This window comes from Notamacropus eugenii, chromosome 4 (genome assembly GCF_028372415.1).
Source record: "Notamacropus eugenii isolate mMacEug1 chromosome 4, mMacEug1.pri_v2, whole genome shotgun sequence".
NCBI classification, from domain to species: domain Eukaryota; kingdom Metazoa; phylum Chordata; class Mammalia; order Diprotodontia; family Macropodidae; genus Notamacropus; species Notamacropus eugenii.
Genome location: NC_092875.1, coordinates 69,044,229 through 69,185,104, shown reverse-complemented (window position 1 = coordinate 69,185,104; position 140,876 = coordinate 69,044,229). Strand labels below are relative to the sequence as shown.

The 140,876-nt window shown below is 46.8% G+C and overlaps 6 protein-coding genes across 8 annotated transcripts; 3 read left to right on the top strand and 3 right to left on the bottom strand.

Moving 5' to 3' along the window:
- Positions 1-2,584: 2,584 nt before the first annotated feature.
- On the bottom strand, positions 2,585-7,851 carry TPGS1 (tubulin polyglutamylase complex subunit 1). The gene is made up of 2 exons (XM_072601722.1): positions 7,415-7,851; positions 2,585-3,759 (listed from the first exon to the last, which is right to left on the bottom strand). The coding sequence occupies exons 1-2, from the start codon at positions 7,834-7,836 to the stop codon at positions 3,231-3,233; spliced, it is 951 nt and encodes a 316-aa protein (XP_072457823.1). The 5' UTR covers positions 7,837-7,851; the 3' UTR covers positions 2,585-3,230.
- A 5,001-nt stretch (positions 7,852-12,852) lies between these two features.
- Positions 12,853-17,758, bottom strand: MADCAM1 (mucosal vascular addressin cell adhesion molecule 1). Its single transcript, XM_072601721.1, has 5 exons — positions 17,485-17,758; positions 15,853-16,134; positions 14,806-15,132; positions 14,012-14,449; positions 12,853-13,826 (listed from the first exon to the last, which is right to left on the bottom strand). Exons 1-5 carry the CDS (start codon positions 17,573-17,575, stop codon positions 13,675-13,677), a joined length of 1,290 nt encoding a protein of 429 aa, XP_072457822.1. The 5' UTR covers positions 17,576-17,758; the 3' UTR covers positions 12,853-13,674.
- Positions 17,759-33,744: 15,986 nt separating this feature from the next.
- Positions 33,745-54,741, bottom strand: LOC140499837 (hippocampus abundant transcript 1 protein-like). Of its 2 annotated transcripts, none has more exons than XM_072601729.1 (12): positions 53,135-54,741; positions 45,119-45,214; positions 43,236-43,298; positions 41,820-41,947; positions 41,404-41,518; positions 39,470-39,688; positions 38,997-39,110; positions 38,324-38,395; positions 38,078-38,190; positions 37,694-37,791; positions 37,232-37,398; positions 33,745-37,147 (listed from the first exon to the last, which is right to left on the bottom strand). In XM_072601729.1, the coding sequence occupies exons 1-12, from the start codon at positions 53,837-53,839 to the stop codon at positions 36,935-36,937; spliced, it is 2,103 nt and encodes a 700-aa protein (XP_072457830.1). In that variant the 5' UTR covers positions 53,840-54,741; the 3' UTR covers positions 33,745-36,934. The 2 variants fall into 2 exon arrangements, with proteins under 2 accessions (XP_072457830.1, XP_072457831.1); XM_072601730.1 differs by lacking the exon at positions 53,135-54,741 and adding an exon at positions 45,979-49,766.
- A 24,539-nt stretch (positions 54,742-79,280) lies between these two features.
- On the top strand, positions 79,281-87,973 carry CIMAP1D (CIMAP1 family member D). The gene is made up of 4 exons (XM_072606529.1): positions 79,281-79,410; positions 80,020-80,127; positions 84,454-84,570; positions 87,486-87,973. The coding sequence occupies exons 1-4, from the start codon at positions 79,281-79,283 to the stop codon at positions 87,971-87,973; spliced, it is 843 nt and encodes a 280-aa protein (XP_072462630.1).
- A 5,604-nt stretch (positions 87,974-93,577) lies between these two features.
- SHC2 (SHC adaptor protein 2) lies at positions 93,578-113,581 on the top strand. Of its 2 annotated transcripts, XM_072601719.1 has the most exons (13): positions 93,578-94,179; positions 98,323-98,393; positions 101,457-101,517; positions 104,000-104,119; positions 106,183-106,236; positions 106,642-106,693; positions 106,905-107,031; positions 108,240-108,411; positions 108,909-108,975; positions 110,233-110,391; positions 111,058-111,359; positions 112,648-112,788; positions 113,314-113,581. In XM_072601719.1, the coding sequence occupies exons 1-12, from the start codon at positions 93,634-93,636 to the stop codon at positions 112,774-112,776; spliced, it is 1,860 nt and encodes a 619-aa protein (XP_072457820.1). In that variant the 5' UTR covers positions 93,578-93,633; the 3' UTR covers positions 112,777-112,788; positions 113,314-113,581. The 2 variants fall into 2 exon arrangements, with proteins under 2 accessions (XP_072457820.1, XP_072457819.1); XM_072601718.1 differs by having other exon boundaries at positions 112,648-113,581.
- Positions 113,582-121,621: 8,040 nt separating this feature from the next.
- Positions 121,622-126,250, top strand: C2CD4C (C2 calcium dependent domain containing 4C). Its single transcript, XM_072601717.1, has 2 exons — positions 121,622-121,708; positions 123,384-126,250. Exon 2 carries the CDS (start codon positions 123,432-123,434, stop codon positions 124,734-124,736), a length of 1,305 nt encoding a protein of 434 aa, XP_072457818.1. The 5' UTR covers positions 121,622-121,708; positions 123,384-123,431; the 3' UTR covers positions 124,737-126,250.
- The last annotated feature ends 14,626 nt before the right edge of the window (positions 126,251-140,876 follow it).

The window sequence follows — 140,876 nt, the reverse complement described above, 5'->3', positions numbered from 1 at the left end:
ATTTCCCGCTTCCGACCATTACCCTGGTTCAGGTCATCTTTGTCTCTCCCCTAGACCTTTACAACAGCCTCCTCACTGGTCTCCCAGCCTCAGGTCTCCCCATGCTCCATCCAACTGCCAACATGATTTTCCCAAAGCCTGGGTCTGACCGTCACCCTTCTACTCAGTAAACTTTAATGTTTCCCTAATTGCTTTAGGATTAACTCTGAAGCCCATTGTTTGGCGTTTAAAATCCTTCACCACCTAGCCTCAACTCCCTTTTCCAGCTTTGTCATGCCCTACTCCTTTTCACAAATTCTGCAGAACGGTCAATCTCACCTCCCACACTGAGGACTTCATGTCCTTTTTCCATGACATTGTATTGCCTCCAACCTCTGTCTGGCAAGCATTCCTTCCTTACCTCTGACCCTCAGAACCCTTTCTTTGCTTCAAGATTCGGCTTAGACACAACCCTGTGTGTGTAGCCTTTCTTGATTCTTCCCTCCACTCTCACAATTATTATTTTTGTGTGTGTTTATTGTTTATATGTATCTAAATACATGCTGTCTCCCCTGATTGATAAAATGTAAAAACTTCTTGGGGGCAAGGACTGTTTGATTTTTGTATCTGCATCCTTAGTGCCTGGCACACAGTGGGACTTAATGCTTCCAGATGAACTGCCACAACACTCACTCAAAGGGGATCCTTGAGCTCTTTCGCTGATGGAGACATTCCTTCTACACATATATACCTGTGGAATTCCATTTTAATGGAATTATTTTACTCCTCCTTATATTTTGTTAGGTCATTTCAGTTGTATCCGACTCTTTTTGACCCCATTTGGGTTTTTCTTAGCAGGGATGCTGGAATGGTTTGCCATTTCCTTCTGTAGCTCATTTTACAGATGAGGAAACTGAGGCAAAAAGAGTTAAGTGATTTGTCCAGGGTCACATAGCTAGTGTCAACTCAGGTCAGATTTGAACTCAGGAAGATGAGTCTTCCTCACTCTAGGACAGGTGCTCTATCTACTATGCCATCTAGTTGCTTTTTCTTGAGGCTTTTCCTTACTTTTTCTATTGGCTGTGCTCCTGAGTTTCTTAGAAAATCCTTCTTGTCTCTGTCTCTTAATCCTAAAGGGATGATAAAGCTGGATAGGGAACAGCCCTGGCATGGAGGGGTAGGCCCCCAAGCTCAGGGACTCCAGCCCAGGGCCTTGAGTAAGATGAAGGTCAGGGCAGGCATCCCAACCAAGAGTCGGACAATCTTTGCTGTTGACCTCTGACCTATGCTACTATTCACCAGCAAACATCAAAGATGGAGCCTTTGCGTCCCACAAAAATGGCCTTGATTACGGTGCTCAGAAAACCACCTTCCTTGCTTTGTGTGGAGTGGGAGGACCAGGGCTGGGGGACACTAACAGTTTGGTTAGCTTTGAAGAGCCATTCTGGGTCACAAGAGTCGGCTTACTGGGGAGGCAGGAAGGTGTATTTGGAAACAGGGTTGACATAAAAACAAAAGAAACCAAAGATTCTCTGTGAAAGCTGTGTCCCTCATTTGGAGTAGCCCTGTAGTGAGCTGTGTCTAGTCTGTCCCCAGACCTGGCCGGTTGTGACTATCCTTCAGACAGCCCCATTTGGATGGAGGCATTTTGTGCTGGGTCCTTCTGTCCCTCCCCAGTGTGACTGCTGGTTTATCGAATGGCAGCAGGAGTGAGAAATGGGTATAAGAAGCTGGTCCGACCCCAGGTCGTTAGCTCACAACACCCACTACGGACTGTTAGGCTAGAAGGGGTGGCAAGATTGCTGGAGCTTGTTTTGTTTTGAAGGATGGGGCACAACTAAGCTTGTGCTCTCACTGGAGAGGAAGGAAGGGAACGTGCCAGAGTGGGCATCCTTCATAAAAGCAGGGTCCTGGAAGAGGCAGGATCAACTGGGATCTCAGGAATAGGTGGAGGCTTTAGCCTTGGCTAGAAATATCCCTCCTTTGTAGACAGGAAGGATGGGGATAGAGGGAGAAAACTGCTGAGACATGGAGGCAGAGACCAGGGAGCTTCCAGCTGCTGCTGGATGGGAGGTGAGGTCACTGGCTGAGTGTGTGTGTGTGAGTAAGGTAGGGTGGGGCATGAGGGTAGAGGTCTGTGGTAGCTATGGTAGGGTGGGGGCCAGGCAAGCCCCAGGACTGAAGTCCCAGCAAAGGTCAAACATGAATTTGTAGTGGATATATCGGCACCATTTCATGGCTTTCTCCAGCAGCTGAGGGGTTAGGAGTGGGAAGGGCTGGTAGACACCTGACTCTAGACCCCACTTGCTCTTGGCTTCCAAGTATGAGCCTTGAACACAGATGTCTGAGGAGGAGGAGGGAGACGAATAAGGCTTGTGGTCTGGACCCCTTTCCCCTTTCACCTAGTCTCAAAGATCCAAGTCAACATTTCTCATCCTTCAGGCCAAGGCATGGAGTTCCAGGAATTACTGGTCTGATGAAAGGCCCTGCCTGGGCTGAGTGAAGTCTTCTTAAGGAAGAGAGATGCTTCTGTCCCAACCAGGGAAGCTGACGCTGAGAGTGGGCAGGACAAAGCTTCCCTGACTCATCCACAGAGACAGTGGTGGACAGAGGTTGTAAACAATTTTATTAGAGTGAAGATGGAGGCTTGGGATGGATGGGAACCTCAGGCTAAGGAACAGAGAGGGTGCCAGTGGCAGGCGGGGGAAAGCCCCAGGTGGACAGCTGGGGAGAATGGGGCTTCAATGTTGACCTAGATGGAGACAGGGGCAGAGTGGGGAGCTCTATTTCCCAATTTCAGCCCAGGACTTGAGCCTTCTCTCCTGTGGGAAACCACCTGGATTCTGATTCTCAGTAGGGGGAGAGGCTTTTTGGGGGCTAGAGAGAGGGTGCTGATCTTGCCAAGGCTGGTCCACAAGGAGCAGTGACACTGAATAAGCTTGGGCTGAGAAAGAGCTGGTCTTTAGTCTGTCAGGTTCCCTGGCACTTCCAACATGCCATGGCACTTTCCTTTCGGGAGAACCTGAGCAGTCTGAGCTGCCAGCAGCCCAGGCCCTATCCCTTCCTCCTAGGAATTCCCAAGTCAGCCAGGTGGCCTTTCCAGCAGGGGTGCAGGGAAGGGAACGAGGTATCTGAGGGCAGAGTAGAATCATAGGCAGAGGAAAGGTGGGGTAGCCTTGCCCTTTGATCCCCACTATCCCAACCCATATCTTGGGCCAGGTTGATCCCTGAAAGGTTTGGCAGCTTTGGGGTTAGCCCACAGGCCTGACCTTGGCAATAAACAGGGTAGCAGCTTTCTCCAGGAACTCATCCCTCAGCATGGCCGAGTTGGGCTTACGGCCCAGTAGGGCCCGGTCCATGGCCAGGGCAAGGCAGTCGGGGCCCAGCTGAGAGCCGGCTTCGAGGTATCGGCTGGGGGCTTCAAAATCACCAGCCAAGAGGGCCCCCTCCAGGGTGTCCAGCACCGCCTGGCACACCCGGCGGTCAGCCTGGCCTGAGTCATCCAGGACTTCGTAGAGGGCATCTGCCCGGGCCACAAACTCCAGAAGCACAAAACAGGTGAGCATGCCATAGCGGAAGATGTCAAAGGGGACAGCCTCATGGTCCCGGCACTGGATCTTCCTCAGGAGGGGGGACACAATCTCCTCAGGGGCCTCCCCATCTCTGCAGATGCGCTTCAGCAGCTCGCTGTAAGTGCGCCCGTCAAGGCCTGGCCTCTTCTTCCGGCCGCTGGCACTCAGGCACTCATAGGCCACGCTGACGTTGTTGTTGAAGGCGGTCCTGCAGGATGGGGGGGGCAATCAAAGCTTCAGGTGAACTGTGTGTGACACGTTTCCTCCTGCCTCCCCTGTCCCTCAGCACCAGGACCTCCCTGGACTGTTTGTCTAGTCCAGCCCATCTACCCCTTCCTCCCGGGAGCTGCTGCTGACCAGTCCCAGCCACCTGCATGCGCTTCCTCCAAGTGCCCATGGCCCCTTCTCAGCATTCAGCAGAGCTCCTCTTGTGCCAGTATGTTTTTTTTTTTTTTAATGTCATGGTATGGCATGTCCTCTCTCCCCTTCAGGTCTGAGGACTCCTCCAGTTCAGGGTTGGGGAATGTCTGTTCCGATGGCAGCGCCCAGAGCGCAGGGCCTCTGGCCACCCTCTAAACTCACCCAACCCACAGCACTGGGACAGGTTTTTTGACCAGGAAGCTCACAATCCACCAGACAGATGGACTCTTTGTATTTGCCCCTAGAGGATTCCTTTCCCCTCATGGTCTTCTATGGTTTGGCTAAGCCACCCCAGTGTGGGGAAGCCAGGAAGAGGCTGGTGGTGGCCAGTGAAGGTGTGGCCCACTACACCTATACCTGCCTCTCTGACATCCACCTCCGCCATATTTCCATGCCTATTTTCTAGAGTTCCTTTGGACCATGGAGAGGCTGAGGACTCCCTGCCATGAGATTTTCTTTCCTCACAAAAGGCCTAGAGGGTAGGATTAATAATGGGACTGGTTCATGGAGCTGAAAGCAGGTAGGAGAAAAGATGGAATCACAAAGTAACAGGTTAGAAGAGACCTCTAAATATATGAATCCCCTTTTTTAACCTCAATGACACTTTCATTTAAAACCTTATTTTTACTGCTATCTTTCCTCCTCCCTGTTTCTCTATTCAGAGATCTCATCTCTTCCCAGTTTTATTCACCTGCCCTTCCCCTGGGCAGGCCATGCGTAAGTCTATATTTCGTTATCAGCTTTTCCCTGCATGGGCATGGTCCCACTTCTCCACCTGAACAAACAGGCTCAGAAGTGAACTAACCCGGGAGCACAGGTTCAGAGGTGGAAAGGACCAGGGAAGTTATCCAGAGGGAATCCCAAGAACTGAAGTGACTTATAAGATCACCTAGGTACTTACATGACAGAAACAGGACTTGAACCCTCAGCCTTTGAGTCCAGACTGGCTGCCTTTTCCTCCATCCCCAAACCTGGCATCCCCAAAACATCTGGTTTTTGTCAAGGGCACCAGCATTGGTTCAGAGTATTTCAATAAGCTGATCAAGCATCGACACTTAGCACTTCTACCACCACATTTCCTTCTTCCATCCCTTTCTTTACTTGGGGGACACTAGTCTAGCTCAACCTTGCAACATCTAGTATTTGGACAAATACAGCCTCGTCTCTCTCCTCTTCAAGCCATAAGGCAGCTGCCAAAGTAATTTTCCTCAGGTATGGGTTTGACGACCACTCTGCCTATGGCTCCCTACTGCCGAGAGGATAAAATCTAAACTCTCCAATCTAGCATCCCAAGCCCTTTGGAATTGAGCTCCAGATGATCCTTCCATTGTTAATTCACATGACTAACCCCGCCCCCCCCCCCCCCCAATCCCCCAGTCAACTGGACCTGGGCCACTGGCTGTTCTTAGAACTTGGCTGTCCAGCTCCTGGGTTTCTGCTCCGGCTAGACACTGTACAGTTCTTTCTAATCCATGCCTTGCGGAACACCTTAGCTTTCTCTAAGGCTCACCTCTCTCCCCAGTGCCCCCACCACCACCAACACTCTCCTCAGCCCTCTGACAATCTTAGCCCTTTTACTTAAGTACTTTGATTTCTCCTTGGCCCTCTGCATTCCTTATGTTACACTGATCTCTGGTAATGTCCTATCCCAGCTCTGCAACACCCTCCCTCCTCCTCCAAGTACAGTGCAAGCCCCCTGAAGTCAAGGATTGGGTCATTTTGTTTCTGCACACTCCTTTGCATAGCATATATAGGATAGTTTGCTGGGAAGGGACCTTAGTTCAAAGCCCTGAGGCCCAGAAAAGGGAGCAGGTTTTCTCAAGGTCACACAGGCAAGTCAGGGACAGAGCTGAGATTGGAACTGAGGTCTGTGCCTCTTGGTCCATTCTGCGACTTCAAACCTGATGTCTGACACCCCTTCTATGTGCTGATGTGGCCTCAGGGGTGTGGGAGAGAGTGGTATCTGTGACAATATTCTCTGCTGCCCTTCCTCTTCTGCCCATGCCCTAAAGCAGGGTCAGGGAATGTGGGAAGGGAAGGAGAATAAGCTAGCCTAAGCCCCATTGCCCTGGCACAATGAGAGGAGGGGGCTGGGCCTGTAGGCCACAAAAAGGCTGGTGAACTGTTCTCTGGAGAACTGGGAGAGAATCCAGGAGGACCTGTCCCTATCTGACCCAGTATCTGCTCCTCCCTCCTAGCCAGGCTTTGTTTCTGTCTTTAAAGCCAGTTTAAAGGGATTTGTCATCTGCCAGATTATTGGAAGATGAATGAGGTAAGGGTGTAAAGCTGTTCCAGAACACAAAACAGTGATGATTAGACCATAAAATAATAAAAAGGTAACAATAAAAACTGGGACTTGCACATGGTTTCCTCCTGAATACAAAATTATACTCCTGGCATTTTAGGGGCAAACCACTCTTGGAAATGAGGTTACAGAGGCCTGGTATTCACAGTCTGTTTGTTATTGGGGAGAGCTGAACAAGGGCCAACGTAGTCTAAGAGAATGAACCCTAAACAAGGAGTAAGGAGACCTGGTTTTTCATTCCAGCCCTGCCACAAAGTGGCTGTGTGACAGTGGGGTGTGGGAATCAGGAGGAAAGGTAGAATCACAGAATTATAAGACAGGAACGGAGTGGGAACCATAACATCTAATCTCTCACAAAAAGGTGTCATGAGAATACAAAGCAGCCTGGTTCTTTAGGCAGTGGGAGGAGGAACCTGGGTTTAAAATCAGACCCTGCTACCCAGGCACATCCCACTCAAATTCTCTAGGCCTGAATTTGTAAAATCTGCAAAATGAGAGAACTGGACTAGATGGTCTGTAAGGTCCTTTCCAGGTCTAAATTTATGATTTTACAGATGGAGAAACTAAGACCCAAGGAGGACAAGTGATTTGGGCAAATCTAATTACCCCTACTATATAAAGGAGAAAACTGAGTCCTGGAGTGGTGAAATGAATTGCTCAAACTAGAGCTAGGGCTAGTCTCCATGGGTCCCCCACCTTCTACACTCACTACCCAATCTTCAAAGGTCCTTTTTTTGGGGCTGTTCGGTAACGTGAGACCCTCTCTGGACCTCCCCTGTAAAATGGAAGGTTTAGACTAAGACAGACTTGTAAGGTCCCTCTCAGTTCTGATATCCTATGTCCTAGGTTCCAAGCTTCGCCTGGGAGTCAAAGAGCTGGGATCAGTTTCAGGTCCCACTGAACATTTGGTCTCCACATCTTGGCAAGGGAAGACTACAAAGCCCAACATGCAGCGCGCCGCCCACACCCGAAGGGGGAAGTAGAAAGAAAGGTGTGCGTATGTCTATGTCAGAGACTACGATTCCCAGCATGGCCCGCGACGCACGAAGGACGCTGGGACTTGTAGTCTACGAAGACTGCGGCCCAGCCGCTCTGTGGGTCCCTAGGTCGGTTTGCCCACCCGGCCCGGCCCTCGCACCTCTGGGAGTGGTGAGCCAGGCGCAGGTGCCACAGGGCGCGGCCGATGCGCTGCTGCTGCAGGAGAAGCAGGCCCGGGGGCTCCCCGGCGCCGCCGTTGGCCGGCGAGCGCAGGCCCAGGTTGTCGAAGTAGTGCGCCAGGAAGGGGAGCGGCTCGTCAGGTCGCGCCTCCAGCACCTTGAGCAGCGCCGCGCGGAGCATGGCCGTCACCCCGGCCTGCCGCAGAAACTCCTCCTCGCTTTCGGTTGCCAGGCCCCGTGCCGGGCTCGCCCGCCGAGCCTCCGAAGTCCCCGCCACCGGCGCCGTGGGCCGCCGCTTCTCCGCCATCTTCCCTGCGGGCCGACCAGGGGCCGGAAGCGCCACCATCTTGGCACGGGGCGGTGCAGGAAGCGGTGCGCCAGCCATGTTGGCTGCTGGCGGCATCGCCGTCGCCAGTGCTTTGGGTGCAAAGGTGGGTTACAAAGAGCTTGGACGTTAATGAAGAGACGCTGCTTCTTACTGAAATCCTCTCCAGAGTGCCAGGGCCCCCAGGATGACCTTTGTCAGACGCTAGCCTGGCCTCCCTATAGGTTTGCTGGGGAAAGCTGTTCCTGATATGACGCCGTTGCCACTCCATCTTGAGTGTGGGCAGAGGGCCCGCCCCTTAGCAACGGTGGCCCCGGTTGCCAGGGACGCGGCTCAGCGTGCTGCACCTCCTACTTCGGATGCCCAGCTTTGCGGCCGGCCTGGAAGGCTGGTTTTTGTATGAATATGATTATGATTATTTTTCGTTTGTTTTTAACATCTGCTCAGCTTCCTTCTTGTCCGAGGCTGGGACACGACTGTTCTGGAAGACAGAACCCAAAGGCCTGTCCTGGAGTCCAAGAGGGGAATTGATGGGGAAGCAGCTGGTATCTGTAGGGATTTTGTGTCTCTCTACCCCCCATCCCTCCCTCTCACCCCACCAGGTCCAGACAAGAGTCTCTGCTTTCTGGTAGTGTCAGCTCCAGAAGCTGGACATAATCTCTGCCTCAGGGAGCCTTAGATGTGACTGGGAGACCGCCCCTACCTTTAGGGAGAATCCTTGCCCCTCAGCAGCTCTAGCTTTGAGATGGGAGGGGAAGAGCCCTTTTCCAAGGAAGTCCCTGGTATGTGGGGTAGACTTGGTATCTGCCTTGTGAGAGCCCCACTTGTGGGAGAGAGACAGCCCTTGCCCTTGGGGAGCCCCAGGTCTGAGGGGGATGCCCTGTCTGCGAGTATAAGAAAAGGGACACACAGGCAAACACTGAAGAAAACTTTTAGGGCAACTTCTCAGCAAATATTAATGACTGCTGTGCCAGGTATGAGGCTCTGAAAGAATGAAAAAAGCAATAAGTGTTTACTATGTGCCAAACTCTGAGAATACAAATACAAATTCTAAGGCAATCCCTGCTGTGAGGAGGAGCTCACATGCCAAGGAGAGGCAGTGGTGGTCAGGAAAGGACATCTTTATTTGGAAAGTTACAAGGATGGTGATGGCCTGGACTAGTGAGATGGTCAGGGAGAAAAGTGAATCCTGGCTGGAATCAGTCCTAGATGGAATGGGAGCCTGAGAAAATCACCAGTCATTGCCTAGAGCTACCCCTCAACATGAACAAGTGGTGCCATTCCAGCTTGTCTCTTTGAGCAGATTGCCCTGCCTATCTCCGCTTTCTCATTTATTTTCTTCCTCTCTTCCTCTACTAGTTGCTTCCCTGTTGCCTATAAACATGACAATATTGCCTCCATCCTCGAAAACACCTTCCTTGACCCATCCATCCCCAAAGGCTGTCTCTCCATATTTCTCCTCCCTTTTGTGACTAAAATCCTTGAAAAGGACATTTATAGAATAGATAGATGCCTCCCCTTCTTTTCCTCTCATTCTCTTCCTAACTCTTTGTAATCTGACTTTTGACTTCATCATTCAACCAAAAGAGCTCTTGCCTAAGTCACTAATGGTCTCTTAGTTGCCAAATTGAATAGCTTGTTCTCAATCCTTAACCTTCTTGACCTCTCTGCAGCCTTTGGTACTGTCCATCACACTCTTCCCTTTAGGATTTTGTGACTCCGCTTTTTCCTGGATCTCCTACCAAGCTGACTGCCCCTTCTCAGACTCTTTTGCTGGATCTTTATCCAGGTCACATACACTGTGGTGTTACACAGGGTTTTGTCTTGGACCGTCTTTTCTTCTCCCTCTACACTGTTTCACTTGGTGACTTTATCATCTACGTTGGATTCAGTTATCCTCTATCCTGTCTGAGAATCTGATGATTCTCAAATCTATTTATCTGGTTCTAACCTCTCTTGCTGATCTCCAGTCTTGAATCTCCAGCTGCCTTTTGGTCATTTTGAACTACGGGAACCTTAAACTCAACATGTCCAAAACTCAGTTCATTCTCTTTTCCCCCAGACCCTCTCCCCTCTTCCTCACTTCCCCATAACTGTTCAGGGTCCCACTGTCTTCATTCACTTTGAAGGCTTGAAACCTACGTGTCATCTTTGGACTCACCATTCTCTGCCACTTACCCTACCCGCCATCCAATCTATTGTTAAGTGCCTATATAACATTTCCCATGTATACCCTCTCCTCTTCTGACATGGTCACCTCACCTCATGCCTGGACTTTTGCCATAAATTATCCTTCACTCACCTGCCAAAGTGATCTTCCTAAGTGAAATTCTGACCAAGAAACCGCACCCCTACCCCAACACCTCCATACTCAAAAAACTCCAGTGGCTCTTTGGCACTCCAGGATCCAATACAGAAGCCTGTTTGGTGTTGAATGTCCATCATCTGCCCACCCCCAACCCTGTGCCCCTACCATACACACTGGGCTCTTTGGGCATTTCCATTTGTTATACTCCTATGCCTGCAATGCTTTCCCTCCTCATCTCTGCCTCCTGGTTCCTTTCATTTTCCAGCTAAAATTCCATTTTCCATAGGAAGCCTTTTCTGATCCCCCTTAATTCTAATGCCTTCCCTCTGTTGGTGGTTTCCAGTATCTTATTTGTATGTTAGTGTTTCTCTGTTATCTCTTCCATTAGACCATGAGCTCCATCAGAACAGGGACTGTTTTGGGCCTTTCTTTGAATACCCAGCACTTGGCCCAGTGCCTGGCATGACATGGCTAATTCTTCCAGGGCTTGGTTTCTGGTCCATTTCAATTTGGAATGGGAGGACATTCTGTTGGGGATCCATTCCCAATCTCTGAGAATGTGGCTTAGATGTTAGGGCATGAGATGGTGACAGAGACTGTCATCTCAGTTCCTCAGATACTCATTTCTGGACTGGAGGGACATCCTGGTAAGGTGCCCCAGTTGGGGGGGATTTCTGCCATCTCCCCCTCAGATGGATGAATTTCTGACAACAGCGAATGTCTCCCACTCAGGTACTAAGAGCAGACTCACTTTACTCAGATCTAGCTCACCTAGTAATGAGGGCTTCCTGAGGGCCAGGGCATGGTCTCCTACTTAGAATGAGACTCTTTACTTTTAGCATTTTGGGAAATTCAGAAGGAGCAGCTATTAGTTTGGGAAACTAGCTCAAGTTTTCTTCATCTTACTCTGAGGGACTTGTTGCTGTTTTTGACAACCTAAACTTTCATGGATGATTATGGCCAGTGGGAATTTTACTTCCTCCTCAGGTCATGGGTGAGGGGAAGGGAGGGAGGGAAGGGAAGGAAGTGACTTTGGACCACTCTAGGAGAGGTGAGTAGGGAAATGTGTCTCCTCCTACTTTCCCATTGACCTGGAGTTCATGAATAGCACTTGGCCATTCCATCCAACTCCCTAGTTTTTAGGAGAAACGGTCTTGCCTGTGGGCACATGCTCATCAGAAGAAGGTCCCGGACCAGCTCCAGGTCTCCCGTATCCTCCCCAGTCCAAGGTACTCCTCAGCCAGCCAAAGTTTCCTACTCCTGTTCCTTTGGAAGTACCTCATGATACATGTTACCTTGTACGTCAAAGGGGTGGCTACAGCTCCTTGCCTTGCTGTAGTTGGTCATCACTGAAATTAAAGTGACTGGGCTTGGCCTCCAAGAAGAGATATAAGCAGACACCTGCCCTTCATTCATTGGGGAAGCATGGATGTGGAGTGCTGTATGTAACTCCAGACTTCTGGGGTAATATTGGTTAATTTTGCTGGGCTATTTTATTTATTCCTCAATTTTAATTCTTTATTATGAAGGGTGGTCCTCCAGGCAGAGCTGGTGGTGGGGATACACTGGGGAAGGTAGGTCACGTAAAAACAAAAGATATCAATAAACATTTGGTTTGAAAAAAGAAAGCCCTCCCTTTTTTGGGGGGCTCTATGAAGCTTCCACAGCTTACAGTGGTAGTTTCTAATGCTGAGTTTATATCCCAACTGACTTTCCCTCTGGGCCTCAGTTTCCTCATCTTTGGGTAATTTGGACTTTCCTCTTGGCCCTTCTGCCAATCCTCTGTTAGTCTGGTCTTGGGTAAAGAGAAGGAGGAAAGTAGATGCTCCATTTGTAAGTCCCGATGAAGGCCCTGTTCCACTTGGCTCCAGACTGTCCACCCCACTGTCTCCTTTCCTCCTCCCAACCAGTCTTCTCTGACACAGGCCTCTAATCCCCTGATCTCCCCTCCATCTGTCATGTGCTAGACTTTTCCACCCATGGCCCATGGGAATCTCATACTCTCCTCATCCAAACCCTCCCCCTTTTCCTAACTTCTGTTTCTATCAAGGACACCACTTTCCTCCCTGTTCACCATGTTTGAGACCTCAAAGCTGTCCTTGACAGTTCATTGTCCTTAACCATATCTAATTAGTGGTCAGATTTTGTCCATTTACTTCCTTCACAGGGCTAGCTAGGGCCGTGGTCAAGATCCTCTGTACTTCTCACCTGGACTTTTTCAGTCACTTCCTTATCAATTTCCACCCCCTCCAGTCTCTCCCTGTTCCAGACATTATCCTTAAGGCCTTCCAGGCTCTCCTTCCCCAAGAGCAAATTGGGCCATATCCCTCCCCTGCTTCAGGGCTTTCAGGGGTCCTACCTTGTGCCAGGAAAATCATGTTAGTAGCTCTATGGGGGATGGATTAAAATGGGGAGAAATAGGGAGGGGAGGCCAAAAACACCGCTGCAATAGTCCTTCCTTGCCTCTGTCCCATGGAACCCCCAGCTTCCTTCCAAGTCTTGGTGGGGCCCAATGGGAGGGTTCTCTGGATCCAAAGAGTTATTGATCCTCTCTACCCCACTCCCATCCCCAGTGAGTTTGTATTTAAGCCGTATGGATTTTGTCTCCATGTATCTGTGCTTCCAGCCTTGGAACGTTAGCTCCTTGTGGGCAGGGACGGGGATGTTTCTTTTGTACAGTGCTAAGCACATTCTGAGTATTCAGAAAATGCTTGCTGAATTCATATAGGGGATTGTGGGATCCACCTCATCCTCTCACTTTACAGGTGAAGAAACTGAGGCCCAGGGAAGGAAGGAAACAAGAATTTATTAAGTACTTGCTCTGTGTCAGGCATTATGCTGAGTGTTTTACAAATATCATCTGATCCCATAATAACACTTTGAAGTCGATGCTACTATTATCCCTATTTTACAGCTGAGGACACTGAGACAGATAGAAGTTAAGTGACTCTCAGGATCACACAGCTCACAGGTGTCTGAGGTCACATTTGAAGTCAGGTCGTCCTGACTCTAGGTCAGGTGACTTACCCATGTCACAGGCTAATAAGCATCAAAGACAGGAGTTGAATCCTGGCCCTCTTAGTCTGCTTCTATATTAAATGTGGAGATTAGTGATCTCGGAGGTCCTGGTGACTTCTGACACTCTTTCTTTTGAGGCCCCTCCCAGCTTTGACAGTCTGAGCTGTCTGACTCTCAGCAGAAGCAGCAGATCCACAGACAGAAGAGGTCTTTATTAGTCAGATCCTTGGGGTGACTAGGAGAGCTTCCCTCCTCCATCTCCACCCAAGGGAAGAGCCAGCTGATGTGACCCAGCAGAAAGGAGACCTTCCCAGATAACCTTCACTCAGCCTCCTCCATATAGCTGTGGGAAATGCTAATGGAGTGGGTTTCTAGGGTCCTCTGAGGGGCAGGAAGTTGGTTTTCCTTTTGTCCATTTGTCAGGCCCAGGGGAAGTGCAGTTTCGTTTCATGGCTGGGGTTCAGAATGAGGGGTAGCCTCCCCACTTCTTACACTGGCCCATGCAGGGACCAGGGATCCCACTCTGCAACCTTGGAAGCTGGCAAGATCAGGAACTTTGTATTTAACTGGAGCTGTGGCAGAGTATGCTTTCAAAGCTGGGCGCAGTTCTGGGCACTGGCAGAGTCCTTAGCCCTAAGCCATTTCCACAGGCGGTAAGACACAAAGGTTACAAGGATCAGCCCCAGCATGCAGCCACCTGTCCATAGAACTGCTGAGTTCTCCAAGGTATCCCTCTCAGGGACTAGGAAAGGAAATGGGGTTCCATGAGGGATGAGCTCCTGAGCCTGCCCAAGTTCTGCTACCTGTCCCCTGTCACTGCCTACTTTGGCTTAACTTTTCCACCAACTCCCCCCCGCCACCGCACCTCTACCCCCGCCCCTGCACCCCCCCCACCCTACCCTTCCCCACCATCCCTCAGGGACTCACTGATGTTCAGGTTGTAACTATCCTTTTGGCCCCCAGGTTCAAGTTGGCACTGGTAGAGTCCCTTGTTGTGAGACCCAGGATGCAATAGGATTAGGGTGGCTTGGGCCCCAGTCTCCTGTCTCTGGTAGTCTTCCAGCCTGCCTGGGACCTGAATCCAGCGCACCGATGCCCCCGGTTTACAGTCTGCTTGGCATGTTAGCTTCAGGGGCCCCCCATTGGTCCCTGGCCCCCAGGATGGAAATATTTTGGGGAAGCAAGGTGAGGCGGAGCTGGGTTTTGAGGTAGGGGATAGTGAAGGCCCAGGGCCCACAGTTAGGGAGGAAGTTGTGGCATCAGGGCGGCTGGAACTGTGAGCTATACCTGTAGAGGCCTCCAAGGAGGCTGGAGTCAGAGACACTAGAGGGGTGCTTGGTTCTGGGGATATCATCCTGGAAATTACTGGAAAGAAAGGGGAGCATTTTTACTGCTTTAAGGAGAGGGCTTCTCTGCAGCACCACCTCCCCCAACCTAATGAGTAGCTATTTCCTCCCTGTCCCTCCATTAAGAGAACTGGGGCATGGGTCTCCTTGAGGGAAGGAAGAGATCCTTTTCCAGAGGAAGGAAGGAGATGTTGTCCCACCCCAAGGGTCTCAAACCAGGTCAGACTAATGTTATTATAAGTGGAAACTCAAGTGTCCAGAATTTGGGGAGATGCTGGACATTTAGGGAGGAAGGCAGGTGATTCCAGGTGGGCTTGGAGTAGGGGGTTGAGTCCAAAGGGCCTGGGCAGACTGGGAGTTGAGGGGAGGACTCACCAACTATGGCTCGGCTATGATTGAAAACCTGCTGCTCCAGCTTCATCTCTGCCAGGCAGCGGAGCTCGGGCCCCAGCGTCACAAGCTCTGCTGGCAGGGCCCAGCGTTCAGTGATCCAGTACACCTCCAGCTCCTCTCCGGTCTCTGCTTCCTGCTCAGGCCCCAGCTCCTTGTCCAAGGACTGCAGTCCCCCCAGCTTCCCATCGCCTCGGTACCAGGTGAAAGTCACACTATCATAAGGGTAGAGCTCTCGGGCTGAGCAGACCAGCGTGGCGCCTTGTCCATGGACCAGGGTGCTTGGGGACACCTCCAGCTTGTCAGGAAAGGCTGAAAGAGTCCGTGAGGATGATGAGGAAGAGTCTTGAATTCTGTTTGTGTCTCTATTTGTCCCTTGTCACTTTTGGGGGTTTTTTTGGGGTGGTGTATGTATGGGGAGGCAGTCGGGGGTAAGTGACTTGCCCAGGGTCACACAGCTAGTAAGTATCTGAGGTTTGATTTGAATTTGGATCTTTCCGACCCAGGGCTGGTCCTCTGTGTACTATGGTGCTGCTGGTGGCTCCTTACCCCTCTTTTTAATCTGTTTTTCTGTCTGTTTCTTTTTGGCTTCTTTTCTTTCAACCTCTGCCTATCTCAGAGTTGGAAAGGCCATTATAAATTAAGTAGCCCTAACCTTCTCATTTTACAAATATGGAAATTGAGGCACATAAAAGGAAGGGACTGCCCCAAGCTCAGCCCCAACCCAGTGAATTGGGATCAGAGCCAGGTCTCCTGTGTCTGTACAATGGACTCACTGCTCAGCCTGGGTCATTAGCAATAATTAATTAGCCCTTGTGTTCATGCAGAATTTCCTCATTGCTTATCTGATCCAATCCTCCCAACAAGGCTGGATTATCCTTCTCATTTTATAGAGGAGAAAGCTAAGACTGTAGAGGAGGTGGGTCTGACCCAGGGTCAGTGCTGGGACCCTGCCGGCTTTGTTTCCTGCCACAGTCCCCTCCACAGTTCCTGCCACAGTCTGCTCAGATTTCTTGCCAGGTTGGCACTTACCATATACTAGCAGCTCGACACTGTTCTGGTAGGTCCTGCCTTGGCATGTGCTGATACACACCTTGGTCCCGGCCATAGAGAGCGTGGCCTCGGGAATCGTCAGGATGCTGAGGCCTGGCTCTGAGAAGACATGACCCAGGCTGGTGTCCAGCCCCTTCCATTGTACTGTGGCTTCCTTCTGAGGGCAGGCCAGAAAGCATCGGAGCTGAATGGAACCTCCAACTTGTACCACCGGCCGCTTTGGCTCCACTTGCAAAGGGCTCTCTGCTTCCCCAGGCGCCCCTAAGAGAAGAGGTAGAGGGGGAGGGCCTGTGGGGCGAGGTGGGGAGCGAGCTCTCTTGGCCAGGGATAGGGGTTCAAGCAAGATCATCTTTCAAGGCTGAAAGATCCTCTTACAAGCCCACGGGCTCAGGGCTCAACATCACAAGCTCCTCAATTGGATTTGGAGCCCGGAGACGCTGGAGATATTCTAGTCCAACCACTTCACATTTCAAATGTGGAAACTGTAGCCCAGAGAAGGAAAGGGATTTTCACCACGTCAGAGAGTCAGGATTCAACCCCCAAGACCCCCTGCAGTCGAATTGCTTTTACCATTGACATCACACACATGCACGCACACACACACACATCCTCCCAGGGCATCAAGGCAGAGCAGACACCTGCCAACCATGGAACCTTGCAAAAATCACTTCTTATTGAGGCTCAGTTTGCTCATCTGTAAAATGAGGGAGTTGGATGAGATGCCCTTGAGGTCCCACTCAGCTGTGGTCCTGTGGGTAGGTGGTTAGCTTGGCTGCCTTCCCCATCTCCATCACTCCTTCTGCCAACTCTGCAACCCTGGGACCCCCAGACACTAAATTCATGGATCTGTAGCTTCAAGGGGCCTTAGAACATGGAATATCAGAGCTAGAAAGAATGTTTGAAGATGGAAGATCAGAGCTGGGCTGACTGGGAATATAGTCTGTAAGAACTGGGAGGGACCTTAGAACCCAGGGTATGGAATGTCTGAATTGGGAGAAATCTTGGAGATAACCATTGAATGAATGAGCAATTAAAAATGTCGTGTGTTCTGGAGTTCCAAACACAAGACAGATGATTTCTGGCTTCTGAGAACTTACATTCAAATGAGCTGTGAGGGTTAGGGAAGAGTCTCCAGGATGGGGAGGGGGTGTGTGTGTGTGTGTGTGTGTGTGTGTGTGTGTGTGTGTGAAGCATGCTCAGGTCTAGGGACAGTTAGATATGGAGGTAATTCTGCACTCAGTACCAATCAAGGCAAGGTATCTAAGCCCTGATTTTTCAGATAGAGAAACTGAGGTCCAGAGAGTGGGAGTGACTTAGGATCATAGGATCAAGAACTTGCCAGGGCCTTAAGAGATCAATCTTGGCCAACCCCTCTCATTTCACAGATAAGGAAACCAAGTATGGGAGAGGTTAAGTAACTCACCTAAGGTCAGGAAAGAGCAGAGCTGGGATTTGAACTCAGATCTCCTACCTACCTCCTTTCCCCTACTCCATGGTGACTTGCCCGAGGGCCACAGGTCAATCAGATAAAGCCGGTACTAGAACCCTAGGGACACCGTCACTCTCCACCTTAGAGGCCCTACTTAATGGGTCAGGAGAAAGGGAACTTACCCCAAGTACTCTGGCCTTGGAGGAGGAAGAAGAGGAGGAGAAAGGGGTAGCTTCGGTGGGTGAGGGGGAGAGGGAGGGCTGCTTCCTTCATAGCTCTCTCCCTCTGTCGCAGCTGAGGCTCCTCTTTCCTTTCTCTCTCTGAGCCCCTTCTGGAGACCCCTCTTAAGTACAGTCAGTCTGACCCCGCCTCCTCCTTCTTCATTAGACCCTGGAGAGTTTCCAGTAGTAGGGATTTCTTTCTGCCCAAGATAGTACTCTTTTGAGTCCTGGAGAGAACAGATGGGTCACTAGGGGAGCTGATGCATTGCTAAGTTAGGAAAGGGACTAAGGTGGTCTCCTGCCCTGGAACAACCTATCTACAAATGGGGGTGGAGGGAAATTGGATGGGTTGACTCTTGAAGAGCAGGGAGCCTGAGTGGTGGAAGCCTGGGCTCTTAGATACCAGGTCAACAAGATACAGCTTACTCCAAAGAGAAGTTTCCTGAGGCCCCTCATGGTGGTGGAGGTGGGGAGGGGTCTTTTCATCAGTGGTGAAGAACTCCCCATAGCCATCCACCCTCTGCCCATGTAAGGCTGATACCAGGGGCTGGGCTCTGCCCCAGGCTAGGTAAAAGGGTCTCAGGGTGTTCCTTCCCAGAGTGGTCATCCAGAGGCACTACTAAAGGTCCTTTCTCTCCCCCCTTTTATCATGGGCTATGGAGCAGCATTGGGTACAGTGGAAAAAGTTTTGGGTCTGTGGTCTATGGGCTCATGTCGGTGCTTGGATGCTTACAACCTGTGTGCTCAAGTCACTTCACTCCCAAGGTCCTAGTTCCTTCTTCTGTTAAATGAGGGTGTTAAAGGCATTTGCCCTCTGAGGTCCCTATGATCCTATAATGGGGGTGGCACAGTTTTGGGGTGTCTTTGCCCAAAGTAGGGTGACTTTTTCCTCTCTCCATCTTCAGCGTGGCTGCCCCTTCAAGGTAAAATTCCCAGAAGCCTTCAGCCCAAAAGGGCTGTACGAGCAGCCTTGGGCCTGGGATCGTTCTGTGGGCTTCAGCCTGAAGGAGGGAGACGTTAGGGCTCCCTTGTTGCCAGGAGTACACAAGGACCCAGAAAAGAAAAACCTGGAAGTTTCTCTTCCACTTACTGGAAGGCTTCAGGGACTGTGTGGGAAGCAAGGTTTGGAAAAGATGATAAGACCCAGGATTACTGATAATCTGCCCACGTCAAGGTTTTTCCGAGGATCTGGAATTCCCCATCTTTCTTCCTGGAGTCTCAAAGTGGTTTTAGGCCTAGCCTCCCCCTTCTTACCTTCTAACCCAGGCTCCAGAAATTGCTTCTTCCTGTCAATGGGAATTTTAGAGAAAGCTCTGCTCCTTCTTCCCCAATTCAACCTTATTTGGCATCCTTCACTAGCTCTAAAAGCCATATCCCCTCATTCCCCCACCTCCCACCCTCCTGTCATCACAAAGATAAAGCTGTGTCTTACATGAACATCCATGATGGGTACAGCCTCACTGCCTAGGCCTCAGAGGTAGCCACAGGGATTGGGATTCAAAGGTTCTGGGTCTGCTGGGTGACTTGGAGCAAGTGTGTCCCTTCATCTGGGCCTTAGCTTTCCCATCTGCAAAAGGAAGGAGCTGGACTTGTCTGTCTCTACAGCCCCTTGCAACTCTGACACACTGTGTCCTATGTGAGGTCCCTCTCAACTCTGACACCTACAAATCCTAGAGCTCTTGAGCTCAAAGAGGCTCCAGGGGTCACTTAATTCAACCCCCTTATTTCATAGATGAGAAAACCCGAATCCAGGGAAAATGACAGCCCCTAAAACTGCTACCATGTTAGGCTACATCAAGGAATCAGGAGATGTCTCCTCTCTGGCACAGAGGGAAAGGGGAAGGAGAAAGGAACAGGCATTTATATAGTACCTATGATGTGCCGGGCACTGTGCTAAGTACTTTTTACAAATGGTATCTCATCTGATCCTTAAAGCAATCTGAGGAGATGTGTGCTGTTATGATCTCCGTTACGTTGTTCTGATCTCCATTTTATAGATGGGGGAACTGAGGCAAGCCAAGGTTAAGTGACTTTCCCAAGGTTCCACAGCTGTAAGTGTCTAAGTCTGATTTTGAACTGAGGTCTTCCTGACTTCAGACCCTGTTGCTCCATCTATTTTAGCACCTAAACGTCTCTAAAGAATTATCGCGTTCAGTTGTGGTTACCACATTTCAGGAATGATGTTGGCAGGGCTTCACCTCTGTCCACCTCAGTTTTTTTTATCTGTAAAATGGGGATCATAGGGCACCTGCCTCCTAGAGTTGTCGTGAGGATCGGATGCAATGATATTTGCAAGTTGCTTTGTAACCCTTAGAGGACTCCATGACACCAACTGTTATTATCTGCTTTTATAAAATATAAATTTCTTGGGAGGCAAGGATTATTGAGATTTTCTCTTCATATTGCCAGTACAATACCTGGAACCTGGCAGGCATTTATTGGACATTTGTTAATCAGTTGGCTCTGAGGTCTCTTTCGGTTCTGATGTTCTGTGAAGGGATGGACCCAGACTCATTTAGGGAATAAGTAACTGAGCTTCAAACCTAGGTCTTGAACTCTGCAGCCCCCTGTTCTTTCTACTTCCCTGCCCTGTCTTTCCCAGCCCTGTCCTGCTCATGAAGGCTCCTCCCTGAAGCTCTGAGGTACCATCCATCTGTTCTATCAGCATTGCTGGAGATGGGCGGCTTCCCTAATTTGCTCCCTTTGCTTTCCATTTTCCTGCATCCCCCACAAGCCTCCCCAGTCTTCTCTTCCCTTAGTCCTCCCTGAGTCTTTTTTGGTTCCAGTAAAGGCTAAACAGGAAGCCAGCGAGAAGGTGAAGGTTGGAAGTGGAGACCCCCAAGGGTAATAAAGAATAGTCTGAAGTCCTGGGCACATCCCAGTAGAGCAGGTCGAGGGGCTGGGGCGCTTCCCAGGGAAGCTGGATCCTTAACCCCAGTCCTCTGTTTATTTTTGCTCCTAACACACCCATCTTATCTCTGGCTCAGAGGAGAAGACTGAGGACAGTGATTAATGGGTTATTTCCCTCTTCAATTTCCTAGCTAAATCATATCCCCAGTTCCAAGGCTCTGAAAACCAATTGCCCCCTCCCTCCCCACTCCCCACCCCCCGGGAGTAAGGCCATAAGAACTTGGGGCATTGCCGAGCATGCCATTGAAAAATTCCTCAATGAGATCATGGCCTGCTAAGAGGATGTGCTAGGTAAAGTTGCAGGATGTAAAATAAACTCACATAAATCACTGGCATTTCTCTATATTATCATCAAAGCCCAACAGCAAGAGAGAGAAAGAGAAATTCCATTTAAAGTTACTGTAGACATTATAAAATATTTGGGAGTCTACCTGCCAAAACAAACCCAGGGACTGTATGAACACAATTACAAAGCACTTTTCACACAAATAAAATCAGATTTAAATAATTGGAAAAACATCAGTTGCTCATGGGTAGGCTGAGCTAATGTAATAAAAATGATAATTCTATCTAAATTTACTTATTCAGTGCCATACTGATCAAACTACAAAAAAATTATGTTATAGAGCTAGAAAAAATATCAAAATTCATCTGGAAGAACAAAACTTCCAGAATATCAAGGGAATTAATGAAAAGAAGTGCTAGAGAAGGTGACCTAGCCCTACCAGATCTCAAATTGTATTATAAAGCAGCAATCATAAAAACTATTTGGTACTGGCTAAGAAGTAGAGGGGTAGATCAGTGGAATAGGCTAAGTACACAAGACACAGTGGTCAATGATTAGAGTAATCTACTGTTTGATAAACCCAAGGATCCCAGTTTCTGGGAAAAGAACTCACTGTTTGACAAAAACTGCTTGGAAAACTGGAAAATAGTCTGACAGAAACTGGGCATATACTCTTTGGCCCCATATACCAAAATAAAGTCCAAATGGGTACACTATTTAGATATAAAGACTGATACTATAAACAATTAGGGGAGCAAGGAGTAATTTATCTATCAGACTTATGGAAAATGGAAGAATTTATGACCAAACAAGAGATAGAGAACATTATGAAATACAAAATGGATAATTTTGATTACATTAAATTGAAAAGTTTGTGCACAAAGCCAATGCAATGAATATTGGGAGGGAAGCAGAAAACTGGGAAAGAATTTTTACAACTGGTGTCCATGATAAAGGCCTCATTTGTAAAATATATAGAGAACTGAGTCAAATTTACAAGAATACAAGTCGTTTCCCAATTGATAAATGGTCAAAGGACATGAACAGGCACTTTTCAGAGGAAGAAATTAAAACTGTCTATAGTCATGTGAAAAAATGCTCTAAACCACTATAGATTAGAGAGACAGAAATCAAAACAACTCTGAGGTGCTACATTGCACCTATCAGATTGGCTAACATGACAAAACAGGAATGATAAATGTTTGGAGATGTGGGAAAGTTGGAACACTAATTCATTGTTGGTGGAGTTGTGAGCTGATCCAACCATTTTGGAGAACAATTTGGAACTATGTCCAAAGGACTATTAAAATGTGCATACCCTTTGATCCAGCAATACCACTTCTTAGGTCTGTATCTCAAAGAGATCATAAAAATGGGAAAAGGACCTACATGTACAAAAATATTTATAGCAGTACTTTTTGTGGTAGCCAAGAACTAGAAATTGGGGGATGTCCATCAACTGGGGAATGGCTGAACAAGTTGTGGTATATGAATGTAATAGAATACTATTTTGCTATAAAAAGTGACGAGCAGGTGGACTTCAGAAAAACCTGGAAAGACTTATATGAACTGATGCTGAGTGAAGTGAGCAGAACCAGGAGAACATTGTACACAGTAACAGTCACAGTGTATGATGACTGACTTTGATAGATTTAGCCCTTCCCAGAAATGCAAGGACCTAAAACAATTCAAATGACTCATGATGGAAAATGTAATCCACATCCAGAGAAAGAACTATGGAGTCAGAATGCAGTGAAAGCAGACTATTTTTTTTCCTTTCTCATGGTTTTTCCCATTTGTTATAATTTTTCTATGCCACATGATTAATGTGAAAATCTGTTTAATAGGCATGTATGTGTAGAGCCTTGGGGAGGGAGGGGAAGAAAATTTAAAACTTATGGAAGTGAATACTTAAAACTAAAAATAAATTAACTAACTAATAATAATTAAAAAGGATATATTGGATCCTTATGACAACCTTGACCAGGAGGATGGGTAGCCAGGAGTTCTCCACCTTCTAGATTGGAAAATTTAGTACTGGGCAAAGTGGAGTGATTTTTCTGAAGTCACAAGGGAGGTCTTGGTATGGTGTTGAAATAACCTTGGCCTGGAAGTCAGGAGATGTCCCCTCTCTGGGCCTCAACTTGCCTTTAGAGTCTCTTCCAGCTCTAACATTCTGAATTTTTTGATTCCTGGGATGAGATCCTTTGTACCATACCAGAATGTTTCTCATATCACCTCCTAGCATCATGGAATTTAAAATAGAAAGGAACTTTAGAGCACATCTAGTCAAACCCCTCACTTTAGAGTTGAGGAAAGAGGCACAGAGAGGGAAATGACTTTGTCACAGTTTGTTTGTGTTTGTCCTTCGTTCTTGAGGAGGACTCTGGTATCAAGATGATGACAGGACTTGCAGTTGACTTGGATTTTAGTGAGGGAGGAATGTGCAAGGTCACCCGCTTTACTTTCTCCTCCTGAGTCATCTGGGTCCAGTGGCCAGATATAGATCAGGATGACTGGAGATGGCCCGGGATGTAATGGGGGAGACATGCAATGGGAGTCACACAGGTAATAAAATAGTTTACCTCAGATGCCCACCCACTCCAAATTAAGGGCTCTTTTCAACATGCCTCATTGTCATCATTCCTGGGAGGAAGGGACAGGGATGTTTTTCTTGCTCTGAAAGGAGAGAGCAATCATTTATGATAAAGCTCAACAATCAGTGGTGGAACCTCTGAGAATGAAACTCAGGCCACTTGCCTGACCCAACTCCAAGCTTTACCACATTTGAGCCAGGTTTGCTGGTTATCCCTTTTGTTCCTCATGCCCATAGTCAGTCTTCTGGAGCAATGAGTCCAGCAGCTACCCTAGCCAGGCTCTTCCCAGACATCTGGCTAAGCATATAGAGGTGAGGGCAGAGGTTTGCCCTTTTTAGCCCTAAATCCCCTCACCTGTTTCCTGACTTTCTTCTGGCTCCCTACTCCCATCCAGGAAGGAAGCCTGTTCACAGAGCTCTAGGAGCCCTACCCTCCTTAGCACAGCCTTCCTCTTACCAAGCTAGACTACAGGCCCTGCTAGTTTGGAGAGGACAGCAGATGCTCATTGGGAAAGACCCTGGCTTGGGAAGTGAGTGAGGGTCTGCTACTGATTCCTCCTCTCTCTAAGCTCTAGTTTCCTCTTTTGTGAAATTGGCATAATAATCCTTGCTCAATCCCTTCTTTGCCTGTTGGTTGTTTGTCCTCCATTTTCAGAGGAAGAGTGACATCATAAATTGGATTTAAGTGAGGCAGCATTGCACAAATTCCTCAGCCTCACTCCCTCTTCCAGAGTCATCCAAGTCCAGTGACAAGATAAAAGTCAGGAAGACTGTCCATGGTCCGGGATGCAGTGGATGACCTTGGCATCTTTGATGGTTCACCAAATTCCAAGCACTCCATAGCATCTGCTTCATCCAACTTCATGGCTGTTGGAACAAATTGTTCACATCCACTCACTCTGCTGGGGTATGTCTTCACATGCTTGGGGTAGATGTTCTCTTAACTCATCGATGGATTTCAGGCCTCTCAGTTACTCTGTCCTTGGTTTAGCCCATCTTCTGAGATGGTTTTACTGGGGTGTGGCCACTGCACATACCACAGCTTCTTGGTGCCCCACATGAGAGATGGGTGAAAGGTGGACCTCTGGGTGGATGAGCAGCCCTGAAAAGGGCTTGCTAAGTGCTCACTCCAGAGATGCCAGTCCTCCTGGAATACCTCTACGCCCCTATCTCAGGCTAAAAGACAAAGGACATAAGTCTCTATGGACCCTAGCTTCGGGCACATAGTAGGTGCTTAATAAGTACTTGTGGATCTATAGTAGATTAGAGAATAGGAAAGGGCTTTGAAAACTATAGAGTCCCGAGGAAATATGAGATATATATATTTTTTATTAGCCAGGTACTGTGCAAAGCAATGGAAACATACATACAAGCAAAAAGAAAGAATGCCTACCCTTCAGGAACTTAGTCTCTAGTGGGAGAATCTGTCACATCAAAGGGAATCTGAAAAGGGAGGGGGAAGAAAGGGAAAAGTGAGAGTGGAAAAGTCTGGGGAGTCAGGGGCTGAGCTAGCACAGAAGGGAGCCTGCCATTGGCATGGGGGAGCAACTCACCAAGTGGAGAATTGAATGAAAAATGAAAGCTATTTTATTAAGGACTTCCTATGTGCCAAGCATTATTCTAAGCACTAGGAATATAAATGCAAAAGTAGGACAGTTCCTGCTTCCATAAGCCTACATTTGAATAGAAGGGAGATCCATGTAAAGGGGTGTACTGGCTCTGGAAATGGCAGGGTGTGAGAAATCATGCTGCGGAATGGGGCACCATTTTCCAGAAGCATTGGTGGTTTTGATTCCATTACTGTTTCCGAAGGGGATGGAAAAGGGAGGGGTGCTTTGGTAGGGCTGATGACCGGATGTATGGAGAGAAGTGTGGCAGGGTCAGGAGCTGCTAGACAGAGTGGTTTCTCCCCAATCAGAATGTCACCTCCCAGGGTGGGAGTTCCAAAAATGAATCTGGTCTGATGACTATGTGAGGGGTTTCAGCAACATCAGGGCAGAAGGCAAGAAAGAAGGCTGTGGTGAAGCAAGTCAGGACTGATTCCAGTAGGATATAGCTGTCACTTACTCTCTAGGCATCTGTCAAATGAGACATTCGGCTTAAATGTCCTGAATTGAGCTCTTTCCATTCTCAAGTCCCGTGATTGATCCCTAAGTAAAATAGATTTGTCTCTGGCCCTACCTCTTACCACCACCAGGTGGCTCCCTAAACTTGCTTCCCCCAACCCTGAAATTTAAGTTTTTGTTTCATTTTTTCAGGACCAGGCTTCTGTGCCTTCTAAGGTAATAAATGTACTAATTGTCAAGGCCTACGGGGGACTCCCAGGTAATATTGAGTGCTTGGGTCAGCTGGCCGAAGAAATCTGATCAAGAAATCATTTATCCTCTTCTTAAACCATCTACCCATATCCTCTCTCATCTCTGACCTCACTGGGGTCCCACTCATGTTAGCAGAGGTACCTATCCTTACTTCCCTTGGAGCTCCCCTACTGGCAGGTCCCTTCATGGCCCTGTGATCAGCATTGCCAATGCCTCTGCCTAACCCAAGACCAGCCTTCTCCAAGTTGAATGCCTTCCTATCTTGAAAGCTCATCTCTTCCAGGAAGTTTTCCTTGATTAACAATACCTGACTCCATTACCCCTCTATCCTCAGTGATTAATGATTAGCTGGCACTGAAATTTATGTAACTGTCTTATCTCTTGCACTGATTGATGCAGTCCTCAAGCTGAGGACTAGAATGCCTTCCTTAGACCAGAAACTGCCCTTACCACTGACATCCAACAGGTAAGTTAGATGCCTCCTCAGCTATAAAAAGAGAGGGAAAGACTAATTTATTTCCTTCCTCTGCTGAGAAATATCATGGGATCATTGAACGTTAGAACTAGAATTGACCTTAGAAGACGATGGAAATAAACCTCCTCGTTTTAAAGATGAGTTTAACAGAGGCTTACAAAGGGAAATTGACTTCCCAAGACATCCCAAGTCACTGGTAAGAACCCAGGGCTTCCAGGTCCTAGGATAGGGCTATTTCTAGTACATCACATGGCTTCTCTGCCTGAAAATGATAATATATTAATTGGACTTTTTTTTCTTTTTTAAATGAGTATTTGTGTATAAAACTCAATAAAGGACTATGAAAGAACTCTCTGGAAGTAAGTACCACACAAAGGAGTTATTAGATGCTGGTGGTCACAAACATTTCTACGTTGTTTTGCTTAATGATTTTTTAGGAAGTGTGCTATTATTTAGTTGTGTCTAACTATGACATAAGGTGAAGTGACTTGCCCAGGGTCACAGAGCTAGTAAGTGTCTGTAACTGGATTTGAACTCAGGAAAACGAGTCTTCCTGACTTCAGGCTCAGCACTTTATCCACTATGGCATCACCTAGCAGCCTGTAGGAGGAAGTATACTTTGTGATTTATCACTATTGTGAAAAACAAAATTTACTTATCTTAAAAAATAAATCTTAAGGTTTATTAATCTTACTAAAACATTATTGAAAAATTCTACCTAGCATTAAGGGAGCACTGTTCTAGGCCCTCCCCAGTTTCTACATTCTATTACCTCATCATCCATGCAGATGACTACCAGATACATCTAGCCAAGTTTCTCCTGAGCTCTGGTTCCACATCTTTACCTAGTAGATGTTTCAAGCTCAATGTTCCATAGGCATCTCAAACTCATTTTCTTTTCCTTCAAATTCGACCCGTTTCTGAGATTTTTTCTGTGGAGGGAACCACATCCTAGTTACCTAGGTTTGCATCCTTGGTGTCATTGACTTCTCGTTCACTTGCCAAATCATGTCCCTGTTTCACAACATCTCTCAAATTTGTACCCCTCTGCACTTACACAGTCATCACCCTAGTCCAGGAGTCCAACACCTATTGTCTGTCCTATGCTAATAACCCTTCTAGTAGCCTCTCCCTACACCAGTCCATCCTCCACACAACTGCCAAAGTGACATTCTTTTTTTCTCTCTTTCTTTTGGTGTATTTAGTATTTTATTTTCCCCCAATTACATGTAAAAAAATTTAACAGTTGTTTTTAAATTTTTAAGTTCCAAATTCTCTCCCTTCCTATCCTCCTTATTTGAGAAGGCAAGCAAGGTTATAAATGTGTAGTCATGCAAAACATATTTCTATATTAGTCATATTGTAAAAGAAAAGATACCCTCAAGAAACATAAATTCAAAAATATTCTTCAATCTGTATTCAGACACCATCAGTTCTTTCTCTGGGGATAGATAGCATTTTTCATCTTAAATCCTTCAGAGTTGTCTTGGATCATTGTATTGCAGAGTCTAAGTCACTCACAGCTGATCATCTTACACTATTGCTGTTACTGTATACAGCATTCTCTTGGTTCTACTTATATCACTTTGCATCAGTTCATGTCTTTACAAGTTTTTCTGAGAGCATCCTGCTCATCATTTCTTGTAGTACAATAGTGCTCCATCACAATCATATACCACAACTTGCTCAGCCATTCCTCAATTGATGGGCATCCCCTCAGTTTCCAATTCTTTGCCACCAGAAAAAAAAACTGCTATAACTATTTTTGTACATATAGGTCCTTTTCCTTTTTTATTTCTCTTGTAATACAGACTTAGCAGTGGTATTGCTTGGTCAAAGGTATGTATGGTTTTATAGCCCTTTGGGCATAGTTCCAAATTGCTCTACAGAATGGTTGAATTAGTTCACAACTTCACCAACAGTGCATCAATGTCTCAATTTTCCTGCATCCCCTCCAACATTTGTCATTTTCTTTTTCTATCTTATTAGCCAATCTTATAGGTATGAAGTAGTATCTCAGAATTGTTTTAATTTGCATTTCTTTAATCAATAGTGATTTAGAGCATTTTTTCATATGGCTATAGATAGCTTTGATTACTTTATCTGAAAATTTCCTGTTCATATCTTTTGATCATTTATCAATTGGGGAATGACTATTATTTTTATAAATTTTACTCAGTTCTTTGTATATTTGAGAAATGAGGCCTTTATCAGATATACTTGCTCAATTTTTTTTAGAATTATGATTGATAACAGCATTTCCCTCCATCTTATTTCTCTGCCTCACCTGTTTCTTCTATTCTCTCCTTTTATCCTGTCCCTCCTCAAAAGTGTTTTTCTTCTGATTACTCCCTCCCCCAATCTGCCCTCCCTTCTATCACCTCCCTCCTTCTCTTATGCCCTTCCCCTCCTACTTTCCTGTAGATAAGATAGATTTCTACACCCAGTTGAGTATGTTATTCCTTTTTTGAGTCAATTCCTATGAAAATAAGGTTCAAGCATTCCCCACTACCTCTGCCATCTTCCCCTGTAAAAACTTTTTTTCTTGCCTCTTAAGTGAGATAATTTATTCCATTCTACCTCTCCCTTTCCCTTTCTCCCGGTACATTCTTTTTCTCAGCTCTTACTTTTATTTTATAGATATCATTCCTTCATATTCAACTCATACTTGTGCCCTCTGTCTATATGCATTTCTTCTAACTACCCTAAAAATGAAAACGTTTTTATGAGTTACAAGTATCATCTTTCCATGAAAGAATGTAAAAGTTTAACTTTATTAAGTTCCTTATGATTTACCTTTTCTGTTCACCTTTTGATGCTCTCTTGAGTCTTATATTTGGAAGTCAAAATTTCTATTCAGCTCTCATCTTTTTATCAAGAACGATTGAAATCCTTTATTTCATTGAATATCCATTTTTCCCCTGAAGGATTATACTCAGTTTTGTTGGGTAGGTGATTCTTGGTTGTAATCCTAGCTACTTTCCTGTTCCAAGCCCTTTGATCCCTTAATGTAGAAATTGCTAGATATTGTGTTATCTTGATTGTATTTCCACAATAGTCGAGTTGTTTCTTTCTGACTGCTTGCGATATTTTCTCCTTGACCTGGGAACTTTGGAATTTGGCTACAATATTCCTAGGAGTTTTTCTTTTGGGATCTTTTTCAGAAGGTGATTGGTGGAATCTTTCAATATTTATTTTACCCTCTGGTTCTAGAATATCAGGGCAGTTTTCCTTGATAATTTCTTGAAAGATGATGTCTAGGCCCTTTTTTGATCATGGCTTTTAGGTAGTCCAATAATTTTTAAATTTTCTGTCCTGGATCTATTTTCCAGTGAGATATTCCACACTGTCTTCTGTTTTTTAATTCTTTTAGTTTTGTTTTATTGTTTCTTGATTTCTCATAAAGTCATTAACTTCCATTCACTCAATTCTAATTTTTAAGGAATTATTTTCTTCAGTGAGCTTTTGTTCCTCCTTTTCCATTTGGCCAGTTCTACTTTTTTTTCAGTTTGGTCACTCACTTTATTTTTAGTCTTGGCTCTGAACAATAACTTCTGTTTATATAGTCTTTTTAAAAAATATTTTTTAAACATTTTTTCCACTTAATAATATTTTATTTTTTCCAATTACATGTAAAGGTAGTTTTCAACATTCACTTTTATAAGACTTTGAGTTCCAGATTTTTTTCTCCCTCCCTCCCCTCTCTCCTTCCCAAGATGGCAAACAATCTGATATATACTACACACATACAATCACATTAAACATAATTCCACATTAGTCATGTTGTGCAAGAATTAGAACAAAAGGGAAAAAAAACATGAGAAAGAAAAATGGGAAAAAAAGAGAAAATAGTATGCTTCTATCTGCATTCAGACCCCATAGTCCTTTCTTGGGATGTGGGTAACATTATCCATCATGAGTCTTTTGGAGTTGTCTTAGATCACTGTATTGGTGAGAAGAGCCAAGTCTATCAAAGTTAGTCATCACAAAATGTTGTTATTATTGTGTACAGTGTTCTCTTGGTTCTGCTCCCATCACTCGGCATCAGTTCATATAAGTCTTTCCAGGTTTTTCTAAAGTCTGCCTGCTCATCATTTCTTATAGTGTAGTAGTATTCCATTACATTCATATACCATGACTCGTTCAGCCATTCTCCATTTGATGGACATTCCCTCAATTTCCAGTTCTTTGCCACCACAAAAAGAGCTGCTATAAATGTTTTTGTGCATGTAGGTCCTTTTCCCTTTTTATGATCTCTCTTGGGATATAGGCCTAGTGGTGCTATTGCTGGATTAAAGGGTGTGCAGTTTTATAGCTCTGTGGGCATAGTTCCAAATTGCTCTCCAGAATGGTTGGATCAGTTCACAACTCCATGCATTAGTGTTCCAATTTTCCTACATCTTCTCCAACATTTATCATTTTCCTTTTTTTTTGTTATATTACCCAGTTTGATAGGTGTGATGTGATACCTCAGAGTTGTTTTAATTTGCATTTCTGTAATGAATAGTGGTTGGGAGCATTTTTTTCATATGACTATAGTTATAATTTCTTCATCTGAAAACTGTCTGCTCATACCCTTTGACCATTTATCAATTGGGGAATGACTTGTATTCTTATAAATTTGACTCAGTTTTCTATATATTTTAGAAATGAGACCTTTATCAGAGACATTGGCTGTAAAAGTTGTTCTCTAGCTTTCTGATTTCCTTCTAATTTTGGTTGCATTGGCAATGTGCAAAACCTTTTTAATATAATGTAATTAAAATTATCGATTTTGTACCTCATAATTTTCTTTATCTCTTGTTTGGTCATACATTCTTCCCTTCTCCATAGATCTGACTGGTAAACTATTCTTCACTCTCCTAATTTGCTTATAATGTCACCCTATATGTCTAAATCATGACCTTACCTTGATATATGGTGTAAAATATTGATCTATGCCTAGTTTCTGCCATGCTATTTTCCAGTTTTCCCAGCAGTTTTTGTCAAATAGGGAGTTCTTATCCCAGAAGCTGGAGTCTTTGGGTTTATCAAACAGTAGATTACTGTAGTCATTGACTGCTGTGTCTTGTGTACTTAACATATTCCACTGCTTGACCCCTCTACTTCTTAGCCAGTAACAAATAATTTTGATGATTGCTGCTTTATAATACAGTTTTAGATCTGGTACAGCTAGGCCACCTTCCCTTGCATTTCTTTTCATTAGGCCCCTTAATATTCTTGACCTTTTGCTCTTCCAGATAAATTTTATTTTTTTTTCTAGCTCTATAAAATCATTTAAGTAGTCCAGTTCTACTTTTTCTTCAGTGAATTTTTATGCCTCTTTTTCCATTTGTCCAATTTTGCTTTTTAAGAAGTTTTTCTCTTCAGTGACTTTTTGTATGTCTTTTTCTATTTGGCCAGTTCTGCTTTTCAAAGCATTCTCCTTTTCACTGGATTTTTGTACCTTACCATTTTGTACCTTACCCATATTCTTACCATTTGACCTAGTCTGTTTTTTAAGGTGTTATTTTCTTCAGTATTTTTTTTGTGCCTCCTTTACCAAGCTGTTGACACATTTTCCATGATTTTCTTGCATCACTCTCATTTCTCTTCCCAATTTTTCCTCTATCTGTCTTACTTGATTGTCAAAATTCTTTTTTGGGCTCTTCCATGGCCTGATACTAATTCATATTTTTCTTTGAGGTTTTGGGTGTAGGAATTTTGACTTGGTTGTCTTTGCAGTATGTGTTTTGATCTTCCTTATCACCATAGTAACTTTCTATGGTCAGAATTTTTTTCTGTTTGCTCATTTTCCAGCTTATTGCTTGATTTTTAACTCTTTGCTAAAGTGGGGCCCTGCTTCCAGAAGGCTTATTGTCCCAAGCTTCATGGCTCTTGTTTTCAGAGATGCTTCAAGGGACCTGAAAATTTTTAGTCCTTCCAAGGTGGTATGATCTAAGGAGGGGTGTGTTTACTATTCTCCCAACCTGTGAACACTCTTTTCTGCCCTGGAACTGTAAGGAGGGTCTTCACTTCATTGCAGCCCCAAGCTCTGGGGTACTAGTACTCCTCCTCACTTCAGGATTGCCACCCAGGACTGTGACTCAGATCAGAGTATGGGCAAAGCAACAGAGTCCTGCCCCCAGTGCCAGCAAAAAGACACCTGTAATCTCTTTCTAACCAGTTGTCCAACCCCTTACTGTCTGTGGGCTGAGAGCTCTGGAAGTAGCCACTGCTGCTGCCTATTCAGTGGCTCCCAAGGTCTCCTGGTTTGCTGGGGCTGGGTCTGTGCTGACTCAGCCTGTACTGGACTATGCCCCACTCTCACCCCAGTGCAAGACCTTTCCTGCCAACTTTCTAAGCTGTCTTTGGATGGAAAATTATTTCATTCCTTTTGTGGGTTCTGCCACTCCAAAATTTGTTTAGGGTATTATTTAAAGGTGTTAGGCAGGGTTTTGAGGAGAGCTCAGGCAAGTCCATGGCTTTTTCTCCATCTTGGCTCTCTAATGTGACATTCTTGAATCATGGGTCTGACTACAGCATTCCCCTACTCAATAAATTCAAGACCCTCCATCTCTAGGCTCTGGACTCTCTTTCTTGTAATTAGGGTTAAGTGACAATTTGAACTCAGGTTCTCCTGATTCCAGGGCCAGTGTTCTATCCACTGTGCACCTAACTCCTGCTTCTGGAATATATTCTCACCTCCTCCTATTAGTTTCCTTCAGGACTCAATTCCAACACCACCTCCATGTATACTGAGACTTTCCTGATCCCCCAAGACACTAGTGTCTCCCATTGATATGTTTTGAACATACCTACATATAGGCATATCTATTTGTGTCGATATGGGTACATTTAATTGTTCCTTCTGGTTGAACATGAACCCCTTGAAAGCATGGGTTGGCTCATTTTTGTCTTGGTAGCCCAAGCTTCTTACATAGTGCTTGTCTGTTGATTGAGTTTACTGCTGTACACATGACTGAGCCAACAGCCTGGTCCCGCTACAGGTGCTGAGTGACTGTTGAGCAGTGGGTTTGGAAGGACCCAGTGCCCTGACTTCTGTTGGCCTGGTATTCCAAACACTGTTGCTGGGGTTCCCTCAGGAGGCTTCCCTGTGGAGCCTCTTCTAGAATTTTGTCAAGCTGGTTTTTGTCATACAAGTGGACATCTGTGTCATCTCTGGAACCCCAGTATTCCATGTAGGTAGGTATGCTGGGGAGTGGATTGGGAGAAACAAGAAGGGGGCTTTCACCGGGTATAAATTATGACTGGTGACCAGCAGAAAGCAAGAGCCAAGACTACTGTTTTCCTTAACGGAAATCTCTTTGAAGGCTAATGAGATGAGCCCCATGGAACTTTCCTGGAAGGGAAGGTAACAAAGGAGTTTGGACAGCTAGTGGTGGCCTGCCAACTCTGAAGGACAACCAAGTTGCTGCCAAGGATGCTGGGTCATCAAAACCATTAGACTTAAGACTCAAAAAAGCAAGTTTGCGTGTGTTCTTCAACATAGGGCTGGGTGGGTCACTTGGCAAAAGTCCAAGCTGGCCTCATTGACGACGGGAGCATCAAGAGATGGGAAGGGACCTCAAGAGTTAAGATGGGCCAACGCTAAACAAATATCTCACCAGGCAGAAACACAAATGCAGAGACTTGGTTTTTTTCTTTGCAAGAAGAAAGCAGCTGTTTAATAAATAACCAGGAGGGAGCCACCTGAATCTAAACACAATCTGAAATCAACTGAGTTATCAGCTAAAAACACAAAATCAGCAACACACCAAAGGGTTAACGTCATCAATTTCAAAGTATAGGGCTGGTCCCTTCTTAATGAAAACATAGGTTGGCCACAGTAGGAAAGTTGGGGAGTGGGTGGGTCCTGGAGGGGGGAGGACTAAGCAGGACAAGCCATTGCTACTTGCCAACAGCCAACTCACATCATGGTCTCAACATTGTTTCAAGCAACAGTAGGTCCACTGGGACTCCTTCAAATACCCCAGCTAGTTCCCTGAGGAGGGCATGTTAAACCAGAAGAGAACTAGGCAGAGAGGCTGGCAGGGCCCTTGAAGAAGGTGCTCCCTTTGGCCCCAAACCAGGGGGCACTGTGGTCACAGGGATGTCCCTGGGACAGCTGGCCTTGGCTACCCTGCTGGAGAGCTGAGCTGGGGAATGTGCCAACATTCCACTAGTGGCACTGCCTGGCTGAACAGAAAAGCTGCCTTGGGGGAAAAATGCCCTTTCAAAAAACTGGTTCACCCCCCTCCCCAAGTATAACAGAAAACTGGTAGAAATGGTGGTCTCTGGATGGCTTCCAGGACACATAGGCCTTTCAGACTCACAAGGGTCTTCATGCAGCCTTGGCAACTAATGCCTTTCAGGTACTGGGGGGAAGGCCAGAGGTCCGGGATGTCACATGCTTCAGGGGATTTTTTGGGGGGGAGGTCAGGTTAGTGAGAGCAATCTGGTAGGACCCTGCAAAGGTAGGGCTGGAGGGGGCCTGGTCACTGCCTTGTGGTTTTTGGGGTGAGGGGATCAGCTGTTCCTGTTCAGAGCTGTGTTCTTGGAAATGCCAAGATACCACAGGAGACCTCTCTGCTACCTAGGGGAACCCAGCCTGATAACCCAAGTTGGTCTGTTAACTTGAAGGTGTAAAAAAAAATTTTTTTTTGAAGTCATCTTCTGTGATACCGTTTTGAAAGGATGAGTGAGATTTTGCTTTTCTGATGTTCCTTTCCAAAGGATGGGTTGACTGTTGGAAAGAAACCCCTTGTGGGGTCACCCAAGTGAGGCCTGGGGCTGCAAGGGGAAGAGGAATGAGAAATGGAACTTTGGGGTCCACCTGTCCCTGCTGACTAAAGTGCAAAATGTAGAAGCCACCCCCACCTCCTCTCCCCAGGGTGGGCTCATTTCCACGTCTGGATGGCTCTGGTTCCAGCATCGTAGGTCCTGGATGAAGGAGACTTACAGGAAGGCTGAGGGCAAGGCAGCTCAGGCCACCACTCCTGCCAGACACGAGGAACCTCTGAAAGAACTCCTCACTTCTGGAGGCTCTTGGACAAATGGTGAGGGGCCAGTGAGAGATCCATTTAAAGCCTTTCCACCTTACAAGAGATGCATGCCAGGGATCTCAAACTGCTCTGTATGTAAACTAAAGCCTTGGCTGAGAATGGTGGGAGAGCTTAGGACCCCCTCCTGGGGCAAATATGCCCGAGGCAGGCACAGAGGGCCAGGGAGGCTCAGTGGATGCTGGGGCTGCATGGGAGAAGGCGGGGGGGGGGGGGCCAGGAAGCCATCAGTTCCTTACTGGTTGGCAGTCACAGGCTGCTTCAAGGCTGATGGCACCAGATCTGTAACTGACCTCCACAGATCACAAGAGAAGGACAAGGTCAAAGCACTGATGGCAGTTGACCCTGAACTGGGGACCTCCCCAAAGAAAGGGACCCGTGCAGCCCTTCCCCACACCAAATCAATGGGCAATTACTGGGCAAGGGGCACCAGGAGTCAAGTCAAAACAACATGGGGAAAACAGTCCACTCTCTTGTCACCAGTAGGGGTTGAACCTGGGTCACTCCTGCTATGTCAGATAATTCTCAGAACCCCCGCCTTCTGGCTGCTTTCCTAGCCTCACATGGGCAGCCTGACCTTTGATGTGGCCTTCTGAGCTAGTTCTTGTGTATTCCAGAGGCCACTGATGATCTCTCTCGGGACTGCAGGCAAAGACACATCTTGGCCTTTCCTCTTCTACCCCTTCCTGGACCTCTAGGGGTGGGGACTGGGAGGTCGACAGGTTCCTGGCCAGGCTTCCCTCCCAAGAGCTGACCTCAGGACTGCAGGGCCAGTGGCTGAAGAACTTTCCAGAAGAGGCCCCAGCAACCAGGATTGCCCATCACCTACAAGCTCTGGTGCTTTTTGGACGGTAGCTGCTGGGAGATCTGGGACAGGACCAATAGACGGGTGCAACCATGTAAGAAGATGCTGGCCCTTTTGTGTACCTAGACATCCCTGAGCCTTCCCCCTCTCCTCCAGTTCTGAACCATGATAAACTTGGCACTCAGACTACTGCAGGTTGGACAGGCCTGATGAAGGGGGACATCTATCTTGGAATGCTGGGGTCACATTTGGACCCCTCACAAAGGTGTGGGAAATTCTTTGCCTTCTATGATACTGTCAGCAAGGTGCTCCCTGCCTGAGAGTATCCTGGACTGGACAGGCACATTTGGTTGGGTGCCAAGGTAGAGGGGGACCACAGGGCAGGGTCAGTTCTGGCTAGAGCCAACACTGGGTCAGCAGGGTTCCTTTCCTGCTTGTGGGGGTGGGTTCTTCTCCCATTCTGGGTACTCCAGCCCCAGAACACTCTTTCCACCCTCCCCCCCACCCCACCCAGTGGGCCAGGAGTGGGTCCCCCAGGGGGAATCAGAAGTGCCTCCCATGACTGTGTGGTTGTCACAGCCTGGGACGGGAGCAGGCCAGGACCTGAGATTCGGCCACTTTCCCATTCCCTGGCAAGATGAGGATTTGGCAGGTCCCATTTCCAAGTCCACAGTTCCCCAGAAGCAGGTGAGTTTGACACTAGCCTGTCTTCACATGCTGTCATCCCAACTCCTTCCTATTTTCCAGCCCTGGGTGGATGACAGAAGCCTAGTTTTGCACCATTGGGACTGAGTTTGTGGGTAGCTGTGTTTATCTGTTTGGCTCTGAGGGCCTCAGTCTTCTTGGTCCTCTCATTAGCTATTAGTGGTATAGTCCATGGCCACCTCCCCTCCCACACCTGGTCCAGTCCACATCGAGCACACTGCTGTCGATGGGGATGGGGTGGGTGGAGGTAGAGATTCCCTGCCTCTCCCTTCCCATCATACACTGCTGTCCACCAGTAGGGGCTCTTTCCCATCCAAGCCCCCCGCCTGGGGGCTGTGCGTGTGGCTCTGGGCACCATTGCTGTGTTTCTTGTGGCTGCCGGACCGCAGTGTGAGATGATTGTGCTCAGGGATGAACAAGGCCACTAGGAGGGACAGCAGGACTGAGCACGCTCCAAAGAGGAAAGGGGGGCCCGGGATGATGCTCCGCTAGAAGGGCAAAGGACAGAAAGGGGTTAAGTGTAGGGCCCAGGTGGGGGTATGGGGGTGGGGGCAGGGAGGGGTGTCCCTCACCTCATCTGAAGGGTTGGCCATGTTGGGCTTAGTGGCCTTCTCCAGGCTCTCTACCGCCACCATCTCATTCAGCTCCACATGGAATAGATAGAAGACGAAGCCATACAGGGCCGGGCCCAGACCGTTGCACAGTCCCCGGATGCCAGTGATCATCCCTTGAACAACACCTGGGGGAAGGCAAGGAAAGGAAAATTCTAGTCCTTTTCAGACACCCCATGCCTTGAATGGGTGTCACCCTCTCAGTTGCCAAGGCTGAATGCTCCAGGTACCAGGGCTTGTATGACCAGTGGGGATAGGCTTTTCTTCTGGACTGAGCTAAGTATGGACCTGGGCCAACCTGCCTCACTGCTGCATCAGGAGCAGGTGTGAGGACAGCTGTCTTTGAAGAGGTGGACCTCCTCTAGCGTGTGCACTGGGGTTGCCAGGGGAGTGTGGGAACAGCCCAGGCAGGGTCAGAGCTACCTTGCTGGTCAGGGTCTGCATTCCGGGATACCATGGCGCTGATGGCGGGGAAAGTGATGCTGGACATGGCTGCCACTGCACCTGCGGCCCACATCATCCTGGGGGGAGGAAAGAGACAGGATCTTGGACTGATGTGGACCCCCAACACTCTTGTATACAAACAACAGGGCCAGAGAGCAGGATTGACAGGTCCCCCTGGTGCCCTGACAAGAACAGAGTCGGGGCTCTGGGGATCCAGAAGGAGAGGAAGCTCATGCTGCAAAGGGAACAACTCTCATTTCTGTGGGGGGAGGGGGAGAGAAGGCTGGGATATGCCCAGGGTCCCCGCCTGGGGTGGGGGCAAGGCAGGGAGGAGGGGGTCGGCAGGCCCTGGCTGGCTCTTACCAAGGCTGGGAGCCAAAGCCGTACCAGGCCAGCTGCAGGATCTGGAACCCCAGGCCAAGCAGGATGGTGTTCTTGTTCCCTATGGAGCGCATCAGGATGCCCAGCACCACTGTCTGCAAAGGGATGGGCACATGTTGCCAAAGCAGAAAGAGAAGGCCCTCGACTGGGGCAGGGAGGGAGCCCAGGGTGAGGTGGTGGGGTGGCAGGAGAGAGAATGACAAAGCAGGGAGGAGGAAGGACCCTCACCTGAGCCAGGATGGACAGAATCCCCACCACACCAATGAAGGCGGCCACTGTTTCTGAGGAAAAGCTAATTACCTGCAAAGACCAGAGAAGGAAGGCAGTGTCTGGGCTTGTGTGATGTTCTAGAGTTGGAATGTAGGACAGTAATAGGTTCTAGTCCTTTCCTGCCACCTACTGATCTCCCTGGGAAGGATGCCTCCTCCCTAAAAGGGGCTGAGGTGGAGAGCAGGGGACAGACCTGCACAGACAGGGCGCTGAGGCTCCTACATCTCACTTCCCTAACTCCTGAAGGCCAAGTCCAGCAGCTGCTGAGCGTGTTCTTGGATGGGAAGGCTGTCACTCAAGTGTTCATGGAGGGGCATCGATGGATCCAGAAGAGTCCTGATGGCACCCTCACCTCTTGTCCTGTGTCTGCCCAAGTGGCAGAGCCCAAGTGTCTAACTTTACCTCTCCCAAGAAGCCCCATTATATACAGACCTGGGGCCTCTCCTCCCTGACTCCAAGCCACTCTACTCTCTACTTGTCTGCATGGCGAGTGAGTCTCCTACACCCACCCTTTCTAGTACAGAGTGTAGACCAGAGGATCCTCCAGTGGCTACCCAGAGTCCACAGGTGTGCTCATGGCTGAATCTGCCCAAGGAGTGTGGCTCCAGCTTCTGGCCTTGGACTCACTCACCTGGCGTAGGTAGAGGAAGAAGCTGGAGTACTGGCCGGCTTCTGGCAGGTAGGAGAGGAAGACAGTGATACAGATGAGAAGCACGGTGGAGTCCTGGCCCACTTTCCGAAGAGACTGAGTGAGATAAGATGGGGACTGAGAGAATTAGAGAAGGAAGCCTGCCCTGTAGGAAGGCATGGAGCCACGTGATTTGTAGGATGGCAAAAAGCACCACCACCAACCACAACAAACCAACAGCGTTTCCTGCCTCCTGGCCTAACCCAGGCCTTGAAATTTCCATTAGAGTCACTCGAGTAAGACTGTTCTCCAAAAGGCTCCTAAGGAAGTGGAGCAAGGGAGTGGGTATCAAGTTAGCCCACCAGTGCCCAGTATAATATCATCCACTAAGATGTCATCCCACAGTAACCGAGTCCATCAGACAGCTTCAAGCAGAGGGAAGAGGAAGGGGAGAGACAAGGGCTGGGGACACTTACAGCAAAGGGGTCAGCCTGTTCCCAGGAGATGGGAGCTCCCCAAGACGCAGGCCGCATCTCCTCAGGCAGGGACTCAGGCACAGCCAATAAGATGAAGCCAATGTCCAGCAGAGCCACTCCAGAGGCCAGCACCACCACCAACGTGTCACCATAGGCGCGGGACAGATAGGCACCAATGGCAGGGCTCGTCACCAGACTGGCAGCGAAGGTAGCGGAGACCTGAGGAGATGAGGAACAAAGGAACTGCTCAGCCGGCCCCTCCCTCATGTACAGCTTGCACTGCATGGCACAGGGTAAAGCTCAGCCTTCAGAGACAGAAGGTTCTCTCCAAGACAAGCTTTGGCCAATGTCCACAGTGGGATGGCATGGTCAGCTTTTTGGGGTCTGTGCTCATTTCATTCAGTCCTTCATTCTTTTTATCTTCCCTGGGCAGTTCCATGAATGACCTCATGCCACGGGTGAGACACAAACAGGGATGACTAGCTGGAGGGGGGAGGGTGGGATGTGTTACAAGGAGGTGGGTAAGACTCAGGTTCTGTACTGGCTCTGGTAACAGAGAGGACTGTGATACCAAGCAGAATGGAGGCACCCAAGGGTTAGAGAGGCTCAGGGGAGACATCACTCACAGTTACAGGGACCAGAGAAAATGCTATGGAGAGGTAGCCTTGGGCCTGGGTCCTGAGAGTGGCTACACATGTGTGAGTATGTATGTATGTGAGTACATATGAGCCTGCACATCCATCCACGCCCACACGGAGCTTTATGTATGCTTCAATGCCATCACATGTACATAAATGGGGACAGCATGTGCCAGGGCACAGGAGGCTTGCTCTGATGGGGAAAGACCATATTTACCTAAATACAAAGTACTCATGGGGAGGCCAGGAAGAGCATAAGGTGCTGGGAGGAGGGGCCGGGAAAGCCTGCTTGGAGCTGACCCTGAAGGCAGAGGGGAGAAAAGGGAAGCTCTTTGAAGCAGTCCCAGGGAGATGGCATACCCATACAGGAACAAGGAGGACAGAGTATTACGAGGGAGGATAATGTGAAATCGACCTGGAGCCAACCTGAGATGAGGAGATACTTTATGCTAGAAGAAAGAGGGAGCCAATGGAACTTCAGGAGCAGGGGAGTGCCAGGATCCTGCCTGCACGTAGGAGTGTCAGTCTGGCACGGATTGGAGAAAGAAAAGCCTTGAGTCAGGAGGGCCAATTCAGAAGCTTGTGCAATAACCCAAGAAAGAGGTGAGGAGGCCCTGCACCGAGAGGTGACCACGGAAGACTGAAGGGAGAGGTGCTGTGGAGGACCTCAAATGCTAGGCTCAGTAGGTCTGGGGGGCCGGGAAAAGCCCTTGTAGATGTTAGAGCAGGAGCATGGACAAGATGGGAGGTATGCATGAGAAAGATGAATCAGGCAGGCTGTGAGGACAGACTACCAGAGAGGAGGATGAAGGTCAGGTGGCCGAGGAGGAAGCTATGGCAGCTGTGCAGGTATAAAGTGCATGAGCTTTGCCTGCTGCAGGGTGCAGGAGGGGCCTGGGGAGGAAGAATGAAGGACTTTCCATGTAACTTCCTGTTAGAGTAGTGAATGCCGGCCTCTGAGCCCAGTTGACTAGCAGGATGGGGGTGTTAATAACAGAAAAAGGGAAGTGAGCAGGTATAGATTTGGGACAGAAAAGAGAGACCCCCGGCTGTTGTTCTGCAAAGATGGCCACTGAATTCAAGGGGAAAGATGAAACAGGGTCGGGGAGGAAGGTACGGAGGGCACAGGGTAATAGGAATCCTGGCCTGGAGGTCTCCAGGAGGAGACATGGCAGAGCACCAGTCCTAGGCCTGGCACTGAAGTGGACAGAGCAGGGTGGCAGGACAGCCAGGCAGGGGGGCACCTCCAAGCAGTCAGAAGTGGAGGCCTTCGTCTTCAGAGAGGGGCCGGCTTACCAGGCCGTATGCTGTACTCCGCTCGTGCTCCTGGGTGATGTCAGCCACGTAGGCAAAGATGACAGAGAAGGTGACTGCGAAGACCCCTGACATGGAAATGACTGCAAAGTACCACCTGAGGAGAAAGGGTTGCCTTGTTGTGCCCCTCTGCCAGGAGGAGGCCCATGGAACCAGCCTGTGTCTCCCCCAAGCAAATCCCAAACAAATCCGGACTTCAGCAATCCCAGCCCGGCCCTGCTCCTTCCCTGGGTGCTTCCTCTCTTTCCTGCACTGGGAGCACACAGAGATAATTGAGACATTGTCCCTACCCTCAGGGAGTCTGCCCTCTGGCAGAGGTTGGGGAACTATCAGGAGACAAGAGCTCCAGGGCAGGCCAGGGCCTCTCCTCTTTGAGCTAAGCTGCCACCATCACTCACCATGGGCTGATCTTCATCAGGGGAATGGGTGCACAGGTAAAGAACACCGTCAAGAGGAGGAATGACTTTCTGCCCCAGACGTCTGAGAGGGCACCAATGAGAGGGGCACTGAGGAAAGACAGCAGACCCTGGAAGACACGGGAGAAGCAGCATGGAGTTCCGGGGGCAGCCACTACTCACTCAGGGGAGAGAACATGCCAGTGAGCTTTGCCCCGTGTTCTCTAGGAAGGGGTAGGACTGCCAAGAACAAAGGCCCCAGGCTGAATGAGGAATCCAGCAATGGAAGATGTCCCAGGACCACCTTCTCCTCTCTAAGGCTCTTGCTTCAACATGAAGCCAGGCTCTGTGGTTGCTCAGGCCTCTTACAGTATGTGCAGCTGCTGGCCTCATCACTGAGCGGCCCTCTAGACTGAGCACAGCCTCAAAGCTGTGGTCTGATGGGTTCCAGGCCTCTGTACCTCTGCTGGCATGAGGCTACAAGGGGATCGTCTACAGTGTACCTGATAGTTCAAAACTGCATCACAGGAGTGGCCTCCTTGGAAGTGATGAAAGAACTGATGGTATTTGTGGTTTACATAAAAATTAGGAGAGGAAAGGGCACAAGTGGCTGCCCCTATCACTTCTCCATGAGGAACACTTCAATGAGGATGATGCTGCATCTGAGGAGATTCCTGGCTGCTCCTCCACCCCACTCCCCATTCTAGAACTGGCCAGAAAAGCAGCTCTCAGGCTGCCAGCCCCCCACTTAGAGAGCAGCCCCTTCCAGTGGGGCTCCTGTCCCATCTCTCAAGAGTCTTTTTACCCAGAGGCTACCAGAGGACCTACATCTAGGCTGCCAGTAGGTTCCGATAGAACAAGGGAGCTGCGAAGGAAGCTTGGGTGGGGGGGGTAGTCTGTGGAGACAATGCCAAACCTGGAATCAAGAAGACCTGAATTCAAATCCTGCCTCAAATACTTACTAGCTTTGTGATCCTGGGTCACTTCACCTGTCTGCCTGTTTCCTCACCAGTAAAATGGGAATCATGATAAACACCTACCTTCCAAGGTTGTTGTTGATCAAATGAGATAATATTTGTCAGACACTTTGCAAACCTTAATACGCTACATAAATGCTAGTTATTTTTATTATTAGAGAAACCAGACCCCATATGCTGAATCTTGGCTCTGTCCAGAGAGCACTGTCCCCATGACTCCCTCGCTGAGCCCTGAATCCCTCACACAAAGGGGCCCATTGTTACTGTGGCAATGTACGTTTGTCCACTTGGAGCTGGACAGAGGCCATGGCCTACTGGCAGGCAGGGGAACGAGCGGCCTGGGGTCGCTGCCAGGTCCTGTCCCTGGGCTGTAACGGGAGCCAGGGGAGGGGCTTCCAACACAAAGTGAGAGTGGACATGCCAGGTGCCAGATGAACCTCACCTTGACTCCGTGGATCAGGCCATTCATCAGGAAGGTGTGCTGTGGGAATGTCTGGTGCAACACCTGTGGATGGTACCAGAACACCATGAGGCTGCCACTGCTAACTAACTCTAAGCCACTTCACATATCTAAGCCATAGGCTCCTCTGGCAAATAGGGATGTGAAAACTAATAGTACTGTCCACGTGACATGAGAAATCACGTAACATGTGGAAAGCATTTGGGACAAAAACCAGTTCTATTGTTGCTAGACCCTGTAGACAGGAGAACTCCGTCAATGGTCTGCGCCGACTCTTCGCTTCGCCCTTTCTTCCTGTTTGCTTGGTCTTAGCTAGTTCCTTCCCATGTCCTGCTTTTTATCCATTTTCCTCTAGACTGTCTAACATTCCTGCATTGTACCCAGAAAATAGGTTTCTGAGTGCTGCTGTAGCTTGTAAAAAGGCAATTTCCTAGAAAACGGACATCGGAGCCGGGAGACTGGCCCATTAAACCATGCCACGTTCACAGGCAGTTTCCAAAAGAAGTGTAGAAACCAAGCTTCTCTCTCTCTTTCTGTTTCTTGGGGTTTCTGGCTGAGATCCTGGCCCTCTTCTTCCCAACTCCCATGCCCCCCTTAAAACAGAGCCCCAGATCTTAGATTTTGGAATCTCTTCATTAAAGTAACCCCTCTATACATGGTATGCCAGCCATGCTTTTCATTGTTGTTCTTTCAATAGGAGACAAACCCAAGCCAAGGCACCCTAGGCTGAATGGGGTCAAAGCTGTTTTGCACTCCAGTGGGGGTCAAGCACAGAGACTGCAGGGCTGGGGCTGGTGTCCAGTGGTGGGAGGGAAGGAGGAAGGAGGGATCAGGGGCTCCTTTCTTCAGAACAAGGCTGAAGCAGGTCCACAGGCTGGGGGCAGGTGAGGAAAGGGGTGTTTTAGAAAAAAGTTGACAATATTAAGATTTGAATAATTTGGTCCTTCAAAGTAAAAGCAGCTGCCACATTTATAGAAATTTAGAGGGATAAAGCACTTTTCATAAATCATAAAATCACAAGAGTAAATCTAGGGCTAGTTCCACCCTATTGGAAGGGTTATGTTATCCTTATAACACATTTAAGAGGGAATAAACATAAGTTTTATTCCCTCCATTTTACAGATGAGAAAACTGAGGCTCAGCCCTAAGAAGTTACAGGCACAGAGCCATCAAGAAATAACATAGGCCCTGACTTTCATAATCTGGTCAAGGAGATAAGGCTTGTACCCATAAGGAATCAAATAAAGCAAAGGAATGAGATGGGCCTCCAGACCTGATCCAGTCCCTAGTATGTGGCAAGTGCAGCCTTCACTGTGTTCCTTAAGACTGAGGTAGCTGGGAGGATTTGTTACATCCTCTTGGTTAGACCAGGGCCCCAATCTCAGGCTGGTTCATTCCATTCTGCCTACACTTCTCTGGTTTCCTGAGGGGATGGTGTTCTTACAGCTTGTCCTAGCCTAGGTAACAAAGACACAATGTTCCACTCCCTAGGGAGCAGGGATCTGCATGGCTGGACAGGAGGTGAGGGGAGCCTGGCCACGTCTATCTACTCTGACTACTCAGTTCATCACTGACAAAATGGCAACACTCTCCTTTCTACCAGGCTACTAGACTGGGGTCCATTTCTGGCTTCATTAGTTTAGGGAAATCGCCATCTTTTCAGAGACAGTAGACCCCCATTTTATTAGTGTCCAAAGGTGGGTGCTTCCTCCAGAGAGAAGTGACAGCAACAGCCTGAGCTCTGGACAATCTACTCCACTATTTAGTTATGGGAGTTTTTCCAGTTTCTCCTGGGAATCCACTCCTCAGCCAAGCTATCTTTACCCTCCAGGTCCTGGGGCCAAAAGGGGGTAATCAATACTCACCGTTAACATGGGGGTTGTGAGCAGGCCCCAGGCAAAGAACTCAAGGAAGATCACCACCACAGCATGGTACACACTAGGCTCACCAATCCCCTGTCTCTGAAAAACAACATGGCTGGCTGGTAAGTGGATGAAGGGTAGGGAACAAAGGACTCTGCCTGGGGGAAGGGAAGAAAAGGAGTGATTAAACAGCTCTCACTAAATCAAGAACTTGGAAGGCCTTTGTTTGCTCTGAAAAGCCAAGGGTAAACATCTCCCAGGCCACTACCCCTCTGGTTCCAAGGCCCCAAAAGTTCAGCCAAGCTCTATCAATAAGGTCACAGGTTCAAAGACTCCAGAACCCTGAGGAATCTATGTGACCTTCAGTGCAACTGCGGTGGCTGGCACAGCCAGGACCCCTGGATCAGGCATGAAGACCCATTCTTTTAGCGGTAGCACACAAACTCAGTTTTTATTGGCTAGAATCCTGGGTGCAGCTAGCCTTGGCTATCATAGCTGGCGCCTAAACAGATGATCTGGATGTCCTCTGAAGGTGGGAAGGCTAAGATACCACCCAATTTACGGATTCAAATATTACTCCAATCATGAGGGTACAACTGGGCCAAGAATACACAGGCCAAGCAGTTTTAGAAATATCAGATTCAAACTAGGGAATACCAGGGCCAGTTTAAAATGGAAATCCTTGTTCTTGGCCAGTATCCTGAACTTAGAAAAGGTAGTAGAGTGGGCCTCAGAACAAGAAAGGCCTGATGTTTGATTTAGGAATAGCCAAAAACCAATGAGTTCATCAAAGACCAAAAGTTGGCACAAGGCCATTAAGCTTTGTCCAGCCCCCACCCCTCCAGTCTGATACCCTGGTGGACCTCAAATAGCTTCATTCTTTCCCTGAAAGGCCTCTTGGATTGGAGAGTTGAGACCCCCCCAAAATGAGAGGCAGCTTGATCCTTGGGGCTACCACACGGGGTCAAGGCTCTTCAAGTAGTTTTGCTCCAGCCAACCCTGGGTAATCTACTTCTTGTTCTTCCCCAACCAGTCCAGGGAAGGAGAAAAAGAACAAAAATTAAAAGTCAAGATCTTTTTTCCAGGCAAAACACAAATGCCAGCTCCAGGTCAGAAGCAGGACACTGTGGCCAGAGCCATCTCTCCAGTTGAGATGAGTGGCAGAGAGGGGACTGAACTGCAGTACACAGATTCAGTGCCCATGAACTCATCTACATTTTAAGTGGAGTGGTCAAGCCTGTTTTATCAGCCCTCATTAAAATACATTTACAACAGGCATGGCAAAACCTTGTTGGACAACATCCATCTCTAGATTTTTAACTATTCTTTGAGTGTAGTAGAGTGGAGTGAGCCCTGGATTCCAGTCCATCTGGGTTCATTTATTGGTTGAGCCTGTGATCTCTTGGTTTGCTTCTCTAGAAAATGAGGTGGCTAAACTAGGCCTCCTTTCAGGTTCTTGTTAGCTCTAACATTCTATAATTCTGTCGGTTGCCAGTTTGACTCTTCTGTCTCTCTCAGACTTTTTTCCAGGAGTTCATTTTAAAAAGGAGTGGGAAAAGGGCTAGAACACCTAAACCCCCCCAGATCAGCTATGCCCATCTATTTCCCTCAAAGCAGTTTCTTAAGGGACACTGTAACACTCTAATCAATCTCTGGCTTCTCAACTCTTGTTTTTCTATCTAATTAGTCTGGCTTGTACCCAAGTTTTCCTCTGTTACTGTTTAAACAGCTACCAAGTAAGATGGGAACTTTTGAGATACTTGCTCCCTCATTTGATAAAATTTTTCCAACCTTTCAATTAAACTTGATTAAGGGCCTACTACATTTGAGGCCCTATGCTGAGTGAGCTGGTGAGAGAAAGACTGGAGACAATCTAATCCCCACTTTCCCTCTGTGAACTTACTAATAGCAGGGTGTACAATATGTACACACACAAAATGGAAGAATACAACAGGATGCAAAGGAGCAGATTGAGACTTGGCAGGGACTTTAAAGACCATCTATCCACCCTACAGATGAGGACACAGAGACCCAAAGTTTTATTGCAAAATTTGAGGGAGGGATCATTTTGAGCGAGGGAGATAAGAAGTCAAGGCTTCATGAAAGGGGCAGTTCCAAGATGATTTTTGAAGAATCACAAGTAACTACTAGGCAACAAGGTCCTCCATGACAGATGCAGTGTTTCCTCTAAACTTGGTAGCTTCCTACTCTCCAAATAATGAAAACCAAAAAGGGGTCATCAGTGTCTGCGCTGGGGCTCCACCTCCTGGGTAATCTTGACTTAGAAAAAGATCCTCTAATAGACACAGATGAGGACTACATAGAAAAAAGATAACACAGCCAAGGTAACAGTTTCAGAGTGATTCCAAAGGGGAGACACAACAAAGGTGTGCTTTATTCATTAAACTGCTTGGTTCTCCTCTGTTAAAATACAGGGCATGATGTTTATGGCTTTGTAGAAGCACGTACTCCTTACTTCATACATTTATTCGGTAATTTGTTTTTGTGGATGATTGTTTGCTCTGAAGAAACCGACCCGTTAGGGCCCTTAGTGATTCTGGAGAGTCAGAAATGGTCTGCCTCATCCTAAACTTCAGTTTCCAGTGAGAAACGAGCCAGGGAACTAACAGCTTGGACCATTTTTACGAAGACAGCTCTTCCAACGCTCTTCTCTAAGACTGACTTGTTTCCAGAGTAAATAAGGAAGCCTGTTTTACCTTCAGTTGAATACTATGATCAAAACAACTTTCTCTCAACAGCTAATGCTACTGATGTGACCCTAAAGAACTAACAGTCCCCTGGAGGTCTCCCCAACAACCTTAACAATTATTCTTCTGGTTGCATTTAAACCAGTCACTTCTGGGAGATCCTAGTCAGTGTCCTCTTCTAACAAGAAAATAATTAAGTCAAACCAACTGACATTGCTACCATATCTAGCAGTGCACACTACTCTTCGTCATTAATTTAGCATTTACTCATATATTACTTTGTACTGCTTTCTAACTATTTTATTCCTCAGCATAATTTCTGAGACCTCAGTTAGAGCAGATGCTTATTCAGGGCTGGGGACCCATCCCTTCTACTTCCACAGAATCTCAGGGTTGTTCAATTCAGAGGCCATAGAGCCCAATCTATGTTCCACACAGCACCCAGCAATAAGGCTAAAAAAAACAAAAGAACTTCTGAAATGACTGACATGAGATACTTAGAGAATGTCTGAACTGGAAAGGTCCTCTGAGGTATTATTGAATCCAACCCCTTCACTTTATAGACAAGAAAATGGGCCTAGAGTGGGAAAAACCCTCGCTCCAAGCCATAAGACAGTAATAGAGCTGGGACTGGGGACTAGACCTCTTGACTCAACTCAGTACTTTTTTTATTCAACCAGAATGTGCAATACTTCTGTTCCTTCCCCTTCTATCCAGAATAAAAGAATTTCCAGCCCTAGGCAAGTAAATAAAGATTTCTCTGCAAGGCTGAGTTATCATGAGGCATATGGACCACCAATTCAGAAAAAAAAACTGATTCTTCATCATCTAGTCCTTTATCTGACACCATACTGGCCTTGTTCCTCTCCAAACATTCACTTAGAAGGGATATACATGTCTTAAAAGCCTAAGGCGGGGTGAAATCATAGGTCAACAATCTTAAAAAACAGAACCAGTGAAATAGAAACTCAAACTCCTTGAGAAAAGCCCATCAAGGTTACAAAGTGTACCATGCAACGATATGGAAGGAAGGAAAACCAGAAAGACTAAGAAATTATTGGGCAACAGATTCTGCTCCAAGAAAAAAAAATCCCAACAGACTGGAACAATGGTCAAATCAAACAAAATAAAATTTAATTGAGATGTTTTGTAGATAAGCATCAAAACTTCAACTGCACAAGCATAGGATCAGAGAGGAATATTTATGATTGGGTAAATGTTCATACGGAAAAGACCTAAGATTTTTTTGTCTTCAAGTTCAACATAATTGAACAACACAATGTGTGATGTGTTTCTGAAAAAGTCAACTTGACCTTACTCAATGAGAAATATAGGATCAGAATCCTATTGTCTTCTGTCCTGGTCAGACCACATAAGGTGTACTGTGTCCAGTTCTTAGGACATGTTTATAGGATGTACACTGACAAACTAACATATTCAGAAGGTGGCACTGGAATGAGAGGAAGGGACTCAAAATCTTGTTATATGAGGGACAGTTGAAATAAGTGGGGATGGTTAGGTTAGAGAAGAGAAGATTTTGGGAAAGGGACATAATCATTATCTCCAAAGATCTAAAAAGCTATCATGGGCAGAGGGAAAGATTTGTTTTGTGCAGCCCCATAAGGTAGAACAAAGAGAAATGGGGAGGAAAGTTCCTGGGAAGTAGATTTAAAGTAAATACAAAGGAAAAACTTTTCTAACACTCAGAGCAGCACAAAAATGGAATGGGCTGTTTTGTGAGGTTGTGAGTGTGCCATCAAGTGAAGGTATTTACAAAAGCCAGACAAGCAGTTAGGACATTGTTGAGAGGAATTATGCATTAGCCTGGAGTTTGTTGGATCTGATGAACTTAATCACCCCACCACTGAGATTTCAATAGGTACTGTCCTCTTCACAGTCTTGGTCCCATATGGCAGGAAAAAATTATGATGCATATTTCTGTCTTGGAACATACAAGAACATGTCACTGGATAGTGTTGACCCTTGCTTAGAGTGTGGAACCACTGAAGCTGACCCCCAAGACTTAGGATTCTTGATACTGAAGACTCTGGCAATGGGAATTCCAACACTGAAATGAAGGCAATTAGAAAGAAAGATGGAGATATCTCCAATCTCTCAACCAGACAACTTGATAACAAAGAATTTTAGCCCCACCTTGGCCTATCCAGAGACCCCATGCTCTCAAGTGACCTAAACATCATATCACAAAATTTCATTTCTCTCCCATGGTGACAGAGTCAAGTACTAGGTTTCTTGGCTCCATTCATTGCTTTTCCTCCAGGAAAATGACTGCTAGTTTCAGTCCCCAAAGGATGCTGGAAAGCAATTCCCAGATCTCCACTTTATAGTAGAGAGAGTCAAGTGAAATTAAATTGAAAACAAACACCAAGGACAATCTCAGGACCTTTGAGGCGTTGCATTGATTGGCGACTCAGGACAGGACATGGGAGAAGGCTCAGGCTGAATATATCCATTTAATATAAGATACTGAACTTTAACAAAACCAAATGGTTAAAGTAAATTACAACTCTGAGCTGTACTTTGAAGTGTGCGTCAAGCCTGTGATACTTATAGAATACAGAATTTAGATTTTCTTTCTACATCTGTCCAGCCTCTTACATGGATGCCTTTAGGACACAGGCCCATCAAGGGAGGTGGCCTTGGGCCCACACCGCTTATAGATGGTTCCCTAACCTGGCCAAAGCATGGGGCTGGGAGTGGGAATAGCTGTAGCCATATTTCAAGTATCTTGAGGTAGGCGGGTTGGAGGAAAGACACCAAGAGAGACTGAAAACAGAAAGAGACAAGCCAAGAGTGATTGAAGTATGGTTTGCTGAAATTCATGACAGAACCATTAGAATCAGATAGTTTTACTGAATAGAAGCATATGGTCAATCAGGAAGCAAAAGAATAAAGATGAGGAGTTAGTAGGTGTGGGTGGCAGGGCACAAGAATTTCTTTGAGTGACTGAAAAGCTTTATCCAAGAGTACAAGGTCATATAAGTCAGCGGCAGAGCCAGTACCAGAAAATCTGGTTGTTCTAACTTCAATCCCATCTCCAACATACCTCACTGCCCTTCTCCATAAGTGTGGGAAGGAGTGGTAGCTGCTAGGAGCCAGGGTTGGAAGGGCAAGAAATTAGGGAGAAATCAGAGAAAAGGGAAAAGAGGCCAAAGGTAGAAGGGAGAAGAGAAAGGACAAGAGGGAAAGCTTTGTTTAAGAAGGTAAAAGCAAGAGGAATGGGGAGGTGGATAGAGAGAGGAAAGGTAGTTTGGATGAGGCAATTTGTATGACAGATGAAAGGGAATAAGAGCAGGAAAGGGGAACAAGGCATAGGAAATGGAGATGGGTATAAGGAAAAGAAGGAGCAAAAATGAGATGTTTATGTGTGGCAGGAGGAGGTGAGAGTGGAAGTGGGATGGAGGTAGTAGAGAGAGAGTGGCAGGGGAATAATGGTATATAACTGCGTGTGTGTGTAAGACAGTGCGGACAACATGGGAAAACAGGGAGGAAGTGGGTTTAGAAGAATGCTATGGGAAGGAGTAGGGGGTGGACATACTAGGTGTGTGTAGATGGAAAAAGTAAAGAGTGACTGGGGATAAGAGTTGGTAGTGTATGGAGAAGGAATGGGAACAATGAGGTCTAAAAAGTCTAGCAGGGGAGCAGCAAGCATTGGGACGGCCAATGCCCAGAAGAAAGGCCAGGACTGGGGAAATGGCCTGTGACTAAGAAGCCACCGCCCAAGACTGGGGCTGGGGCTGAGAAATTATTGAGACAGAAGAAGGCTAGATCCTGGCTTGCACTAAATAGGGTACCAACCTAGATCTAGGGGGTGCTGGGGGCTGAAGAAGATTGGGTGGATAACTGCTTGACACTGAAACTAGGGCTGAGAGGAATTATTTTTTGCCCTTCTTGGTGTCTCCAGTGTTCAGACAGTGCCTGGCAGACAGCAGGTGTTTAATTAATGCTGGCTGACTATATTAGAGATAAACGATGGAAGCCTTTGTAAGGGCTGATGGAGAGCAATGGAAGAGTGGGGCTGGGCCAAGATTAAGACCAGAGCCTATGGGGGAGATGAAGCCGAGGTCTAGTAGGCCAGCTGAAAGAATGGGGAGCCATGGAGGGGTAGGAGATGAAGGGGGACATTAGATGAATGGGTAGAGAGCTATGGAGACAGGCTGGGGGGAGTCCAGAGGCCTGGCAGGGCTAGGGAGGAGAAGGCATTAGCTGAGCTTGGCTTGGACTGGGGCATATCAGGGGCCTAACAAGGCCCACTTTGGAAGAGGGGACCCTGGGGAGGGGGCTGGGTGGAACACTAGGAGCTGGTGAGGGAATGGTAGGGGTTGGGCCTAGACTGTGTAGGGCCCACCCCAGGGGGCTGGGCCTGGGCTGAGAGGTGAATATACTAGGAGGTAGTGAGGGCACCCAGGGGCTTTGCAGGACCTGGTGCCACCCCAGGAGGCCTGATAGGGAGGGGACCCAGGGGCCTGAAAGAGAAGGGGCCCAAGGGATACTCCAGGAAGCTGGCAGGGCCCAGGATAGGAGGAGGGCACCTCAGAGGCCTGGCAGGGAAGGGGCCTAGGTGTCTGGCTAGGTCTGGGGGTACCTGGGGTCCTGGCAGGGTCTGGGCTGGGAGGAGGGCACCCTTGGGGCCTGGTAGGGAGGGGACCCAGGTGTCTGGCTAGGTCTGGGGGCACCTTGGGGGCCTGGCACGGCCCAGACTGGGAGGAGGGCACCCCAGGGGCCTGGCAGGGAGGGGGCCCAGGGGCCTGGCTGGGTCTGGGGTGTTCCCCGGGGGCCTGGCAGGGAGGGGGCCCAGGTGTCTGGCTAGGTCTGGGGGCACCTTGGGGGCCTGGCACGGCCCAGACTGGGAGGAGGGCACCCCAGGGGCCTGGCAGGGAGGGGGCCCAGGGGCCTGGCTGGGTCTGGGGGCACCTCGGGGGCCTGGCAGGGCCCAGACTGGGAGGAGGGCACCCCAGGGGCCTGGCAGGGAGGGGGCCCAGGGGCCTGGCTGGGTCTGGGGGGGTTCCCCGGGGGCCTGGCAGGGAGGGGGCCCAGGTGTCTGGCTAGGTCTGGGGGCACCTTGGGGGCCTGGCAGGGCCCAGACTGGGAGGAGGGCACCCCGGGGGCCTGACAGGGAGGGGGCCCAGGTGTCTGGCTAGGTCTGGGGGCACCTCGGGGGCCTGGCAGGGCCCAGACTGGGAGGAGGGCACCCCGGGGGCCTGACAGGGAGGGGGCCCAGGGGCCTGGTTGGGTCTGGGGGTTCCCCAGGGGCCTGCCAGGGAGCAGCGGGGGCCGGCCCGGCACTCACGGCGCCTCCGTCCTTGGTGATGATCTTCTTGGCCAGCAGCACGCTGCGGTTGAGCCGCTTCTTTTTCTTCTTCTCCCCGGTCATGGTGCCGCCTCCTGGGCCCGGCGCCCCAGGCTCGGGCTCGGCCCCTTCATCCTGCAGCCCCGGGGCGCGGGGCGGCCCTCTCCCCGCTCCCGGCCCGGCCCGGGCCCCGCCCGCCCGCTCGCTCGCTCCCCGCCCAGAGGCCGCGGGACCTGTCAGAGGTGGTGAGAGGCGGCGGAGGCGGCAGAGGCGGAGGCAGCGGCGGCGGAGCTCCCGGGGCGGGCGGGCGGGCGGGCGGCTTCTCCGCCTCCTTAGCGACCCACTTCCGCCTGCCGCGGCTGCGTGCGCATCCACACCGCCCCCGCTCCGCCTACAACTCCCAGCAGCCTGCGCGCCTGCCTCTATCCCGCCCTCAACCATTCCAATTCCCGGCGTGCTCTGCTCCGCCACGGGAGGCGGGGCACTGATGTGATGGGGGTGTGGCGTGAGGGAGACTAAGAAAAGACTACAATTCCCATCATGCCGTGCGCGACAAATGTTTATGGAGGGATGGGAAGAGGAGATCGCAGGGTCCCCAGGTGGCTTTAGATGGGAGCTGTCTTCCCAGAAGACAGCGGGGCACAGATTTTTCTCTCCTCCCCCCCACCCCTCTTTTCCTCTCCTTCGGTCATACACCCCTCTCATGGCTGAGCGTTTTCTCTACTGCCAGATGTTACTTTGGGTCTGGCCAGAGCCTGGGCAGGAGAATCCAGACCCTATAGCAGGAGGCCGTGTTTCCAGAAGCTGGGAGTTTGGTTGCTAAGGTGCGAGTTCTTGATTGCTAAAGGCTAGCCCTGGGTTGCTAGGAGCTAGGAGTCCTGTCGCTAGGGTACCAAGGCTACTTCCCCCCACCCTCCAGGTGATTGCCCTCCCCCACATCTTTGGTGCCCACAACCACCAAAGCCCGTCTCCATCCTCTTCCACTTAGGCAGGAGCCAGGCTGTAAGCCGCAGCATCTTAGCTCAATCCCTCCCTCTAGGTGGACCGACCCCGAACACCCGAGACACAGAGAGAAAGAGAGCTTCGGGCCGGGTTCTCAGCCTTCTGGAGAACAACGGTTCTGTTGTTGGGGCGCTGCCCCCATTACGTACGGAGGCAACCAGCCGCAGAAGCGCGTGATTGTGAGCCAGGGGGCTGGCCGCCGGACAATCGACAGAAGGAGAGCCGCTCCCCGGGGAAAGGGGGAAGAAGCGACGGAGCGGGAGCAGGTCGAGAGCAGAAACTCGATACGAGACGGCGTCAGCTGTCCACAGCTGGCCTGGAGCCCCGCCGCGGCGGTCCGCCCCAGGGAACAGAAGCAGGCGGCGAGGCTGGCCGAGGGAGATTGGCGCAGCTCCGCCCGAGCCGCCGCTACTGGAAGATCGGTGTAAACCTAGTTTAAGGAAAAGTTTCCTACCCAATAGAGCTGTCCAAAAGAAAAAGGATTGGCTTCCTTAGGCTGTTAGTGCACTCCCACCGCTGGAGGTCATTAGCATCATTAGCAATTAACCTTAGCTTCTGCTATATGCCAGACACCGTGCTAAACACTGGGCATACGGAAAAGGGCAAAAACGAAGTCCTTGGCCTCAGGGAGCTCACGTTCTAAAGAAGACAGACCTTCAGCTGGAGAACGGATGAGCACTTTTCAGAGATTTCTGTTCTAGTACGCTTGGACTAGATGACCTCAGAGATCTCATCCGACCCTAAGGTTATGTTTATCTCAGGCAGAGAACAAAAGATTGGCCTGAGATGTAACCAAGACCTCCCTTTACAGTTATCCCTTCCACATCACAGGGGTCAGGGGCATGGTTCGCCCCTTTCCCCCATACTGTGATCTGGAAAATGCACGTAAAATTGTTTGGCCCTCCCTTCATACCAGAGACATCTAAATTTTTTCTTTTTCTTTTATGGGGTGTTTGCAGTACCTTATTGTAAAATCAGAGTTAAGGATTTGGTAATAGACTCTGTGTTATTTACTACTATCACAAAACTCCCCGCAAATTTCCATTTAATTTCTTATGCCGACCCTCAATAAAAATAGAGATGGAGAAAGTCTCAGTGTGGAAGGCATAACTGTACTGTTGCAAAAACCAACCAAACCAACTCAGCTAAGTAACCATCTGGGCTCCAACAATGAGTATTTAGTACCTTCCAATGGAGCCTATTTTACTTCTGGACAGTTTTATTGCCTTTGGTCCTGACCTCTAGGACCAAGCAGAGAGAGGCTAATTCCTCTTCCACAAGCCAGCCTTCAAATCCTTGAAGACAGCTATAATGTCCCCTGAAGTCTTCTATCCTCCAGGATAAATACACATAGTTCTTTAACCTGTACTCCATTCTTCTCACCCTCTTGAATGTGCTCATTTATACATGCTCCAATTTGTCTATGTCTTTCCTGAAATTAATCCAGTACTACAGATAAAATCTGATCAGGATGGGATATAGTGAAATGATTATTTCCCTTGTTTTAGAGACTATGTTGTTCAAAGCGGTTAAAGATTGCATTTGCTTTTTTGCTGTCATATCACACCAGTGACTTGAATACAACTTGGAGTGTATTTAAATAGCCAAATATGCTACACATGAACTGTTGTATGTTACCATGTCTTCATCCCATATTTTTTATTTTTTTGAACCTGAGTAGACCCTTATGTAGCTCTTATCCCAAAGCCCTCTCTCACTGACAAATTTGGTCTCAGAACAAGACCGTAGACACTAGGGTCTTCATACCAATTCCCACTTTTGCTGATGAAGCAGACCCTTCCCACCCCAAAAGTGTAACCTGTGTGTATTGACTTAGAAAACCACATATTAACATAATCCTTGTTCTACTGTAATTTTATTTACCTTGTTAAATATTTCCCAATTATGTTTTAGTCTGGCTCCCATCACATTCTGGAGCATTGTGACTTGACGCAGCTGTCACTGTGTTTTTGTTTTGTTGTACGGGTACATCTCCTCCTTATAGTATGAAGGGTACCCCTGAGGGACACTGGGGTTCTTCTAATGCTATCAGCTTGAACCCCCATCTCAGTGTATTCTCCCTAAAATCACCAGTTACAGTTAGCATCTCCTTTATATCATTGCTTGAATGTCCCAATATTATTTAACCAATTAATATCAATTAACTTTTAAAAAGTGTTAAAATAAAAACCTTGACGAACTGCTAAAATGGAAGAAAATCCCAAGTCTAAAAGGAGAACATAGAATGAACCAGAGTCCAATCACAGTTTACAAAGATTGTGACTGCATTTATTTTTTAATTTTAATTTTTAATTTATGTGGTATTTTATTTTCCCCCAATTACATGTAAAAACAATTTTTTAGCATTCATTTAAAAAATTTTGAGTTCCAAATTCCCTTCCTCCCCCCATTCAGAAGGCAAGCAATTTAATATAGGTTATACATGTGTAGTCATACAAAATATTTCCATATGAGTCATGCTGTGAAAGAAAACAGATTAAAAAAATACAAGAAAAATAAAGAAAATTTAAAAAGTATGCTTCAATCTGTATTCAGACATTATCAATTCTTTTTTCTGGAGATGGAAAGCATTTTTCATCTTAAGTCCTCCAGAGTTGTCTTGGATCGTTGAGAACAGCTAAATCATTCACAGCTGATCATCGTACAATGTTGCTGTTACTTTGTACACAGTACGTTTCACTTTGCATCAACTCTATAACTGTATTTATTGCCTGAGAAGAAGCTTACAGGATAGCAGTTAGATCATGTTATCATCTGTTCAAAGGGGAGTGGGAAAGGGTGAGATATTTATATATATTTGAAGTATTTAGGACTTTTTGGGGTGTTTAGGACTAAGTCAGGATTAAGGGAGAAACACAATAAATTGGGAAGTCAGGCAGGAAGTGGGGGTCTAGAGAGAAGATATCTGTAAATACAATAAATCAGAAAGGAGGATGTTTGCTTTTCACTCCAAGCTGGTCAAGGCTAGTTTCAGCACTTGCAGGCATCTCTGAGTTCAACTAAAGCTTACTTCACAAAGGATCACTGGTGTGCCAAGCAACCCCTGGGCATCAGAAGTCCTCCTGACTGGCTTGTGCTACTCCATTGTCTGGTTCCCCTGTGGAAAAGGGAAGCTCTAGCATATTTTATGGGTTAGTACAAGCATTGCAGAGCTCATGTTCATGAAAGGAATCTTTACTAAAATGAAATAGCAAAAAGAGAAGTACAAAGCATCCCCCCGCCTTCAGCTGGGGGCACACTGTCCCCTGTCCCTCCTTAGTCCATGAAGAGAGTTGGCTTAGACTTAGAGCAGTCTCTATAAAGCAGTGCCCCCAGCAAGTTCACTTCTGAATATAGTATATCAATGGATGAGTCTTCTCCCTAGATGCATCAGAATATGGTGCTCTGCTGCTCCACCGGATCAAACAGTTCACTTGGTGTTTTGTTCCTCACTGGCCTCGGTTGCCTAAAAACTCTAGTATGGACTTCAATTCCTAGACCTCTGATAGTTCGCTCTTCTGACCTTTAAAAGCTCATTAGTTTGTAGCCATCTCCAATATACCTTCTCCTGAGAACAAATTTGAACTTAAATTTTTCTGATTCTAGGCCCAGTGTCAAGGTGCCCCACTGCGTCCTGGGTCATCTCCAGTCATCCTGATCCATATCTTGCCACTGGACCCAGATGGCTCTGGGAGGAGAAAGTGAAGCTGGTGACTTTACAGCCATGCCTCATTTAAATCCAATTTACTTGCATATAATGGCATCACCTTTCTGATGTCATGGTCCTCTTTGAGAATGAAGGACAAACAACAAAAAGCAAGTATTCCAAACACTTGGCACCAAAACTGGCCCATAGTATGTGCTTAATATGCCTGTTGACTTGATGCTCATTTCTGCCTCAGGAGCCAACCAAAAGGCATGCAGTAAGTGGACAAGAAATACTCATGGAATTTGCATGTGCTCAAAAGTGGAGAACAGGGCCCTATTATGTAGGTTCACAAAATATCCATGTGGTCCCAGGACTGAGGCTTCACTTGCCACTCCCTCTTACATTTACACTCCTTCTGATTATCTTATTTAATGTTTCCCATCATTCTAAACCTGAGAACTTTTTGGATCTGGCCTCTGTCAGAACAAATGAGAGAGAGCAGAGACAGATATAGGACAGAGAGATAGAGATAGAGAGACACAGGATAGAGAGAGACACATGCAGAGACATAGAGAGAGACAGACAGGAAGAGAGAAAGAATGGAGAGATAGAAAAGAAACAGAGAAATAGAAATAGAAAGAAGAAATTTTATTAGGTTGATGAGAAATAGTCATGAGGTTTCAATGTCCATGTGTATTCATCACTGGTGGATATCCATCCATGTACCCATCCATGTCTTATCTGATGTGATCTCTACCTCACTTTTCATAGATTCTCATCCATGGACCATCTTCCCAGATGCTGGAGGCCTTCCTCTGGTTCTTTTGATCATTTGTAGATACCACTGCAGTACACTATCCATCTGCTATCCCTGGCCCTCCCAACAGAGTTCACTTTTGATAAGATTTTATAGGTCCTTGAAGATATCTTTTGCAGCACTTCTCACATGTAAATCCTCATTAATAATATGCTTCAGCTTATGAATGCCCACCATATTTCTTTCAATTACCCTTCAGGTTACCTGCAATTCTAATTCTTCAGAAATGGTGATATTCTTGACCTCCAGTCATTTAGCACGGCATTTATTATTATCATCATTACTATTTTTAAAAGGCTGATCTTTATTCAGAAAAGGAAAACAAATGCTGGAGAGGATGTGAGAAAAATAGGTACACTAGTGCACTGTTAGTGGAGCTGTGAACTAGTCCACTATTCTGGAGAATAATTTGGAATTAGGCCCAAAGGGCTATAAAACTAGTTGACCCAGAAATATCTCTAGTAGGTCTATACCCCAAGCCAATCAATATAAAAGGGAAATGTACCATATATACCAAAATATAGCAGATCTGTGTGTGTATGTTTGTGTGTATGTGTGTGTGTGTGTGTGTGTGTGTGGTATGTTTGTGTGGGGGCAAAGATTTAAAACTAAGGGGATACAAACCAATTGGTGAATGACTGAACAACTTATGATATACAAATGTGATGGAATACTACTTATGCTATAAGAAATGATAAAGGGGGTGGTTTCAGAAAAAACTGGGAAAGCCTATGTGAACTGATGCAAAGTGAAGTGAGCAGAACCAGGAGAACAGTCTACACAGTAACAGCAATATTGTGAAGATCATCAGCTATGAAAGACGTAGCAATTCTGAGCAATCAAATAATCTACCACAATTCTAAAAGACTTATGATGCAAAATACTCTCCTTCTCCAGACAGAGAAGTGATGGTCTCATAGTGCTGAAGGAAATATTTTGGGATCTCTTTCCTGAGGTGATCGGTGAATTCTTTCAACCTCTATTTTGCCCTCTGGTTCCGGGATATCAGGGCAATTTCCCCTGATAATTTTTTGAAAGATGCTGTCCAAATCCTCCTTTTGATTGTGGCTATCATAATAGTAGTACAATCATTCTGATATTGTCTTTCATTTTCCCAATGAGGTATTTGACATCTTCTTTTATTTTTTCATTCTTTTGACTTTTGATTTGGTTGATTCTTGATATCTCATAGTCATTAGCTTCCACTTGCCAAATTCTAACTTTTCCTCTATAGGCTTTTGTATTCACTTTTCTATTTGGCCAATTGTACTTTTCAAAGAGGTGTTTTCTTCAGTGGATTTTTGTATCTCTTTTTCCATTTGGCCAATTCTACTTTTTAAGCAGTTGTTTTCTTTTTCCAAGCTGTTGATTTTTTTACTCACAATTCTCTTGCATCACTCTTATTTCTTTTCCCAGTTTTTCTTCTACATCTCTTATTTAATTTTTAAGCTCCTTTTTGAGCTCTTTTAAGAGTTATTTCTGGGCTTGAGACCACTTTCCATTTTTCTTTGGGGTTTTGCCCATAGGTGTTTTGACATTGTTGACCTCTTTTGAGTTTGTGTCTTGGTCTTCCCTGGCAGCATAACAACTTTCTATGGTCAGATTAATTTTTTTTGTTTTTTGCTCATCTTTTTTGGCCTTTTTCCTTTCTTTTAAATTTGAGTTCTGCTCCCAAGGTGGAGGGGGCACTGTCTCAGGCTTCTGTCCTAGGGACTTAGGTCCTGGCTGTTTACCTAATACTTAATTGATGTTGCCCTGAAGGCCCATGGTGGGGCCCTCCTGTCTCATGCTTTCATGGGGTCAGGTGTGACTGGCTCTGCTGGGGCCATAGGGGTCTGGCAACTTACCTGGTGCGGAGCCAGGATCCTAGTGCTGATGTCTGGTGTGTACTCAGACTAGTGGGGTGTTTCTGCATGTCTTCAGGGCTACACCAAAGCATGTGGTGGTCTAGCTGCTGAAGGCTGCCTGTTTGCCTAGGACTATACTGAAGCCTGTGAGGGGTCCTGGTATTGGAATTTGCATAGTCCACTGTCCTGGGTCTCAGGATCTCTTGCTGGTTTGCTGAGGTGATGTTTGCTTCTGGCTTGCTAGGGTGCTTCTTGTCCTAGACTGTGCTCCTCTTTTATTTGAGTGAGACAGACCTTTCCTGCCAATCTTTCAAGTTTCTTGACTCAAAGATTGTTTCACCCCGTCCTTCTCCTGGTTTTGCTATTCCATAATTTGTTCTGAGGTACTATTTCATGGTTGTTTGGATGTGAATATGGGAGAGTTGCAGATTGAAATTGTTGACCTGAAAACTTGGTTAAAGAAAAGGCAACAGGCTAAATGCATACATTTTATGATTTAATTAATTAATTAATCAATTCCCTATTAAAGAAAACAGTAACATAATGCATTATGGAGCCAGAAAAATGTTCTGGCTACCCAGTACAGAAATCTTCTGGCTTATATACATTTTGCCATAAGAAAGGAACTCTCTTAGTTGAACAAATCATAAATTCAGTAAGACAAGACAATTAATAGAGCAATGCCAGTTGAGCCTTGCTATTCCAGGCTGGGTAAACATATGTCTCGGTAATATATGACAAGAAAGGAAATCCTACCACTAGTGAGTGGCAGGCTTCCTGTCTTAAACAGATATTCAAAATAGCTGACATAGAAAAGGGTAAACAAAGTTCAGATAGAAATTACAACCTAAGATATCTGCATTTTCTTTACCATTAACATGCCATAACATAGTATATGTCTACAAATATTAAGATATGAAAAATGTCCCATTATTCAAGATAGTGTCTTAGGTTAAAGGTCTACCAAGGAATGTTAAGTCAGCCTTGGCTGGCTTTTGTTGACATAGGAAGAGGTATTCTCTGAGTTTGCTTCAGAGAGAGCAAAGAGATTATTTCAAAATTTTATATTAAATGTTATCAAAACATAATTTTTAAAAAATTTTTCTTCTTTTTTAAAAATTTTTTGGAGGGGAACATGGCTAATGCAGAAATATGTTTTGCATGGTTTCATATATATAATGGGTATTATATTTCTTGCTTTCTCAATAGGTGGAGGAGGAAGTTGAGGGAGTGGGAGAATTTGGAACCGAAAATAAAAATATTTTGGGAACTTCTTGGTCCTCAGTTGACATTTGAGGGGGAACCTTCTGCAATTACTCCAGAACTTCTTGGAGAAGATGACCACCATCAGGAGAATGAACCCAACCCTTGGCTTGGCTTGCCAGAAAACATGCATGTGGAGGGATTTGTTTGGACCATGCAGAGCTAAGTTGAAGGTGAAATGCTAATTTAGCAGTCCCACAAAATGCTTCATACTTTGATGTTTTATGTCTAAGGGAAGAGGTTTGCACTCCCACCTCAATGAATATAAATTAATATACATCTCAGAAGGCCTAGACACCTCATATAGGGCAGTTGAGTGGTAGAGGACTCCAAATTCAGGAAGTGAGGAATTCAGGCCATTGAGAGAGAATACCTCTCTTCATTGACCGAGTTATCTAGTCTCGTAGGAGACAATTCATCCAGCTAGGAGAAGAGACAGATTTGCCAAGGTCAAACAGAAAGTCTCCCAAATAAAGGGAGCTGAGTAACAGGGTTACCACTTTGTGAACTTTGAGAATGTTTAAGACCTGGAAGTCTTGTTAGAATCAGTAGTGGTATACATGAACTGGAAATAGCTGATGACAGCATCTGTTTTGAGAGTTGAGACACATACAAAGGAGATACTAGATACCATAATGGAAATTTCAGGACTTTAAAAACTTATCAGTCTTTGGAACTTAGAAAAGAGGTACAATAAGAAGAACTTCATGGAGACTCTTGGGAGAGATAAGTCGTCTACTATGTTTCTCACTACTATTTTACTCTAAATTTGGGCCCACTTTCCCAAGGGACCTTGTGTATGTAAGGGGAGAATATGCCCTAGTTTGAGGGGATTGTTTCCATAACAACTGTCCTTGCTATAGCTGCTTAGTAAATACCTCTTTCTAAAAGCAATTTAATCTGGTTTATAATCAATGGGAAGAACACCAGTGGGGGCTTGTGAAAATCCCATCCCAGCCAGGGCTATCCCTAGAATCCAGAGGGGAGTAGTAATAATTCTAGTAGAACTTGTGAAGTAGCCCTGGAGGTAGTGTTACGTAAATGTCAACCTCCAAGGAGAACATAACAATAGTTAGAAGTTATTATCACTGTTTGTTTAAGGCTCTGTTAATGGGCACATGCAAATCTTGTGGTGAGCATTTCTTTGTGTGGAAGAAATAAGCTATCTAATATTTAATTTTATTTCTAAATCCTTCCTTTTTTTTGAGGGTTAACAATCACTTTAATCAAGCACAAGTATCAATCCTTTAACCAAACACATATATCATTCACCTATTTCAGGGGAGTCAGCACCCTGACCTTCAAAGAAAATACAGAGATTAAAAGTCAAGAGACATGGCTTCCTCTGTCTGACCATAATTCAACAGACAGGTACCAATTACCAGAGAGCGGGAAGCATGACATCTGGGTTCTCAAAACTGGGGGTGGGGGGTCCTATTTAGTGTCTTGCCAGAGTCCTAGACACTCAAACCTTCTTATCAAAACTAAACCCCAAAGTAAAACCTCACCCTCAGAATCTTTATACACTTTTTAGAGCCAGAGGGTATCACATCCCTTGAGGACCAGTGCCTCATTAACAAAAGGCATGGACCTCCTTACAAATCTTCCCAGGCTAGACGATGTGTAGGAAAGATCCTCTTAAGTCATATTCATATAGAGGTATTATATTTCTTAGTTATAGTAAAACAAAAACAGCAAAAGACCCTACTTTGCTTGCCATCACATCCCTCCAGGATCCTTGACCTTACAAATCTAAAAGGCCATGGATCCTGGAACAAATAGGCATTATACTTTGCCATCCCAAATCCAGGTAATTTAAGCAGATTACATGCATAACTTGTATCTGAATAGACATTAACATTTCTTTAATAAGTACAACATTGTTCATATTTGCAGAATACACAACATAGCAACTTATTACCAGGGTGGCCAAATGGCTTTAAACAAACACAAAAGTATAGACATAGCATGACATTCTTTGAGAAGAGATCAACCAGCTCCTCCTTCCTCAATCCCAAAGAGAAATGTCCAAGTAAAGTCCTCTTGGGGGTGTGTCCTCCCTACTCTGCACTCTCAGGGTAGGCTCCCTTTTCCAAATCCTGAGGGGTAGCTGGACAACAGGCATCAGGGTGCGGTCCTTGGAAGTATGTGCCACTTCCTCCCCGCCACCATAATCAACTCCACCCCCTAGATCTCAAACTGTCCCAGGAGAATGCTGCAAAAAGCACACTCAGTGCCTTGCTGAGCAGTCCCTATTTTGCCCCAGGGCTGAACTCCAACCTCCTGGATTCCTCCTCCTCCAGCAGGAGCCAGCCATTTCCATCTCCTGCCTGGATCTGTGCAGAAAGCAGCTCTGCACTCCTCTCCATTCCTCTCATCTCACCAAGGTCAGCACACTGGCTGTTCTTGGCTTCTGCTGGATCGTTGGACAAACAGGCTTCAGATGGGTCATTTGGCAGGCAGTCTTCCCGTCCTGTTCCATGGATCTACATACAATACAATCTCAAGGAGTACACCCCTCCAGCACAGTCTGGAGCCAGGCTATTCCCCTGGAGCCCAGGCTCTGGCCACCCCTACCTCCTAGGGTTCCACAGGATCATAACTACTACAACTGGAAAACAACAGACAATTATCCCAGTCCCCATATTTTCCTTTTAATTTATGCAGATCCCATCCTCGTCGCCATTTGTCTCAGTAAGCACCTCAACATACATAAGGGAGGCCTGTCATCATAGGTCCTTAGATCTGCATTAATAAAAGGAAAGAAAACTTTTGAGGGGTTATCAATCACTTTAACCAAGCACATATATCATTCACCTATTTCAGAGGAGTCAGCACCCTGAACTTCAAAGAAAATACAGAGATTAAAAGTCAAGAGACATGGCTTCCTCTGTCTGACCAAAATTCAACACAGCTGTCTGACCAGTTACCTGAGAAGGATATGATATGACATCTGGGTTCTCAAAGCCGGGGATGGAGGGGGCTCCTTAGCAGCTTCCCAGAGACCTTATCTGACACTCAAACCTTCTTACCGAAACTAAGCTCCATCTACTCCTTCCTTTATGGGGATATGCCATACATAATCCAAACCTAGCCTTTTAGTGATTCTGTCTAGGGCTTTAGGATGGGAGTGTATAAAATCAGAGAGAGTGGGAAAGACAGCCTTAGTCCTCTCTTTAGGGACCATCCTTCCCCCAGAGTGAACCTGGTCAACACGTATTGGTCTGGAACTAAGAGAGGCCCTTTAGTGGGATAGAAAAATGGGTGAACACCCCAGGCCCCTGGAGCCCAGCACCATTTCTGTGTGCATTGTTATATAAATTATGATCTGGATATTTGAGGCAGCGTGTACCTTCATTTTTTCCTCTGTGCCTTTTCCTATTATCTTCCTTCCTTTGCTCTCCTCCTTTTTACTCTGAGAAATGGGCCTGGGGATGTTTGTTTCTGAGATGCTTCAATTTATCCTTTTTAGTTTTAGGTGCCAGTGGTGATCCTCACCGATCAAGGAGTTCAGGCCACCATGACCTTAGAATCAGTATTCTAGTATTACATCTGTTATGGTGATCTGTGATCAGTGATCTTTGATGTTATCCTTGTAATTGTGTTGGGGTGTTACCAACCACACCCATATAATAAAGGTGAACTTGACTGATAAATATGTGTGTTCTGACTGCCTCGCCGACCAGCTGTTCTGTCTCTCTCTTTGGGCCTCCCAGTTCCTTGAAACACAAATTGAAATTAGGCCAATTAATAACCCCACGATGGCGTTTAAGTGTTCAAGTGAAAGGAAGAGTCAATCCATGTGGCAAACTTCACTGTTGTCTTATTTTAGGAAATTGCCACAGCCACCCCATCCTTCAGCAACCACCACCCTCAGCAGCCATCAGTATTGAGGCAAGACCCTCTGCCAGCAAAAAGATTGAGTCTCTGAAGACTCAGAAGATGGTTAGCAATTTTTAATAATAGAGTATTTTTAAATTAAAGCATGCACATTGTTCTTCTAACTATAAAACTATTGCACAATTAATATATTACAGCACAGTGTAAACATAACTTTTATATGTACTGGGAAACAAAAAAATTCATGTGACTTATTTTATTGCTATGTTCTTTTTATTATGGTGGTCTAGAATCAAACCTGCAACATCAGGGATGCATGCCCATACTAGCTTTGTGACCTGAGCAAGTCACTTCTGTCTGTTTCAATTTCCTCAGCTATAAAATGGGAATAATAATAACGTCTATCAAGGTTATTGTAAAGATCACATATGTGTAAAGTACTTAGCACAGTACCTGACATACAGGAAGAACTTACTAAATGCTTATTTTCCCCTTCTGCCTAGTCCCTTTTCTCTCTCCATACTCTTTCAGTAATCTCATCAGTTTCCATGTAGTGAAGTATGATCTATATATACAGCCTGCTTTTCTCTCCTGAGCTCTGGTCCCTCATCACCAATTGCTCGTGGTCAGGAGATTTAGCAATTATTTGCTATTTATTATACACATACAAACACACATATGTGTATATACATACATTTTTATATATATGTACATATTTATTTGCATGTTGTCTTTCCCATTAGATTATGAATTCTTTGAGGGGCAGGGATTGTCCGATACGTGGTAGGTGCTTAATAAATGCTTACTGACTGACTGAATATCTCCACCTTGGTTCCATAGGCATCTCAAATCCAACATCTCCAAAACAAGATTCATTATCTTTTCCTATTTCTGCTGAAGGCAACATTGTCCTTACAGTTACTCAACTTCAAAATCTTAGTTATCCTTGACTCCTGCCACTTATCTCTCCATATCTTTCTCATTTCCCAGCCTACCCCCCTCCATTCAAATATCCACTTCTCTAATTCAGACTCTCATTATGTCTCATCTGGGCTATTGGAATAACCTCCTAACTGATCTTTCTGCTTGTGATATCTCCCCTCACAAAAATGGATATTACTAAAGTCCTATATAATAACCTGGCTCCAATCTATCTTTATGATTGATTATACATTATTTCCTAGCACACATTCTACGTTCCCCCCAAAAAAGGCCTATTTGCTGTTCCCTATAATCATTTGAATCACATTTTCCATGCCTGGGCCTTTACCTTCTGGAATCTCTAGCTCCCTTTGAGGCTCAGCTCAAGTATCACATCCTAGAAGAGGCTTTACTGTTTCCCTTAACTGTTAGCAGTGCCCTCCCCAAATTACTTTGTATGAATTTTATGTTTACTGATTTATGCACATTTTTGTCCCTCCTCTTTAGAATGTAAGTTTCTTGATAGCCAGGACTGTTTCATTTTTCTTTGTATCCCAATTCAAGAACAGTGCCTGGTATATACAGTTGGTGTGTAATAAATTCTTATTAAATTGAATTGAATCTACATCAGTGGAAGGAGTTTCCTCAGTAGGAATTCCTACTCTGATGAAAGAACATATCCATGATGATAGGAATTATATTCTTTTCTAAAAACTAAATTTAAGAAATAATGACCAACTCTTTGTTGAAAACAAATTTCAGTTTGGGTAGTTAGTAAACACAGGGCTGTAACTAACAGTTTTGGTGCCTGGGGCAGGCAGCCTGTAATGTACTACAGCAAATAATCTTTGTAATTCATGATGTGAAAATGATACAAGATTTACCTTATACAAGAAAATGATACAATTTTAGTTGCGGAGGAAGGGCAAGTAGCTAGTTACTACTATATAAAGCTCCTTAACCTTTTCTGGTATCATGGGCCCCTTGGATAGTACAGGGAGTAAGTGAAACCTACAGACCTTTTTTCAGAATCAGGTTTTTAAATGCTATCCATATGCAGAAAAAGAACTACAGAGTCTAAATGCAGATTGAAGCACATTATTTGCTCTCTCTATTTTTTCCTTTTTGTTTGTTTCTTCTTTCTCATGGTTTCTCCCATTGGTTCTAATTCTTCTTTACAATATGACTGATGTGAAAATAGGTTCCTTATGAATGTATATGTAGAGCCTATATCAAATTACATGCCATCTTGGGGTGAGGTGAGGAGAGAGATGGGGACAAAATTTGGAGCTCAAAATCTTATGGAAGTGAATGTTGAAAACTAAAAATAAATAAATAATTTTTTAAAAAAGAAACCTTGCTATAGTGGCTCAGGTGGGTGTTCTTAACAATATTCTATAGCTTTCTATTTTGTTTAACTTTTAAAAAATTATTGATTTTTAATTTTTTATCACTTTCATTTCTTTATATATCCCTCTCCCTCCCTCATCTATCAAGTCATCTCTTTTAGCACAACAACAACAAAGAAATAATTGCTAGTTTAGCAAAATTAACCAACCAAGTCTGACCATATGTGCAATATTCTATGATCACTGACTCCCACTTCTGCAAAGAATGGAGTAGGATACATTTTCTCTTCTCTTGAGCTAGACTTAAATGTTATAATTCCCAGAGCAGTCAGCTGTTTTTGTTATTTTTTTTTTTGGTTGACAATGTTCTCACTGTATATATTGTTTCCCTCGTTCTCTTTACTACTACTCTGTATCAGTGTGTTATCTGAACTCTTCATATTCATAATTTCTAATGGTGTGGTTATATTCCATTACATTTATACCAGACTTTGTTTAGTCATTCCCCAAATCATGGGCCTTTACTTTGTTTCTAGTTATTTGTCATCCTTAAAATGTGACTTTTTATGTTAATTAATTATTCTTCCTAGCTTGATACTAAGATACTTTGTTTCTAGCTAGTAAAGGAAGCTATAGGTTACAAGGAGATCAAAGAAAAAGGGAAAAGATTCATTTATACAAAAATATTTATAACAACTCTTTCTGTGGTGACAAAGAACTGAAAACTGAGGGGATACTCATCCATTGGAGAACGACTGAACAAGTTATAGTATACAAATGTAATGAAATACTTCTGTGGAAGGTGTGGTTTCAGCAAAACCTGGGAAGACTTGTATGAACTGATTCAGAGTGAAGTGAGCCAAGAGAACAATCTACACAGTAACAGAGATATTGTGAAGATCACAACTGTGGAAGACTAACTCTAATCCACACAATGACCTGCCACAATTCCAAAAGACTCAAGATATAAAATGCTATCCACCTCCAAACAGAAAGCTGATGGACTCAGATCATAGCTCAAAGCACATTTTCTTTTTCTCTTCCTTCTTTCCTTTTCTTTCTTTCTTTCTCTCTCTTTCTTCTTCCTTCCTTTCTTTCTTTTTCTCTCTTCTTCCCTCCCTTTTTCTTTCTTTCCTTCCTTCTGTCCTTCTTTCCTTTTTCTTTTTTTCTTCCTCTCTCCCTTCCTTCTTTTCTCTTTTTTTTGAAACATGGCCAATATGGAAATTTATTTTGTTTGAACATATATGTAACATACATTATACATACATGTAGTATGTAATAGGTTTTGCTTCCCTTGCCTTCTCATTGGATTGGTGTAATGTTGATGGGAATTAAAAGATCTTACCCACCCATTAATGGGTCTCAGGTGGAGCTCATTACAGGAAATTTGATTGGGGAAGGCTTGTTTTGTAGGAAGGCCCACCCCTTTTATTAATTTCTAATGAAGCACTGGGTCATGAGGGTCATGATGGCCTCTGGCTCTGAAAAGTATATATATACTCTGAGGTGAGGTTTTTCTTTGTGACTTACTCTTTGGAAGAAGGTTTGTGTGGCCGATGAGACTCTGGGTAGCTGCAAAGGAGTTGTCCCCCCCCCCACCCCCCCAGCTTTGAAAACCCAGATGTTGGGGCATCTCTTTTTGGTAACTATGTATGTATATAATGGTCAGACAGCTGGATCTGTCTGTCGATCTGTGATGTATGTATTACTTATGGTCAGACAGTAATCTTATCTGTTGGTCTTTATTTCTTTGCTTGTATTTTTTCTGTTGGTATATATGTGATTAAAGAAAGTTGTTGATCCCTCAAAAGTTGTTTTCCTTTTGTAAGAGCAAATCTAAAAACCTGTGATAGCAGGTCACCGTGGATATGTCAGGGTGCTTGCTGCTACAGTCGAGGAGGGGGTAAGGGAAGGAAGAAAATTTGGAACTAAAAAAAAATATATAGGTTAAAGTTTCCTATCCTGTAAGTTTCCATTCCCTGGGGCAAAGACCTAGTTCTGGCTCTGGTCCACAATCTCATCCTGTCTGGTAAATAGGTCTGAGTGAATGTTTGCATAGCACTTTATAGTTAGAAAGTGTTCTTATATACATTACCTGATTTGATGTCATTTAAAAACACTCAAATCAGAGTTGGGGAAACTCAGTAGAGGAACAGAAAAGGCCCCATGTCCTGGTAGGAAATTTGAATTAAGCACAGAGGTCAGAGACAGTAGAGACAGGAGGTGAGAAAACCCTGATTAGAAAGTCACACTTTGACAGTGGAAGGGAAAACAAAAAGCCAAGAAACCAAGTCACATCTTGAACTTCCTGCTGAAACAGAGATTTAATTATTCCTGGGTAACCTCCAGCTGGGAAGAGGACCTAGGGTCCTGGTGAGTAACAGCTGTTTGTGCTTCAAGGTTTGCAGAGGTCTTTACCCACGTTCCCTTATTTGGTTCTCACAACAACCCTGCACCGTAAGTATCATTAATCCAGTTCTACAGTTGAGTCCCTAGGGCACTGGTTTGCACACAGTGAGCTCATGTTTGTTGAACTGAATTGACTTGAAGAAGAAACAAGCTCGGAAAGTTTAAGTGATTTGCCTGAGGTACCCTAGCTAATAAGTGTTTGGTCTCTGGACTCCAAGACCAGGGTTTTCTCTCTAATATCACACTATTAGTTAGCATATTTATTATGCCAGTTAATAAACAAGAATTGATCCAGATCTGCTATGTGTAAGGCACAGTGCTAAGTGCTGGAGACACAAAGAAAGGCACAAGCAAGGTCTCTGCCCTCAAGGAACTTATAATCTAATGGGGAGACAGACAACATGGAAATAACTAGATACATAAGAGATATGCTCCACCAGAGCCATATTTTTAAGCTGTAGCAAGAACAGTGGCCACACCCTGGGGACAGCCATCTCAGCAGACAGGTTAAACCACGTTGAGGATAGCCAGCAGGCCTCAAACTCATCACTGAATTTAGGGAATGTCTACTCCAAGTATGTGAAGACTTTCTCTGGAGGAATGGGAGGAAGAGAACAACTTGTTCCCATAGCCATGAAGGCAGCTGAAGCAGATGCTGCAGATGCAAGTGCTTAAAGCTCGGTCAGACATCAAAGACACCAAGGTCATCTATTTGCGTCCCAGGCCTTTGCCGGTTTTCCTGACCTTTGTCCTGCCATTGGACTTCGATGACTCTGAATAAGAGGGAGGTTGATAACCTTGTGCAACTCTGCCTCACTAAAAACCAATTCATGGGCAAATAAAAACCCTTACAATGTCATGATCCTTCACTGACAAACAACAACAATCCCTTTGGGATTGGCATGGGGGAGAGTGGAAATCTCAGAGAGAATGCACTCAAAACTGGGTCTACTAGAGAAGACCTCCTAGAGAAGGTGAGATTTGAGCTGTCTTGGAGGAAACCAGGGAAACTGAGGCAGGGGAAGAAAGCAGAGTGTTCCAGGCATGAGGAACAGCCAGTGCAAAGATGAAGAGTCCAGAGGTGGAGTATCATGGGCAAGAAGCAGGGAAGTTGGGAGTGCAGAATAAGTGGAGTGGGCTAAGAACTAGGAAAAAAGTACAACAGGGTCAGGTCATAAAGAACCAAAAGTGCCAAAGAGGAGTTTCTATTTGATCTTGGGGGCAGAAGGAAGCCTTGGAGCTCTCTGTGTGTCTAACACTTATGTGTCAGATATTTCAAAGCGCACATTTCAAAGAAACATAAAATAGTCTCTGCTTTTGGTGAATTTATTCTATAGTTAGGTGGCTCTCAGTTGATAGAGCGCCAGGCCTGGAATCAGGAATACTGAGTTCAAATCCAGCCTCAGATACTTACTAACTGTGTGACCCTGGACAAGCCATTTAACCCTGTTTGCCTCAGTTTCCTCATCTGTAAAATGAGCTGGGGAAGGAAATGGCTAAACTATTCCAGTATCTTTGTCAAGGAAACCCCAAATAGTCACAAAAGTTGGACCAACTCAACAGCAACGCTATGCACAAGACACTGTGCTAAGTAAGCACTTTACAAATATTATCCCATTTATCTTGACAACAAACTTGAGTTTTTGTCGTTTAGTCATTTCAGTCATGTCTGACTCATCATGACCCCATTGGGGGTTTTCTTGGCAAAGATGGTGGAATAATTTGCCATTTCCTTTTCCAGCTCATTTTTACAGATGAGGAAACTGAGGCAAACAAGGTGAAGTCACTTATCTAGGGTCACATAGTCTGAGACTGGATTTGAACTCAGGAAGATGAGTCTTCCTGATTCCAAGCCCAGGTCTCTATCCACTGCACCACCTAGATGCCCTGAGAGATAGGCGCTATTATTATTTACCTCCATTTTACAGAGAGTGGTTAAGTGATTTATCCAGGATCACGCAGGTAGTAAATGTATGTGGCTGGATTTGAAATCAGGTCTTCTTGACTTTTAAGTGGAACTATTTTTATGAGGCTTTAAGAGATTCATCAGCCTCCAAGGGGGCAGCAGTGGGGAGGATGGAGGGGAGGAGATGGTGGGGAAAGGTTTACAGGAGGATTGTAGACTTTGTTTTTCAAACTAGGGGCCATCACTGCCCAATTCACATTCCCCCCAAATGCATACATTCAAAGCTGGAGGGAGAAAGAATTAGAGTTGGAATGGACTAGGCCAGGATAGGTGCCGACGATATTTTAGACAACTCCTTAACAGAGCTCACATCTAAAACGATGTGATAGACTAGAATGTCTCTGAGCATCTTTCCCAGTTTGATAGTCTATATTCTGTGTTCTAAAGATCATATCTAGCACCGATGTTCTATGCTCCAAGTTCCTTCCTGGTTCTGATATCTTATGTTCTAAGGGTCCTCCTGTCTCTAATATTGTGTGTTAAGGGCCCTCCTAACTCTGACATCTTAAATTCTAAGAGCACTCCCAGCTTTGACACTGTGTTCTAAGGGCCCTCCCAACTCTGACCCTCTGTGTTCTAAGGGTCCTCCCAACTTTGACACTCTGTGTTCTAAGGGCCCTCCCAGCTCTGACATTCTGTGTTCTAAGGACCCTCCCAGATCTGATATTCTGTGTCTTAAGGCAGAAATTTTTAATCTAGCTTCCATGAACAGGAAAGATAAAATTCAAAGGGTCTATGAACTTACATGGGAAAAGAATTACATATTTATTTCAATATATTTAATTTCTTTTTTAATCCTATGGATTTTATTTTATTCTCAGACTTGAGTCTGAGAAGGGGTCCATAGGCTTCCCCAGACTGCTGAAGGGGTATCCTGGACCCTCAAAAGTTTAAGAATCCCTGTTTGAAGGTCTCTGTTAGTGCCTGATTTTGTATTGTCTTCCAAGGTCCCACCGAGCTCCCATGCTACAACTATTACAAAAGCTCCTTCCGATCCCCTCACTGGATCCAGAGGAAGTCACAGTATTTCAGACTAATTGGGAGGAAAATATGGCCACAGCTCACTGATTTTCTTATGACTTGTAAGATACAGCATGGTCACCCTTGACATCTATCTTTGGGACAGTCCCGTGAAGGAGACAGTGGCTGGCTGGTGTGGGGCCAGTGTTTTCCGGGCCCCATTTCTCCATGGCAAGGTCCCTGCTCCTAAAAGTTCTAAGGAAAAGGGGTCTGAGTCCCTTTCCTGCCCTGCTTCCATTTCAGAAATATGGGCTCCAGTCCTTTGGGGAGAGCAGGAAATGTGTGATGGACTCGGGGCTTGGGAATATCCTGATAAATGAGTTGTAACCTTTCTGGAGCTGAAGCTGGGTTTCAGACCTGCTGTGAGGGGAACAAACCAAACTCTCTCCTCAGCCCTCCTCTTCACTGCTGGCCCCTCCCTTCCCTCCCACTGTGTCTCATTAATTGGGAATTTCATTACCCTCACCATCACTCCAGGACTAAATTACCTACATCTGCAGCAGACAAGGAACACAAGGTAGTGAGACTTCTTTGGGGCAGCCAGGAGGGAGATGGGCAGGAGGGAGGGGCCCTGGGCAGGCAGCCCCAAGCTTCTTCATGGAAGGCTTCTACTTCATACAGCTCATTTCCTGGGACCAAAGTAGGTTTGGCCATACTGAGTCAGAGATGCCTCTTTGGGGCCTCTAACATGGCCATGGTAGGAGCATTCACAACCTATCTTTTCTCATATTGGTAGTCAGATATTTGCGCCCTCCCCCCCTCCCCGGCCAAGTCTTCTTTTCTATAGGCTAACTCCCACTCCCACCCTCTCTTCCCTGAATTCTTTCTCCTAGGGCAAGTTCCTCTGGTGCTCCTTCTCAATGCTTCTGAGCTTATCAATAGCTTGCAAATAGGATGGAGAAATGTTTCCCTCTCTGTCATGAGTGTGGATTCCCCTCTGCTCCAGGGAGGGGACTAGGCCAAGTGGTCAGAGTTCCATTCCATAAATTCAATTCTTTAAGGGGGACTGGGTGGGGAGTCCAGTCAGTGGAGTCTGATGAGTTTATTGTGAAGTAACCTTGCATTTAACTGCCCCTGGTTGACAGTCACCCGACCTGATCCTGCTCAGCAGGGTTGATTTGCAGAGGGTGGGGAGCCTACACTCCATCTCCAAGGCTCTCTGAAAACCAACCCCCTCCTCTCTCCAGCTCCTTTAGGGCAAAGAGCTCTAAAATGGTGGCTCCTTTAGTAAGAGCTCATTTTTCCATGGACCTGAGTATTTTGGTTCCTATAAATCCTGTCAGAGCTGGCTCACTGAAATGCGTATTCAAGGCTGCTTCCCCAAAGCTCTGACACATGTATGAACCAGCCCATTAACTAGGTCTGTCTGGGCTCTGGCTCCCCAGGGGACTGATGGGATCAAGGAACAGTGACCTGCAAGGATTGGAGATGGATTAATTAAGGGGGGGTGTGAAGCATTCATTTGAACACACACATCCCCTGAATATCCTAACTGGCAGAAAGGGTCTTGAACTTTGCATGGTAAGTTTTTTTTTGTGTTTGAGTTGGTCTGACAGGAGGCTCAGAGCTGATTCAATTAATTTCTTTTCAAAGGACTTTAAGATTTAGAGCTGGAAGAGACCTTAAAGAACCCTCATACCAACACTCATTTTGAAAATGAAGACTGTCCATTCAACAACCCACAGAGTATAGAATCCTGTATTTAGCATGTTTGGGTTTGACACAGCCAATCAGTTAGCAAGCATTTATGAAGCACCTACTATGTGCTAAGTGCTGGAATTACAAAGAAAGGGAAAAAAACAGTCCCTGCCTTCAAGGTGCTGTTTGGTATGGGGGTGGGGAAGGACAATAAGCAAGAAATGATGTAAAATAAGGATTTACTGTTTTTTTTACAAGGATTATTTTATAGGATGAATTGGAGGTAATCAATCTAGAAACACAAAATGTAGCTAAGATCTAAAACCTTCTCTCCTGCAACTTATAGTCTAGTAGAGGACTCAGACAATAACACAGATAAATAGAATACAAACTAAAACATTAAAAGAAAAAAAAGAAAAAACCCCTGATACATCCCTTCAAAGGCTCTCCACACTGTCTCACACAGTGATCTCATCATCCCCTATGGGTTCCATCGCCATCTCTCTGCTGATGGTTACCACATTTATATAGCTAGCCCTAATCTCCCTCCTGAATCCCATTTCTCCAGCACCATCTGCTCGTTAGACATTTCAGATCAGATGTCCCGAAGACACCTCTCCAAGACCCATCTCTGTTCTGATCATTCTCCCTAATTGCTCACAATGGTGGTACCAAGGAATCCTTAACCCGTCATTCTCATTCACCCCACATATCTGTTCAATGGCCTGCTCTTGTTCGTTTGAATTCTACAACATCTCTCATATAGGTCTGTTCTCACAACCCATAGAGTCACCTTTCACCTGAATTAGCTATATCCTCCTAATGGTTTCCCTGCCTCAAGGACCTTCTGTTCTTACAAGAGATACAATATTCCCCTATATAAGTATCTATATACATAAAATATTCAAGATAACCTTGTGGTGGGGTGGAGCAGGAGGAATGAAGGAAGAAGGCAGGAGAAAAAGGAAAGGGAGGACATTCCAGGCAGAGAGGAAAGAGCCTCTACCCAGACTTCCTTTCCAGATGGGGTTCTGTCCCTAGCTACCTTTGTTTGCCTCTTGGAATTCCTTGCTGCATCCGAGGCTCAGCTCAAGGGTCATCTCCTGTGAGAGACCTTTCTGGATCTCTCCCAAGTCAGCATGACTTTGTGTTTATCTAATATGTATTTTGGGGAGAGGCTGCTAGGTGGCCCAGTGCAGAGTGCTGGGCCTAGATGTCAGATCTCGGAGGGCCCTTAGAACACACAGTGTCAGAGGTGGGAGGGCCCTTAGAAGGCCAGGGAGTAGATGTGGGCCAGTATAGAAAGAACACCACTTATTTCATAGGTTTCAGATTGGGAACACTGGAGAGATCACCTGATCGGATCACCTGGTGGAACCCACTTCTTTTTTTCCTTCCACTTAACAGTATTTTATATTTTTTTCCAATGACATGTAAAGATAGTTTTCAACATAAGATTTTGAGTTCCAATTTTTTTCCTGCCTCCCTTTCCTCCCCAAGAAGGTAAACAATAGGCTATACCATGTACAATCATATTAAACATATTTCCACATTAGTCATGTTGTGAAAGAAGACTCAGAACAAAACGAGAAAACCATGAAAAAGAAAAAACAAAACCAAAAAAGAGAGAGAGAGAACAGTATGCTTTGATCTGCATTCAAACTCCATAGTTCTTTCTCTGGATGTGGATAGCATTTCAAACCCACTTCTGAAGCTTTGCTCAAAGTCACACAGCTAATGTATGGTCAGGTCAGGATTCGAAGTCATTTTTGCTGACTTCAGAACAATTACCCTTTCTGACATATCACATCAGGGATAACAGCTTTCACTCTTTCATGGAACTGGATTCCACATAAGAGTGTGGACATCTGTTTCTATCCATCCTGTCAGGGACAATCATGAGCACTTAATCTGTCCTGGGACCTGTAGGAGAGACAGAAATGAGTGAGGACCAGCCCCCCCCCCCCCCCCTTAGAAAACTCAGTCTCCGAGACAGGACAAGACACAGACTACAATACAAAGTAGGGTAGGAGGGTATTTGGGAGAGGTAGGAACAGGGTACAGTAGAGGAGGGAGAAACCACTTCTGCCTAGGGGAGGTCAGAGAAGATTTCCTGGAGAAGATGCCATTTGAGCTGGACTGTGAACAAGGAATAGGATTTCAACTGATGGAATTGGGGGTAGTGGAATGGGAGAGTCTTCCAAGTGAGGGGACCCTACTATTGGTTAAGGAAAGCTTTAGGAGCAATAAAATATAACATCTTTTTTTTCCTTTTAAAGGTTTTATTTTCATAAAAGAATGAGAAAAATAACAGCAAGTTTCCATTGTATCGGGGGGAAATACACAGTGGAAAAAAATGCTTCTCATTTGAAAGTACAAAATCTTCACAAAAGCCCTTGAAACAAGCACAGAGAAGAGATGATCGTGTCCATTTTACATATGAGAAAACTGAGGACCTAAGGGAGGAAAGGGCCCAGTTTTTAGTCTAGTTTTTTTTTTTTTACCAGAACTATAATTTTATGGCAGAGGAAGCTTGCAGGGAGGAAATTCCCAATAATGATCCACCTGTTCTGGAACTCAGAGAGTTGGGGCCTTGAAAGGTGAAGGAATTTGCCCAGGGTCACCCAGTAGGTATGTTGACTCTGAGGCCAGCTCTCTGTTCACCACCTTGGGGCAGTCCTTCTGGCCTAGCTATACCATGAATTAAATTGCCCTAGGACCTTTGGTAAACATACTGACCTCCCAGAGCCTCAGCTTCCCTGTCTTTACAATAAGAAGGCTGGATTCAGTGATATCCAAAGTTTCCTCTAATTTTGATATTTGGGGTTCCAATGACTGTGTTTACTTATGTCTAGAGTCTCATTTTTCTCAAATATAAAATATAAGAGTTGAACTCCGCAGCCTCAAAGGTCGCTTCTCGTTTTAAATCTATGATGCTATGTCATTTCTGAATTCACAAAGTTCCAGCAAATTCCTTATTTCCACTAGGATAAGATACAGGTTCCTGTTTGGCACTGAAAGCCCTTCAAAATCACGCTCCATCCTACTGCTGAACTGATTTCCCGTTATTCCCCCTCCTGCATGCAGCCACCCATTTATAGTTATATGACCTCCCATCTCCCTCCTCTTTGCCTCTACCCAGACATCCTTTCCAGATGGGGTTCTGTCCCTAGCTACCTTTGTTTGCCTCTTGGAATTCCTCCCTGCATCCAAGGCTCAGCTCAAGGGTCATCTCCTATGAGAGAACTTTCTGGATCCCTCCCAAGTCAGCAGGGTTTCCCCTCAAATGACTTTGTGTTTATCTAATATGTATTTTGGGGAGAGGCAGCTAGGTGGCCCAGTGCACAGAGTGTTGGGCCTAGAGTCGGGAAGATGAGTCAAATCTGCCTCTGGTACCTTGACCCAGTCAAGATGGAGCCATGACTCTGGCTCAGCCCCAGGTGACATTAAGACCAGAAATAGCCCATGAGATTCTTACCTGCTTAGATAAATGGTGGAGGTTCCCAATACAATGAGATTACAGGGCCCACCCATTTATCTGGGGACAGGTCATTTCTCTCCAATAGAATATAAACTCCTTGAGGACAGACTCTTTTTCTCTTTGTAGCTGGGTGCCTAATATGGTGCTGTGACATACAGAGTAGATGCTTAACCAATATTTATTGAATTGAATTCAACTGAAAGAGTAACATTCTGACATTCTATGTTCTAAGGGCCCTCCCAGCTCTGATAGGCTATATTCTAAACTTCTATCAAGCTCTGAAAATCTATGTTCTAAGGATGTTTCCAACTTGTAACAAAGTTAAGTCTGGGAGTACTATTCTTGTTTCAGCCCAGAGCACCTAATACTTCCCTGTCCTACAGCAGGGGACATCCAGCAGCTTCTTGGGAAGTTTGCAGCACCCAGGACTTTGGAACTTCTGCTCACCCCATCTCTGCTGCCTCCTCCTAAGGCAAGAGCTGCAGCAACACCCAATTCTTCTCTGAAGAACACACTATTTTGCCAGAAACTCAATCCCTGCTCCCTATTCCCTTGGGATAGGTGAGCTTCCTGCCCTTAGGAAGCCCAGGCTGCCAGGATCCCAGGATCTGATCCTTTAGCCACCTCCTCCTCCTCCTTTAGGGAGCAGACACACTCCTGGGACAAGGAGCTCCCTGTGTGGTCCACTCCCTTTGCTAAGAGCAGGTTTGGGGCAGCAGGTGCTGTTGGGAGGTGGCACTGGGGGAGCGTGCAGGGATCAACTTACTGCCAGTCGCTGCCTGAGTGGGAATCTTGTTCCAGTAGAGCCTAGTGCAGTGTGACAGACACGGGCAGGCTTTTGGGGTGGATGGTTGGACATAGCTCCAGCCCCCTCCCCTTTCCTAGTGGGTTTGGAGAGCGCCTCCCTCCCTGATTCTCCTCATCCTCAGGGGACTGCCTCCACTATGGGCACTCTGAGCTGTGGACCCCCTCCTCCCCGTCTGCCTGGTGCTGTTCTAGCCCGACGGGCCACCGTGTGCCAGCTGGGTGAGACGGACCAGAAGAAGACATCGGGGATCATTACGTGTGAGACTGGTATGTGTCAGCTGGGTCTTCTAAGTACCTGAGTCCTTCAGGAGACCAGGGTAGGGGGTAGACAGCAGAAGAGATCCTGACCACCAGAATGGATTAACACCACACCCTCTTGGGCTCCCATGACTGAGTCCCAGGAAATGTCACTGTCCCCCTAAACTGACAGTTCCCTTAGGTGGAGAGGGACTTCCCAAACCATATCTCTCTGAGTAACTGGCTGGCTTCTCCTAAGGGATACTGACAGCATTGGATAGGGTGGGAGGGTGGGAATGAGAAGGATGAAGGGGAAGGGGAATGATTAGGAAATATCTGACTCTGAGACTTTTAGAATTCTTTCCATTCTCTTTCACTCCCTCCTCCCCTCCCCAAACTTGACCTATGAAGACCAAACCAACCAAAGGCCAGCAGAATGGAGCGGGGCAGGGTGGGAGTGGGGGGGTGGGAGGTGGGAGTGGGGGAAAGGGGCCCTTGTGGGTGGACTAGAATAGCTCTCACCTTGGGCTAAGGGCCTAGCTGGCCCTGAGAGCAGAGCCATAGCCCAGGGTGAGGGCACTCTCCACCTCCCTCAGTGCTTCTTGAATTGAATTGAGAGGCCCCTTCATGGGGTTGTAGGTCCGGGTCCTGACCTGTTCTGTCTTCCCTCGACTGTGGGTTATATCAGCCATGACTTCACCAAGAAGGCTAGTCCAGCCTACTCCTTCCTCAGCAGGCCCATTGATGGTAAGGAGGGGGAAAGAAAAGCTATGGGTCAGAATTGAGGGCACGAAAGGAGAGAGGAGACATTTGGGTAGGGGGTAAGGGAGAGATCTGAGGAGGGAATTTAAGGATGGGGAGGGAAGTCGAGAGGACAGGTGAGCAGAGAGGACCCAAGAGGGAAAGAGACAGGAGGAAAAAAAGAGACAAAAAACACCAGAGAGAACAAGGGAAAGGCAGGTAAGGGGAGAGGCAGGTTTAGGGAAGAGACAGAGGTCAGACGAGGGCACAGAACAGGGGAAGGAAGGAGAGAAGAAAGGGAGGAGGGGAAGGACTGATGAGAAGATGAGTCAAGGGAGGTCCTCTGAGGGGTACAGGGGCCAGGAGGGATGAAGTCTCCTCATTGTCTCAGTTCTCTCATCTCTCTATGGGTACCAGGGCAGGACTCCCCCCACTTCTCAGTATATGTAGGGGGGAAGCCTGGGGATATGGGAAATGAAGGAGCAGATCCAGATCCTCCAGGATGTCCACTGAGAGTGGAAAGAAGAGCTGGGAGATTTCTTCTAATGGACTTCAACTGTCTGCTACATCCTCCTTGGCTTTGGAAACCCAAAGTGATTTTTTTTCTAGAGGAGAGAAATGGGGAGCCCTGGGCAGAGAGCAGACTGGCAGCATGCTTTTCTTCCAAGGGGAGGGTGTGAGAAGGTGGAAGGGGAGTGAGGTGGGCCAGGTCACACCTGGGCCGGATCTTACTGGCGCTCAAATCTGTTCTCTTTGTACTGCTTAGATCTGGGGCAGATGTGAGCTTGGGCTCTGGCTGGCCTTCAGGAGTACCTGAATGCCCTGCTGGGCACAGTCACAGGGCTCCAGGGCCACATATCCAACTCCCTTCTACCCTTCCCTGGGCCTCTCAGCTCCTGGGCCCAGCCCAATGCCCCTCCTCCCAAGCCCAATGCTCTTCCTTTCCCCACTCCTCTCCAGGAGCAAGGTGGGCTGCTGGCTGTCCAATTTCATGCTTAAGTGTGAACATGGATGTACATGTATTTCTATGTGTCTGTATATACTCTTTCTGCATGCATTTGTATGTAGATGTAGAAATAGGTGCATTGTGTATGCATATGTCTGTGTGGCTATATGAATTAATCCATGTATGTGCATGTATGCATTTATTATTTGTGCCTGTGTATGCACCATGCAATGCATGGAACTGCTTCACGCATATTTGCACACCTCTATGTGTGTATCTGTACATCTGTGTGTTATATTGCATATACATGTGCAAGTGTGTACATTCATACATTTGTTATTGTGTCTATGTATGCACAATGCAATGCATGTATCCGCCTCATGTACATTTGCAAGCAGAGAAGCATGCCTCTGGCCATTTATGTGTTATATGTACATATATGTGTGTATGCATGTATGTAATTAGAAAATAGAAAAACACTGATCTGGAGACAAAAGACTTGGATTCAAGTCCTAGTTTGGACAGTGACTGTCTTTGAAACCTTCAGTCTTTCTGGATCTCAGTTATCTCATCTGTGAAATGGAATGCCTTTGAAACCTTCAGTCTTTCTGGATCTCAGTTATCTCATCTGTGAAATGGAATCAATCACCCCTGCCCTACCCCAATCACACATGGTAAACGCCTGAAGGGAAAGATAAAAGTGGCTATTACACATGTACATGTGCTTTGTTCTTCATGCAAAGGTATGTTTGTCTGAACATGTGTAAGCCCATATAGCATATCCTATGAGTCTGTCTAGAGACTAAGGACTTGGATGTCTTCTTGGTGGGTGTGCAAATTCCTCTGGGTAGAAACATATAACGTGTGTTTACTTCATATGTGCTTAAACTGAAATCTGATAAACACTCATAGCACATACTTCCTGGGCTAGGGGGTCAACGCTATAGAGGTGGGCAGGGCCTGACTTACAGAGTTTAGTATCTCTGTGTGTCTGAACATGTATACAGGATGCAAGTGAATGCACCAACCAAAGGAGATCATACACATAAAGCACTCTGCAGTCCTTAGAGCACCAGGCACATTAGGCTAATAATAACAACTTCAATGTAGAATCCTTATCATCATCCAATCAATCAACAAGCATTTATTAAGCACCTGCTGAATGCTAGGCACTATGCTAAGCTCTGAGGACACAATAAAAAGTGAAATAAATAGTACCTCCCCCTGAGGAACTTACACCCTACTGGGGGATACCACTTGCAAATAAATTTGTTAGTATTATTATTATAATTATATTATAATATATTTATATCATATTATCATATATTATCACAATATTTTATGTTATTATAATATAACAATATATTGTTATTATATAGCATTATTATTAGCTCTGGTAGATACAGAGATTCAAAGTTTTGGAAGGCTTTCCTGGTAGCATCTCTGTGAGATAGGAAATACAAGCATTTCTACTCCTGTTTCATAAGTGGGGAAACTGAGGCTCAGGGAAACACTTACTCCATAGAGGTCACAAAACCACTAAGGGGAAGGACCAAGATTGGAAGTCAGACCTCCTGACTGTAAGTTCACAGATCTCTCCCTGAGACACTTCTCCACCATCCCTAATGTGTCCACAGAGGTGGACAAAGTTGAGGTTGCAAGGTGGCACAGTGGACAGGGCATTGCACCTAACTGAGTTCAAATCTGGTCTCGGATACTTAGCTGAGTGATCTTGGATATGGGGGCAAATAGACAAGCTCCTTCATCTCTGTTTACCTCAAGTTTATCTCCTGTAAAATAAGAAATAGTGGGGAATACGACATGTATATAGCTAAGTAAAATGGGGGTTGTTGTGAGGAGAAAATGAGATGAATAGTTGTAAAGTTCTTTCAGACTTTAAAATGGTATATAAATACTAGCTACTATTATTAATATTATTTTCATCTGTCACTTATTATTGTATGACCCTGGACAAATAATTTGACCTTTCTGAGCCTCAGTTTCTTTCTCTGTAAAATGGGCATAATCATTGGTGCATGACCTAATGCCATGGGGCCATTGAGAGAAAAATGTTTTAGAAACCATGAAGCTCTCTAGAAAGAGGGGCTGCTTGCATTGGAGGAGGTCTTGTTGTGGAAGGCAGAGGAAGATATCTGGAACAATTGGACCAGAAAGCCTATATCAGATCATTTCAATTCAATTCAATTTAATAAGAATCTGTTAAATGCCTACTATGTGACAGGAAGTATGGTAGGAGTTGAGGATAGAATACCCTTCCCCTAAAAAAAAGAACTGGTCCCTGACCTTAGGGAGATTATATTCTACTTGGGTCAGGCAGGGAATACAACATGTACATAGCTAAGAAAATATAAAACATACTCAACGTAAATATAAAGTAATTAGGGTGGGAGTGAGATGGAGCAGGGACCAGGAAAGGACCATACAAGACATGGCCCTGGAGAACCTTGCTTTTGTTCTGAGTTTATCTTCCATCTAGTCTGAATACATATTTGTACATATCTGGTTATTTGCATGTCTCCTTCCCCATTAGAATGTAAGCACCCTTGTCACAGCTAATTTTTTGCCTTTCTTTCTATCTCCAATTTTCAAGTTCTTTCTTAAGGACCCTGCCTTAAACCCAAATCACTCTGGCTCTCATTGATTGGCCAATAATGGCTCAGAGTGAATGTAAATTAGCAATGGTTTCTGTTTTGGCCAGAAACTCTGAGGGTCATCCTCTCTCAGATTGATTTTTTTTTTTTGACTAAGTAAAAGAGTCCATCCATTCTCTGCCTCATTTCTTACCTAGCTTTAATCACTGAATGGGTGTTGCCTCAGTCAAACTGAAACCTGGGAAACATCTTAGCTTAAAAAGGCCAACATCTCCCACTGCATCCTGGGCCATCTCTAGTTGTCCTGATCTATAGCTGGCCATTGGACCCAGATGGCTCCAGAGGAGAAAGTGAGGTTAGGGACTTTGCACAGCCCTCTGTCACTTAAATCCAATTCATTTGCAAGTAACAGCATCACATACCTGATGTCATGGTCTTCTTCCAGAATGAAGGACAAACAAGTTTTTAACATAGTGCTTGGCACATTGTAAATGCTTCTTGACTAGCTTGTACAAAGCTTGTACAAAGGCAGGGAGGTGGGAGGTGAAATATTTTAATATTGGGAGCAACAAGAAGGCCAAATTGTATATAGGATGTACCATGAGTAAGGTGGCATAATTAAGAAGACCTTGTATTAGAAAATATGTTAGAAAAGTCAGGACTCAAGGATAGGACAAGGGAAATTAGGGCAAGACAGATAGGGGCTATTTCGACTAGAAGTTACCAAGGGGGCTGGTATCTGGGGCTTTGGCCTCTCTCCCCACTTCTCTCCAGTGACTCGTCGAGATTCCAGCCCTGGGCCCTGCTATTATTTTGTGCAGCCCAACATCACCCGTTTTGGTCGGAGCAGTGCCCCTGCATACTCCCTGCAGTCCCGCATCAAGCCCAAAGGTGAGTTACCCAGGGATCTGGCTCCCTGTTTCTCCTACACACTCTTGCCAAGCCCTGGTGCTTCTTGGTACTCCCTTTGCCCAAGGTGGCTTATAGATCCTCAGAGTGAGAAGGTATTATTGAGGCAATCACCAAATTGGACACCTCCAATCCAGTAATGAATTCCTTTCAGAGAAGCCTATTTCATTAATTAATTAGAATGTTCTTCTTTATACCAAGTTGAAACCACCTTCCTTATAACCCCCCCTTCCCCCACTTATTTTGGTTTTGTTTTATGGGGGCAGTGCAAAACCATTCTACTCCCTCTGCCCTACCATGACCCTTTGGATATCAGAAGTAAACAATCCTATTATGTTTTTAGTTATGTCTCCACTTTTTCTGCTGTTTTCAGTCTTTCTTATCATCCTGCTTCCTCCCCATCCTAAACCATCCCAGGAGCCTCCATTTTGAGGCCAGTAACTCATTCTCTACTAGCAGGATGATAAGATGTCTCCTCATTCTCTTGGAAATGAGTATGGGGTCCCCCCTCTTCACTAGTGAAGGTGACGACACTATAGGTTAAGAAACCCAACAAATACGTCTGTGTTTGTTGGGCAGGTCACTGGGCTAGGCTGGGTTAGGGGACAGAGGTTGCCAAGATTCTTTTGAGGAACTCAGGCTAGAAGAGAGATGAGACACGGGGCAATAGACCTAAGCAGAAATGGAGAAAACCTCACAGGCCCTTCTACCACAGCCAATATCTAAAAGTTTGTTGGCAGTCTAGAACAATGAGCTAAATCTTCTGAGATGCATTTGAATACAAATGTCCATGACTCTATTGCTTTAGGATAGCATATATTCAAAGTTGGGAGCCAAGTGCAAACTCTGGAGGCTCTCCAAAGTTGGAAACATCTCTACATATGGACTTGGTGACCAATTGTATGTCCATTGACCTAGGATCAGCTTAACCAAACTTAGAGTGGCTTATCACTAGATTCTCCACAAGGTGGTGAATTTGTCAGCCACCACAACTTTCCAAGTTGTAGATATGTGGTGGTCTGCATTGGGAAAGGGTGAATCCATAGGGGTAAAATCACAGAACCTTGAACTAATGAAGCAGATGTCAAGTCTTATACCTGGGTTAAAAAATTCAGCACTAAGATGGGGAGTCCATGGCCAGATGATAATTTGTGCAGAAGCAGAACCAGATAGACCAAGAGTTCCAAATGAGTCAGCATGGACATGATAATTAAACAAATTTATAAGCATTGTGTCCAGACTGAAGGAGGTGATAGTCTTACTGGACCTTGGTCTGGCCAGATCACTTGTGGATTACCATTTTTGGGTGCCATAATTTATGAGTGACATTGACAATCCGAAGAAATTGACCTGTTATGTTGAGGGGGATGAGGACTGAAAACTCATCCATATGAATGACAGTGCTGTTCAGCCTAGGAGAAGAGACTAAAGAAAGGGACTTATGGATCAGGAGAGGGAGGGTCATGGAGAGAGTCATCAGGCACTTGACTCCAGAGGAAACACATAGGACCAGCTGGTAGAAATTTTATGGAGACATATCAAAAAATACATAAGGAAAAAGTTTGTTACCATCAGTGCTATCAACAAATGAAATGCGCTGCTGTAGAGGGCTTCACCAGAGGTAAAACCAGGAGAGGCTGGATGACTGTTTCTAAGTGGTGGATTGAGAGCTTTTATAACTTTTGTCATGTCCTTGAATCCAATGGACTCTTTTTCAGAATCAATCAGAACCTTTGAAGGTAGGGCAGTGGATAGAGCACCAGACTTGGAATCAGGAGGACATGAGTTCAAATCTGTCCTCAGATACTTATTGGCTGTGTGACCCTGAGCAAGTCACTTAAACTGGGATTGCCCTAAGTGGGGAGGAGGGAAGAAGTCTTTGAAAGAGAGGGAGTCCTGCTCAAGTCCAAGCTCAACTAAATCTCCTCTGAAGTCTTTTCCAACCCTGAGACTCTGAGATGCTGTGATAAGGTCAGATTGTCATTCAATTCATTGTAGTTTCTACTATGTGCAGAATCCTTGTGCTTAGAGTTAGGAGTGCCAGGAATTCGTCTCTGTCTGCCTCAGTTTCCTCATCTGTAAAATAGGGATGATAATAGCATCTATTTCACAGGTTTGTTGTGACGATCAAATGGGACAATATAGGCAAAGCACTATGAAAACCTAATAGTGTTATATGTGTTATCATTATCATTATTAATATACCAAAATGAAAAAGGATAATGAGCCACCTTCAAGGAGCTACTACTTCAAGGGAAGCAGTGACAGATACTAAGGACAGATTCACATAAAAATTCCTAAGAATATTTGAAGAAGAAAATGATACTTTTCCTTGGATTGCAGAGAAGGTAGCACCTGAATTAGATCCTGAAAGAAAGGAAGGAGATCAATTGATGGAGAAGAAGAAGGAGAAGGAAAAGAGTGTCCATTCTAGGTAGAGGGTCCAACGTGCACAAATGCATAAAGAAGAGAGAGGATGGGACAAGGTTAAGGGACAGAGAATCACTTATTTGGCAGGAATGGGATCATGGGTCTAGAACTGGAAGGAACCTTTGTAAGTCAAGTACTGTTGAGGAAACTGAGGCACAGAGACTTTAAGCCACTTGCCAAAGGGCACACAGTTGCTAAATGTCTGAGGCAGGACTCAAAGCCAAGTCTTCCTGTCCTCAAATCCAGCACTCCATTTACTACCCCAATACAGTCTTTCTAACAGAGAGTGAATGAGAGAAGTAGAGAATAAGACTGGGAATGTTGGTTGGACCTAGGCTTTAAATATCAAGATAAAGGTTGGAATTTTATCCCAAATCCAGGGGGATCCTGAACTGATAAACTGTAGGTTTATCAGCAGTGGAGTGGCATAGTTCTTAGGGGTGACTCTAAGCACTTGTATTCTGCAGATCTGGAGGTGACACCTGGCCCTGGTGCCTATAGCCCGGAGAAGGTGCCTCCCGTCAACCAGCCAAGATCTCCTGCTTATAGCCTGGGCTTGCGCACCCCCCGCTGCCGCCTGATGGACCCCATCCCAGCCCCCAACAGCTACACCCTGCCTTCTCTGTGGGGCTCCCAGATTTTTACCAAACCTTGCAGCCCCAGCTACTCAGTGTCTGGTCGAACAGCCCAGGCCCGCTTCACTGAGGATCCTTCTCAGCTCCCTGGGCCTGGCCAGTATGAGTGCCCAGACCCAGATGCCTATAGGCAGCGCCGGGGACCTTCCTATTCCATGCTGGGGCGCCCCTGTGCTCCTCGCCCCCTCTTCCAGACACCGGGTCCTGGTGCCCACAACCCTGAGCAAGTCACAGTGCACTGGACCCGGGCACCTGCTTACTCTCTGGGTATTCGCCACTCCAAGTTTATTACCCCTCTGGTCACAAACAGTACAGCTTGACATTCTCTCATCTCAATCCTCCCTCTCTCTGTCTCACTATAGCCTAGGGACTGAGTCCCTTGGGGTTCAGGTTGAGGGAGCAGGGAACTAGGGACTTCCCTTCTGAGAGGGGGGTAGGAAGAAAGAGAGGGAGAGAGAGGAAGGAGAGGGAGAGAGAGAGAGAGAGAGAGAGAGAGAGAGAGAGAGAGAGAGAGAGAGAGGTTGGCAGGGACTGGATGCTGCATTTGATTCCCTTATCTCTTCTTGTTTCTTTGTACCTAGCCTGAATTCTCTGTCCTGTGAGATATGGGTGGCATACAGATAACATATATGCTTCCTCCTTCCCCAGGGTCTGGTGAAAGTAGAAGGTGGCCACGACCCCCAGTTTCTCTATTTGTAGTAGGAGAGGGTTGGACAGATGATCTCTAAGGTCCCTTCCAGCTAAATGACCTAAGACCTATGGCTAGAGAGGATTTACAGATCATGAGGGAGGGTCTCAGAGGTCCAAGGCAAGGTAGGGTGGGGGGATCCTCTTGTCCTTGGAGTCTTTCCCTTCTGAACCAAAGTGCCTCACCTTGAAATTGTCTATCCTTGGTGGGGGTAGGGGAGATCTTCAGGAGAAAGATGTTCAAAAACCAGATTCTCCCTTGTCTGCTAGAGGGGAAGCAGTGAACCCAAGGCCCTGTCTGGGAGAGCACCCCCAAGAGCCCTTAGTGCTTTATAATTAATCCCCAAGTCTCTTCTTCAGCCAGAAGCCCAGAATCAGATTCTAGGTTTCAGCAATGGTGACTCTATCCCCATCCCCTAGGTCATTGATATTGCTCCTTCTCTCCCCAAGGGGCCTGTTCTAGAACTCTAATTTCCTAAAGATCACCTGGTTCTTAGATCTGCCCCCTTTCCCTTGACTTTGGTCCCCTCCCCATTCAATGTCTCATAACCATCTTCCAGGAGCTGGGGAGTAGGCATATGTGACTCTGGTTCTTTCAGCTCTGCTCCGTTTCCCAGGACTTCTTTCTCCTCCAAGGCTATGGGTTCCTGTGACTTTTGAGGGAGGCCCCAGCCATACAGAGTCAATATCTAGCCAACAACTCCCACCCTCACCTCCAGTCAACACAACCATAGATGCAAAGAACATGCTGTAAAGAATAAAAGTGTCAATAAACTGATTCCTGGAGGAGGTTAAATAGTAGCTGCTCTACCCAGGGGAGATCCGGTGCTCTGCACAGCTCTTCATGCCTAGCACAAAGGCTGTTTGGAGCTCTTTGGTGAATACAGAGGGTGCAGAATATTGAACTCAGGAAAGGCCTGGGGAAATTGGGTTGATGAGAATTAAGTCTGTTAGGTGTCCCTTCATTCATTCACTCACTCATTCTTTTCCTCATTCATCCCCTCATTCATGCTTTCCTTCCTCATCCTATCCCTTAGTCCTAGGGTTTCTCAGATCCATCTAGGATGATCAGGCAGTGAGAAGACCTGACACCACAGGGTTTGCTTCCCTCTTACCTTTCTCCTTCACTCAGGTGACTGAGACCCAGGGAAGGCAACTGACCTCCCTGAGCTCACCTAGCCACTTGGTGGTAGAGTCTGTACTACAATAAGGTGTTTCTGGATTCTTTTCTGCTGTCTCAACATCCAGAAGATTCTCTCTATGACTGGTCCAACCTCCTCATGCGCCACACTGCCCGCCCTTTCCCTTCCAATAAGTCACCGATTTAGGGTGAAATGTAGGGACATTCTGGGATGTTTAAAGCACTTGAGGAGTAGAGAATGAGGTTATGTGGAGGGGCTGTCTGTCCCACTGTCTAAGCTATATGTCCTACCCTACCCACTTTGTCCTCTGTATCTCCTCCCTCTCCTAACCTATGGCAGTGCAGGTGTAATGACCAATCCCACCTTCACCCCAAATGGAGAGTGTTCTGTATAAGTGACAACAACTGGTTTCTTTTGCTTTGAGCAATGCCAGAGGGAAATATAGACTAGAGGAACAGTTAAGAAAAAGAGACAGAAAAACGTGAGTGAAAAACTAAAGGGAAACATAGACCAGAGGGACAATCTAGAAGAGGGATTCTTGTTTTTTGTTTCATAGATCTCTCTTTTCAGAATTATGTTTTTAAATGCCTAAAATATATAGAATTGCAAAAGAAACCAATTATATTGAAAAATGGTTACCAACATATTTTTCAAAAATAAGTTAATGGACTCCAGGTTAAGAACCCCTGATACTAGAAACAATACATAGGTGATGATCTTAAGAGAATAATGGAAAAAAGAGGAAGAGAAATATGCTAGGGGGAGGAAAGACACACACACACAAGCAGACATCTGTACAAACAAGGAGAAGGAGTGTGGGAGCAGCTGACACTTGAACTGGTCAAGGGAGAGAAAAATACACAAAGATGGGTATAGAAATACATTTCACTCAACAAGGAAATAAGAGGGGAAGGGAAGAAGAGAGAAGGGGCAGTTAGAGGGTAGATTTGCTAAGGTGTGGATTAGTCCTAAGCAAAATGAACTCAGTTGCTAATGATGTACTAAAATATGTACAGCCTTTTTTGAGACTGAAAAAGAATAGGAATCTGAAGGTATGTCCATAAATTGAAAAACAGCTGAAAAAATTGTGGTGGAATATTATTGTCCTCTAAGAAATTATGAAGGGAATGGCTTTAGAGAAACCTGGACAGATGCAGAATGAAATGAATGAAACTAGACGAATGAGTTATATAATGATAGCAATAGTGTAAGGCCAAGTGACTTTGAAAGAATTAGAAATTCTAATTGGTGTAATGACCAATCACAATTCCGGAGGACTAATTATGAAGCATTCTACCCACTTCCTGATGAAGAGGTGAAGGGCTCAGAGTGCAGAATGAGACACATTATTGTTATTATTATTTTGTACGTGGTCAGTGTAAACATTTATTTTGCTTGACTATACTGTTTATAACAAGGATTTTGTTTTTCTTTCATTCTTAATTAGGGTGAAGAGAGAAGTCAGATTTTTGCTGATTGAAAAATATAGTTAAAAAATAGATGGGTTGAAAGAGACAGACAGAGGTGTCTACAGATAGTTCAGAGAGATATAAAGGTCAGAGAAATGGAAGGACTAGAGGGTCAGATGGGCAGGTATCTAGGCTAGGGATCTAGCAGATGGATGAAAGAGGGGCAGGAAGCTAAAGCAAGCTGACTGAGAATAGGCAGAGTGATGAAGAGACCCTCAGGGAGAAATAGCAACACATTATAGAACTGTTCTAATTCAACCCTTCAGTGGTCTCTGATATATCAGTGTGAGGAGAGGGATTGCAAGGGGCAAGGCATGGAGTTGGGTGAGTAAACTAGTTCAGATGAAGGAAGGGAGTTCCCCAAGTTGATAGAGTGATCTGGTGACAGATCCAGGACTAGAACCCATTTCCTGACTCCTAACCTGGTATTCCCATTCCCTTTCTTTGCTCCTCTTCCTCTTGCCCTTTAGAAAAGACTGGACAATCAGAATGGAAAGAGACCTTAGAGACTGTTCCCAATCCCTCATTACACAGATGAGTTAAAGGGGGCCCAACGAGAGGGAGAGATAGGACTTTCCCAAGGATACAGAGGGAGTCATAACAGAGCCGGCAATAAGACCCCAAACTTCCAGTTCTATACTCTGCCTATTGCTCTATACTAACTGAGTACCTACTTCAGTCCTATGCTAGGTTCCACTGAGGACACTAAGAGTCCCTGCCTATAATAGATTTATACTCTAAAAGGGCCTCTTTCTTAAAGTCAGTTCTGGGATCTGCTGCCCCTCCAAACAACAATAAAACTTGCAACCCTAACCTTGGCTCTCTGTCCTGGGCAATGTGGGGTCCTAGAATGTTTGTAGATCCCATTGCTCCAAATACTTTGCTCCAAGTTAGGTCTCTTCAGGCACCCCATTTGAGGAGTTAGTTGCCTAGTCAGATGCTTGAGCCTCAGCAGCTGTCCCCACTTTTTACATTGTTGAAAACCTTCTTTAGTCTCAGAGGGTTGACGCTGTCCCTGGTCCTGCCCAGAGCAGGTCTGTAAGGGCGAGATGTGCGGCCCCCAAACTCTCTGGTCCACTTAGCGCAAGGCTCAAGAGAAAGAAGTTAGTCTCTAGATCTGCATGTATAAGGACCCAGATGAGGGACCCTCTAGAAATGCCTCACTTACTCAGGGAATCTAGCACCCTTTGGAAGGTGGAGTAGACACTTTCTCTTTTTCTCCCTCCCTCCGTCTGTCTGTTTCTTTCTCTCTCTCTCTCTCTCTCTCTCTCTCTCTCTCTCTCTCTCTCTCTCTCTCTCTCTCTCTCTCTCTCTCTCACACACACACACACACACACACACACACACACACACTATGTACAAAGGAGGCAAGCAGACACATACACCCACACTCTCACCAATCCCAACCTCTCCCTTACCCTGTTTCCAGCCAGGGGCTGCCAATCCTGGCTGTCTGTGCTGCCCTCGTTCCTTCCCATCTGCTCTGGAGCCTCCCCCTCTCCTAACCCCACTTCCCCAGAGAGCAGGGGGTGGGGCACCAGAGTCTATGATTCTGTTTCTCCATTTTATTGATTTAGCTTGGAGCCTGAGCTACTAACCACCTCCCTTATCTTAGCTTCCACTGTCTTTCCATCCCACCTCACCAGACCCCTGCACATTCCTCCTTTTCTCATTCCTTGGAGTTCAGCCCTAAGTCCCCGATTTAGGGGCCTAATCAGAGCTCTATAGACTGTTTAGAATTAATTAGAAGCAACCTTGGAACATAGTACACAGAAAGTCCGTGCTGGGAAAGTCCTTACAACATAGAATGTCAGAGCTGTTCTAGGGTCCTTAGGACATAATATGTCAGAACTAGGACCTTTAAAACAGAATGTCAGAGTTGGGAGGGCCCTCAGGACATAGGATGGCAGGGCTGGGGGGACCTTTAGAACATTGAACTTTAGAGAAAGGACTTTTCTAAATCCCCAGAGGGAGATGTCAATACAGAAGGGGAAGACTTCCCTGGTCTCTGACGCTTTGTGGGAGTTGAAATGTTCCTTAAATCTCTGGATGGGGAGAAGGCTGTACTTGTTTTCCCTGCTTCCTCCATCAACCTTTCTAGCTCTTTGGTGTTCTGCATAGATGCTCTCTCTATGCTGGGAGGGGCCAAGACTACGGTGTTGATAAGGGGGAAATATTCCTAAATGGAGGGAGAGAAGGGTGGGGAGAATGTGATTTCTGGGGTGCAGACTAGGAGAGCCTTTTGGAGGCGCTCCTCTCTTCTGAGTAGCTAGAGGTCGAGGACTGGCTGTAGTCAAGCCAAGTCCCCGTTTCCATCACCAATGGAGCGCGAGGGCGAGGACTAGTTGGAAGGGGACCTAGGTCTATTGACTGTAGGAGCTGGGAATTGCTCAGTCTCAGTGGTGCAGGGGGTGGGGCACCCTGTCCCAGAGCGAGCCGGGAGAATGGGGGCAGGGAAAGAGGGGCTGCGGTACCCCCCAACTCCGTCCCCTTCCACCTCCCGCGGCTGCGCGTTGAGGCTGCCGCGCCGCTCAGCATGACATCATCCTGCTCTGGGGGCCTTCCGGGAGGGGGGCGAGACGGGTAGGAGCGGCCGGCAGGCTGGGGAGGTGAGTGGGGGGAGAGGAGGGAGCCGAGGGGAGCGGAGCCCTGGAGGCGCACTAGGGCGCAGGCGGCCCGGCCATGAGCAGCCGGGCAGGCCCGGGCCCCGGCCCCGGCGCCCCATCTTCTCCCCCGCCCGCCTCCCCGGCCGCCCCGAGGCCCGGGTCCGAGGCCGGGCCGGACGAGCCCGATGCTCCCACCACTTTCTGTAAGCTCCTGCCTAGGATGTCCCCGTGGAAGTTCGCGGGCCCCGCTGCCTTTCTCAGCCGCAGCCCGTCCAGCGCGGGCAAGGAGCTGGCCCCGGCGCCGGCCACCAAGGGCGGCGGCCTGGAGGAGGTGGCAGCGCCGGGATCCGGGGCTGGGCCCGGTCTGGCCGCGGTGTTAGGCGCCTGCGAACCCATGTGTGCCAGCCCCTGCTCCTTGCAGCTGGTGAGCCGCTGCCGAGGAGCGGCTGGGGCCCGCCAGGCCGGGGCTGGGGCCGGGGCGCGGGGGGTCGGGCCTGGGGCGCGACCACCCCCGGCCGGCGACGAGTGGAGTCGCAAAGGCAGTTTTATCCACAAGCCCCCGCAGGGCTGGCTGCACCCGGACGACAGGGTCCTAGGGCCTGGGGTCTCCTACATCGTGCGGGTGAGTGCAGCCGCCTCCGCCCTCCTTTTCCCCTCTCCCAGGACAACCCAGCCTTGCATCTGGCTCCCCCCACCCTAAGCGTGGACCCCTCGAATCATGAAGAGTCTTCGAACTGTCAGAATTGAATGAGACCTTAGAGGGCATCTAGTCCAACCCCCGTTTTAAAAAAATAAAAATGAAGAAATTGAGGCCCATAGGTTGGGGACGGAGTTACTTAGCTAGAAGCCTGCCAGCTCAGTCGAGCCCTAACCTATCCCAGGGTCCCAGAAGGCTCTCCCTCTTGCCCTTCTCCCTACCCCTCCCCTCCTCTCTCACGGTCTGACCCTCATAGTGAAGCATCACTCACCCCCAAGTTCCCACGGTGTCACGTGGGAGAAGAGGACACACAATAGTGTGTGGATTAGATGCTCTTTTGACTTCCCTTCCCTACAGGTATTCTTTCCTCCTAATCCCAATTAGGCCTGGAAAGAGGGAAAGTTGGAAGGGTGTGGCTGCAAACCAGTCTGGAAGGGGCATTTCAGATCCCTGTCCCCTTGCAGAAACACCCCCATCAGGTCAGCGTGACTGTCCATGAAGGTGAGAGAGGGGCCCAGCATAGAAAAGACAGAAGAATCTTAGAAGCTATGTATCATGGAATGTTAGCAGCTTCCATCATCCCTCTCCCTGAGTTCAGCCTCTCCTTTTCTCAGGCAATCTTCACAGGTGACTTGGGATTCTCCCAGCATGCCTCCTTTGATCACCTGTCTTTCTTTAACTTCTATTCAACAAATATTTGTGTATCTGCTATATGCTAGGTACTGGGTAGATGAAAACAAACCACGAACTGTCTCCTCCCTCAAGAAGCTGGTTCAGAGTCCTGCAAAAGGTTGGGTGCTGGATAACTCTCTCCCTGGTGACTTCTGAAAGGCCTGGTTTCTGGGGTCCTACTCATCACCTGGAAATGGGAACCCTTGGTTCTTTGCTTGGTCATAATGGTGGGAATCCAGGCTCTCACACTCTCTGTCTGGCTTGATTACTCAGTCTTTGCAAATAGGTCATGTTGTCACCCACATCTCTTCAGTACTTTGTGATCTGATTTCTTCTTCCCCAAAACACTTGGTTAATTCTCTCTTATTTTTATCAATGGGAAAGTTGAGTTCCAGAGAATAGAAGTGATTTGCTGGGTGTTAGAGATGGATCTAGGATTCAAATCCAGGTCTCTTTATTCCCAACCCAAGGCTTTCCCCTGTACTAAGGTTTTCTGATCCTAGGGGATCAGGAAGCTCTTTTGTTTGCTGTTGGGATTGGGAGAGGGAATGTGGATAGTGGAGAATGAAAAGGGTGGTGAAGAAAAGGGTGAACGGAGGGGGAGGTGGGAACCTTCCCCTTGCCCAATCCCAGTCTGTCAGGATGGCAGGCCAGCTGGTCCAAGGGGTGAGCAGGTTTTTAATCATATCTTCCAGACTCCTCATTTCATCCTTAATTAATTTAGTCAGAGTCCCTGAGCGCTGCTCCCTTCCCAGATGAATTATAGGATGTGTGGGATCCTGGGCCAAATTCTAACTGGATTGAAAGGGAAAGGCAGAGTGCCTTAACCCTTTCTGGCCCTGGAGGTTTCTCCAGAGAACCTTGAGAGAGTCCACAGTTCCCCATGTTTCTGGGGGAGTGTTCAGAATCTTAGATGAAAGGAATCTTGGAACTTCAGGGGCTCCTTTTGTTGTTCAGTCGTTTCAATCGTGTCCAGCTCTTTATGATCCTATCTGGGTTGTCTTGGCGAAGCAACTGGAGTGGTTTGCCATTTCCATCTCCAGTTCATTTTACAGAAAAGGAAACTGAGGCAAACAGAGTTGTGACTTGCCCAGGGTCATATAGTAAGTGTCTGAGGCCAGATTTGAACTCAGGAAAAGTCTTCCTGACTCCAGGCTTGGCACTCTATCTATACTATCTGTACTAGATGCTGGGATGGGGGGGGGGGGGGAGTGTCCTTAGAACATAGTATAATATATCAGCATGAGGAATAAACCTTAGAACACAGAGTGTCAGAACTGGGATTAACTGGGAATAGGAAATAGCTTTCTGTGGAAGGTGTTACTTAAACTTAGTTTAGCTGAAGAAAACCAGGGATTCCAAAAGGTGGAGGTGTGGCCACAGAGCATTCCAGCCATGGGGTCCAGACAGTGCAAAAGCAGGTGGGGCATAGTGGGGAAACTGAGGCCCTGTAAGGGAAAGAGACTTGCTCAAAATCACACAGCTAATCAGGGATAGAGTCAAGATTAGAAGCCAGATCTTCCTTAGACTGTAGTGCTCTGTCTTCCCCAGGGCAGGGGATTTTGTTGGATGAGTAGTAGATTTTGTTCCCCTGCTGATTAACTGGAGTCAATAAAACATTTATGAAGCATGTACTAGGTACAACACTTTGTGCTAAGGTCTGGAGATACAGAGATGAACAATTACACTATCTACAGCGTCAGCCATGAAGGAGCTCACAGTCCAGTTGCGGGCCAAGAAATGCTTGCAGATAACAATGATACAGATTAGAAAAAGAAGATGAACTACATAGTCAGTCAGTGATAAGCCCTGCCCCTACCCTCAAAGAGGCAGAAACCTAGAAAATATAGAAAGTCGAAAGAAAATAAGATGGGAGGGGAAGGCACTAGCAGCTAGAGAAATATAGAAAAACCCTGCAGAAAGTGGGATAGCTGAATCTCAAAAGAAGTCAGAGAATCGAAGAGGATGAAGTAAGGAGAGAAATCGCCCCAGGTATGAGGTACAGCCAGTACAAAGGCAGAGAGCTGGGAGATGGAATATTGTGTGTGAGAAGAGAAAGAAGGTCAGGGTAGTTGGACCATAGAGTACTCAGAAGAGAATGAAGTAGAAGACTGGAAGGTAGGAAACGGACAGATTATGATAAACTATGATAAACTTGATAAAATCAAGAAGAGGGGCAGCTTGGTGACACAGTGGATAGAACATTAGCCCTAAAGTCAGGAGGACTTGAGTTCAAATTTGACCCCAGACACTTACTAGCTGTGTGATCCTAGGCAAGTCTCTTAACCCCAATTACCTCAAAAAAAAAAGTCAGAGTTTTTTTTATTTGATCCTGGAAATAATAGGGAGCCACTAGAGTGACACAGGAAGATGACATAGTCAGACCTGCATTTTTGGAAGATCAGCTTGATGGCCCACTGAAGAATGGACCACAGGGAGTCTATTTCTCTGGGGAGAGAGCTGAGGCAGGGATACCCACCTGCAGGTTATTGCCATAATCTAGATGTGAGATGATGAGATGTGGCAGTATCAGAGGAGAGAAGGGAGGGTATGTGAGGGATGTTATGAAGGAAAATTGACATGTCTTGGCAAAAAAATTGGATACAAGGGGTGAGAGAGTTAAGAGTGAAGGATGACCACCAAGATTAAGAATCTGAGTGACTGAGAGGTTGGTGGTGCCTTCCATAGTAACAGTAAAGTTTAGAAGAAGGAAGGTTTTCTTTGTGGTAGTTTTGGTTCTGATTTTTGCAAGGGGAGTAAATATAATGAGTTTTGTATTGGACATGATGAATTGAAGTACCTACAGGACCTACAGTTCAAGATGTCCAAAAGGCCATAGGGAATGTGGGACTGCAGCTCAGGAAAGAGACGACCTCTGGATGTATAGATTTGGTAATCATCTGAATCATTACACTTATGGAAGCAGCTGAGCTCACCAAGCAAAATAGTATAGAGGAAGAAGAGGGCACAGGACAGAGCCTTGGAGGACACCCCTAGAGAGTGACTTTGGATGAAGATTCAGCAAAGGAGACTGAGAAGTAGCAGTCATTGAAACTGAAGGTGAACAAGGAAAGATTAGTGCCACCAAATGCCAGAGAGAAGTGAGAGTCCAGGAGGAGATAATGAGGTCAGAGGGATCATACCCAGAGGAGATGGGGAAGGAAAGCTGGGACTTAGATAAGAAGGATTTCAGTTGCCAGAAATGAGGAGAGGAGTGCCCTTCAAGGTGTGGAAGATGGCACAAGCAAAGGTCCCCAGGCTGAGGACATTGTGACAAGATTGGGGATTGGGTAAGGAGTTCACGTCTCCGAGCATCCATTAATGCTTAGTTCTGCCAACCCATCCAAAGGCTCAGGATCTGGGGGTTGACTCTTTCTTTCACTCTGTCTCCCTCAGTACATGGGCTGCATAGAGGTACTCCGCTCCATGAGGTCCCTGGATTTTAACACCCGAACCCAGGTCACCCGGTGAGTGCTGGGGCTCTTGTCTCTCTTGGGAGTGGGATGGGCGTGGGGCTGGTTGAGCAGACAGACAGACTCATTGCATGAAGTCAGACGCTGAAACCAAGAGTCAGGAAGGGGAATTTGTGCCTGGAGGAGTTTTATACCCTCAAGGACCCATAGTCATGACAATGATCCCTTATATTTGTACAATGTTTCAAATTACCTGGTACTTGACAGTGCACTAAGTTTGGTACCATTTATAAGACCTTTTATAGTCTAGAGAGCACTTTACAGCTTGCTAGGCATTTTCCCCATCCATTATCTCATTTGATCTTCACAGCAGTACCTTGGAGACAGAACTAGGATTATTGTTCTGACTTAACGTGGGGAAATTGAGTCTCAGAGAGAAAGGAAAGGATCATACACCTCTTCAGGGGCAGACTAGAATGTGCATGTCCTGAATTCTACTTGGAGAAGCAAGCACTGAATTGTTTTTAGAGCTTGTGAGGGGCCCCAGACCAGAGAATGTTACAGCTGAAAGAACCTTTAGAACATAGAACATGGATTGGACAGGCAGCAAAGGGACCTTAGAGACCATCTATGCCAATCTCGTCTTTTAAACATTGCCCAAAGAGGGGAAGGCACTAGCTTAAAGTCACACAGGGATGGAGCTGTTTGGTTACCCAAAATAGGACCTAACTTAAAGCATATCTGATGATTATTAGCCAGGTAACCCCTGGGAAAGTCACATCCTTCTTGGATACCTCAGATTCCTGAGGAGGTTGGATCTAATGACCTCTGAGGTCATTTCTAGCTCAACATCTCTTCCCCCGCTTCTCTCTCCTCTCTTCTCCTTCTCTCTTTTCCTCTCTCTCTGTCTTTCTTCTCCTCTCTCCTATGTCTTTCTCCTCTCTCTGTTTCTTTCTTTATGTCTTCTTCTTTTTCTTCTTCTTCACCTCTCTCTTCTCCCTCTCCCCCTCTTTCTCTCTCCTCTTTTTCTTCTACTTCTTTTTTCTCTTCCTCCTCTACTTGTCTCTGTCTTTCTTCTCTCCTCTCTTCTTTTTCTTCTCCTTCTCCTCCTCTTTTCTTCAATTTCTTCTTTTCTCTCTCTTCTCTTCCTCCTCTACTTCTCTCTGTCTCTTTTCTCCCTCTCCTCATCTCTATCTCTGTCTCTCTCCTCTCTCTTCTTCTTCTTTCTCCTCCCTCTCCTTCTCTCTTTCTGTCTCTCTCTTCTCTTCTTTTTCTTTCTCCTCTCTCTGTCTCTCTTCCCCTCCCTTCTCTCCTCCCTGTCTCTCTCCTCTCTTCTTCTTATAATTTTGTCTCTCTCCTCTGTTCTCTCCTCCTGTACTTCTCTCTGTCTCCTCCCTCTTTTCTCCTCTTTCTGTCTCTGTCTCTCCCTCTCCTCTCCTCTCTCTCTTCTTCTCTCTCTCCTCCCTCTCCCTCTTTCTGTCTCTCTCTTCTCTTCTTTTATCTCTCTTCTTCTTCTCTCTCCTCTATTCTTCTTCTCTCTCCTCCTTCTCTCTCATTCCCTTTTCTCTTTCTCCTACCTCTGTCTCTCTCCTCTCTTCTTCTTCTTCTCTCTTCTCTATCTCTTTCCTCCCTCTCTTCTCTCTCTCTCTTTTTCTCGCCCTCCCTCACTCAAAACAAAGTCAAGTGCAAGTCATGTCATCATTTCTCTGATGGCATAGTCTTCTTCGACAATGAAGGACAAACACACGCAACACACATTCTCTTCCTCCCCTTTCCCCCAGCACACCCAGGTAGAGGGAGCTCCTTGCCCATACACCTGCTAAAGACAGAGAGGAAAGGAGGGTAGAGGTGATGAGGGGGCAGAAGAGGCAGAAAAAGGCAGAGGTGAAGAGAAGTCAGAATACTGCAAAGAAAAGGTGAGACTAGTGGAAGGGGATTGGGTGGAAACTCCCTATTGCAGCAGGAAAGGAAGCTATGGGCTCAGATCAATAGCTGTGACACAGACTTGGAGAGGGTGGAGCTGAAGGGGGAAGGGTGCTTTCTATTATTTATCATCTTCTTTGCTGCCAAACAAGGAGATGTGGTGCTGGGGGAGAGGGATCGAACCAGGGGGGTTGGTGGGAGTGCCATTGGAGCTGGTGAGGTCAGCCAAGGGAGGGAGGGCATGGGGTTGTATCCCGTGGGAATGGAGGAAGCCTGATCCTTAAGCTCTTCCTTTAAATGGAGAGTCTCTGTCAGACTCGAGGCTCCTCCCTTGTTTCTGCTCTTGACTACCATTTTGGTGAAGACTTGTCATCTTACTGGGCCCATATCCCCTTAATGACCCACTCATCCCCTTCACTGAGCCTCCTTTCCCTTCATTGAGCTCCATTCTTCTCAGAATACTGGAGGTGAAAGAGACTTCCATTTCCACTGAGTCCAACTTATACCAGATAAAAGAAGTCCTACCTCAGCACACCCCACCAGTGTCTTTCCTTGATGACCTCAGTTAAGGGGAAACCCACCACTTCACAAGGCAGCTCATTCCATACCTGAATTTGAATTGAGTTTGAATTGTTAGGAAGTCTCCCTTTACATTAGCCCTAAATCTGCCTCCCTCCCCCCATTGCTTCTGGTTGTGCCTTTTGGAGCCAAAAAGAACAAATCCAATCCTTCTTCTACAGGAGAGCCCTTCAAATGTGTGAATTTCCTAATCCAGTCACTACCTAAGGCTTAGATTCCAAAGGGACCTCAGAGGGTCTTCTAAGTCCATTCCCTTCATTTTAAAATTAAAGAAATTGAAGTAACTTGCCCAAGGTCACACAGATGATGGTAAGTGTCAGAAGTGAGATTTGAACTTGGGACCTCTGACTACAGAGCTGGTACTCTTCCTAGTGCACCACTCAGCCTCTCTTCTGTAATAGCGTTATTGTGAGAGAAATGTTTTGTAAAAGCTTAAAACAATAAAGAAATGTGAGGTGGAAGTTAACATCATCTTCAGCAGTGATTCCCCCTCAACTTAAACCTATGACCCTCCCAGCTGCATAGCCTTGCTGGAGTAACTTTTCCCCTTCTCAGGGTTCTTAAGCCCTGAGCTACTGTCGATCACTCTCACATGAGGATGCTGTCTGTCCACAGGGAGGCGATCAATAGGCTTTATGAAGCCGTGCCTGGTGTCCGAGGTGCCTGGAAGAAAAAGGTGGGTGAAGTTGTAGGGAAAAGCAGACTCTGTTGTGGGAGGATAGGAGCTGAGGAGGGTGTGGAGTCTAGAGAGCAAAAACAAGGAGTTGGCTACTACCTGGGTCCTGGAAGTAGGGGACTGAGGGACAGAGAAGCAGTGCCTTGAGAATATGGGTTCCCTTCATCCACAGCTGAGGGAGAATGCAGTGACTAGCAGGGAGGGTTTGATGGGTTTTGATGAGGAACTGTGTTAGCTTTCCCAACTTGGAGAATTTCCAGTTCATCACTAGAATCCTGAGCCTCCCATTTGGATTATTCTCCAGCCCAATACTTAGGACCCTCATACTCAAATCAGGGTGCTTTTCCAACCTCACACCTAGAATCATGAGTCTCAAACCTTGATCTTTCTCCAGCTTCACACCTGGACCTTTTCTCAAACCTTGAGAACCCTGAGTTTCAAATCTTGGACCTTCCTTCAACCTCATACTTAGAATTCCAGTCTCATACCTGGATCTTTTCCCAAACCTCACACTGAGAACCATAACATCAAACCTGGACCCTCCTCCAGCCTCACACCTAGAATTCCCATCCCCAAACCTGGATCTTTCTTCAGCCTCTCACAGAGAACTCAGATTTAAACCGGGATCCTTTTCTAATCTCACACCTAGAACCTCACAGCCTCACCCCTAGAACTTCCTAAAACCTCATACCTAGAACTGACACTGTAATTATTATTACCAATCACTTCCCCTCTCTGACCCTCAGTTTCCTAAACTGTATAGATTAGGATAATAATACAGGCACTACCTACTTCACAAGGCAGTTGTAAAGAAAATCCTTTGCAAACCTTAAAGTTCTATGGAAATGTGAATTGCTATTATTAACTCCCCTCTAACCCAAACCTGGAACCCATCTAACAACTTCAAACCTTAATCTTCTTCACACCTAGAATTGTCCCAGTAGCTACAAGCCTAGATGTCCCCCTGTGTCTGAAGCGAAATCTTTACCTTAAAACTGAGAGTCACTCTTCAACCTGAAACCTAGAACTTCCCACAAATCCAGATGTTTCCCTGTCCTAAAAGCTAAATCCTGTCCCACACCATAAGCTGAAATTCTTAGCATCAATCCTTTTCCTTTTCTTTTAAAAAAAGTTTTTACTGATATCCATGCTTTCTGTTTTATATTAGCTATTTCAAGATCTCTCACTCACTCACTTTTACACACACACACACACACACACACACACACACACACACACACACACCAAATGAGCCTGTGGTAACAAAGAAAAGTAATTATTCAAAATCCATTAGCCCAGTGACTGGGTCTGACTGTATTGACTGTATGCCACTTTCTTCAGTCACCATCTCTCACTTCACTACCAGAGGGTTGTGCCTCCTCATCCCTTCTCTAGGGTCAGATTAATCATTATAATTACTCCACATGGCTTTATTTTTTGTGCCCCTTCCATCTCAGTCCTATAGTCATTATTGTATTTATCATTCTCTTGGTTCTATTTGCTTTACTTTGCATCAGTTCATACAAATTTTCCCATGCTTTTCCGAATTCCTCTGATTGGTCTTTTCTTATGGTACAATAATACTCCATTAATCCTTTGTGTACCACATTGCCTTTTGTCATTCCCTAACCAATTGGCACTCACTTTGGTTCCAGTTTCTTTCTACTGCAAAGCCCTGTTATGTGCCTCCTACCTCTCACTAGAGAGGGGGTGAGATATAAATACTGAATGAGGTGAATATTGTCAGCTATGGCTGGCACATTGGTTAGTGTTGCATAACTAGACTTCTTTGATACAAGAGAGGCTATTATTAGATGTGAGGAGTTCTTTGGAAATAGCATTAATTTTTTAAAAAACATCGTTAAAACTTTTTAGTACAATATTTTAAAAAGTGCTTCTAGGAATAGTTTGGCATATATGAAGTTTTTCTTTCTGTCTTTGACTCCTTTGGAATATATACACAATGGTGGGATATCTGGGTAAAAAGGTGTGTCATTTTCTTAGTTTTCCTTACTTCACTCTGTCTCAATTTATGGAAATCTTCTCATGCTTCTCTAGATTCTCTGCATTCATCATTTCTTAGGCCATAGTAATATGGCAGGACATTTATGAACCACGATTTATGTAGCCATTTCCCAAATGACAGATAATCACTACATTTCCAGTTCTTTGTTACCCACAAAAAGTGCTGCTCTGGATCTTTTGGCATGTGTGGGAGTTACGTTCCTGTCTTTGACTTCCTTGGGGATATATATGTTGCAGTGGGGATTTCTGAGTCAAAGGGTAGGAACAGTTTAATGACATTTTTTTGCCTAATTCCCAATTGTTTTATAGAATGCAGTCTCCTTCTCCCCCCCCCCCCCCTTTCCCCTAAACTTAGTCATTCCTGTGGGTTAGATCTGACTCTATACCCTGATCGTTCCTGAATTTTCTGGTCTCACGTCCTGGCCCAGTCAGAGTCTAATCCCTTCTCTTCCTACAGGCCCCTAACAAAGCCCTGTTCTCCATCCTTGGGAAGAGCAACCTCCGTTTTGCTGGTATGAGCATTGCAATCAACATCTCCATCGATGGTCTCAACCTTATGGTGCCCACCACCCGCCAAGTAAGCAGCAAACCTGGTGCCACCTGATTGCCACCCTCTGTCCCTCCCTTACTGACCTACTCCATCCTCATTTCTTGCCCTTGGCTTGGGGAACAGGGGTGGGGCTCCAAGTCAGGTCAGGTCCCCCTGGTTCCATTGAACTCACCCGTGAGTCTAGGAATTCTTTTCCTCTCCTGGCATGCTTGATTATTCCTGGGGGTGGAAAGAAAGAGAAGGGTAGGGTGTTGTGTCTGTATGTCTATGTATGTATGTGTATCTGTAAGCACTCCTGTTCCAAACATTTGTGTTGTATTCATCCTTCATTGCCCCTTTAGGCCAAGGTCTTTGCAGGTACTTACTTGGGGTGAGGCAACTCCCATTTATTGAATAGGACTGTTTAAGATGTAGCCAGAGCATGGCCCCTTTAATGAGGCCAAGAAAAAGGGAGACATCAGGCTGAGAGGGAAACAGCAACAGTTACTATGGATAATCACTCTAAAGTAGGGACTAGACCTATGATTTTATTAGTGTAGGAAATCCCCCAGGTAAGGAAATTGCTCCTGTCAATGAAGGAAAATTTCTTCATGAGAGTTCCTCTGTCACTTGTCTTAAAAGAGGGATGATGAGAGGTGAAAAGTCACAGACCCAGTGTTTGTGTAAGGGACTAGACATGATTCCAGGTCTGCCTGACAAGCTCCCTATACCCCATGTCTCTTATAAATATGAGGATGGGAGGAGTGTAATATATGGATGCTGGCATATACGCATCTCTGTGTGTGTCTGAGTGTCTATGAGTATGTCTCTGAGTGTGTGTGTGTGTCTGTGTCTGTGAGTGTCTCTGAGTGTGAATGTGTCTCTGAGTGTGTCTCTGTGAGTGTCTCTCCACGTGTCCCACTTTGTCAGCAAATCTGAGAGTGTAACCCAACTCTTTCAGAAACACACTATGTACCTTTCATCTCTCTTCTCCCCTTACCTGGGGCTGTTTTCCTGTCTACTAAAGGAAAGAGTTGAGTTCCATGATCTCTAAGGTCCCTCCCAATTCTAACATCCTCTGACCTATCTCTGAATGTTTCTGTGTGCATGAGGATTTGTATCTCTTGGGATGTGTCAGATTGTAGGTTTGTTTCATGGGTTTCCTGGCAGATGTGGGGCCTCAGAGAAGATGAAAATAGTGACCAGGGGTCTTCAGGGCTAGTTAACCTAACACTTAGCACTTGGCACATAGCATGTGCTGAATAAATGTTTGTTGAATTGGATTAAATTAGGAACTTTCAGCATAAAGTGCTGAATTTGGAGTCACTTCAAATTCTGTCTAGACACTAGTCAGACCCTGTATGACCCTGGGGAAATCACTTAAATTTCCTTCATCTGTAAAATGGGTGTAAAAATAGCCTCCACCTTCCAGGGTCATTGTGAGGATCAAATGAGATAACATTTGTAAAGTACTTTATATGAAGTATTATTGTCCTTATCATTACTCTCAGGGTCCTCAGCAAGGGCAGCAGTAGATTTTGCTCCAGGAGGGCAGAAATTGCCCCTGAGTCCAGCGCTGGGGAGGAGGTGAGGAAGGTGAGAGCAGGCCAATGGGGGAAAAAGAACAGGAATCCCAGGACAAACTCAGTCTGGGGTCCAGTTGGCAGTCTAGAAGAGGGAATGTAAGCAAATGTAGATTTTATGCAACGGGGCACATGTTAACCTGGAAGGGGCCCTTGCATCCAGTTCTCCAAAGTGCTGCCTGATGTGACCTTCCACAACTCCACCTCACATTTTTGCATGTAAGTACACGCATGTCCCAGGGTCCCTGCACTGGAGCAGGGAAGGAGATCAGACTGAGGCAGAGGAGTAATGAGCCTGCGGCACAATGCCAAGCCCAAGTGACGGACAAGGGATGTAGTATTCCAAATGGTGCTCAGAGGTGTCCTTTGGGGCTGATATCTCAGACTCCTGGTTCCTTCCCAGCTGCCTGGTCTCCCCTGTCCAGGGAGGAGGGTTCCTACTTTGTCCAAGGTCCACCTCAGGCTTTGCCCCTTGGGCTTAGCTCCCTGCTTCATTGTAACCCATCTCTGCCTCTCTGCCCGGGACAGATCATCGCTAACCATCACATGCAGTCCATCTCCTTCGCCTCCGGTGGCGACACGGTAAGCCCTACCAATGAGGGGGGAGCTGGGAGCCTTCCTCTGGGGGGGCAGCTCCATCCTAATCTCCTTTCCTTCCCTGCCCTGCTCTCTCCCCCAACCCAGGTTCGTCCCCACCTGCTCCTCTCTTCCCATCTCCCATCCCTACCACCACAATCACTGCATCCTTTTGCTTCCGCATCCAGCTGGACCCCTTGTTGCCAGGCAACCACCTCACCAGCTCTCCCTACCATTGGCCCTGGCCATTGCCTTTGCTCTCTGCCAATTATGCTCATCTGGTGCCTCTCTCCAAACCCTGGCCTCTGTGGACTAACCTCAGAATCCCAGGTTCCAGGGTCTGGGGTGGGGTGGGGGCCAGGAAAAGGACTTAGCTGTTCTCTCACTCTGCACACTCCCATCTGTCTGCAGGACATGACGGATTATGTGGCTTATGTGGCAAAGGATCCCATTAACCAGAGAGGTGAGACAAACCTTGGCTGGGGAGAAGAAGAGAATGGGGCATCTGGGACTGGGGGATGGTTGGAGATCCCCCTGATCTTTTGAGATTGCAGAGAGCTTTTCTGGGAGTGCTAGAGGGAGGTATTAAGGGGGAAAAGTGGGGACTTGAGGTTTCTGGGGTCCTGCTTCATGTGACATGCTCCCTGGCCTCCCCCCTCTCCCTTCTATCATAGCCTGTCACATCCTGGAGTGCTGTGAAGGATTAGCTCAGAACGTCATCAGCACCGTAGGCCAAGCCTTTGAGCTGCGTTTCAAACAGTATCTCTACAGCCCTCCCAAAGTGGCCATTCCCCCTGAAAGGTAAAGGTTCCTCATCCCTAACCCAGCTTTGGCCCCAAACCGGTTCTGGCCTCACCTGACCCAGAGAATGAAGCAGACATGGTGTAGGGGAAAGTGCCCCAGATGGGAAATCAAAAGACCCAAGTCTGAGTCCTGGATCTGTCCCTGGCTCACTGCCTTGGTGAAGTAGTGAATTCTCTATTACTAGAAGTCTTGTAGGACTGCACTGCCGACTGTTAAGGTTGCCCTAAAGAGAATTCCTGTTCAGGCGTGGATTGAATGATATTCCCTGGGAAGTCCCTTCCAGGTCTGAGATTCTGTGATTCTCAGCCCTTACTCCTTGCTGGGTATCAGTTTCCCTCTCTGTACAATGATGACTCTGTACACAGTGACCATAAGATCCCCTTGCCCAAGGTAACCTCTCACAATGATTCCTCTTCTATCCAGGGATTGTTGGGTGCCTAGTGTGTACCAGCATTGTAGGGGGAAAAGGAGGAGAAAGTGTCAGAGTCCTTGGGTTCAGATCCTGTCTCTACAGGATGCTTATTTTCTATACAAGCCACTTTTCTTTTCTCAGACTCTTTCCTCTGTAAAATGAGGGTCGAGTCAGACAGCCTCTGGGGTCCCCTTCAGCTCCGGATCTCTGATCCTCTGAGTTTCAGGCCTATTCCCTGGCCCTACATGCAAGGTTGCTAGAATCAGTCTCAGCATTGGGAGGAACTTTAAGGGGCATCTGGTCCGGTTTATCCCTGAATGGGGATCCTCACTCCAGTGCCCCAAATGAGTGGTAGTGGTATTCTTTTGGAAGACTAAGGGATGGGGAGCTCACTTATACTGGGGGCTGCCCACTCTGGTGCTAGACATTGTTAGAAATTTGTTCTTTACTTTGTGTTAAAATCTGCCTTTCCGTGGCATTCCTCCTGTTGGTCTGTTCACGAGGGCCATGCAGGAGTAGGCTCCTCTGCTGGCACTGGGGTATTGCCAGGCTCCAGAACTCTGCCAACTGCCCACCAGTTCTATGGCTCCCTGATGGCAGCAGAGAACAGTGGACATAGCACTTCCTGAAGATCATGTTCTTTCCCTGTTGTTGGTGGGGAGGGATCTTGGCACTTGGGCCTCTGATGCCCCATGAGGTCCCGGCCCCCTTGAGATCATAGAGGATTTTTAAGGAAGCTTGTCCTGCCACCCCCATCCCACTGTCCTACTCTCCCTTTGTTTCTGTGGCCCAGGATGATGGGGAATGAGGAATCAGTCTGGGGTGAGGAGGAGGAGGCTACTGAACACGACTATTATAACAGCATCCCTGGGAAGGAGCCACCCCTGGGTGGCTTGGTGGACTCCCGGCTCTGGGCGCCCAGCTATGTCCACACTCAGCCACCCAGCTCTGGGGCCTTCAGTCAGGTCAGGCTCTGCTTGTCTTTCCAGGGAATCTAGGACCTCTGGGAAAGGGGCTGCCATAGGGGGTATCCTCTAAAGATTCTTTCTATCTCCAGGGACCTGTGGTGGGAAACAGGACTTCCTAGATTCTGTCTCTCAGCATCCCAATGGGATAACAGAGAAAATGGTGGGGGGTGGGGTGGGGGTGGGGGACATAGTCAGCCATGGCTGATCAGGGCCCAGAAGGAGATAGATAAGGGAGAAGGATATTGTTCCTACCCTGGGCAGCCACTGATTTGAGGGAGAGATATGGTTTCTGTCCTTGGGGAATTTCCACTCTGAAGAAGAGATGACAGTATCAGAAGCAGCAGGAAATCTGTCTGTGGTTGTAGCTGGAGCAGCCAGGCTGGGAAGGCTGGATGGGACAGGGTAGGGTGACAAGGGGCCAGGGTTGAGAGAGGGCCAGAGGGGCTCAGGAGAAGGTGAGGAAGGGAATGCTGATGGGCAGTTTTGTTTCCTAGCTTGGATCACCTGCCCGGAGAGAGCAACGGAGTCAGGCTGGCCTGCACTGGGACCTGGGTCCTTCTGGTATGAGTCTCCCTGAGAGGAAAGATGCTGTAGCTGAAGAGGGAGGATCCTGATGGGCTGAGTGCTCATATTAGTCAGAAGAAGCTGTGGCTACCCTTCTGATACCCTACCTCTGCCAGCAGCCTGCCCCCTCAGCTCTGAGACATTCTTTGGGTTCCCTGCTATCCCTTACTGTTCCCTACTGCTTTTTATTCATTTTCCTCCCTCCTGCCCTTCCTTCCTTCCTCCTTCCTTCCTTCTTCCCTCCCTCCCTCCTTTCCTTCTTTCCTTTCTTTCATTTCTTTCTCCCTCTCTTCCTTCTTTCTTTCCTTTCCTTCCCTTCCTTCTTCCTTCCTTCTTTCTCTCCTTCCCTCCTTCCATCTCTTTCTCTTTCCTTCTTTCTCTCTACTGTCTAATCAAATCAACGCACATTTAGTAATTCCCACTAGGCCGGGGGGGCTGGGCTTAATGCTAAGGATACAAGATGAAAAAGAACATATTTCTAGGCCTCATGGAACTTGCAATCTATTAGGGGGCAGGGGAGATAAACTTAATGCAATATATAATGTGATAAAGACCAAGAGACAGCCAGACAATCCTCTCCAGACAAATGTGTGGAAGGAGAGATCATTTTCAGGTGGGGATGGGATGTGGTGGGGTTTTTTTGAGGGGGAGGAGGAGATAGAATTTTTGGAGATTTATGGAAGAGGTAAAGCCTGACCCAGGACTTTATGGAAAAGAACAATTTCAACCTTCAGGTGGGAGTGGAGAGGGAGTGCTTTCCAAGCATATGTTACCGCTAATGCAAATGTGTGGAGTTAGAAGAGAATAGAATGAGATTGGGGAACAGAAAATTATACAATTTGTAGGATATGTGAGCCTGGAAAGGGAGATTGTGTGGGGCCTTGAATAGCAATCTAAGAAGTTATTTCTTTTCAGCACCAGCTTTGAAGTCTGAAGGTCTGGGTTCAAATGTTTCCTCTATCCTGGTGACCTTCAGCAAGTGATTAACCTCTCTATAAAGTGAGGGGGCAGGATCCCTTCCAGCTCCAAACCTATGATCCCCTCACATCCTTCCTTTCCTTTTTCTCCTCCTGCCCTTCCCCTAAATTCAGAAGAATATGACCCAAAGCCTGTCCAGTTATCCAGGGAATCCAGGCGTGGTCCTGCCCATCCCTCCTGATGACTCCTCCCACCTCCCTCGTTATACCTCTCAGCCTTCAGCCTCGCCCTGGGTAGCGTGGCCCTGCTAAACTCCTCTGCATCCCCCTTTCTCAGGCCAGCCCTGCGATGATGGCTACCTGCAGGCAGACAGCCGGCCCCTGGGCTCCCGGGACTACGAGGAGCATATGTATGTGAACACACAGAACCTGGAGAACTGGGAAACGGAGCCTGCTGCTCCAGAGGAGAGTCCCAAGAAGGACCTTTTTGATATGAGTATGATGGGAGGAGGAAGGGAGGCAAGGCCTTGTCCTCAGAGAGCCCCTAATCTGAAGGCTGAATGTGGTCTCTACCCTGGGGGGGGGGGGGGGGGGAAGGGCACTCCAGTTTAATAGGGAGGGATAGATCTTTCCCTCAGGGAACTCCCAAAAGGAAGGAGATGAGGGTCCTCAGGGAGCCCTCTGCTCCCAGACAGCCAACACTCCGGAATCACCCAGGCTGGGAGGGAAGACCTATTGGCTTTGTATTCAGTCTGGTCTAATGACAGGAATGCTAAGCTGGGTTTAAATCCTGATTCTGCCACTTACTCTTAGCTGTGTGACTTTGGGCAGGTTCTGCTCTTTCTCTGGGCCTAATTTTCCTCCTCAATAAAATGAGATAGGGGGCCTGAAGGAACCCTAAGATCCTTTCCCACTCTAAAAGCCTATGGTCCTTTAATTTGACATGGTTGGATGCCCTGGTCTGAGACCGAAGTAAATTTAGAAAGCCTTTTTCTCATCATTTCTCTCATCTGTGGCTCAAAAAATCCTATGAGAGAAGTGAGCTCAAGATTACCCACTCCCACTTCATAGAAGAGGGAACTGAGGCCCCCTTGGCCAGGCACACCGTGGGTTAGGGAGTGACAGAGTACAGACTTGAGCCCCAGATCTCTTGGGATTGCAGGGCCCTTTGAAGATGCTCTGAAACTGCACGAGTGCTCAGTGGCCAGCAGTGGTCCCATCCCCATTGAGGACCAGTGGCCCAGCCCACCAACTCGTCGAGCTCCCATCGCCCCAACAGAAGAGCAGCTCCGCCGAGAGCCCTGGTACCACGGCAAGATGAGCCGGAGGGCAGCAGAGAAGCTGCTCAGGGCAGATGGGGACTTCCTGGTGCGGGACAGTGTCACCAACCCTGGACAGTATGTCCTCACAGGCATGCATGGTGGACAACCCAAGCATCTGCTCCTGGTGGACCCTGAGGGCGTGGTAAGGAGGCAGCCTCAGACACCAGAGCTGGCAGGGATTTGGGAACTAGCTAGAGATCATCCAAGCTGTTCCAGCTCAGTACATCAGCAAGCATTTATTAAGTACCTATTACATGTCAGGTACTGCCCTAGACACTGGAGATACAAAGATAAAAATGAAATAGTCCTTGACTTCAAGAAGAGAAAGGGAGAGTGGGGGGGGGGGGGGAGAGGGAGGGAGAAAGGGAAAGAGAGAAGGGGGAAGGAAGAGAGGGTGAAGGAGAGAGGAAAGAGGGAGAGAGAGATAGAGAGAGAGAAAGACAGAGAGAGAGAGAGAGAGGAGGGATACAAGAAAAAGAGGAAGAGAGAAGGGGGAGAGGGAGAAAGAGAGGGAAAGAGGAAGAGGGAGGGAGAGAAGAAAAAAGGGAGAGAGAATGAGAGAACGGGAAGAAGAGGGAGAAATAGAAAGAGATGGTTAGAAACAGACAAATAGAGCCAGAAAGGCACAAAGATAGAAATATGAATACGTAGGTAGAGAAAAAAGCAACTATCCTAAGAAGCATATACTCCATCAGACAACATACATACACATACACGAGTATATTCAAAATAAATATACGACAATTTCACAGGAAGGAGTGGGGATAGAAAGGGAGGGAGAGAGAGCCAGAAGAAGACTCTCTGACCTGTAAGCTTCCTTCCATCTCTGAAATTCCGTGGCAGGAGCCTTAGAACACAGGAGTTCACCTCTGGAGGGGCCTTAGAATATATTTGAATGTCAGAGCTGGGAGGGACAGATCATCCTGTCCAAATGGAGGAAATGTGACCCAGAGAGGGAGAAGACTCCCTTAGGATCACACAGTGAGTCAATGGTGGAAAAGAGACCAGAAGTGGCCTCCTGGCTTGGTTGGCCTGACCACACTACTGCTAGAAGGGCAAGAAAAGGGCACTTTGAGACCTAGCCCGGCTTGGACAGATACATCTTGTGCTCTTATTTTGGGATCCCTAGCCTAAAGATACCTACTGTCTGCTCTGACTGGTTGTGTGTCCAGCTGGTAGCTTTTGAACTGTGGTCTGAGAGGAGTGCAGTGTGTGTATAGCATGGCAGTGTTTATCTTGCGAGAAAGAGGAATTTGTCCAGATTTTCTAATCCAAAACAGAAAGGGAATTTTCTTTTGTATCAAATCCCAGAAGGCAGATCCCCCAATTCTCTCTCTCTCTCTCTCTCTTTCAGGTTCTCCCCTCTGCTTGACCCATCTCCCAACCAGGGTTTCCTTTCCCTTCTCTGATCGGTTCCCTCTGTGTTGCAGGTTCGGACCAAGGATGTGCTGTTTGAGAGCATCAGTCACCTGATAGATTACCATCTGCAGAATGGTCAGCCTATCCTGGCTGCTGAGAGTGAACTGCACCTTCGTGATGTGGTGAAGCGAGAACCCTGACCTGGCCTAGGGGTGTGTTCCAGGGAAAGGGTGCTGTCCGCTTTCCAGGGTCCCTGGGACTGGGCTGTCTAAAGAGGGATAAAGAGGCCAGGCTACAAGTGCCCTTTCCCTCACCCATTCGTCACATGTACTGCATCATAGAATGTAAAATATAAGATATTAGAGATGGGAGGAATCTTCAAACACAGAATGTCAGGGCTGGGAGAGTCCTTAGAACATGAAATTTCAGAGCTGGAAGGGCCTTTGGAATATAGAATGTCTGAGTTGGGAGGGTCCTTTGGACATAGACTATCAGAATTCTAATCCTAGGTGGGCAGAAGACCTCTCTGGCCATTTTTTTGTCTATCAGATGAAATGGCTCTAAGGCTGCTCCCAGCCCTGGCAGCATATGTTGTAGGATCCCTTTTAGTCTAGAAGTTCTGTGTTCAGCATTCTAGGGTCCCTTCCTGTTCTGAAGTGCTATGGTTCCTCTCCCTTGGATGCCCCCAGTTTCCAGGTGGTTCCTTTTCCATCGGCTGCCTGTCCTCACCCTTACAGGTCCCAGCTTTGGGCTGACCTCTTGCTCTTCTTGGATTTGTATGGCTCTGCCCAGCACTGACCCTGGGGTTGCCGCCATCACTGCTAGCCTTCTGAGTGAAGGACTGGCTGCTTCTTCTCCCTGGGCCAAGGGGGATGGGCCAATCTGGGTCTCTGGGAGCCCCAGCCCCACTCCCTGCCTTCATTCACCTGGCGTGAATGTGTTCATACCAAAGATGAAACTTTTTCTGACTTTTTTTTTAACAAACAAATAATAATAACAAAATGATGGATGACTTCCAAGCTGGTAACCTTATTCTCAAACGGGTTTGGGGATCCATAGGATCATAGATACAATCCTGTCCACTTCTTGACTGGAGCCTGGGTTCCCCTGCTGTAATGTGGGTGTGTAATTCCTGGGTAGGGGGGAGGTCAAGTTAAGGTGCTTGGAGATCCTCAAGCTGGATGGATGTGGGGTCAGAGCAAAGGTGAGGATCAGCATAGAATGATGATAGGAGCCAAGATCACTGGCCCTGTTCTTGCTCAGACCACCCCCTTCTCTTCCCCTCCTTTCCTCCCACACCACTCAGGAACATTAATGCATGAGCTTCGATAGGACAATCTCTTATGCTCATTAGGGAAAAGGAAGCCATATGATATTATAAAACTTAGAGCTGGAATGGACATTAGTAATGAGCTGGTGTGATGCTCCGATAACTCGTGGGAAGGAAACTTGGCATTTGGGAGGTGGGGCATGGAATTTTCTGCTCCTCCATTTCCATCACTCCCCATCTTCCTTACAGACCTGCTAACTCATTATAAGTTCAGGCACCAGGATTCAGGGATGCAGGTGGGAAGGTCTTCCAACATCCAGAAGAACTCTAGGATCTTTCATTTCAGAAAAGCCCTTGGGGTCATTAAATCTAGTTCCCCATTCTCCTGATGGGTAATAAACCAGTGGGCAACTAGGTGGTGCAGTGTATAGAGCACCAGTGCAGGAGTCAGGAGGACCTGAGTTCAAATGTCACCTCAGACACTTGATACTCACTAGCTGTGTGACCTTGGTCAAGTCACTTAACCCTAATTGCCTCATCCTAGGTCATCTCTAGTCATCCTGATGAATATCTGGTCACTGGATTCAGGTGGCTCTGGAGGAGAAGTGAGGCTGGTGACCTGCACAGCCCTCCCTCACTCAAAACAAAGTCAAGTGCAAGTCATGTCATCATTTCTCTGATGGCAGGGTCTTCTTTGGCAACGAAGGATGAACACATAATAAACCAGTACTCAGAAATGGAAAGGGATTTGCCCTGGGTCATTCAGCAAGGCAGCAGCAGAGTAGGGCAGGTATTCTAACAATGGCCACTTCACACTTCCTCCTTCCCCAGTACTGCAATCGGTGACCACAATTCTCTCCTTGCAGTTACCTCTCCCTAGATTTGGTATTCAGAACCTGTTTATAATTAAATCTGGGAGTGGCCAAATAACTTGACCTCATTTACATAGAGCTACCCAGTCTGGAAACGAACCTTCCCTTCCCCTCCACTCCCCTCCTTTTCCCTTCCCTTCTCTTTCCACCCCAGGAACTAGAGCTACCAGTCCCAGAGTATGGTGGCCCCAATGCAAGAGCTCTCTTCTCTAAACCCAACATCAAATAACCTTTCCCATGCCCGCCCACCTCCAAACCCTCTCCAGAGGAGGAGGACAAATACAGGCTGGGAGGGCCTCTGCACCATTCCTACAGGCTGGTGATTTCATTGGTTGGTCTAATGAGCTGCCCATGAGGAGCTTCTACCAATTCAGGCTGGTCCTTTCTCTGAGCCCTCCTCTCAGAGAGTTTAACTGTTAAACTCAAATACAGGTAGGAGCCACTAAACCACACACAAGAGATCCCTGCCATATGAATCCTGACTTAGAAAACTACAGAGTAACATTATCTATGTTCTACTGTATTTTATCTTGTTAAATATTTCCCAGTCACATTTTCATCTGGATCCTGATGCACTGGGCAATGTTATGGGCTACACTTCTCTGGCCTAGGGCACTGAGAGACTAAACAAAGTGCCTAGGATCACACAGCCAGTATGTCTCAGAGGCAGGGTTTGAAATCTTCTGAGCCCCAAGACTGACTTTTTCTCTGTCTTACTGTCCAGTCTCTACTTCTACAGGCCTTGCAGTTCACAAATAAATCACTGTCTTCACAGCAGTGCTGGGAGGGTAGGTAAGCTAATGATTTGTATTCCCATTTCACAGATGGAGATAACTGAAATTTCTTCCTCAAGGGCAAGAGTACTGAGTCCAGATCTTCTGACTCCTGAGCTGTGGGGGTTTTTCAGTACAGTGAATTGCCTGTGGAGATCTTGGCTCAGAGGACTTCTCTCTCAGGCCCCAGTCAGTATTCATGGGGAATCATCTCTGGGCCTAATTTCTCTCTCAAGGATGACTTGAGCTTTTTTCTCTGACACTCCCAACTTCTCTTCCAAAGACTGCCCCAATTTCTCTCCCCTCAAATTTTCCCAACTTCCAAGAAGTGCTAACTTCTACTTGTTGTCTGTCTCTTTGTGACCCTGTAACCCATAGCACACCAACATTGTCCATAGGGTTTTCTTGGCAAGTATACTGCAGTGGTTTGCCATTTCCTTCTCCAGTGGAATAAGACAAACAAAGGTTAAGTGACTTGCCTTTGTGTCTGAGGCTGGATTTGAACTCAGGTCCTCTTGACTCCTGGCCCAGTGCTCTGTCCACTGTCTCAGCTTTTCTCCTAGACTACCCCAAATTCTAATACACTCTTTCAAAAAAAAGGTCCTCTTATTTCTCTCTAGAGACATACCAAGTTTTCTCTCAGAGCCTCCCAAATTCTTTTCCAAAAATTCATCCAACTTCCAAGAGATGCTCCAAATTTTCTTTCAGCCTCCCCATTTTCTATCTAGGACATCTCCAGTTTTTTCCCAAAGAATCCTCCAAATTTTTCCCCAAGGCTATTCCAAATTATCTTCCAGTGTTACTTCCAACTTTTCCCTTTATCCTATTCATCCACAAGTGGTAGCCTGGTGTGGTGAACAGAGAACTGGCCAGGAAGCCAGAAAGACTGGGGCTTAAATCCTGCCTCTGATAAGTATGAGTTATTCACTCAGCTTTTCAGTGCCCTGGGTTAGAGAAGTCAAACACGTTTCAGTGGGATACAGTCCACAATACTCTTTTGCAGCCTGAGCCAGATTAAAATGTAATTGGGAAATATTTAACCACATAAATAAAAGTACAATAAAACATAGAGAACATTACATTCTAAAACTAAGTCAATATGCAGCTGCAGGGATCCTTATGTGTTTCTATTTGAGGTTGACACCATGGCTGCGGATGACTTTCTAAGAGTATAAACTGCCAGAGAAGGTGCCCACCTATATTGGTAAGAGTTTCCTCACCTGGAGAATGAAATCAGCCAGACCACCTTCTCCTTTTCATCCCCAACCTCCACCATTCAAAACTACTTGAGGCCAATTGATCTCAGTATCCTGGAATCCCCACCCTAATACCTGTTAAATAGCATCGGTTGTGTTGGAACTGAGATTGGCTGAACAGTCATTCCTGCTGTCACCCCCTCTCTGCCTCCCAACACTTCTTCCACCACCTCCCCCAGGTATGCTACAAGTCCAAGGCTGGAGCAGCATGCCTAGCCCTCTATCTAGGAGAGAGGAAGGAGAGGAAGGCTTAGTGTCTTGGCAGTAGGAACACTTCCTGTTTATTGAAAAAAAAATCTAACAGTGTCTTAGCCCCAGCACGTGCCCAAGAAATCTTAGGCCAAAAGCTGCTTTTTTTAAACCCAGCTGTCTGGGTGGTGACAAGGAGGATGGAGCCCCAAAGCCGTTTCGAGTTAGGAAAGGAGTAGCAAAGATGGCCAAGCACTTGCCCCTCCAGGGCCAAGTCACTAGTAAACCAATTTGATTCTAATAGAACTGAATCACCCAAGGATTACCCTTGGGATATAGCCATGGAGCTGTGGGAGAAAATGCAGCTTAAGTCCTTTATGAGAAGCAAGGTCATACTGGGAATGAGGACAGAACTGGGATTCTAACTCAGGTTTCATGACGTGAATTCAAAAACTTCCATAATTACACCAGGATGGATCTGATTAGATTTCCCTGTTCCCTTAGAAGGTTGGAGACACTCTCTCTAGATCTCAGACCATCCACCAGATCCTAGTCTTCTGAAAAGGTTCTCGGAAGCATTCCCTGCCACATTCCAGGATGCTATTTGGTCTAGGCTCATTGTCCAGGCTGGAGGTGTGAAGTTGGCCCAAAGGCCTGGGGAATTTGTTCAGCTGATGTGACATCCAGCCATGGTCCTTGGGAACCATTGATCCACATTGGTTGGACCTATTTATTTTCCCTTCCCTTTGTGGAGAACACTGCCCCAAACCAGCACAACTTGGTCAATTTTTTCCTCTCCCAACTCCTCCTCTAGCTCCTGTCTGGAAAACAAATTGGATTGGAAGTCCCCTAGGATGGAGGAGCCCCTGTCCCCTTGAACTTCTCCCTCTTCCCCACAGGACAGGTCACATGGATCCTAGATCTCAGGTCAGGATTGTTCCCTGGGGCCAGGTTCTACCTGGGGTGTATGTGTGAAGGGAGGCAATCCCCCTCAGGCCTCTAACTGGGAAGCCTTAGAAGATGTTACATTTCAGGAGGACTTTAGAACACAGTGTTAGGAAGGAACCTTAGAACATAAAATACTGGTGCTCGAAAGGCATCTTAGCATACAGAATGTTAGAGTTGGAAGGGACCTTTGAACATAGTGTATACACAGTGTAGAAGGACTAAGAAAACCTGCCCCTAGTGATGAGAGTGGGGCCCCAGGGTGACAGCCTGTGGGTAATAGGAAGAAGGAAGGTTCAAAAAAAAAAAAAAGCCCTGATGATTCTAGCTGGTTAGCTTCAGTGAAGTAGGTAAACAAAGCAGATCCCAGAGGTCAACAAAACCTTCTGGCTCCTGAACTACTTAAGCTACTGGCCTGAAGGTGATGGTGCTCCCATCAAGAACTCGGTTCCCAGAGCTCGACCAAATGGGCAACCCCAATATAGTACAGTGGAAAGTACAAGTGGCTCTAGATTTAAAAGGCTTGGATCTGCTAGTTTTCACCTGTGTGACCTTGGGCAAGTCACTTAACATCTACAGACTCAGTTTCCTCATCTATAAAAGGAGGGGTTTGAATAAGACAACTTCGGTGATTCCTTCCAGCTTTCAATCTATGCTCCGATGACCTTGAGCAAGTCCTATCCCATTGCTTTGGGCCTCTGTTTAAAATTTAACAAGGATATTAAATTTAAAAACAAACCAAGGGTGGGGAAAGAGATGGAATGGAATCTGATAATCTCTGAAACCTTTTCCAGGTTTGTTCTAAGGTTCTAAAGTTCCTTCCAACAATGACCATCTCTATTCTAAGGTTCTAGCTCTGGTATTCCAGTAATCAAGCAACAAATATTTATTAAGTACCAACTGTGTACCAGGCTCTATGCTAGGCACAAAGGTTCCCCTTTGGAGTTCTAAGGGCCTTTCTAATTCAATTTTTAAGAAATCATTTAAGTGCCAAAAACAGTGTTGGACCCTCTTCCAAGTTCCCTTTTAGCCATATGAAGTAGGGATCTAAGGTCCTCTGAGCTACAATATACTCCTTTTGAATTCTGAAGGCCTTTCCCATTCAGATCAACAAACATTTATTCAGCACCTCCTCTGTGCAAGCTGTGCTAGGTGCTGGAGATAGACAGACGGAAAAAAAGGTAGGGGGAACACTCTATTTTCAAGGAATTTATATTTTACTGGGGTGGAAGCAATGAATGAGTATATCTCCAGATATCTTGAGGAGGAAACAAACTCTAACAACTGGGAGGATCAGAGAAAGTTTTACATGGGAAGTAGGTACCTAATCTGGTCCCTGAAGGCCAAAAAGGGATCTCAAAAGCAAAGATGAGCAGATCATGCGTTCCAGGAAGGAAGAGGAAAAAACTTGCTCCAGTGTATGCATACACAGCCCAGAGATGGAGTTTGGAGTTCATCAAGATGCTCGAAACCTAGCTTGTGAAGGGCAACAGGCTCACGGGAAGGGAGGGGAGAGGCAAATTATGGGAGGCTTCTGATATCAGCCTGAGTGGCTACATTATCCCAGAGGTGGTGGGGATCATGGGATCAAAAATCTCCAGCTGGAAGGAGCTTTAGAAGCTGGCTGGTTCAACTATAGGAGGAAACTGAGGCCCAGGAAGTGTGGTGACTGGGGTACGTATATAGCAGGATGTGGGACCAACTCCTGGTCTGGAGACTGTACTTTTTTACTATATCTGCTGCTTCCTGGAGAGAATCAAAAGGGAAGGGTCTTGGAACATGGAAGTGCTGAGGTCACTCTGACAGTCTTTGTTCTTAGGTTGATTATGGCTTTCAATGTTTTATTTTCTAACTTCCCTCTAAGCCCTGATGTAGATTCTAGTCTGACTGAAATGGAGTAGTGGGGGACAGGGGAGAATGGCAATGGGATGATGGTGGTCTTACAAGATGGGTCACCTGGAGATGGGATGGATAATAGAATCTTAGGGTTGGTTATGTTTAGAACTAGGGAAGGACCATTTTCTTTTGTTGGTTGGTCGTTTTCAGTTGAGTCTGACTCTCCATGACCTCATTTGGGGTTTTCTTGGCAGAGATTCTAGAATGACTTGCCATTTCCTTCTCCAGCTCATTTTATAGATGAAGAAACTAAGGTAAACAGGGTTAAGTGACTTGCCCAGGGTCACACAGACAAGAAGTGAAAGTAAAAATAATAACTTCCATTTCTATGGACCTCTACAATTTACATCATTCCCAGCAGCCCTAAGGCGAGGCAGAGAATACAAGTACCTTTTATCTGCTTTTTAGGAGATGAAAACTGAGGTTCGGAGAGCAGGGATTTGCCCAAAGGTCTGGGCTGGGGATTTTGACTCCAAGTTCTGGCTCTTTCCAGACCACCACACCCAAGGGCACTCCTCTCCTCCGCTGCCCAGCTGGGTGCTTGGGAGCAGCGGCCTCCCCGGGCCAATGACCCCCGGGGCCTCTCCTGCTGCTTTTTAACTAGCCTTTAACGCAGCCTCTTGGCAGCCACTCGACATCTCCAGCAGCAGGTACTCGAGCTCAAGGACCTGGCCTCCTCGCCTCTCTCCCTCCTCTCTCGAACGCCCTGGCTCCCAGACCCAGAGCTCTGAGGAACAGGAGGTGTGGAGGGGGCGAAGGCCAGACATATTCCAGCTTGTCTCCTTCTGGGCGGGGATGTCTGGTAAGTGTCCGGCCCCGGAGGTTGAGATGTCCCGAAATTGCATCCTCCAGCCTCGCTCTCGAATCCAGGATGGGGCGGATGCAATCCAACATTCCCCTCCCCTCTGCCCCCCAATTCGAAGCAGTCAAGGCGGATCCCTGCGGGTCCGGGGAAATGGGGAGAGGAGAAGGGGAGGGGGAGGCAAGGTTGAGGTCGGCCTAAAAGATTTGGGCCTGTACTTGGTGGTGGGCTAGGGCAGGGAGGGGCTCACATCTCCTTCAGCTCCCCGACCGTGACCCAGGAGGTGGAGATCTGTGGCCAGGAGTCAGGAGACCTGGGTTCTAGCAGCAGCTTTAAACCTTTCCCCAGCTTGGGCCATGGTTTCCCCATTTGTCAAAAGGAGTTGAGCTAGACTGTTTCAGTTCTAGACATTTCAGTATTTAAAGTCCCTTTCAGTGCTAACATTCTACGGTCATGGGATCTCTAAGCGCTCTTCCATCAGACACCCAATAATTCTACCCGGTGCTTTTGATCTCTCTGGAGGGTGGAAACAAAGGGTCAGTAGCTCGGGCCAGTTCGTCCTCTCTGGCAGGTGCACCCCTGGATCATTCCTCTCCCTCCCACCCCCTGAGATCTTGGGAGGAGGCCTGGTCTTGGGAGATAAATGCAATGCCGCAGTCTGGGATTAACTCCAGTTAACGGGCGCCCCCACCCACCCCACCTCAGGTCATCCCTCTGGCCCACCGTCCGCACTGGCTCTCTGTCCTCACAAGATTCCTTGGGGGGAAGGAGTGTCCTACCGTGAATTTGGTGGTAGGGCCCAAGTCTAGAGCCGCTCCTCCATTCCTATGCCCACTTCCTGCCATGCGGGGGACTCCTGGGCTTGCGGGGGTGGTGGTAGGAACCCCGAGTGGGGGATTCAGTGGCGGCGCTACACGGAGTATTACGGCGGCGGCGGCCGGGCTGGGCGGCTTCCTGCGGCCGCGGTGAATGAGTCCGACTGCGCTGCTGCCGCCGCCTCCCCTATATAAGCCACCGCAAGTCCAGTCGCCAGCCCAGTGCCAGCTCGGGAGCCGCTGTTTCTTTGCTTCGTTTTCTCCCTGAGTCCTCAGTCCCTGCCGGTCCGGGACATCCCTCTCCCTCTGAGCAGGTAGGCAGGTGTCGACTCCACAAGGGTCTGGAGGGTCCCCATCTCCCTGTGCCATGCACCCCGCAAAATCTTCCCTCCTCTGTATTCGGGAGGCCAGAAGCAGGTGCGACAGGACAGCTGGATCCCCATCTTTCGGGACCAGAGAGAGGGAGGGAGCTACAGGTGGGAACTTACCCTAGGTGGGGGGAGGGGGGATAGTGTGTAAGAAAGACGGGGCCTGGGTTCTTCCCTGCTCCTTTGCTGGCACCTCCCAGCCCTTCTCCGCATGGTGAGCCTCGATTATAGATCTAGGGGAGTGCTTTGAGATCCCGGCAAGTACCTAGCAGGGAGCTGGGACGGAATGACCCGCAGGGGTCTTTCCCTGTGCCTCTGGCGCAGAAAGGGACCCCAAAGGCCCTCAAGCTTCAGCCCTGGGGATATGTGCTTATAGCCCTAAAGGAGTGCTTTGAGATCCTAATTCAGCAGGGTGCCCAGAGCCAGCAACTATGCGGTTCCAATTACCTGGGTACCTAGGGACGTCAATGTATAGCCCTAAAGGAGTGCTTAGAGATCCTAGCACAGAAGAGTGCCCCCCTTCCCCAGCTCAGAGGGCAAAACCCAAATGGTCTTTATTACCCAACCCAGATCCGGGAGTGCAATGGGCCCTCTGGTCCCTTCCCCAGGGTTTTGAACTCATAACATTAAAGGTGTGCTTTGAGATCCCAAACTAGGAGAGGCATAGAGCAGGGATACTGTTCTTCCCCGGGTATGGGCTGTTTAAACATACCCAAAGAACTTTAAGGATGTGAACTCAATGCTTTGAGATCCCAGAACAGCCACAATGTTGTCCTAAGACCTGCCCTGTCCTCTGGCCACAGAGTGGAGTACCCCATAAGCACCTGAATTCCTTTCCCATTGATGTTAGCTACACAGTGCCTGGAAATTCCTGGTTTAGTAGGGAGAGGAACTTCTCATCTCTCTTACTAGGAATCAGTCCTCTGGACTTGTCAAACCTGGGATATAGACCTAGAGCTCAGGGCCAAGACTTCTTTGTCTTCTTATCTCTTCCTCCTCCCTTCAGTATCCCCTAATCCTCGGGATGCCAGAGGATACCCCAAGTCAAGTGTTTCTCCTGCCCAGAGTGGGCAAGGGGCTTTCCTGCAGGTGAATCTTAGAGGCATTTCTCTAGTCACTTGGAGGTGTGTGTGTATGTGTTTGTGTGTGTGTGTGTGTGTGTGTGTGTGCAGAAGAGAGTCTCTTCTTGCCTGAAATCCTATCATACCAAGGCAGGAAATGAGCCTCGGGAATGGGTGCTGGGAGGGAAGGCAGGAGCAGAGAGAGCTTCAAGTGGCCATGTACATGGGGAAGTGCCCAGGGCAAAGTGTGGGTGCTGCCAAGTAGCCTGATGGTCTCCTGCTCCCTTATTCAGAAGGGAATGGTGGGCTTATAGATTCAGAGCCAAAAAGGATCTTCCAGGTCATCTAGTTTATCTGCTAATATTTGGAGCCATTAAGTGATTTACCCAGAGTCCCACAGGTAGGAAGTATCAGAAGCAGGATTTGAACCCAGAGCTGCCTGAGTCCAAGTTCAGCATACTTCCACTGTGTTACCATGCTGGGTATTTGTGGTCTATGTCCCCTGTGCTGCTCCTGCTCCCATCCTGACTTCTCTGGTCTCTCTTTGTCTGATCTTACAGCAATTTCTGGTGCTGCCACCTGCCTCCATCACCCTCAGTACTATCCCCATGAAGAAGACCAACATGTGGCTGTTGGATCGACTGAGAGGGTCTGGAGAGAACGGTGCCCCTCGTGGGGCGGATGGGGACCGATCATCTAAGGGGCCCCTCTACAGCAATGTGCTCACTCCAGATAAAATCCCTGATTTCTTCATTCCTCCGAAGCTTACCTCAGGGCCAGGTGAGGTGGAGGGGGCAGTCCCAGGTTCAGGCTCAGGCTCCAGCTCCCCCCACCTAGGATCATCCACCTCTGAACAAAATTTGGCATCTGGCAGTAGTGGGGCTCGAAAGGCCCAGAGAAGCCCCCGTTTGCCCGCCAAGCTCGCAGCTGAGAGTAAGAACTTGTTGAAGGCAGCCAGCAGACATGTGATCCAGATTGAAAGTGCTGAGGACTGGCGGCCAGAGGAAGAGGAGGAGGCTGTGGCCACCAATGCTGATCCCCAATCCCAAACTGCCATGTCTTTGCCCTATGTACCCAAAGCCCAGACATCCTACGGATTTGCCACTCTGATGGAGAGCCCCCACACCCGACGCAAGGAATCACTCTTCCACAGTGAGCATACTGGCCTGGCCCAGGCTGGATCTCCTGGTGCCCTTCGGAGAGCTGGGGCCAAGGCCAACGGTGAGGGCACCTCTCGAGCTGAAGCCCTGATGAGCCCCTACCGATACTTCAGTGGCGGCGAGAGCGACACAGGCTCATCAGCTGAGTCATCCCCCTTTGGGTCACCGCTGCTTTCACGCTCTGTGTCTCTACTCAAGGTGTTTGCCCAGGATGGGCAGGCCAAGGTGAGCCAGCTGAGGCATTCTGTGGGCCGCCACAGCTCCTTGTCCACGGATGACAGCTCTGCTGACGTCAGCCCCAGCGCCCGCCGCCGTGCCCGTCGCACCACCCCAACAGGTCCAGAGGCCAGCAGTGAGGCTGCCTCAACTCCTAGGGGGGAGCACACAGTTCGCCTGGGCAAGAGAGGGAGCCTTCGCCTAGCAGCGGAGTATGACCCCGCCCAGGCCCGCCTTCGGGTGAGGCTGTTGGCTGCTGAGGGTCTCTACGACCGTCTCTTTGACACTCGCAGCATCAATTGCTGTGTGGGCCTCTGTCTGACACCTGGGAAGCTACAGAAGCAGCGCAGCACCATCATCAAGAACACTTGGCACCCCATCTTCAACGAGGACTTTTTCTTTGATGGTCTATGCCCCTCCAGTGCCCGCAAGCTGTCTCTCAAGCTGAAAGTAGTGAACAAGGGAGGCAGCCTGAAAAGGGATACCCTCCTGGGAGAGAAGGAGGTGCCCCTCACAGCCCTGCTGCCTTTCTTGTGAAGGCCCTGCCCAGCCCAACCCCCCCATCGAGGAGGATGGGGTGGGGAACCCCTCTCTGACCCATTCCTGCCCTAGGTGCTCCTTTCAGTTCCTTCTACATTTCTGCCCCACCTGCCCCACCTGCCACCCAGGGAATGTGGGGAAACTCCAAACCCACAGCACTGAGAGCTGGCATGCCCAGGGTGAGGGATGCAGGGGGTCCCAGGAGGGATTGGGGGTGAGGGACAAAAATGGCCCTCACATGGGGGCCCAGACACCTGGCTTCAGTCCCAAGTCACTCTAAGAAACTAGTGTCACTTTCACTAATTTATATGGGAGTGGGGAGGGGAAAGGGGCTGAGACAACAATGCTGGACAGTGGTGAGAGCCCTGAATTTGGAGTCAGGACGCTCTGGCCTCAAGTCCCAACTTTGCCTCTTGCTCACTAGGAGACTCTGAGCAAGTCTCTTCTCTCTGGCCTCATTTTACTCTTCTGTAAAATGCTGGACTAGATAATTTCTAAGATTTGCTCCAGGTCTAAATCCCCATGATCTGGATCTTCTGGTCCAGGGGTCTCATCTCCCTCTAGCCGGGGAAGGAGATTTCTTGATAGATGGGGAGGAGGAAAGCAGGCAAGGAACAGATTGGTCTGTTCCCAGTGGGAAAAAGAGGGGGCAACCTCCCATTTTCCTGCCTTCCTCTGTAATCCTAAGACTGTACCTTCCCTCTCATATTCTCTTTCTGCATACTTTGAAACTGGCTTGCTGAAGATGCGCTGGAATTTGGGTAACCAAGTCAGGGAGGAAGGGGTCTGGTGAACTTCCAGGGGGCTAAAGGAAAATCCTTGGGGCTGTATAGAAAGAGTCAACCCCAAAGGGAAGGGGATGAGATTCTTTCAAGGGCTCTCCACTCTGGTTTAGCCCAGCTCTGCTTTCCCAGAGGCACCCAGCTGATCACCCTAGATCAGGTAGACACTGGGTGGGAAATCTCCCATCTACAGAAGCCATTCTTGGCTCTGCTGCCTGCCTAGGGGATAATGATTAAAGGGATGAGCCCTGGGAATGATCAGAAGCAAAGGGTTCCAGAGCTAAGGGAAGTCTTAGACCTTAGTGGGACCATCTAAGTCTAACCTGCTTGGTTTTACAGATGATGAAATGTCCAAAGAGAATGAGCTCCCTGTGGTCACACAAGGACAGAGTATCAGGATCAGGGCTAGAACACTGGGTTCTAGACAGGGCTGCTGGGTTCTAGACACTCTAGTGCTGAGCTCAGTCTGGAAAAAGTCCTGGAAAGAAAAGGCTGAAGGATTGTTTCCACCTCATCCCCCAGGGGATGGAGACAACCAGCATGTCTGCCTGTTTCCACTCCAGTATCCCCTCTCACAGTCTGCCCTCTCTCCCCTCTTTTGGCCAGAGGGTTGCTTTGTCAGTATTTAAACCTGCTCCCCAGCCAGGGAGCCATTCAGTCCTGGCCAGCTTCCTCCCTTCCTATTATTTCCTACTCCATGTTATCTATGTTTGTTGTCTCTTGTCTCCCTGCATGATTCCTGGCTTCTGCCTGAGAGAGGCCCCCAACTGTGCCTGGCCTCCGGGGCCCATGCTTGACTCCCCATCCTCTTGCACACAGCAGATGGCAGCCGTAGGCCTTGCTGTACACAGCTATTTATACTTGGAGAGTGATTGACATCTACCCATGTTTTATTCTGTGTGTATAAGTATGTTTTGGATATAGTCCGAGCGGGTACAGTGATTTTTCATGTTTTTTTTAAAAATTGTTTTGTAGTCCTGTGGCCTTTAATATGTCTTGGCTGGTCCCTGGGGGCAGGCAGAGAGAATTCTCATCTCAGCCAAGAACTGGAGGCAGTGTGGGATAGTTGCCAGCATAATTCAAGTCCCGTTCTGGGATGGGGACCTGGCACTCCTTCTCAGCTCCTCATTCCCTTGGCACCCCTTTGGATGGCTAGTCACCAATCTCCACTGGGACCTGAGCACAAGACGTCCCTTTCACCCAAACTCCACAGGCAGGAGATGGGGACTGTTGAACAGTTGTTCTTTGCTTGGTGGGCAAGACTGGCCAATCCCTCTCCTCCACAATTGGCCTCCATTTCTATTTCCTGATTGAGGAGGAGCTTTGGGCAGTCAAAGTCAGAAGGGATCTGATCATTGACTCCAGCCCTATCATTTTAGTGATAGGGAAACTGAGGCCAAGAGGGGCAAAGTGATTTGCCCAAGAAACATATAGTGATTCTGGCAGCAGAGAATGGCCTCCTAGCCCTAGGTTCAGGGCTCATTATTTCTGCCACCTGTTGTGTAACTGGGATTAGTAATTGATCCTAATCCCTCCAGTGGCTGAAAGAAGCCCACATGGGATATGGAGAAGACTGAAGTCAGGATGAAAAAGCTGCTAAAGGGGGCTGAGTATAAATAGGGTTGCCAGGTGATCCATTCCTGAACTCCACTCCCCAAACAGAGCAGCTGATAAAAATGGGCCACTGGAAGAGTGAATTGCCTGACCCTGTTGGTGCTTGGAAATCAACACCTCCTCATCCCAGTGGGGACCCTATGTCTCTAGGTAGTGTGCATCCCCTCTACTCCCCAACAAACCTGCCTTCTGCTGGCACCTGCCAATGGGGTAGAAAACACCCTGACCCTCTTTCTCTCTTGCAGTTCTGTTTTGATGTTTCCACTTTCCTGATAACTTTTAAGGTGAATTCTATCCGCCCACCTATGAGTGTGTGTGTGTGTGTGTACGTGTGTTTATAAATGCGTTTTTAGTGCAATAAAGGTATTTCCAAAACAACTGGGTTGCTGTTGCTGTTTCCCTGAGCTAAGAGAGGGATATATTTGACCTGGGGTCATCCTCCCTTTCCTCCCATTCCCTTTTCTCATACTGTTCATCTTCTAAGACTCTCTGAGAATCAAGCAGAAAAGGACCTTCATACCTAGACTGTCAGAGCTGGAAGGGGCCTTAACAGACCAACCCCTTCATTTGTTATCCAGGGAAAATGAGGGCCAGCCTCTCTGCCTGGAATTCTGACCGCTGGCTCATAGGAAGGGCCAGGCGCTCATTGGCTCTCATGGAAGACTTGATCTCCTGGAGCCAAGTTGGAGGATCTTCTGTGTGCCGCACCTGAGGGTTTCCTGAAGGCTAGGCTTCCCCTATGCAGCTAAACTTTCTAAACTGTCAGGTTATCCCTCTACCCACTGGAATGGGTATGGTTGAGAATGGAATGGAGAGTGATCAAGAAACAGGGTGGGGCTGGCAGGGCTGCCTCTGCACTAATTCAAAGAAAAAACAGAAACAGTCCCAAGCTTACGGTCTAGGGAGCATGAAAATATGGACATACATCTGCACAAAGTGAGGACAAGGTAGTTTGGGAAGGGAGGGTGCTAGCAGGCTTGGAATGGGGTTGAAGGCCAGGAGAGGCTTCATTTCAGCTGAATCTTCAAGGAAAGCACAGGTGTTGATGAACTGAGGTGAGGAGGGAGTGCTTCCCAGATCCCAGGACACAATTCAGAGGAAATATTGGCAAGCTGTCCCTAAGAGGCTCCTGGCCCACCCTCCATCTCTCCCATCCCCAGCCTTAACTGGATCACAGGAAGAAGAGTCCGCAACTCTTCCAGCCTGAAAACATTCTGGGGACAAACATGAGAACCCTAACTCTTCAGGCACTAGGATTTCCACCCCTTCCCCCCAAGCCTTGCTCTACACCCTCCTCCTTCCTACAACTTTGGCACTCTCGTCTCTAAGCCCCTATCCATCCTCAGAAGCAGGAGTTAGAGAAAAGAATGGTCTCTTGCTGGGGAAGTTTGGAAAATGATAGTACCAGTGGTAGGGTGGATCAGAGGCCGAGGTCCCGCTGTATTCTGGAAAGATTGGTAATGAGATTTGGCTTCTACCCACTGGCCTTCCCAGTTTTCATCTTCAAATCACTTGACTCCCTCCTTGATCCTACATCAGAATACCAGTGACTGGAGCATCTCAGAAGTCATGGAAGGCAACCACCTTCATTGAGGGGCAGATGGGGAAGCCCCCTGAGACCAGTGGTATCAGAGGCACTGACCACAGAGGGTCAAACATCACAGCAGCCAGAGTTCAACTTCTCTTCATGGATGGAGGAAACAAATCTAGAAAGGGCCCAGATACCTCACACTCAGTGGCAGAGTGGGGGCTCAGAACCTAATCCTTCTAGCTGCCACTCCTGGCAATTCACTCCTGTTCTTTGTTTTAATAGCTCTGAGGGTTCCAGATGATCCAGTTCCTAATACCTTCCTCGACCACCACCTTCCCAGACTTTGACCTCAGGGGAGATAGACTATAAAGACTCTAAATTCACTTGGGACAGGTTCCAAGTTTCCTTCCTGGAGATGGAAAGTTCCCTGAGGATAGGTCTACTCCTTAGATGAGGGATACCCTGGAGACTGAGGATAGGGGATGTCTTCATTCAATGCTAGGTGTGGAATTCTCTCAGGTCCTAAATTCTGGCTTTTTTCATCAGGGAGGGAAAACCAACAACCCTTTCTTCCTCCTTTTCCCAGGACAGATAACGTACATGAACCACAATCTCCCTATCAGGTGCCAGGATATGTTGCTAGGCAACAGGGCAACTTCTTGCCTCTTCCTCTGACCAGCCATGATTGAATTTCCTGTGACTGTGTGTTTGACCAGGTGTATGTCAACTCTGCCACTGTTAATATACTCCCAGACAGGGGCAGAGATTGGAGAATCTTGGGAGAGGTTGAGTAGTAGGGCAGAAGATGAGGCCCATAGGTATGATGATCCAAGAATTCAAAATGGCTATCAACCAGTTTTTCCACCTGCCATTTTGAGATCCTCAGGATTTGAACCTGTGGGTGCACTATTTGGCCTTTTAGAACATCCAGGGAGCCTCAGTCCCAAAGGGTAGAGAGGTTTCTTTCCATGGAAGCACTCATTATGGATTTGAGACGGAGGGAGGGATATCTTCCACTGTGAGAAGAAAAGAGTTTTCTAAAGACACATGTGTACCCATGGATGGGTTGGTGTGATATCTGATGTGTATATGTGTTCTTCTCAGCCTGCTTTTAATTGAGCTTGATTCTCTTTCTTCCCTCCCTTTGGCCTCAGTGCAGACAGCAACCCCTGCCCCCCATGCCTGTGAGGGGAAAGAAAAGAATTCTCATATAGCTTAGCTTTCTGTCAGAGGGGAAACTGAGTAAATTATAAGGTACAGATTCTTGGGAGGGTGTGGATAGAGGGAAACCTGGTACCTGAAGCCCCTCAAGTCTGAGAGAATCCTAGTTTCCCAAAGCTCAAAGAGATCTTAGAACATGAAATATCAGAGCTGAAAGGAACTTCTTAGAACACAGAAAGTCAAAGCTGAGGGGAAGACACACATTAGATCACAAAGTGTCAGAGTCTGGAGAGATCTTACAACTAGGAAGGTCAGTACTGGGAGGGACTTTTGAATATAGAATGTCAGAGCTTAGAAGGACCTTAGAATAAGGAATGTCAGAGCTGGGAGGACCTTAGAACCCAAGTTGTCAAAGCTACACCATAGAACATAGAAAGGCAGAACTGGGAGAGACTTTAGAACAAAACTTCCAAGTTCAGGATAAGCCCATTGGGCAGGGCTCCCTCTTTCCTTGCTTTTCCTCACCATCCAGGGCACAGAAGGAGGTAGGTAGAGGTGGGGTGGCCTCAGGGAGCAGGGGATGCACATTCCTGGTTTTCTGTTCCTCATTACTCCACTATTTCCCATCCTGGGTTCAACACCAAGAAAATATGTGTTCAGAGGAATTTAAGTGACTCCATCCCTGAAGTTCTGATGGGGGATGTGCCCTTCTGCCTGGTCTCCTGCAAACTGCCTTCCTCTCTTTCCTCCCCCAGTTCAAGACTTTCAGACTTTTAGTTGTAATCACAGGAAAGCAAATTCCCTATGAGCACAAGGAAGAACTTCCTAACAATTAGGTCAGAACTGCTGTTGTCCTTCCTTTTTTGAAGAGGACAATGACCTCATGGGGGATGACTTACTCCATGAATTAGATTTAGAGGAAGCAGAATTGCATGCTATCCTTAGCCTCAGTTTCTGTTCCAATCATCAAAGTCCAGTGGCAGGACAAAGTCAAGACTGGTGATGGCTCAGGATGTAGTGGATGACCTCGGCATCTGCCATGTCTGACCAAGCTCTAAGCTCTCCACAGTACCTGCTTCAGCCGCTGTGGTGGCCATTGGAACAAACTATTCTCATCCATCTCTTCTGCAGAGGGAAGTCTTCACCTGCTTAGGTAACACTCTCCTCACTGAGCTATGGATTTGAGGACTGCCAGTTACCCTTAACTTGGTTTAGCCATCTGCTGAGATGGTTTTACCTGGGTGTGGCTACTGCCCATGCTACAGCTTCTTGGATCCACAGGTGAGAGTTGGGTGAAGGTGGACACCAAAGGTGGATGATCAGTCCTGACAAGAGCTTGGCAAGCTCCCACAGCAGAGGTGTTGGTCCTCCCTGAACACCCCATGTAGTGCAACTTGTTATCACTGGAAGAGTTCCAGCCTAGGGTAGGTGAGATGGATAACCATGGAGGTTGTAGATAGCATTGTTACACTGAGAAGGAGCATAGTTTTAGGGGTAGAAGAGGCCAACCTCTCTATTCCAACTCCTCCTGCCCCTTATTTTATAGTTAGGCAAACGAATGCCCAGAGAAGTGAAATGACTTGGCCACAGTCTCACAGCCAGTAAGTGATGGAGTTAGGATTCAAACCTAGGTTTTCTATAGTGTTCTTCCCACTGAACCATACTGTCTTTCTGAATGAGGACACTTTCAGCTCTGAGGCTTAGGGATTTTCTGAGGAAGGCAGAACTAGAGAAAGGTAGACTAGGAAGAGCCCAGAGCTCTCAGTTTAGGAGTCTGAGGTTTGAAGTTCCACTCTCGCACTGACTCCTTTTGTGACTTTGAGGTGTTCTTCTGCATTAGTGGACCTCAGTTTCACTATTTGTAAAATGAAGGCATTGGACTACAGCTTCTTCAAGGTCCCCTTTAGCCCTTAAAATCTAGACTTATAGGACTAGATTCAGTGGAACCAGAGACTCAGACACATAGGATGATGGGCAATCTTGCCCTGAGCAGTGGTCTGTGTGTCTGGGATAGGGGTGAGGTGTGGGTAGGATGTATGCCTAGAGGCTGCTCTCCAACTCCAGTCTGCAAGTTCAAAGAAGTGATTCCATCTTCAGTTAGGAGACCTGGGCCTGGTGTCAAGGGAGAAAGGTTGGAACCCAGAGAGTCAACAATTCCCTCTCCCAAAATTAAGTCTGTTACTCAAGATATCTGGTGTCTGATGGGATGGAATCCTGGGCCCTTATGTTAAAACCAGAGTGGTCACAGACTGGTTGGGCTGTGTCCTGTTGCCTCAGATTGAATTCAGTCTTGCCCACCCTCTGGGGAAGCAGAGAAGGGACTCCATGGTTGTTTAGGGCCAGGTGGTACAGGGAGGGTTTCTTTGCTTCCTAGTCTCTATTTCCTGGGCATGGAACCCTGCTCCCCTTTCATATCCCATCCCCTCTCCCAGCAGAGCCTGAAGGCTGCTGTTGCCATGGGGATGCATTAGCCCCACGAGGCCAAGCTGAGCTCTTCTCCTGGCCCTGATTAGATCCCGTTCTCTAGATCACTCCTACAACAATTTCGAATCATCTCCTAAACCATCACCAGTAAACTGGCTGCCATGACAGCAGCCCCTGGGGCTGGGGTGGGTACTCAGCTCTGGGTGGGTGCAGAGCTCTGGAGCAGCAGAAGGCACTCTTTTCTAATTTCCTCCAGACTGGCCTTTGCTCACCCCTACCATCTGCTTTTTACAACCTGACCCTATATCACTCCTAGCCATAGCTAGGGAGTAGGCCTAGCCACAGGGACAGACCTTGTCCCCAAATTGGGACCAAGATCCCAGACATAAAATTACTGAATCATAGAATATATCTTGAGACATAGAACTTAGAATGTCAGGGCTGGGAGAAAGGAATGTTAGAGCTAAAAGATCCCTTAAGACACAGAAGACAGATTGTCAAGCCCAGAAAGATCTTTTCTAGAGGTAGAGCCTTTCTAAGAGTATAAGAAGGTAGAATGCCAGAACTGAAAGGAATACAGAACACAGAATGTCAGAATTGAGAGGGTGCTTGGAGCATGGAATGTTGGCCCTGACAGGCCTGAGAACATGTAGTAGAATGTCAAACCAGAGAGGGCCCTTAGAATACAGAAGATTAGAGCTGAGAGGGCCTTTAGAACATGGGATGTCAGAGCTGGGAGGTCCTTGGAACACAGAATGTCAGAGTTGGGAAGGCCCTAAAAATATGGATAATTTGAGCCAGAAGGGGCTTTGGGCCCACATATTTAGGTATGTATAAGTCTGTGTACACACACATACACACACACACACTCAACCATACACACACACATACACATCCATATATATCTACGTGTATATATGTATATATCTATATATATATGTATGTACCTATCATGTATATGTATGTGTGTATATCTATCTGTCTATCTGTGTGGGTTTTTGCAAGTGTATCCATGGAATGCTGGAATAGGTTCCCATTGGGATTCCACTTCTCCTTCCTTTCCTCCCCTAATGCATGCTGCTTAGACCCTGGAGGATACCAGCCACTTTCCTCCTCCTGCCATCATCTCACCCCAAATCTTCTTTCCAATATCATCTTCCCCTTTTCCCTTCCTTTCCAGACCCTGACTTCCCATCTCCACCCTTGTCAGAGGGAAGCCAGAATCTTTCCTCCTCTCTGATCCACTAAGTGGTGGGAGGCTTCTGAGGGGCAGACACTCCAGTGCATCCTAAGGATTCCTGGAACTGAATCTCCCTGTACCTGAACTCTCCTTTACGTAATCTCTTCCACAATTAGAATGTGGGTTCCCTGAGGGCAAAAACTGCCTCCTATTTGTATGTAAACAGTAAGTACTTAATAACAACTTTTTGGTTCATTCCTCAGTGAACTGCACACACCTGGGCACTTCCTGAGCTCTGGTCCCTCATCTCCAGCTGTCTGCTTGGCATCTTTTCCTGGATGTCCCATACATGTCTCAAATTGAACATTAATCTAAAACCAAATCCATTATCTCTTCCCCTAACCCTCCTAAATTCCCTTTTTCTGTATGGGACACTACCATTCTTCCACTCACCCAGGCTCACTCCTTAACTCTCCATATCCATTCCCCTCCTCAGCATCCCTCCCCATCTGCCCCCTTATCTTAACTCTGCCACAGTCACTTTTGTGGAGGTCCTTCTCACTTCCGCCTGGAGTGTTGTAGCAGTTATGTGAAAAGGCATCTCCTTGCATCCAGTCTCAGGGGAGAAAACACTGAGTCTACTTGTTTGTTTTTTGTTGTCAGAGGATCCATGACATCAGGAAGGTGATGCCTTGACTTGCAAGTGAATTGGATTTAAGTGAGGGAAGGCTGTGTAAAGTCACCAGCCCCATTCTCTACTCTGAAGTCATCTGGGTCCAGGGGCCAGATATACATTAGGACTACTGGAAGTGGCCCAGGATGCAGTGGGGGACCTTGGCACTGGACCTGGAATCAGAAAGATCCAAGTTCAAATCTGGCCTCAGACACTTACTATCTGTGTTATCCTAGGCAAATCATTTAAACCATGATTTGCCTCAGTTTCCACCGCCATCCCCCCTGCCTTGCCTCTTCGTTGGAACCCCTCTCTTACTGTCTGATACAAGGGACCTTTCTTGAGCCCCCCTCCCCACTTCCCAATCCTCCTTCCCTATCACTGTCTTCATTTTTGTAAATGTTATCTACCCCCTCACCCCCCTGGGAAGCATTGCATCCTTTTGTTGAACTGATTTTCTTTCCTGTTTGTATCTCTAGTGCCTAGCACAGTGCCTGGCACCTGGTAGATACTAAGTAAATACTTGTTGATCCATTGCCCCTAAACATTCCTACGTGTTTCCATACAGGGCTCTGTCCCCCTCTTTCTTTAAACACGTGCGTATCTGAATATGAGCTCCAGCTTGGCATGGGTGCCTGCGCGCAGGTTTAATCATCGGCAGCCTGCCTGCTCGCCCACTGCCCTGCCCTTCGTAAGATGCAATTAGAACAGTGAGCTTGGTTAAAAATAACCTGAGTGAAGTGGTTCTGCTTGGATGAGTGCGTCTATCTCTGGTTGATGAGTCTATGTCCATGGATGCTGGGAGTAGGTCTGGGCCACTGTTAATGATAGGATTTGCCTATTTGCTTTAATTTTGCTAAGCATTTTACAAATATCATCTCATTTTATCCTCACAACCACCCTGGGAAGTAGGTGCTGTTATCCCCATTTTACAGTTGAGGAAACTGAGGCAGAGATTAACTAATAATAACTAGCTGCTATGTGCTGGGCACTGGGCTAAGTACTGTACAGTTATTATATCATTTGATCTTCACAACAACCCTTGGAGGTAAGTACTGTTATTATCCTCATTTCCGTGGGGTAAACTGAGGCAAACAGAGGTTAAATTACTTGTTCGGGGTCATGAAGATAGTAAATATCTGCTGACTGCTGGGTTCAAATCTGGCCTCAGTCTTTTACTACCTGTGTGACCCTAAGTAAGTCACTTAACTTCTGTTTGCCTCAGTTTCCTCAACTGTGAAAATAACAACATCAACTTCCTGACTCCAGGTCCAGTACTTTATCCACTGAGACACCTATCTGCCTCTGTCACAATAGAGGAGACACAGCCATAGATGCAAAGCAAGAAGACAGGATTTCTTTGAATTAAGGAGTAGGTAGCAGGCATATTGAAGAGAGCCCTGGCCTGAGAGCTGGCAGAACTGGGTTCAGGTCTTTTCTCTGCGATCTTGAGTGAATCCTTTCCCCTCTCTGAACCTCAGTTTCCTCATCTTTGAGACGTAGAGTTGAATGAGAGGATTGGGACGTTTCTCTCATTCTGCCTCCTTCTATGGCCTGTGCCTCTAGAGACATTCTGTGTTCTATGTCCCCTGCCAGCTCTGATATTCTATGCTTTATGATCTAAGGGCCTTTCCAGTTCTGCCAGTATCTGATTCTTAGAGTAAAGTCTGCCTCAGATACTTACTAATTGTGTGAGCTTGGACAAGTCATTAGACCTCTCTGGGTCTCAGTTTCCCCTTCCTTAAAATAAGGGGATTAGGCTTGATGGAAGTCCCTTCTGTTAGCTCTACCCATATTATGATCCTGTGAAAAGAGAGACAGACCTAGGACTTGGCAGGAAGCCAGACTTTCCCCTAGAAGGAGCAGGTACAAGAGACCTGCTCTCTTTACTCCCTGGCAGCCAACTCTCTCCCCTTTCTTACATCCAGCCGACAGAGCTTTCCCGAGGGAGAAGAACAGGACTGAGCATTTGAAGTCCCATCAGTGACATCTGAATCAGCTCTGTCTGCCTCTGGCTTTTTCATTTCTCTCCCTCCTCTCTGAGAACTGAGGGAGGGGATGGGAAAAGGGGCATGTTGTGGGGCATGGGGGCTCAGTGAGAAGGCTGGGGCTCAGTAAAGGGAGGGAAGAGGACACAATATGGAGGTTGGGGGCTCAGTGAGAGGGATGGGGCTCAGTAAGGGGAGGAGGGGGGGAAGGGCACATTGTGGGGGATGGGGGTTCAGTGAGAGGGTCAGGGTTCAGTAAAGGGATAAAGCCACAGTGAGAGGATGAGGGCTGTGGGGAGGTGGGGGTTGTTAAAGGCTTTCTGAGGGGGATGAGGGCTCAGTAAGGGGAATGTAGGATCTGTGCCAGATTCTCTCCTTCCAGTTTCATCTCAAGCCTGTTCCCCCGACTCAACAACTTAAAATAGATATTCTCAGCCCACCTCAGGCAGGGCCTCTGGCTGCTTCTCTTTTCCCCACTACTCCCTCTCCCCGCCTTCCCCCACTCTCCCAAAGCTCTCTCCTTTACTTGGCCAATTCTGTAGGCAGGCTCCATCCAATCCTCCCAGCATTGAGTCTGGTGACACACACCTCCCCTCTGTGAATAGACACACATCTGGTCCCTCTAGACTGTGTCCCCCTCTCTGTTCCACAGGAACCAGCATGGGCCCCGCGGGGTGAGATGAGCAGGGGAGTAGAAGCGCCATAACCTGGAGACAAAAAAATGCTCAATTTGGAATTTGGAGACCTGGATTCAAACCCCAGGTAGCTCTGCTCTTTACTCCATTTATAATCTTGGCCGTGTTCCTTTCCTCTGCAGGGTGCAAGTTTCCCCAGCTGCAAAATGGAGATGGTGATAATGATAATGATACTGTATAAGATCATCTGTTGCTTTTAAAGCCCTTTCCAATCTAGCCTCTTCCGACTTTTCCAGTCTTTTTACACTTTATAATAATAATAGCCAGAATTTATATAACACTTTAAGGTTTGCAAAGTGCTTTATAAATGTTGTGTCATTTTACCCTCACAACCAGCCTATCTCACTTGCTCATTTATCACTTATCTCATTTGATCTTCACAACAACCTTGGGAGGTAGGTACTATTATTCTCCCTATTTTGTAGATGAGGAAACTGAGGCAAACGGAGGTTAAGTGATTTGCCTAGGATCACATAGAGAATAAGGGTCTGAGGTCAGATTTGCATTTAGGCGCTCTCTCCATTGAGACTGGATGAAAGGAGATGCATTTTTAGGAGATGGTTTGTTACAATAAGTAGGTAAGGTAGGTACTATCATTATTTTATGAATGAGGAAACAGACAGACAGAGTTTAAGTCAGATTTTTAACCCAGGTCTTCCTGAATCTAGGTCCAGTACCTATCTCCTGTGTCACTTAGCTGACTAGCTTAAATCGCCTCTGAGTCCTTTATGACCCAACAACATATCTGCCTTCTTATTGTCCCTCCCTTGAGTCATTTCCAAACCCATGCATTTGCATTTAACAATCCCACCTGGGGACTGTCCCCTGTACTAGGAAATTTCATACAAGACTTAGCTCCAATTCTCTTATGCAAGAAATCTTTCCAGGTCCTCTCTATTGCTAATGGCTTCCCTCTAAGATTACTTCCCATAATCTTGTATATATCTTGTTTGGACACAGATACTGTTTGTTGTCAACATTAGAATGTGAACTCCTTGAGAGCAGGAATAGTTTTTGCCTTTCTTTGTATCCTCAGTGCATAGTATGGTGCCCAGCATGTAGGAATGTCTTAATACATACTTGTTGGATGACTTACTGACTTTAAAGTTTTTTAATTGCTTTACATTATTTTCTCTCATCTGAAATTTAGCTCTGTGAGGTTAAGTGCTGCTAAGACTGTCACCTCCATTTTATAAATGCAGACTGAGGCTTTGAGAGATTAAATGACATGTCCAATGTTAAAAAAAAAAGGGGGGGGGAGAGGGGAAGAAATGAAGGAGCCAGAGACAGATGGTCCCTAAAGGGCTTCAGATGTTCAGCATTAAGTATATATTGAACCTGGGTCTTAACTATCCCATGTCCAGCACTCCAGGCACTATAATATTAGGAAAAGAAGACTAGTTGGAAATGGTAGACTTGAATTTGAATCCTGCTTCTCATCCTCAGCCTCAGTCATCAGACAGAGAATTGGATTAAATGATTTCTAAAGTGACTTCCTGCTCTAAATTCTATGATCCTTGGAGACAGGTGGGTGGGCAAGTGTCCTAGGCAGGAGTCTGAGTGGTCATGTCCTTTTGAGCCTGATTGTCTTGAATCTCCTTGGCAACTGAGCTTATCAGAGAGGTCCTGATGTCCAGGGCTGACCACCCACCCCCTGTCTGAGAGGGAGGAAGGGTGAGGAAAAGGGAGAGAGACAGAGAGAGAGAGAGAGACAGACAGACAGACAGACAGACAGACAGATTTTTAAAACAGCCCAGCACTCACATACCATCATTTGGCTGGTTATGAGTCCTTTTGTATCCATTCTCCAAATATCCCTGGGAGGGATGACAGACAAGGAATATTCCTATCTCATTTTTCAGAGGGGGAGGAATGAGGCTAGAATACACCAGGAGGCCGAGGTTTTCTGACTCCTAGGTCCCCAGAATCACAGAATTTTATATTTGGAAGGGACCTCAGATGACATCTAGTTCAACCTCTACCTGAAAAGGAATTCCCAGTACAACATACCCAACAAGTGGTCATCTAACCTGTACTTGAAGACCTGTAATGAGGGACAGCTCATTACTTCCTGAGACAGGATATACCGCTGTTTGACAGCTCACTTTATTAAGAAATTCTTGATATCCTTTCTATATTTGCCATTTTGCAGCTTCTACACATTTATCCTGGTTCTAGCCCCTGGGTCCAAAAAGACCAAGTCTAATCTCTTATGATCCAACAACACCCCCTGCCCCAAAACTCTAGACTAACAAGGATTAGGCCCAATCTTGGAGACTAAGTAATTTTCTTTTGGGACCTCATAACTCCATATGGAATTTACTCTGAGAAAATCTCCCAGGGAAAGAAAAATAGTATTTTTCCAGTGTAATTTTTTTTAGACTGTTCCCTTAAGAAAGTGGGAAAAACAAAGGCCAGATACTTCCTTTGAAATGGAGTAAAGATGATAGTCATGTTTAAATCTTGCCTAGATGGGATCCTTGCCTTCCCACTCACCTGAATTGATTGGTGTCATGGCCCACCTGGGGACTGTAACTTCCCTTTTGAAATTCAGCTTAAGATCCTGATCACAGGAAGGAACTGTTAAGAAGTGGTCAGGAAAGGCATTGTATGATTGCTCTTCTGGACTGGTCACCACAAACTTTTTTTTAAAGAAACATATTATACAATCTTTTCATTATTCAATATTTCTATAAATTTTACCTTAAATCTTACTGGCGACGAGTCATGTCAGAAGGCATGAGAAACCATGCCAGTTTGGTCATCTCATTCTCTCTTCAAGCTTGAAGTGGCTTGGATATAGATTAATATATTCAAAAGTATTGATTTTGGCAGAATAGCCTAGATCACAAAGTACATTATATGTATGAATATATTTTTTCTTCAGCACAAAGTTTCCAGCTTCTGTAAAAGCACTCAAGGTTACAAATGCATGTAAAGTGTAGGACAGTTTTTATTTTATCCCACAGAAGATACAGAAGCTGTAAAGCATACACATGAAGGAACCCAGGCACAGATACAAAAATACGCAAAATATTCCCACTAGTTCCGTTTAGAAGGAACTGAACTCATAGTTACCATAGATTGTCATACTCTGACATACCAGTGGATCCCTAGCTCTTTCACAGAGCTTCTAGGAGAGCAATCCTCTTCTCATCAGACCTTTGATCTCCAAATAATTCACTATAATAACAGGAGGTGATAAATCTACTGGCTCCCACTGACACAGCAGAGAATATTATGTAAATTTCTTCCTCTTCCCTTCACATATTATGACTCTGCTGTCTATCCACAAAGGTCTCATAAGGGATCCATCCTCTTCTTTATAATAGTTAGGAAATCTCCTTCTTTAGAAGGTACAATCTCCCATTCTTGATCTTCTAATAAATCTCAAGGCAATCCCTATAGCCAGAGCTGCCCAAGATATAAAATGATACTGACTCATCTCTCTTCTCTACCAGAAGATGGTATTCTAGGAATGCTACCTAGGAAATTGAAATCTTCCCTCCTCTACATAGAAATTTGGGGTTCGGAAACTTTGTCCATGGATTGCCCTTTGCAGCCAAGAAAGGAAACATATGAGTCTTGTTTTGCTTCAGGAAATCTATCACTGCCTCAGTTGCTCAGTTGCCTCTGGGGTTGGAAAAGTCCACAGCTTTTCAAGTAGAGTCAAAAAGCATTTTAAACTACCTATCATGTGCCAAAAACAATCTTCTCAAAGTAGTTGAATGTGTGTGTGTTCTCCCTTCGTTGCCAAAGAAGACCATGCCATCAGAGAAATAATGGCATGACTTGCACTTAACTTTGTTTTTTGAGTGAGGGAGGGCTGTGCAGGTCACCAGCCTCACTTCTCCTCCAGAGCCATCTGAATCCAGTGACCAGATATTCATCAGGATGACTGGAGATGACCCAGGATGAGGCAATTAGGGACAGCTAGGTGGTGCAGTGGATAGAGTACCAGTGCAGGAGTCAGAAGGACCTGAGTTCGAATCTCACCTCAGACACTTGATACTCACTAGCTGTGTGACTTGAGATGGCAGACAATCAGATGTAGGTTATACATGTGCAATTATGTAAAACATTTCCATC

What these genes read in the sequence shown, in the direction of transcription:
- TPGS1 (XM_072601722.1), bottom strand. Translation starts at nt 7,836, where the DNA reads ATGCCGCCAGCAGCCAACATGGCTGGCGCACCGCTTCCTGCACCGCCC. An exon ending in CTGGCTCACCACTCCCAGAG is followed by an intron (nt 3,760 to 7,414) that starts GTGCGAGGGCCG and finishes CCCATCCTGCAG; the next exon opens with GACCGCCTTCAACAACAACG.
- MADCAM1 (XM_072601721.1), bottom strand. Translation starts at nt 17,575, where the DNA reads ATGAAGGAAGCAGCCCTCCCTCTCCCCCTCACCCACCGAAGCTACCCC. An exon ending in CCAAGGCCAGAGTACTTGGG is followed by an intron (nt 16,135 to 17,484) that starts GTAAGTTCCCTT and finishes CTCTTCTCTTAG; the next exon opens with GGGCGCCTGGGGAAGCAGAG. An exon ending in TCATAGCCGAGCCATAGTTG is followed by an intron (nt 14,450 to 14,805) that starts GTGAGTCCTCCC and finishes CTTTCTTTCCAG; the next exon opens with TAATTTCCAGGATGATATCC.
- LOC140499837 (XM_072601729.1), bottom strand. Translation starts at nt 53,839, where the DNA reads ATGAGAGGGGTGTATGACCGAAGGAGAGGAAAAGAGGGGTGGGGGGGA. An exon ending in TCACAACCCCCATGTTAACG is followed by an intron (nt 43,299 to 45,118) that starts GTGAGTATTGAT and finishes TACCATCCACAG; the next exon opens with GTGTTGCACCAGACATTCCC. An exon ending in CTGATGAAGATCAGCCCATG is followed by an intron (nt 41,519 to 41,819) that starts GTGAGTGATGGT and finishes CTTTCTCCTCAG; the next exon opens with GTGGTACTTTGCAGTCATTT.
- CIMAP1D (XM_072606529.1), top strand. Translation starts at nt 79,281, where the DNA reads ATGGGCACTCTGAGCTGTGGACCCCCTCCTCCCCGTCTGCCTGGTGCT. An exon ending in CCTCAGCAGGCCCATTGATG is followed by an intron (nt 80,128 to 84,453) that starts GTAAGGAGGGGG and finishes ACTTCTCTCCAG; the next exon opens with TGACTCGTCGAGATTCCAGC. An exon ending in GTCCCGCATCAAGCCCAAAG is followed by an intron (nt 84,571 to 87,485) that starts GTGAGTTACCCA and finishes TGTATTCTGCAG; the next exon opens with ATCTGGAGGTGACACCTGGC.
- SHC2 (XM_072601719.1), top strand. Translation starts at nt 93,634, where the DNA reads ATGAGCAGCCGGGCAGGCCCGGGCCCCGGCCCCGGCGCCCCATCTTCT. An exon ending in GCTCTGGGGCCTTCAGTCAG is followed by an intron (nt 108,412 to 108,908) that starts GTCAGGCTCTGC and finishes TTTGTTTCCTAG; the next exon opens with CTTGGATCACCTGCCCGGAG. An exon ending in TGGTGGACCCTGAGGGCGTG is followed by an intron (nt 111,360 to 112,647) that starts GTAAGGAGGCAG and finishes TCTGTGTTGCAG; the next exon opens with GTTCGGACCAAGGATGTGCT.
- C2CD4C (XM_072601717.1), top strand. Translation starts at nt 123,432, where the DNA reads ATGAAGAAGACCAACATGTGGCTGTTGGATCGACTGAGAGGGTCTGGA.